The sequence below is a fragment of the Meleagris gallopavo genome, chromosome 5, assembly GCF_905368555.1.
Source record: "Meleagris gallopavo chromosome 5, MGAL_WU_HG_1.1, whole genome shotgun sequence".
In the NCBI taxonomy this organism is placed as follows: Eukaryota; Metazoa; Chordata; class Aves; order Galliformes; family Phasianidae; genus Meleagris; species Meleagris gallopavo.
In genome coordinates this window covers 27,430,123-27,546,067 of record NC_139408.1, presented here as the reverse complement: position 1 = coordinate 27,546,067, position 115,945 = coordinate 27,430,123, and the positions used below count along the sequence as shown (strand labels likewise).

General features: G+C 45.0%; 3 protein-coding genes across 16 annotated transcripts; 2 read left to right on the top strand and 1 right to left on the bottom strand.

The window, feature by feature from the left end:
- Positions 1-11,180: 11,180 nt before the first annotated feature.
- On the bottom strand, positions 11,181-15,675 carry CCDC177 (coiled-coil domain containing 177). Its single transcript, XM_010711573.4, has one exon. The coding sequence runs from the start codon at positions 15,673-15,675 to the stop codon at positions 13,783-13,785; it is 1,893 nt and encodes a 630-aa protein (XP_010709875.2). The 3' UTR covers positions 11,181-13,782.
- On the top strand, positions 15,574-100,210 carry SUSD6 (sushi domain containing 6). Of its 12 annotated transcripts, none has more exons than XM_085224952.1 (8): positions 21,709-21,863; positions 27,268-27,352; positions 52,616-52,818; positions 57,208-57,237; positions 88,647-88,844; positions 91,819-91,957; positions 93,348-93,769; positions 95,396-100,210. In XM_085224952.1, exons 3-8 carry the CDS (start codon positions 52,698-52,700, stop codon positions 95,419-95,421), a joined length of 936 nt encoding a protein of 311 aa, XP_085081078.1. In that variant the 5' UTR covers positions 21,709-21,863; positions 27,268-27,352; positions 52,616-52,697; the 3' UTR covers positions 95,422-100,210. The 12 variants fall into 12 exon arrangements, with proteins under 12 accessions (XP_085081077.1, XP_085081071.1, XP_085081078.1 ...); XM_010711526.3 differs by having other exon boundaries at positions 21,807-21,951; XM_019615640.2 differs by having other exon boundaries at positions 21,847-21,987.
- A 4,237-nt stretch (positions 100,211-104,447) lies between these two features.
- On the top strand, positions 104,448-109,096 carry SRSF5 (serine and arginine rich splicing factor 5). Of its 3 annotated transcripts, none has more exons than XM_085224956.1 (8): positions 104,448-104,609; positions 105,066-105,211; positions 105,379-105,449; positions 105,625-105,720; positions 106,061-106,127; positions 107,483-107,556; positions 107,903-108,013; positions 108,143-109,096. In XM_085224956.1, exons 2-8 carry the CDS (start codon positions 105,086-105,088, stop codon positions 108,390-108,392), a joined length of 795 nt encoding a protein of 264 aa, XP_085081082.1. In that variant the 5' UTR covers positions 104,448-104,609; positions 105,066-105,085; the 3' UTR covers positions 108,393-109,096. The 3 variants fall into 3 exon arrangements, with proteins under 3 accessions (XP_085081082.1, XP_085081081.1, XP_085081080.1); XM_085224955.1 differs by having other exon boundaries at positions 106,058-106,127; positions 108,146-109,096; XM_085224954.1 differs by having other exon boundaries at positions 106,058-106,127.
- Positions 109,097-115,945: the final 6,849 nt, after the last annotated feature.

The following is a 115,945-nucleotide window of genomic DNA, read 5'->3' as shown; positions in this document are numbered from 1 at the left end:
CTCAGTGCCTTTCTGCCCACCAAGATAATGTTTCCTATATTAAGTAACTCCTTCTTACTGTAGGCTTAACTGTAAAGCCGGAATGAGGAAAGATCCAGCTGAGGATTCAGACAAGTCTGTGAGTCCTTTCTGCTCCTCTTTCCACCGCACTGAGTGGTGCAGGAGGTGCTGCAGTGCTGGGAATGGCATCTCTTTTTCAGCCTTGGCAGGTTGGGTACTTAAGATGAAGAAAAATGACAAAAGCCATTTTGTGGAGGTAGCAAAGGCACCTTTTTCTATTTCAGAGGTATTGTAATAAATAGAACAAGTGAGGTCATGGGTTCTTCTTTTGCTGCATTGTGAGAAGTGCAAGCTTTGCACTGCTTAAAATAATAAGCAAATTCTGCTTAGTCTTGAGTTCCTCTTGGCTGCACCTTACCTCAGACCATCCAGGGGTACAGGGATGGGTCTTTTCCCAGGACTGCTGCTCCTATTGGATTTTTATTTATTTATTTATTTCTGTTAGTGCTGTGTGCAGGAGAGCTCTCACTCTACATCACTCCTACATCAGTGCCTGCCTGAAGGAGCCACCAGCCCCTGCTCCCCTGGCATGAGAGGAAAGGGTTCTGCTTTGTGCAAGGTTTTACTCTGAGCTCTGAAGTATGGCCAGGAGCAGGGCCATAGCATGGGTGCTAGAGCTCAAACTTTGATGGGACTCACAAGTGCTTGAAGACCCTGCTGATGGAGGTGCACAGGTAGGTTAGTAACATGAGGCTGTGAGAAGTTAAAACCACGCAGCAAGGAGGTGGGAATGCTGTAACTCCTGCAGCAAGCTAGCTGAGTAGGCTTACTGCAAAAACTGCAAGAGATGAGAGATTGCAACTCACTTGGGAACTGCTTTCATTCCCCCTTTCCTTTCTCCATTCTGTCAGAGGCACAGCGATGCTGCTTACCGCAGGTGAGGAGGCTTCTCCAAAAACAGGATGGAGAGTTAGAGTGCAGCAGAAGAGCCTAAAAATTGAACAACTCATGATAGTGTGTCAGTGTGTTTAAAAAAACGTATGCATATCTCGGTATGCAAAACACAGTTTGTCCTGTTTATCAGTGAGCAAAACCACATCCAGTCCCAGCTGGCATTCAGTCCCCTGTACTTGGATAAAAGGGATCTGAAGCTACAGTCTCCTTCCTGTCTCTTCTACTTGTGCAGCAGACCAGGTGGCAAGGCAGTGCTAGTATGGCCCAGTTGGGTGATGTGAGCCTAGCATTGGTTGTCCCCTGCCTGACTTTTCTGGCACTGGTGAGATGGCCAGGTCCTCCTGTGTCTGCAGGTGTCATGCTTACTGACAAAAAACAATTAATCTGCGTCCTCCAGCGTCCTCTTCTCCACTCTGCTGAATTTCTCTTGTCATTGCTCACTGCACACAAATGCAGAGCAGGTGGGCTTTAATGTGGAACTTATTTTAGATTAAGAAAAACAATGTAGGCTCTCTGTGCAAGCAGAGCTGGCTTTCTTCCCTATGTAGGGGAAACGTGGGCTTCAAAATGAGGACAGAAATTTTCCAGCCGTTCGAAGGTACTGTAGATGGGCAAAATAAGTGAGTTTCTCTGATGTGCCAGGCTTGGGTGAGGAGGAGTTGCAGGATATGCTGCATTCGAAGTTTGAAGCCAGCCTGCAGCGAGTGAAAGATGGTTTGGTTTGGAGAAGGTATTCTAACCTTTGCTGTACAGGGAGTTTTGGTCTCTACTTGAAGGATGCCAAGTTAGCAAAAACATTGTTTATGTGAGGAAAAAGTGAGTAAATATTCATGAATGAGGGGATGGTGCTTAGTATCTGTTTGCTATTGCCAAGCTCGCTTGAGCTCTTGTTCATGAGAAGCTTCTCCTACTGTGAGGATGTGGAGGGAATGTGAGCCATCTGGTGTCTCATGGCCAAGGCCAGCCTGGGGTGTCATCCCAGAGTACGTGGGAGGGTTGGGAGTGACAGAGGGGTGTCAGGTGGCTTTCCTTGCTTTACAACTGCTTCAGAGCATCTTTGCGAGCATCAGAACAGAGCAAAAACATTCACGAACTTTTAAAGATTAAGAAGCAATGCGGGACTCGAGTGTGTGTGAGGGGGATGATAATACTGGTGCTGGATCTGCCCTTTGTTGTGCTTGCCCTTTCCCTCGACTTTGCTGTTGTTCTAATGTGGCTAATGGAAGATATTCACATGAGGTTGGGATTGACTTCCCCCTGGCCCGCTGTGCTGAGTGTCTAGGCCACAGCACTGAGCTGGCAGAAGGGAGGTCCACCCTGCTAAGAAGTGCATGGGAGGTAAGACGTGGCCTGTAGGGAGTTGTGGCTGTTCAAGCATTTTTTAAATAGTACTGAATTTCTGTCTAGAAAATGTTACTCATTCAAGTAACATAGAGTCTTTCAGACTTGAGTGTTTCATGCAGAAAATGTGTACAAGTGTTCAGGGAGCACCCTGGGATGCTAACCTCCAGGAACTACTCTGCAGCCTTCCTCATGCCCAGCTTTGAGCGTGTCCTGAAGATGCAGGGCACCATTGCCTGCTGCCTGTCAGGGCAGGGCCAGCTGGAGCCTAAGGGACAGAGCCGGTCCCGGTGTGTGCCTTGTAGGCACAGAAGGCAGCGTGGAAGAATGGCCTCTTGCTCAGGACCATGACCTCAGCTCCCCTCTCAGTGCTGCATGTGCAGGAAGATGAGGTGCGCAGAAGGGCTGTGGAGGAGCGGGTGCTCGTCTCTAGCTGAGCTAAAGTCAAATCAGATTTTATATTATGGAATCTCATCTCTCCTTAATCTTCAGAGATTTATCAGAAAGCTTAAAGTTAGGACAGAGCGCTGTGGCATCTAATCTCTCCTCCTGTCTGTCACAGACAAACACATTTCACCTACGTAGTGTTACTCTAATCTGTGGCTGGAAGGGCTGAGGAATGGGATCTCTGCCACTGTGGGGTTGTTTCCCCACCTATATTAGCAAAGCAGAGCCAATGGGTTAGCAGTGTGTGGGGAGCAGGTTCCCTGGGGGAACCTGGTGAGCCCCGTGTCAGTGCTGTGTGAAGTGCGGGAGGTCTGCTTGTGGGGAAAAGGCAATTGGGACGGGGTTGCTTAGCCTTTTGCTATGGAAGAGGTGACTCAGAGGCCTGGTACATGGCAGCTGCAGGAACCATGGCCATGGGAGTGGCGAGAGTTTCCAGTGGGCTGCAAGCCAGATGACTCTTGAACACAGTTAACCTCGTCTCTGTTCTTGAGGGTCACTTCATGGAGAGAGGGATTTTTTGTCTTAAATAAGGACAATAAATCTATATATGTAATGTCAGATTTTCCCACAGGTGCAGAGAAACGGGTGGGAAAGGGCTGACATTGCTCAGCTCCTTCCAAGTGGAAAATCTTAAGTATTATTAGTGCTCCATGTTCCACTTTTTGTTTCCTTTGCCTCCTGCAGGAGAAACTTGAGGGGCATGTTCCCTTGAAGGAGGCATGTTTTTCCCTGCTGTCCTTCACTGCTGCAGCCTCCTGGGGCCAAAGGAGGAGTCTGGGATGGTGGACACCTGGTAAATATGCAGCAAAAGTGACTCTGTCCTACAAAGGCAGCAAGGGCTTGATCCAGCCAGCGTGAGATGGTGGTGGCTGTGAAGGGAGTTAAGCACAACTTGCCTAGTGCTTCTTCATGGATGTTTTCTAGCTTTCTGAGAAAATGTAGCTTGCTTCTCTAAAAAAAGAAGTGCTATGTGAAGAGAGACTGAGAACTCGTCCTCGTGGTGTGAAGAACAAGGAGAGAAACACCTCCAGGTGGACCACCTGGACTTGCACAGGGACGTGGTTTCAGGTAAATTCTGAGAACATGCACTGTGTTCTTAGCAAAACACGGTTTTGTAGCTCGCTGTAGGAGGAGTTCCTTTTGCTCTTTTCTGGTGGCAGCAGACCTGGACTCCTTACATTTCAGTATCTGCTGGAGACTTTAGTCACCAGTGCCCTCAGTTACCCCTCGGAACCCAGTGGGCTGCTCTTGTGCTTGCTGACCTCTGCCACAGCAAGTTGCACTAAGGGGAGTGGGACATCTCGCCTTCTGCTGAAGCTTGTGCAGAGAACTCTGAAAACATATTTCTATATGTGTGCTTCCCTACAGGTAAGCTGAGTCGCTTCTCTTCAGGCTTAGTATTTGGTTAGTTCTTCACAGCCGTTTGGAAGATCCTGCTATATTATGTTCTCTGTGTAGTACTCTGTGACAAACACACACAGCTTCCAAAGCCTTTTGCCCTCTGAGATTTGCTGTTTGTTTTTTTTTTTCATTTGTGTTTTTTGTTGTTGTTGTTGTTTGTTTGTTTGTTTGTTTTTAAGGTAGGGGACAAGGTTGTGTGCCGTTTTTATCTGCTTTCCTCCTCCCCTGTTAATCAAAAGGCATTTGAGGGCAGGTGAAGGAAGCCACGCTGTACCTTCACAGCATCTTAGAGGCATTACTCTCCCAGAAATGGCAATAAACCCACAGGCTGACAATGGCAATCTAGCCTCTCGTGCTGCTCCAAGCCCTGGCTGCATTATCTGTCAGGGATAATTCCTTGACCTTGTGGTCTGGGGATGAGCCCTTTGCTTAACGATTAAGCCACTGCACTAGATAACACTCCCTGTTTAATCCCTTTGGTAGCTGCTGCTGGGGAGGGGACTGCAAAAATGCAGCAGTTTGCAATAGGTCTGGAGACCTCAGAAACTGTGGTAACAGCACAGGATGTGGCTGTACGTGTCCATCCTCCTGCCTTCATTTGCTGGCGGGCTGGAAAACAACCAACATATCTAGGGCACTACTTTATCGAGCGATGGAGCCATCTGGTGCAAAAACCAGAGCTGTCTGAGGGCTTAGACATGTCAGAAATCAGAAGTCCCTCTGTGTATTGATCCTGTCTTCTATCTGCTGTATAGAAAAAGGCTTGTAATTGCCTTTTCTTGGTCTGTCCTGAATAACTTGCTAATCTTGCAGACTTGGCCTAGAATAGGGATGAAGAAAGCTTCTATACCCAGATCTTCCCTGCCCATTGTACCCCTGGTACCTGTGGAGTGTGCCCACCACAGTGCCATGGGTTCTTCAGGTGCATCCCAATCTGTGAGGTTATGATCACATCCCGGAACTGTACAAGCCATAGAAGGCTGAGGCCCAAACCCCTCATACTTACAGTTCTGCACGCAAGTGAAAGCAGAGGGAGATCTTTGATCAGATCTTACGTGTAATCATAACATAGAGTGACTTGGGTTGGAAATGACCTCAAAGATCATCTATTGCCAACCCCCTTGCAGCCGGCACAGTTGCCAACCACTGGACCCCAGGCACCAGATCAGGCTATACTATCCATTCTGGCCTTGAACACCTCCAGGAATAGGGCATTCACAACCTCTCTGGGCAGCCTCACCACCTTCTCAGTGGAAAAACATCCCCCTGATATCTAATATAAATTTCCCCTCCTTCAGTTTAAAACCATCCCCCTTATGCTATTACTATCTACCCATGTAGGAGGTTTAATTCCTCCCAGACAGCTGCCAGTCCTCCCTTTCTGCTCAAAGTCTGTCTTTTCCCATGTCACCACTGTTTATGTTATATTTATATTTATTATGAATTCCTGTTAATCTGTCCCTTCCCTTTCAAAAGGATCCTGCCCTCTTTGAGCTAGCCGCAGCCTCAGGTTTCCTTTGGCCACAGTGTCACCTCATCCCAGGCACAACGACGTGGTAGTTGTCACCCCATACTTGCCTTTGAGGAACTGACTTGACCAGGAATGTCCCAGCCCAATGGTCTGTATCAAGATGGCTGCATACAGATAGAGCTGTGCTTAGCTGAGGAGCTCACAGCCAGCTTTCTGCTTTCCCACAATGTGCTGAGCTGTGGGCATGCTGTGGGCCTCTGCCCACTCCTGGCAGTTTGATGTTACATTTGTTCCTTAAGAGAAAAAAAAAAAAAGTTGGACTGACACAAGCTTCACCTGAAATATGCTGCTTCACCCTGGGTTCCTGAGCTAGATACCTCTCTTGCAGCTCATTCTACTGAGCCTAGCATGGGGGAAAATCTTAGCACCAGCACACAGTCAAATAATAAGAGCAGAACCAGGAACTCCACATGGCCTTGGCTGCTGTCCCGGAGCCCAAAGGTTGTTCAAATCTCTGACTTCGCCATTTCTTTCTTATCTCTTCTGTTCATCAGTTCTTTCTTCTTAGAAGACACTTCATTCCTTTGCATTTGTGCCCCCAGCAGAAAAGACTGATGGTAACATCATCATCTACAGAGTTATACCCCCTGGCGATCCTTGCTGCTTGCAGGATGCCTTCCTCTCCCTGAGCATTGCAGTGTGTTGTCATGGAGAGGATGCAGTCAGCACTGCGAGGTCAGTAGGTACTACACAGCCTGTGAGTTTCTCAAGCAGAGGCATCAGGATGGATGCAAAGGGCCTTTGAGGACTCCAGGAGGCTCTGCAGAAATTCCCCTAGTAGCTGCATTATGGTAAATTTTCTGTGCATTTGGGGACTCACAGACTGTGACTGAATCACATGCCATCTGCATTATGATACAGTCCCTCTGCAGAGTGGGCTCTGCAGATTGCTTTCTATAGGAAATTTGTTGAGTAGAACTGTACGCTGAGCAGAAGCATTTGGAGAGGCCAGTGGCTCTCAGTGGGAACTTCAGTGCATTCAGGAACCAGAATTACCACTTTTTCTTCTTTATTGGGCCATAAAGAGAACGCATTGGAAACACCAGACTGAACTAGAAGAGGTGAGCAGATAATTTGCAATGTAGTAGGAATCACAGAAAACTTCTGTTGTAAGACAGAGTCCCTTCTGCCTGGAAAATACTAGGACTTGCCACATCTAAGAGACATAGGCTGGTGTGACAGCTACCACACAGTGACGTGGAGTGTCTGCTAGCAAACCTCAGATGTCAGGTGCTCTAAGCAGCACTGCCTAGAGCACTGAGGGATCCTTCAGGCCACCCACCTGCCCCTGGTTTTCTGAAACAATCTTCCCTGAATTTGCTCGCTCCTGTGCAGCAGGAGGGGAAACATCATGGAACATGAAGAGAAAAAGTGAGCCATGGCTCAGAGCTGCTAAGATACACCTAAACATCCCCAAACTCTCCCAGCCCCGTGTCCTCAGAGTGATTGTTCCAGTATTAGGGTTCACGTTTGTACTGGTTTTAGTGCCAAAATCCAGGTTCTTGGCTTTGTGACTTGGGGCAGGTTTCTGGTTTCAAGCTAGTGCTCTTCCCACCCACATTACACCATCTGGGAAAACAGTGCAAAGGAATCAAATTAGTAGTGCTGTGCTATATGAAAATCAAACAGCAGCATCTCTTTGCTGCTCCACAACATCCTAGTTATTCTGTAGGTTTTTGAGCTACACCAGCCAAAGACCCAAAGCCACAGGCTTGCCTCGGGTTGAGGACCAGCAGGGTAAACCAGATGGCTGGAAGCCTCTCCAGATCAGTGTGGACTTGTCCGTAGTGTGGGGCTGGATCCCCATGAGGGCTATAGATGATAGGAGACTAGTCTCAGGACCAAGTTGGTGAGGAGACAGGGGGACAGGTAGCAAAGCTGTGAACAGAGTGGTCCCCTCCTGGGCCTGAACAAAATGCTTGCAGATGGGCGCTTTAACAAAGCTCTCAACTGTTGGCATAATGCTCGGGGCTTTATGGAAAGGAAATGTCTTTCTGCTTTACCTGCACATTCGTGTTTTGAACTCCCTTCCCCATTTATTTTCCCATCTCTCATAAATCATTAAATAACTGACAAAAATAGCACAGCTTACTTAGGAGGTGATTAAAAATGAGAAGAAATTATCCTATCGCTCTCCCAGAAACCCAAACGTTCCCAGTAGCATCTGTCACAGGGCCAAACCTCTCATTCCCTACTGTTTAGCTTGCAGTCTGACAAGGTGCCTCTGTGCCAGCTGTGCTGAGCGGCTCTCTGCAAACACCCGGGAATGCAGCACGGAGTATCAGGAGGGTCATTGCTGTAACTAAGCCATCAGATGATCCTACATCCTGCTGTCCAGGTATGGCTCAAGCAAGAGGAAATTTCCACCAGGCTCTGAGAGACATAACCTATGCTAACACATCGTGGTTGGCATAAATAATAGAAAGGCTAAAGTATCTGAGCTGCATTAATTCCTGGAGTAGCTGTTAGCTCCAGTGAAGTAAGTAATGAGATGAACGTGTGATTTCAGTGTGCTGAAAGAAAGAGTATTGTTATTTCCTGCTGTTATAAATACAGTTATTTCAAGCCAGTCAGGATGGTGTAGGTATTCTCACTCAGCTCATGCCCGCTCTCTTTGTTTAACACTCTTATCTGTGCCCCAGCCCATTCCCTTTAAATGCACCTTCCTCCTGCCCCACCTTGCTCCTGTATGCCCCGTTACCTGCACCATTCACCATTAAACTCCCCGTTTGAAAGTATAAATATCCTTACATTTCCTTTGCATGCTTTAAGGTTTGAAGATGAGGGCTATGAGTGGAGGCTGGCATCTTAAGACTCCCGTGAAGCTCCAGCTGGAGAGCAGCAACGAGAGGAGCTGCCGCAGCAGAGGCTCAAGCATACCCTCCCCTTGCAACAAGGAGGTTAATTAGGGCTGCTGGGGGAACAGGGAGGATACGAGTGAGAGCTCCGGCTGAGTGCCAGCATGCCCTGGGGCAAGTCACATCCGTTCTTTCTGCTTCAGTCTTTCTGTGGCTGAGGCCGGGGGCAATAACTCATTTACCTCACAGTTTGGTCCTTGGATTGGATGCAGAGAGCTGTGTAAAGCACATAACAGTAAAATAGCACTGGCAGTTTGATTTCATAATCCAGGATGTTTCTTGCTGCTGGTGGGATTTTGTAACATGGGAGATTTCTTGCTGAATGATGGAAATAGGGGAAATTAGTGTAAAGTTGCAACAGAAGTATTTGAGTCCTTTCAGACTAGAATCCTACAGTAACAAGGTTGTGTTTCACAGCAAAGAGCCATGCTAAAATGAATAGGCACAGAACAAAAGAATCAGACCCAGAACTGAATATTTTATGCCCTAGCATTAATAGGCATATGGGACACGGAGCATATCCCATTACAAGGGCTCTGACCACTTGCTTCCCCGGAGTGCTGGTTGCTGTGCATAAGTGAAGAATGCATTTTGAAGTACTGTCTGGAAGCTTCCAAAGAGGGGATGTGGGGCTGCACTCCCACAGCAAGTTCTGTTAAGGCTTCATTAGCTCACTTTAGAGCAAGCCAGTACCCTTCTTTGTCTAGGACAGCCTTCTTTTTCAACTACGACAGTAAGTTTGAACCTAACAAGCTTAATTCCTTAGGACTTTAACTCTGCAAAGCATTAAGTGACCTTTCACAGACATGCTCTGAAAGGATTCTGCATGATGTGAGATCAGGTGGATCCCTCGCAGAGCACCTCCACTCTACTAGATGTGGAGGCTGCTCTGCTGGGCAACCGCACAAAGCCAGTTCTGCAAAGCAAGTGTGAGCGGAGAGCCACAGCCACCACCTGCAGTGTGCTGCATCTAACTGCTCTTGTGTCTTGTTCCTATGCACCCTGCATCTGAATTAAAAACAAACAAACAAAAAAAAACCCGCACAACCTGAAAAACTGCATTCTAACTACTATGTCTTAACCACCAGAGGAAGAAGAGCCACACGCAAAGGCAAATACTTTCTTCTGGTGTAATGCCTGGTGGCGATGAAAACCTGTTCTCAGGTAGGATGGCATCAACTTGGCTTTTTCAGAAGTCAATAAAGGAGCAGCAAATGTCACCTCTCTGAGGATAGCTAATGGATGTGACCCTTAGAAAAACCTCTGGAAAATTTTTGACTTTGCACTGCAAATATGGTATTCCCCCCCATATCTCCCTGTCCAAGGTGGGCTTAGTAAAGACATTCACATCTCTCACACCTGTGCATACTGCGTATTCAGTTTTGTGCACAAAATTTCCCTGGCATCAGGAGAAATTTTACCACAGAATGAGCCTAGAGCTCCCTAAGAGAAGGTAATTAAGGTGAGAAATCTCATCTTCACACCTTTCTTGTCCATGCTGTGAAAGTGTTTGTGATTAACTGGGTTAAAAATACTTTGTAAAACATTAACTACTAGGGGTGCAGCTCCGCCTCCTTATATCTTTTGAATGTGTCTGACAAATACAACCTTGACAGAGATCATGGTTTAGCGATGAATTTTTTGCTAAGAGGTAGCATTCAGAAGAGACAGTTTCAGTGCTGGAACTTTCATCAGCACTGAAGACCTCCAGCTTTAGCTGAAAATGACTCTCAAGACTTGGTGGTGTAATTCTTTTTTGAACATTTAGATGATAATGGAGCCTCTCTCCCCGGTGTTGCAATATCTCAACTTCAGGAACTCTTCAGAGTGGTTTCCAGCAGGTTAAATGCTAGCAGGAGTTCTAGTCCATTGGCACTGCTAACCTGTACAGCACTTTATAGAAGTTACAGGTTTGTGCACACGTGTTTGGTTTCAGATTTGAGAGTGTAGTGGCATTTGGATCTAGATTTTGGGTTAATCCACTAGACCTATAGAATCCAATATGAAATCTAGTTAGGAGGAGAAACATGGGAATTCAATGCTAGCCAGACCTAAGATGTGCCATCAGTCACAGCAATTACCCAGAACAGGGCATTTGTTGCTTTTAAAGTGCAGACAGTCCAAGATCTAGAGGTCATTCTGTAGCAAGCACTCACATGATTTAGAAGCAAATTCTTTGTTACAACCTCATGGTTATAATAGATTGATAGCCTAAAATGCATTTCCTAATCTGAGGAGAGAACCAACCTATCTTTCTGTAGGACCTGACCAAATGTCATCAGTTCCTCCTACACCTTGAATAAGGTGTGATCTACTTCTGAGCAACCGGATAATGTGCTACTTGCTTTGGTTCTTAGTACCCTCTGGTCTGCAGCTCAGTATCACAAATATAAAATAAGCCTCAACTAAAAATACCATATGTTATGCATGTACCTCAGGGCTTAATTTCAATTTCCATGGAAATCCAGCAGTAAAACTTCTCAAATAAACAGAAACATTAGCAGACCCAGGAAATACCCCTTGACTCTACTCAACTAGCTGACTTCATTTCTCATGTCACAACTTTAAACAGCTATAAACTCCATTGATTTTCACAAGCTCTGTACTGGAATATCTACAGAAATGAAAAAAGTCCATACACAAATCTGTGTCTTTTGAAAAAAAATATTTTTTTTCAAAGATTGCACATTCAAAACTCAAGCTGCACACTGCGCAGAATAGGAACAGTAGTTAGCCAATCCAATTACCATCATGGAGGTGTGCTTTGATTAGTTTGGCTGTAGCCCCAAGCTGTCAAACTCAGTCAGCAGCAAGACACGGACTTGAGGTGTAATTACAGTCAGTGGCCGAAGCGCCTCTCCTGGGCTGTAAAAATTTTCTTGATCTGCACTGGAAATGTAACGTCAGATGGTACAATTCAGTGTTAAGGGAAAAAATGACAGCGGCTGTGTCTACTCATCTGCCCATCACGTTACACACTGCAGTACAAACAATACATAAACATGGCTGTGGTACAGCAGGACAGCAGGATTGCTTTCTCTTTTCAAATCACTTGTAGTTTCAAGGAGGAGAGTGAAGTGCCAGGCTCCTAGCTGGAAACAGTAGCACCGTTCTCCTTCCCGCAGTTGTGCATTTTTTAGGTTTTGGTGTTACCTGACCATTTTCACCAATGGATGTGCTTTTTTTTCTAGTAACGCCTCAAACAAACAAATAAATAAATCAGTACTTTGTGCTTTGTTAGCATCTTTCATCCAAAGCCCTGCAAGTGCTTTGCTAAGCCATGTGTTACTATTTCCTGTGAGCCACATCAATCCCAAGAGTCCGATTCTGCTTCCTTTTATAGCAATAGGAGCAGGGTCAGCCCGCAAGGGTTGCCTGATGTTACAAATCAAGCCAACAACTGAGCTAGCATAACTCAGGTGTCCCGCTTCTTGCTTTTTGTGCCACCTGGCCCCACAGCACCAATCACTCTGTGATTCAAAGAGAGCAAGTTTCATCAGATTACTTCATTTCCAGCACTTCTTTTACTTCATTTCCAGCACTTCTTTTACAATGTCTCCAGCCCTGCAGGGTACCAGTGTGCTTGGTCTACTGCTGTTGTTGTTATTCATTTTAATACTTTCTTTAGAACCTTCTGAGAGGTAAGTGATCCATGCATGTGACACTGCATGCCTGTGTCACCTTCTTCTGGTTTCCTCTTTCCCTGTGTTGTACGTCAGAGACATCTGCAAGGAAATGAGAACCTGACTCTTCTTGCTGCTTCTCTCCTTGCTCCAGGTTTGACAGATATCACCACAGCAACCCAGCACAGTCACGGATGGTGGAGCACAGTGCTGGCGCTGCCTGGAGCCAGAAAAAAAAACAACAGAAAGTGCCTGGTTTGGATGCAGGTTTGTAACTTCAATCTGGCAGAGAGTAAACCTGGAGAACTGGAACAGAACACTGACTTGAATGCTGTCCACAGGGTGTAGGTAGGCTTTCACATTTCCAGTGCATTCATATCAAAAGGCCTTGTTTCCCTCAAAATGGTATTGAGTTAGTTGTAAAAAATGCAGTGATCCTCACCTAAGAGAATCTGTAACATACCTTATTTTGTGCATCTACTCTTTCTTGTGCCCTAAAATAATAATGCAACTGATAGCACCAGTGGACAGACAAAAGCAGCCCTACTTAGCAGACAACAATAAGAGCTGGGTGACAGTCTCACTGCAAGCAACTCATGCAGTCAGTAGTTTGGAAGAGATCTCTGGTGTATGCCTCGTCCAGCCTCTCTCAGGCTGAGCTGGAGAAGGTTGCTCAGGTCTTGTCAAACATGAATATTCCCAGCATGGATATTCCTAAGCCCCTTTATGCAATCTATTCACAGATTTCCATTTGCACATTTGCAACAAGGGCCAGCTTCCACAGGCTTGTTAATCTTTGTATCTTAATGTACAAATGTTTGGATGACTGTCAGCTTGTGAATTGCCCACAGATTCTTTCCTCCTTTCTCTCCTCTGAAAGAAGAAACTCTACAGACCTTTGAAAGAGACATTTGGAAAGGAGGGGAAGGATGCTGGGGAGAGGCTGCAAACAGCAGAAGTGAAACTGCGGAGTTTGTGAGCACTTTTAACAACTTCTACCCAGCTCAGATTGTAATGCCTGCTTATATGGTGTTGTGAAGCCTTGACCCACACTTTCTTTCCTCGATGTTTGATATCAGCAGTGAATGAGACGCACCCGGGGGCACATGGACTTCTCCAGGAGAGCATCTTCATCTTTCTGAGTGTGCAGCAGCTTTGAAAATGCAATCCTGTATCTTAAACCACACTGAATGTCACTCAAACCAAAACCAGCTGGTTTGGTTTGGGTTCTTTGTCAACAGGCTCTAAGAGTAGCCCATAGTCTCTATTGTCTGTTTTTCCAACAAAAAATAGTGCCGCTGTAGTCAGCTCCAGTTTAGACAATCAATTGGTAACTCACAAGTATCACGCAAAGTTCTTCTGCAGCCCTCTGTGCTTGTGGGGTGGAGGATGCAAAAGCTTGCTTCCCCTCCGTAAAGATGACTGAGGTCAGTCCTTAAAACACATCCAGAACAAAAACAAGTTTTAAAAAGTATGTGAAATAGCTGCCACATTTTTGTGCGGTACCCTGCTCCCCCAAAATAATAAATTAGGGTAGTTAGTTTTATTTTTTTAAATATTGTTAATGGAGAGGAGCTTTCTGATGCATTATGAGGGACAACTGATAACGTATCCCCAGCAGGACCTTTCATTTCTTATCCAGGCTGGCATGCAGCTCTGCTTCAAAGGCCATCTTGTCAAAGGTGCGTGTGTTGGTCTCCTCCCGTACCTTTTCCCGGACATGGAAGGATGCCCGAGCTACAGACCTGGCATTTTCTAAGACGGTCTTCTTCTCCTTGAAGATCTGCTCGCTCCTCTCCAGTTTCCTCTCGATAGAAAGGAGAATCTCCCTGCGCCGTAAGTCCTCGTACTGTTCCACCTTTTGCTTATTCATCTTCTGCACCTTCTCCTTCTCCAGACGGCTCAAGACCAACCTGCGGGCTTTTTCCTGGACCACCTCTTCAGCCACCTGGGCAGCATGCTGGAGTTTCCTCTCTGTCTCTTTAGCCAGGGCCTCCAAGTGCTCCTTCTGCTCTCTTTCCTTCTTCTCTGCTGCCAGTTTGGCTCTCTGGATCTGCATGTCCTCCCGCCTGGCCTTCTCCCTCAGCTCCTGGTTCCTCTTCTCTACTAGCTGCTCGTAGTTCTCCTGAGCCTTGGACAAACTCATCTCCAGGGAGGCCTTCAGCATTTCCTTCTCTTCTGCCTCTTGCTTGGCCAGTTCCTTGAGCAAAGTCTCGTGTTTCAGCTTCTCTGCTTGGTTGAGCTGCTTCCTCTCCTTCTGCAGCCGCACCTCCTTCCTCTGCCTCTTCTGCGCGGCTGTGGACAGCTTCTCCTGCAGGAGTTGTTCCTCTCGCTCCCGCTGCTCCTTCTTGCTGTCCTCCTTCGCCTTCAGATTGTGCTCTTGATGGAGCTTCTTCTGCTTGTCCTCCTGGATGGCTCTTTCCAGCTTCTCCCTCCGCAGCCGCTCCTGCTTCTCCGCCTGCTCCCGCCACCTCTCCTCACATACCTGCCGCTGCTTCTGCTTCAGCAGGGCAACCTCCTGCTGCTCCTGGCTCAGCTTTCCCCGCCGCTTCTCCACCTGGCTCTCCCACATGCGCTGGCCCTGCAGGAGGGCCTTCTGCTTCTCCTTCTCCTCCTGCTCCTTCCGCTGCTCCGCCAGGCGCCGCTGGCTGTCCCACTGCAGATGGGCCGCCTGCCGCTGCTCCCGCAGGAGGCTGGCCTCCTGGTGCTTGGCGATCATCAGCGCCGCGATCTTCTTGTCCCTCTCGGGCACCTCCGAGAGGCCCTTCTTCCTCTTGACCTCCCTGACGATCCTCTCCACCCTCTGGGCGGTCTGCGGTGAGTGGCTGAGGTCACCCAGGCTGAAGCTGCGCCCCAGCAGGGAGCCGTCTGCCACCCGGCCCCGGCCGCGCCCCTTGCCCCCCAGCCCCCGCAGGCTCTCCCCGCTGTATGAGGACGACGCTCCCGACTCCGAGGAAGTCTTGCCCCAGCTGCCCTCCCGACGCTTCTGCAGCGAGTCCAGGGAGTGGCTCTTGGCCTTGGCACCCCCTGACGCCCCAGCCTTCCCCACGGGACGGGGCGCAGCGGCGGTGGCGGCAGCCCGCGGGGCGAGGCGGGCGGCGGGCGAGGGAGGCAGGCTGCCGAGCGGAGCGAGGATGCGCCGCTTCTCCTCGCGGATAATCCTCTCCCGCTCCTCGCGGCACTGCTGCAGCTTGCGGCGGCGCTCCCGCTCGTAGGCCTCGTAGAGGCCGGTGGCCACCCGCATGGAGCGCCCGGGAGCCTCGCGCAGCAGCTCGCCCAGCGCCCGCGGCAGCAGCTCCACCGGCCGCACGGCGCAGCGGGCGCAGGCCTCCAGGGAGCGGGGGCTGGTCAGCACGTACCGGCTGCCCTCCGCCGCCGCGCAGTCAAAGTTGTACAGGTCCAGGTGCAGCAGCGGGGACTGCTCCCCGGGTCGGGACGTCTCCCCCGGCGTCGCCGCCGCTGCCGCCCCGCCGGGTGCGGGGCAGGGCTGCGCGGGGGGTTCTGCTGGGGGCTCCACCATGCTTGGGCCTGCGAGGAGAGAGCGGTGGCGGGTGAGCCTGCGGTCCCCTTTGTCCCTCCGGCACGGTGCTACGGATGGATGGAGCAGCCGAGCAGGGGCGGGGGTTCGGTGCCCGGGGAGCTTTGGTGAGATGGGATTGGTGTGCACGGGGCTGCTGGTAGCGGTGGTGTTTTGCGACCATCCGTGGGGGTGTCTGGAGCGTACAGGCTGGGGACGCGGGGGTCTCTGGGGCGCGGGTGAGAGGGCAGCCCCACACCCACCCCTCCGATGCTCCCGTGCGCGGGGGGTACGTGGCTGCGGGTCGGGGCGCTGGGGCTGCCGCCCGGGCTGCAGACAGGGGAGTTCGTTTGGGCGGGACGGGGGTATTCGGGCTGCGAGCGAGGATGCTCGGAGCGCGGGGGCTGAACCGCGGCAGTGCGTTTGCGGCGGGAGTATTTGGGGTGAGGGGTATTTGGGGCGGGGGTGCTCGGGCCGCGAACGGGAGGCGCGGGGGCGCGTCCGAGCCGCAGGCGGCACTTACCGGGCGGGCGCGGCGGGCAGCCCCGCGCTTTGTCTCGGAGGCGGCAGCCGCGAGGATCAGGTGGCCGGAGGCGGCGGCGGCTCCTCCATGGCACCCGCGGGGCGGCGGCGGGCACGGCGGCCGCCCGCAGGCTGCGTGGCCCCGCGCCGCCCGCCGCAGCCCCGCCGCAGCCCCGCCGAGCCGCGCTCCCGAGCGGGGGCGGGCGGAGGCGGGCGCGGGGGACCCGCCCCGAAGCCCCCGCGCCGGGGCAGGGCCGGGCGGCGCCGCTGCCGCGCCAGGCGGCTGTCCCGCCGGCCCCGTGTCCTTCTCGCAGTAAGACGTGCTTTCTGAGTCGTGCCCCCTATTTTGCGCAGTGCCCGCGCTCAGAGAAGCCCATCCGTGTTTACGGTCGATATGAGAGAGTTGCAAGGAGAAAGGATGCTAGCCCAGTTTTGCAGATGGCAAACAGCCGCAGGGAGATGGAGGTGGCCTGCCTGGGGCCGCTGGGAATCTGTGTCAGAACGGCACGGCGCTCAAATTTCAGCACAAAGCACTTTACAGCTATGCACTTCTGTTCCCCTTAGTGCTAATGCAAGCTACCGCTTGCTGCAGGGATATGTCAGAACTGAGAAGGAGGGAACTGGAGCAGTGCAGTACAGCTTCCCAGGTACCCTCTTGGAACAGGCTGGCTGCAGTTACTGCGGTAGATTCAGAATTTCTGTAGGCATCCACAGCTCAACAGCCACGGTGGGACTGAAAATGCCTTGCTCTAGAAATATCATTCAGCACAGGGGGCATCGCTACTGGTTGTGAAGTTCAGAGCATCTGTGCCACACAGTGGAACAACTCTGTTTTTGTCAGGCAGAGGAGAACAGTAGCGAACGCTTGTTAGGCTCTGCATTGTGACTTAAGTGCTTTTCAACAGTTTATCATGTAGACGGTATAGATGCAGCTTAATCTGCTTTGTTTCAATGAGGAAGGACAAGGCAGTCATCAAAGAACTTCGAGGATGATCCAGGACAATGACAGAGAGTGAGAGAAAGACCCAGGAAAGGCCTAGGGAGTCCCTGGGAGAAGCTAGAAAGCTGCAGGTTGGTGCTTGTTTCATTTAGTATGAGAAAAGACTTTGAATCCATGACATCCTCCACGTTGATGGATGCACACAGTGAGGATGCATTGAGTGGGCAAACTGCACCGATGAACTGTATTGACTTATCTAATCTAATTCATTCATCATCATCATAGTCTGTAGGGGGTGGTTATAAAGCTTGGTAATTAGTTATGTGAACATCCTCGGGTCAGTGAGCAGCTTTCTTCTGTCGGAAGAGCCTGGCTCACTGCTGAAGGTGCTGACCATGAACAGGAGTTGCAGCACAGCAGTTGTCAAGCCACTGCTGTACTCTTTGTGGAAACTTATTAGCTGGTTAGTGTGCGTGCCCAGTGAGGCATGGGTTTCCTAGGGCTTTTGGCAGGTTGCTATTTCAGCTTGGAACGGGGCTGTAGCTGGACCTTGACTTTTTAGGTTTCTGTGTGGATCTTTAGGACTCCCATAAGCAGCCACCCAAATGCTTCCAAATGGGAAGGGGGCTTGTCAAACAGCTTGAGAAGTAGCTGGATATGACTTTTGGATGCATATGCTATCAAAACACTGAAGTCATATCCCCATCTCATCAAGACTAAGGGAAACTTGGGATGGGGCAAGAGGTGCCCTCTGGAGAAGCCAAAGAGGTTCACTGCTAATGTGTCATTTTCCCCCACACCAGTTTAAACCCTAATTCTCTTTTGGTTGGAAATGAGAGAAATCTATACACGTATGCTGAGCAGTACTATAGGGTTACCCTCCTCCTTTGATAAACAGTTTCCTTGTTTGCATCTCTGATAATGATAGCAAGAGGTGCAGGACAGTGGAAAATCATGCCTACAGATTATGGAGATGGAAATATTTGTTTCAAGTCAGTAAGTTCTTCTGTATGCTCTCTGCTCACATGTATTAATTAATCCTTCCCAGTCTGGTTCTAGAACTGCCTGTACCTGGGTTTTCCCCCAGTCTGCTTGGGAGAGCAGTTTTGCAACTTATGAAAGCCCTTTGATAAAATGTTATTAGTTAACTTTCTGCTTCAGTTTTTCTTTACTATTTTATCTTCTCTCAAAAGTAATTTGCCTTTTTTGGCTAGACAGTTCTCTCCTGCTTGAGCTTATGCCTTGCAAATGTTTGTAAACCGTTTCCAAATTCCCTCAGAGCCAAGGAAAACATATCCTCATTGTAAACCAATTGCCTGTGGTTGCACAAGCAGCTATCACCCTCCTTCTGAACTCGTTCCAGAGCGTCAGTCCTCCCGTGGCTGCTGCTGCTGCTGCTGGGCTGAGCCGGGGCTTCTGCCGAGCGTTTGCCTCCATGTGTCCCGGCATAGGGGGGCTGTGCATGCAGCCCTGGTGCCTGTGCACTGCCTTCCTTCTCTCTTGCATCTCCCTTTCTACAGTTGGCTAGCTCTTCTAACGAGGTTTTGGCTTTGACTTTAACAATTTGACTTTCTAGGACTGTTTCTTCCTCCACCACGGGAATGTTAGCTGGTGAATTATTTCCTCCTTGCTAAATAGCAACAAGCAAAAGTTTTCCAGGTTGACTCCTGTCTCCATCTGTTTTGCAATTTCTGCGTTCTCTTTCTTATGCTGTTTACACTGTTGCTGGGAGGACCCTGACCTAACGGTTGTGAGCCACACGTCTCTTCCCTGCCAGGGGCAGCCCCCGCACCACTCGCAGGCACACCAGAGCCTCACAACACAGCCTTTCCCTGTCAGTGGGAAGCTTGATGAACCATTTTAAGACTTTCATGAGGCACTGAGTGTAAGGCCTAATGCTGAACATAAAGTCCTATGGGACCTTCTGTAGCCAGGCCTGAAATCCAACACGCCGCAGTGCTGGTGTGATATCCTGACAAAAGCCAAAATCCTTCTCTGGGATACTTCAGTCTTGGCGCCTTTTATCCTTTCCTGTGCTCGACGTCTTGTTCTGTTGCTTCCTGCTTCTTGCTTTCTTCCTGCACAAGCTGCCTGCCTGTGAGATGCAGGCGATGCCTTCCTCCTCCCATGAGTGGCCGGCCCTTTTCTGCAGCCCCTGCCAGGCTTTTGCAAACAAACTGCCTGACCGCTCATAGCCCAGAGGCTCTGCTGTCCCTCAGCCATTTCACTGAGTCTCTGGAGAAATGGAGCCTCTTGTGGGCAGATGCACAGAACATGCACACAGAGAAGAGATAGGACATGAGGAGGTAGCTGGAAACAGGGACATATGGTGGGAGACAATGCAGAGCCAGATCCAGAAGCAAAAGATTTGGCAGCCACTGGGGACAGACTTGCACTGCAAATACAATGTCCTTCCCTCTAATGTAAAGCTGAAGTCTAAGGGTAACATGTGAGCTGTGCTGATGGCGAGCTGTTATTAGCATTCATCTTGTTGGTAATGCCGCAGTGTGTGCTGGCTGGTGCCTCTTCTCTGATCAAGGAAGCACCTTAATGAGCATCGTACTGCTTCTTTCCTGGGGATGTGCCGAGCAGCTGTCTACTTGGCTCTGTGCACATTTGGCACACTTGCAGCAGTCTTTGTATTCGGGTACAATCTATGCAGCTACCAGAGTAGTCTGAGAAAATATGGAAGACTGGCAGATAGAATTTTGAAAATGAAGGAAAAAGCCCCTTCAATATGTATTTCCATGGAAACAAGTATAGCTGTGAGAGTAAGTTGTATTTGTTTTTGAGGATGTTCCATTGCCAGCAGCTGTTTTTGAAGAAATTAGAATATTGGCATGCTTTGGACCAAACCAAATCAGAGATGATGTTGATGCTGACCCTCAGGCACACAGTTGTCCTAGTCAGGCTCAGCTTGTAGTAGGCAGCTCAGGCTCATAGGAGCGTTATGGGGCCCTTGAACACGGTGAATCATGGAGGACTACCCCCAGGGTCACAAAGCAAACCGAGGTTGTGGTAAACAAATACATAAATCTTTCAGAAATCAGTGTGAGGATGTTGAAAGGTCTGTGTTATGTGAGAGCTCAGAGTATGCCTTTGGAATGGTCTGAGCAGACTTCATAAGCTAGTATTGCAAACTGCATCTCCATGAGCTAATGTCCATACAGAAATGCAGTGGTTTGCTTTTCTCATCAAAGTAAAATCAAACTTTTCTGTAGAATTTAATTATTTTCAGTGTTCAAACAAAATCCAGCTTGGACAGACCTCACTGTACCATGTGTAGCAATATCCTCACTGTTAAAAGGGCTGTCTGGCAGTTGGGTTTGGGCAGGGAATGCCTTTGTGATAGCAGTTTTCAGCCCTATCTCAAGAGTTTTCTGATCCCTGATAGGGGCCCAAACCACCACTGGATCCCCATTATTTTTAATATCAGTAGCAAGCATTGACCCATAATCATCTCCAGTGAGCAAGTGCTACTGAATGTAAAATCAACAGCAATAACACATGCTAACTCTGGTTACATTTTCAAGCCAAAACTGAAATTCAGTTATGTTCCATCCATTTAATTGAAAACCGTTGGTTTTGAGCGAATGATCAGTCTTCCATGCTGTTTCAGCTTTCAAGCTGTGCAATTTATTGTAGCACCGCCTGGAAGTTACTATGTGAAACTACTGAAGAATAGTGAGATTGCTGGTGACGTTCTTCAAGGGGAGCAAAATGCAAAGTGTAACCAAAGATTAAGACTGGAGATTTAAAAATACTTCAGTTTTAATTAATCTGAGGCGTTGATGAGCCCAATACTAAGGGCTTCTTTCTCTTCCTGTAGGATTTCTACCCTGACCGTGGCATATTGGTGTTGTATTTTCAGAGGAACTACATCAATATTCCATCCTTTTTCCTCTGTCAGAAGCCTCATCAAAACGTAGTTTTCTGGGGTATAGAATTTAATGCCCTACTCTCAGTATGAGCCAATTGTGCATTCCTAGATCGCCTATAGTGCTGCGCCAAGGAGCTTGGAGGCAGAAAGAAGAGATTCTCTGCTTGCTGCTGCTCCCATCCAGGAGCCAAGGGCAGAGAGAGGGGTCAGGAGCTGGGAGCCGGCCCCTCCCTTGCTTTGTTAGCTGGACAGCCATGTGTTCAGCAGGTTGCACTCAGCCTGAAGGACGTAAAGCACGGCCTGAGGGGAAAGGCAAAGTATTAAGCTTGTGAAAGAAAAATACCACGCAGCCACATTGCACACCCAGCAATGCAGTAATCCAAGGTGGAGCTGCCCCTGCTGTTTTCACACCGGTTAACAAGACCCTGAGCTACTAAGATCGCCTTGACTACATCCAAAATCACACCGAGGGGTAAACTTCATCAAGAATACTTCTTAATTACACAGTAAAGCCTGCAGTTTCTCTGCTTACACGTTTGTTTTTTATTTTCTCCCTGTGCAGCCGCCAGGGGGCGGTGGCGGCCCGGGCGGGGTCGGCCCGAGGCTGAGCTGCGAGCGGGCTGTAGCATGGCGATGAGGATGGGGTGGATAAGGGAGCGCTGCCCCTTTAAGGCTCGCGCGTCGCGCTCCAGGCTCCGCCCCGCGCGCCGCCGCGCGGGGCGGGGCCTGGAGCGCGGCGCGCGGGCTGTTGGGGGCGGGCAAGACGGCGGCGCCGGCCGGGGCGCGAGGCCGCCGACCTTCAGCCCCGCGCTGCCGCACCGTGCCCGCACCCCGCCGCCCCTCTGGCCGGTGAGCAGCCGAAAGGAGAAGGAAGGCGGGAAGCGGAGGGCGGGGTGTGGGAGGCGCACCCGGGCGGGAGAAGCGACGGGAGGAAGAGGTGAAAAAGTGCGGTGGTGCGTCGGGTCTGTCGGCGGTGGGTTCGCGTAAATACTGTAGTTGGCGAGGTTTGCGTCGTGCGTGAGCCGATCGCGGTGCGGGAGGCGGAGGAGGGTGGGAGGGTGCCGGAGTTGTGCCGGCGGTGTGCGGGAGCTCTGCGGGTCGGGGAAGGAGGGCACCGTCTGCCCGCCCGCCTCTCCCCGTGCCTTTGTGCGTGTTCCCGTCGGCGCTGTTATGTAATGGTGCTGCTCCTGGCAGCGGCACGCATTGCCACTGCGAGCCCGGAGCTTTCTGGAGCTGCTCGGTGAGAACAATGGGAGCAAAAGTTCCTCGGAGGCGGCTGCGAGCTCCGCGATTCCTACTGCGCCTTCGGAACGCCTTTGCTGTGTGCCCTGCCTTCAGCTTGTCTCTCTGTTCTGCTGGGCTGCAGATACCGGGCAGCAGCCTGCCGCCTGCGCCGTGCCTCACAGCCGGCAGCACGCTGCCTCTCTCCTGCAGTAATAACGATTTTTTGTGCTTTTTTACCCTTGTTGTTCTGTCTCTTTTTTCCCCCTCTGTGCAGGAGCGGCGATAGGCAGCAGAGATAATGGGCGGAGGGGACTCTCCCGTCCCGCATCTCCAGTTAGAACTTGTCTGCGTACATCAAAGAGAGGCGAAATGCCTCAGCACAGGGCGGTTTGCATATTAAACGCCGATGCCGTGAGGATCGGTGCTTTTGTGGCTGTGGTTTATCGCTGATTTCATTCCTCACCTCCCCCTCAGGTGTCTTATCGTAAATCTCTGCCCGGCTGCCACCTCTTCCTTATGTGCCACGGTGTGTCTGTCCCTTTATTTCAGCGCAGGGTTCTGTCGTCGACTGCTGATGTGGCATCTGTCTTTTTGTGACTTCTGATAACGAGGAAAACTTTGAGAAGAACATAAACTTCTCTCCTGTTTGGAGATTCATCTGCCCTTCACGATCCGTTTGTCCTGTTATGTAAATGGGTGTTTTGCAGACGGCCAGGAGACAGAGTGCTGCTGACAGTAGGAAGGCTTGTTTCTGTAAAGGGGAGCCTTTACATGGCTGGAGGAGCTGTTGCCTCACCTAGCAAACTTGGTAAAATCTAAGGGGTTTCTCGTTGCTGCGTGCTGTTGGAGCATTGCATCTCCTTGTAGAGCAAAGTAGCACATGATAAGGAAGTTATAACCTCATCTTAAAAGCCGCTGTGAAAATCCAGCTGCCCTCGTGTTGCTGCTTTCAAAGGTTTTTTCATATGCAGATGTTTTGGTGAGGTCTGGGAAAGCACTGATCCGGAGACTGACACTTCCCAGCCGTTGTTCTACGGTTTTGCACTTTCTCGGCAGCAGAGGCTCTGGTTCTGTCACCTCTCTGCTTATCATGCAAATTGGCCACCTGTGGTCTATGAGGAGTGCGGGATATCCTCGGGTCTCCCACTTCGCTGAGTCTCTGCAGTTTGCAGTTAGTTACCGGCAGAGTTTACGTTTAGTGCAGCGGTGAAGGTGGGCTGACAAGGCTGCTCGAGCTGGCAGGAGCTGCTGGAGAGCCAGCCAGCAGTGCTTACTGCTGCTGCAGTGGCTCTGACAGGATTAGCTCTGTCTTCTGATCACGCTTGTTTTCAGCTATTCTGTTCCTGCCTGGAGAACGGCCTTGCAGTGAGAGCAATCTGCAGCAGTCTTAACCTCAGCTGTGCAACCTTATGTGCAGACTTGGGTTTCTGTGTCTGGGGCTGTTCCTGTTACATCACTTCTCCTTCTTATCAGTGTGCTTGTTCATGCTGTGCCTACCCACTTCCTTGCCACCCGAACACATCTCTCACTTGTTCTGCTTTTGTGAGAAAACAGATGTGAGCTGCTGGTGTTTGTCAGGTCAGTAGAGTCTGACATATGTGCCCAGAACCTGGGTCTTTTTTTCCCTCCTATCTTCCTTTGTATTTGTTCTTGCTGATCTGCATTCCTCCCAGAGAAGCCCGCAAGCGTCTGCATGACAGGTCAGTTGCGTGCAAGCATTCCCCAGCATTCCTCCTGCTTTCCCCTGCATTCCACTTGGCACTGGGTCTCCCTCAGCCCCTGCAGACTGCTGGAGCTGACTGACCTCAGCGGGGGGCTGAGCTGGGCGCAAGGGAGCCTTCTGTGGCAGGGCTGGGCCTGCTCTGCTTGACAGAGGGGCTGGGAGCAGCAGAGGTTCCCTTCTGCCTTGGGAGTAGGTAAATAGAAGCACACAGGCATCTCTGAGAACAGGAAAAGGGAAGCCCTATCCCATCTGTAGCAAAGATGTTTGCTCATAATGTGGTATTGGTTACAGCAGATTTCTCTTGCCAGAAGTACAGTAGTTCGTAATTACGTTTATCCAACCATCATGACAAGCATCACATCTTTCAAAATGCCGTCAGTGTGTGTTTGATCTCAGTTTTGAAGCGGTGTTGGGTACAAATGGAATTGCTTCAGATGTAACGATTTGATCCCCAACGCAGGAATTTAGGAACAGATGAAGTGCTCTCTGTATTTCAGAACCCCTGTTGTTGACCAGGCTTTGCCTTTCTGTAGTTATGCAGACCGGATCTTCTTTCATTCTGCAAGCAGGCTTGTTTGCTGAGCAGTTGCAAAAATTGATTTTAAACTTAACCAGTGAAAATGCTTTTTATAAATTCTAGGAAGTGAGCTTTTGTATGCAGCAAGAAATATTTGCGCCCAACATTGGTTTGCTGTTTGTTTTGGTACAGAGCAATGGAAACCAGTGTTCTCTCACAGGAAGCTCAGTGTTCTCATCCGGCTAGCTCTGGGCAGCTTGCAAGCAGGATGTTTGCAAAATGAAAATAGTGAGGGTAAGAGGATGTTTCTGATGGTAATGCACCATAATGCACTCTTTGGGAACTTGCAGCTTCCAGGCTGACCCATGCACTCGTTTTTCTTTTGAAGGTTCCCAAAGACCAGTGCAACCTGGTCTATTGTTTGCTTTCTAGCTTATTTTAAACCTGTGATACTTGTGTGTGGTAATTGCAGACTACTGAGGAGCTTCAGGACCAGAAGTTAGAGGTGCAGAACTCTTCCCCTTGGCTCCAGCTGCCCCTTCCCCCACCTCATGGCTCTCTCTGCTGGAGTGTTGACCAATGGGCAAGCTCTGGAAGTGGAACATGCAATGGGAACCTTCTCCACAGCAAAAAGGATCAATGTGTCTCACATCATTCTGGTGATTCCCTAGGGGAAACTGCTATCCTGGCAATCAGCCCACTCAGCCTTAAATTCACTCTCCTGTAGCAAGCAAGCATTAACTGGAAAGGAAGTTTGTCCCTTTCTATAACCTTTAGGCAAGGTAAATGCAGCTTTTGGAGTTGGTAGAGCACAGTAAAGGGCAGAGGAGAGCACTGCATCGTATTTATGCTGTGAACCAGAAAGGCTTTCAGTCCAGCAATGTAAACTTGCTTGTTATGAGAATGGCTTTCCCTTGAACCTGCTAAGCTGAGATGTGCCCCATTTAACCTCCTCCTTGGAAGAGAACCGGTATTAAAATTCTGTGTCTCTGTCCTTAGCGTATGCTTAAAAAATCCGGAACCATTTTGAAAACTTTAACACTGTTCATGCTTTCTCTGAACTCATTTTTCTGTCAGTTTGTAGATAAACATTTCTGTGGTTTACTGCTGCTCCTGGTTGTCCCTTGCGTTGCTTTAATGGGGTTTTATAATAGAGTGAGTTAAAAGTGAAGCTGTCTCTGAGCAAACCCAAGTTTGAATCTTGTACAGGAGCAAAGAAAATTTCAAATAAAATTGCATTAGGGCTGTAAGAGAGCGTAAGTTTTAACAGGGAAATTCGGTTGATAGTTTTCTTTTATAGCATTTTATTTCTGTGTGAGAGGTTGTGAGAGTTATGTTCTTATGCTATACAAAAATACAGACCTTTAGTAGATAAATGTGTACCTTGGTTCTGGTTTTTAGCAGTAGTTGCTAAAGCAGCTTGTTCTGAAAGGGGCTGTAACTTGTATTTATAGTTCTAAATGTATAGATTAGAGAAACACTGGAACGTCCTTGACCCATTTAACGTTGCTGTGGGTTTGTTTGTTTTCACTTAGTAAATAATTTCTAAAATTCTTAAGCAATACTGAGGCAGCCTGCTCTAATGCAGTTATATTTGTAGGATCTGCCAGAATCTCCTTTGGGTGTTGGAGACCATTTGTGCAGATTGCTCTCGTAAGGCATTTTGTTAGACCTAGTTAGGTGCTCTGATGTTAATTACAACTCCTTTAAGAGCTGCTTGATCCTGAAATGCCGTAAACTGTTTCTGTGATGTGCAACAAAAATATACTGGAGACTCATCACAGGATTTGTGAGCGGAGACTATAAAACCTTGCATACAACTCTGCTAATAGAGACCCACCAAAGGCTTCTTTGTAGGTATGGGTAGCAGAACTGAACAGTCAGGGATGTGTGTTGTGATAAACATGTGGCTATTTGAGTAAGAGACAAAAGAAGCCCGCTGGGTTTGCTTCTCATTTCGCTAGCTGTGGGAACCTCATCTCAAGTCTGCTTCTGGTTTTGCTGTATGACTGTCTTGAGGGACTTGCATATTCTGAGAGTCAGAATGTCGACGTGTCATTAGGTACTGAAATGTGGTGTTATTTAAATGTTTAACAGCAAGACCTTTAAGTGGGCAAGCCAGAAATTCCCTCTTCTGCACAGCTGTTACTTTCTTTTTGATACTTCGCTTGCTCAGTTCTGTTAGTTGCTGTGCTTTCCAACCGAGGTGGAGAAAGTTACGTGGTGACCTTACTAATAGCCTCCTTTTCAAGTCTTTGAATAATATCTAGTATTAATGCTAAAATAAAAGGATGGGGGGATAAGAATATAAAATACACCCCTGTTTTTCCACTGCAAAGAAGTAAATATTCTTTCTCCTATGCTTGCTAGGGAAGTGTGCAAGATTTACAGCCCCTAGCTTTTTTTTACCTGTATAAATGTGTGTGTGTATTGGATAGCTGGAATTAATGCAGTTCTAGTTTGCATATCTTGAATAACTTCTCAGAAGTTTGTCTCAAAAAAATCAGAAAGCTTGATTTCTAGTGAGAATCTTCTGTGGTAATTCTCTGCTATGTTTGAAACTGAGAGCTTTTCTATTTCTATGCTTGAGATTTCTAAATGGAGTGCATGAGGGTAGTTCTGAACATTCTTTGTCTCAAACCCAGGTATGAATTCAGCAGGTAATGCATGTATCTGAAGCATATCTGTATGCCCGTGTTCTAAAAACATAATGGAACGTTTTCTCCCCTCAGCATAGTGGCTCATTTATGTGATAATGCCCTTATCTTTTTTTTTTTTGTGCATTCTAGGTGTGCAAATCTACCTACCACCACTGAATCATCACTTCTATTGTACTAACAACGACTGTTGTATGCTAGCTTCTGCCAACACCAGGTAAGATGAAAGCTAAGCTGGTTACTTTTATTTCTTTGCTTTTTAGATGTGTGTGTTTTGTCCATATACCAGAGATTTTTCTCCAGACTTGTCAGAATGTGCTGCCTTCCATATTTTTCTGCTGTAATGAGACGTCCACGTGCTGCTAGTGTTGGTTCTTCTTTTGAAATGTATTCTAAAATATTTTATTAAAATTTTATAACTGTGCTTCCTCCTTTCTCCTGATACCTCCGACTTTTTTATGGTGCTTATGTACCACAGGATGTTTTTCTTTTGTGTTCTTCATGCCATTACCACTTCTTGGCTTTGTTACAGAAACTGTTGAACTCTTTTGCCTTCTAGAGTTAACCTTGCATGATAAGCCACCTGTACAATTCGATCTTTTTCAAAGAACAGAAAATGCGTTCTGCTTGTGGTTGTTTTTTTTCTCTTGTTTTCCCCATATCTGCTCCCAGAGAAGCTAGAACAGAATTGGTGCTAAGACAGTGCCAGGCTCTGTCTTTCAAATAATTAAACATCAAGCTGCTTTTTGGACCTTGCTCCACCTCCCCTCTCCCCTCTCGCCCCCCACACTCTCTCTTAGAGATGAGATGTAGATTGAGCAGGGATGGAGGAATATCCCTCTAATGCTTTCAACAAGGTTATTACTCGGTGCTCTCGGGGAGCCCTGCTGCTGACGGAACTAATGTGAGCCTTTGTTCTGATGCTAATCAGAACAGGGATAATTCCTCCGTCTGCCACCTCTTTCTTCCTTCAGCTCCCCTGGCAGTGATGAGGCATTAAGTGCTGTGCTGCCCTGCTGGCCTTGCTTCCTGCAACTGCCAGCTTGAGTGCAAAGAGGTGAGTTCTAAGGGTTCTCACTGGGAGTGTCGTCTAAATTGTTTGAGATTTTTTTTTTGGGTGCACATGAGCAGTGTTTCTGTGCTTTAGTTAAATAGGTTTCTTGATGGATGTGCGTGCATCTTTGTTTTTCATATCTAAGTGAGAAAATGACTTCATTGGAGCAAGATATATTGGATTTGATCATAGTGGCATCTTGTGCTACATGTTGGGATGTGTAACTGAAAAAATGCAAGTAGGCACATACATGCAACTTGAAGTATTTTTCTTTCTGTCTCTTTCCTCTTTTATTGGCAGAGCAAACAAATATTTTTAAACATCTTTAAACTGATGAACTTTTAATTATGAGTCCAAGGAGCTCTAAATTTTCCTAGGGGGAATGTATGTGCAAATCATATATTGCTTTATTTTACTCCAATTGCCTCCTCTCCATCTAAAGATGAGCTGTTTAGCGGTGGAGGAGATTTTGAAGCCTAAGCACAGAGCAAAATACATTTTTATGTGTAATATAACACAAAAAAATTGTCTGCTACAACCATACCTTTTTGCTACCTTCTGTTTGCAGCAAAGGGTGGGAAATGGTGGTGCAGATCCTGAACGGGTCTGATGGGAGAGGTTAGACAGAGGTGTTAGAAAATGTCTTGCAACTCAAGAAGGAAGGGTTGAATTGTACTGATGTGGCCTCTTCAGCCTTTCCGAGGCAATACAGAGCTGAGGGGAAGCTCATCCTAGAGCTTATAAAAGCAGATCTCCTAGCTGAGACTCAGTTTGTGATAGCAGGTTCCCTGGGGATAGTTGGTGACAATCCTCAGTGGATAATCTGGCCTGAGTCTGGCTGAGCTGCCCTTCTGATGAATTTGTAAGGGGGTTTGCAGTCTTTCATTAGAGACTGTTTTCTCTGCAGGGTGGTTTGAGACCCTCTTTAGTGTCAGTGTGTAACAGTGGGACAGGAAGGATTTAAACAGGCTAAAGAGCTTCCCCAGAAGATGGAAAGTGAGTGCATCTGCTCAGCTCATGGCAGCATGTCAGCTCAATGTTCTCATAGCATTCATTTTGATGGAGGGGTTTTATTTCCAATGCAGGCTTGGAAAGGCCTGAAATGACAATATAAAAATCTGCTCTCTTTTCAAAATGCATAATTTTTGGCTATATAGGTATAATGTCCAGATAAGTTGAACTAAAGAAAAAAAAGTGCGTGAAAAGAGGAGGAGAAAGAGGGGGCTTCATCAGGTGCACCTCGGAGGAAACTGATGTAAGGTGTTTGGTGCAGGAGTCCAAAGCCCAGACTTACCTTTTGTTAGTGCCTGTATGCAGGTAAGGAGCCCATGTGACTCTGAAGCGAGCCTGCATTGAAGCATTTGCTGCAGGAAGCACCAAACAGGAACTTTTCTGAGGTTGATTCTATTGGCCATCTCCAGAAGATGCATCACTGATAAAAGAAGTATGAGGTGTTTTGTATGGGCAAAATAATGGCAAGGCGTAACTGCCTTTGCTTGGCACTATTCATGTATCAGTTGTTCAGTCCCAGAAAATGCTTATTTTCAGGGTGGTGAGTGTGTTGTTATGTCCTGAAAATAAAAAGGCATATGTGTGATTGGCTTTTATTTTTATTTTTTAATATTCTCAGTTAGCTTATGCATGGCATAGCCTGCAAACGAGTGCCCTGTACTTAGGGTTTTTCGTGTTCTATCACTTTTCAGCATTCTGTTCATCTCCTATGGTATGAATCAATTATCCTATGATGGTGTGGGTGTAGGGGTGTGCGAGTGGGACAGGGAGAGGGAACTTGATTGAAGAAGCCGCAGTACAGAAAACAGAATTCCTCTTCTGTTATTTTTATCTCAAGAAGTGGGAACAGAAGGAGGATTGCAGAAGTGTTTCTGAACACATCCTGCTCAGTTTCCCGTGAGGCCTTGAGTGCTCTCTGTGAAGACTGCATTTTTATTCTGTTTCCCTTTTGCTATGCTAGTTTGCACCACAGGCAGCCTCATGCCCAAGTGCATGTAATAGCAGTGTCTGCTCTGGTGTGGGCTGGTGCTCACGTGCATCTCTTCATATCTACCTGGGTTTCTACTTTGTTTGGTTTCTGGTGTTGCTCTTTGTTTCTCTCTTCTTGGTTAGCATTTCTTTTTCAAGCAGTATTCTCTAGCATGAAAATCCAAGAACGTATGTCATCATTGATACTAAAAGTAAAGGGAGAAGGCAGAATATTCAGAATTGATCTGCTTTTCTTCCTAGGTATTTTCTTTCTGTTCCACTTCATTTTCCTGTTTAATTACTTACTAATTGGGAGCTTGGATTCTAAATGTATTTTTTTCCCTTCAGTATACTTTTTTTTTATTTTTTAATTTACAATAATTTGAAGACCAGCTAGCCCTTGTGACTCTCCAGGTTGCTCTTCCTTAGAGAGGTATGAAGGCAGGCTTTTGCAGCCACTACAGCCTGGGTACAGTAACGCTGTTTCACTCAAACCGTGAGGTGACAATTGCATTTTCCCACCCCCTCCCATGCCCCTCAATGTTCTATGGAGCGGACTTTTGGTTTTAGTTTTTCATCTGTATTTATCCCTTGCTGAGAAGCTAGAGTTCTTAATTAGCATAGCTTAATCATTAACTAACACATTGCAGAAGGCACTCTGACGTTGTGTATGATAAACAGCTTGCTGTGTATAAGGCTGGGGCCTTCCCCAGCCTGTTTCCTGTGGCTGATGCCCCTCAGCTTGTTGTTTTAACAGCCAGTTGCATTCCTTGCTAGAACTTAGGATCTGGGGAGGGCTTGGGTCAAAGCAGGCAATGATCAAGTACCTCAGCTCGCCTCTGAGCAGCGGGCTGGAACCCAGCACTGCCTGACAGTGGTGTTTCCCCTCACACTGGAGAAAGGGAATTGAGCTCCTGGCAGCGTGTTCCTTAGGATGAGCTGCGATGAGGAGACCTGGCTTCACACGAGATGCATTAGGTTGGCTTGCTTCTCTTTTACAAGTGTAGGCTCTTCACGTGAAAGTGGAGGTGAGCCTGGTGGAATGGGTGTTATCAATGTCCTTGTTGTGTCTGTTCAAATCAATTACCAATATATACCAATAGCTGGTCTGCCATTCATTTCACTTGTCCAAATCCTCTCTTTTCTGCCTTTTCAATGAAAAGGTCATGATTCTAGTTCAGCAAATCTGTCGTAAGAGTCAAAAGAAGAAACAAACAGTTGTTTTAAGCATCATACCTATTGATATGTAACTTATAGAGAGAGCTTTCTGGGACAAGAACTTACCTCTTTGTTGGCAGAGTTGCAGTTTTATGGCAGTGAGAATCTGGGAAAAACTCATCAATTTGAAATACTCATCTCAAAAGCAGCTGGCTGTGGAAACTTGTAGTAAGTCTCCTGTTTCAAAGGTATGTCACCTGAAATCTGTTAGTGTCTCTTGTCTTGTTTAAATGAATCCCTGGATTCTTCAGAAAAACTGATAATTTTTTTTTGAGCTAAAACCAGGCTGCCCTGCATAAAGTCTTCAGTAGAACAGGAAGATGGGAAAGAAAATATGTATACACATAAAACTTCTGAAAGAATCTGAACACTGAAGTTATAAGAAATAGAAGTTTTTGAGCCACTGAATGTTGAACAGTTGGCACTTGCATTCTTCTGGACTCTGTCAGCCTGGGTGCAAAGATGATCTAGGCTGCCTCTTGTAAGTTTCCGTTGCCTTTTTGTTGTGTACACCTGTGCCCTGTCCTTTGTACCATTTCCAACAGTGCACTAGTGCATTTTTATGAAATTCTGCATGTACTGCAGCCTTTCCAAATGTGATTCCACAGTCAAGCCTTACTGAAGATATACTTTCTGTGAGGTACTTGCTGACAAGCAATCATATTTGCTAAAGCAAGCTGGTATTGTATAGTCCTCCTGCATTGTACATTTGATTGCAGCATAACCAATTCCTGCTCTTTCATGTGTATGTTTATTTGTTTGTTTGTTAAATAGCTGGCATAATAAGTAGACTCCTAGTACTTATAGAGAAGAGATACAGAATTCCTCTGTGGAGCAATACTTTGAGCAGTTGTGCTATTCAGTTTAGGCAGTGTAACACGGTGCCTTAACAAGGATATGTGCAAATCCTGAATTCTACGCAGCTGTAGCTGGGTGCTTTGTAGCTCCTCAAAGGAGTTTGAAACATTACTTTATTCACTTTCAGAACTTCATGCTATGTGCTCATTTTGTTTAATGCCCACAGGTGGTGGATTTTATAGAATAGTGCAGCTTCTTTTTTTTTTTGTCCTCCAAGACACAAAGAACAATATTAAGTTTAAAATTAAATTCTATATGGATTGTTTTTTTTTTTTTTTTCCTCTAGGACTCATTATTATCTTAGTCTTTCTCATCTTTGAGTTCTTCCCTATGTCTTCTTTGGGTACAAAGCCACAATTGTTTTATGTGACGATGGTAGAATTTGCTGTAAGTATAGAAGGCAGCCTGTTTTTCAAGTTGAGTCAATGTTTTTTTGGAGAAGGGTGAGGCTGAAGAACAGCTGATAAGTTATTTCAAGCAGCCTTTTTGAAGCTGGCTTAACTCATTAATTATACTGGGATGAGCACATTAATTCAGTACTCTATTTCACATTTACACTGTGAGGGTGATTGTTCTTATTCTCTCTGTATGTGATGTTTGAAAGACTACTGTGGAAATGCTCTCCCCTTTACAAGGAAGGGAAGTAAGAATATTGCAAATAGAGTACATGGTAAGAATTCTCAGCAGTGTGTGATGCTTTGCCTGCAACTTGGGGATTGGATGCTGAGTACTTCAGATACAGTGTCTATGAAAACAGAAGCAGTCTCTGCCTCCAGAGCTGTCTTCACGTGCTTCCAAGTGAAAAATAAAACAAAGGAAGGTTAGGAAATTTGCTTAGTATAGAAGGCATTAATGGAAACTTCATACAGTGCTATGAATGTTGTATAGTTGTTGCCTGAGCTTCTCTGTGTGCTTCCTGCCTAGCGAAGCCTGTGGCATCCTCAGGAAATAGAGCAGCATGCTGCATGAACTCATATTGATGTTGTGTACCATAGATCAGTTTCCCGAGCTGTGTGTCTGTACATTACTGAAATGTAATCTGCAGTGTGCTAGGTGTCACTCTCAGGTGGGACCACAAATCACAGTTGAAGGTCAATAGTGTGTGGTGAAGGAAGGTGGGGTGAAAAAAATAACACAGAAAAATGTAATTAATTAAAACTAGCCTGTTTCTTCTGTGTGAAGCTACTTTTGGGAAGATGATGGTCTTGAGTGCCTTTGGGAAGACAAAACTCTCAACAATCTCCTGATGCCCAGGAGGGAACTGTCAGCAAAGGTGATGTTGCTTAGCTGCCTGGAGAGGAGGAATGGCTTTGGCTGTGAAAACCATGAATAATAAAAGTTGGGCCTCTGGAGGTCCAACTTCCTGTGCAGAGCAAGCACTCAGATTCTGGTGATGTGATTGTGAGGTGAGAATCTGAGTGTCTTCCATAATGGTATTAATTGTGTGTAATAGGTGAGTGTCCCTCATGAGGCCTTCCCCCAGGAGAAACAGAGTTCTTAACCAGTGAAATATTGCTGCTACTGACCAGGGAGCAACAGGAGGCTCTGAAGAAGATTGCAAAGGTTTCGCTGTTCAGTGTCGTGTTTTAGGTGATATTCAGCTGGCTGCTACTGTCTGGGCTTTTGAGGTTTTAAAAGGTTATGTGCATTCTTTTCCCTGGTATTTCTGTGGAGAAAGCATTGCTGTGGTGAGCCTTACACTTGGATTACTTGGCTGTTGTTTTGTTTTGTTTTTTTAATAGGTAACCCTCTGTAACGTAGGATAAGCTTCTCTGAAGTCCTCTGGAATGAGAGCTAAATTACAGATGCTGAAAGTTAATTGCATAAAAATTGCACGTGGATTTACTTCTACAATTAATGGCTATTTCCAGTGTAATAGGGTGTAATGTGTGGCAGCTGCATGCCTTGTACTGTGGTGTGCGATTTCATTATATTGTGTTTTTTCCACTGTTTGGCTGCAAGGTTGCCAAGTTTTCAGCTGTCTGTGTAGGGCTGTGCCAGCCACCCCTGACACACCGAGTGACGTGTGGGGAGGCTGTGACCTTGTATGCGTGGGTGGCTGTGGGAGGGTGGGACGGAGCCAGACTCAAGAATACAGGGCTGCTACCTGACCTGGAAAGGAAAACTAAGCTACTTTGTGGTAGTAGGCGTTAAATAAACCACTGTATTTATCTGGGATGAAAAACATGCAGTGACAGCTATATCACAGAGCAAGATTTGCATGAATCTCTGGGAAAAGGTGAATTTGAACATCTCTTCCCATATAGCTCTGAGCGAGACTTCGCCTGCTTTTGCAACAAATGGAATGACTTCCTCTTCAGACTTCGTCAGACTGGAGAGCTCAAACCCTTGGTGCTCAGAAAACAAACTAAAATGCTGTCACTCTGGGATTTTTGAATGCCTAGAAGGCAGTAACTACTTCAAGGTAAATGATACTACCTGGGAAGTCCTACCGGTATCTGAAAAATTGCTTTACATCTATTCATATAAGATTACAAAAATTCGGAACATAAATGATTCTTTCTCCTTTTAGTAGATCGCGGCATGCCTGTTGTCGTAGATATAGTCCTTTTGATACCCTGCAGAATAGATCTGCTTCTCCCAGGGCTGTAGCCTTTGGCTGTCCTTCTCTTTTTCATCTCTAGTCTGCATGCGGTGATAAGAAACTAAGCAGTAAGGAGTCAGATGAGTTCAGACCATGACAGAGCAGCTTGGGGGCATCTCTAATGCCTAAAGCTCCTTTTAATTTACAAGTGAAAAAAATACCCTTTTATTATTGTATATATGACAAATATGAGGACGAAAGTCAGACTTTCTGAGGCATAACTTAATGGCTTTTAAGCAAGAAGGGATAGTGCCTCTCCTCCCTTGGTAATGAAATTTAATATTGAAACTGCAGGGCTGAGAGCAGACTTCAGAAGAGAACGTGTGAAAGCTGACTACTGTCCTGTAAGGTACTAGCCTCTCCCTCTCAGCCTCCTTTACCCTTTGCGGAGGGCAGGTGCCATATGCAGTCATTTTGACCACTGCACTCTTGTGTGCATGCATTGGTGTCACTCACACAACTGCTGGTGTGCTCTGGCCTTCCTTTGTTCTCAGGGTTTTGCTTCTTTGTGCCCTAGCATGCAGTGGGAACACTGTATGAAGCTATAGATTCAGGTAATACTAAAATGCATAGGACATCCCAAGTTCCACCTGGTAAAAAATGAACAAACAAACAGAAAACCCCAAAGCCCCAAATTTTGTTTTTTTCCATAAAATCCTCCTTTTCTGAAAAGAGTAGCAAGGTTGCTGTGGTTTTGATCACAGTTAGCCACAAGCAGAGTTAATGATACTAGGCAGGAAAGAGACTGTAGAAGTGTTTATTATAGAAATCTATATTTAACCTCTCCCAGCGGCTTTTGACTTGCTTAAAGCTGTGCTATGGCCCATTGTGATTTCCAAGGCTATTGATTTCTGCACCCCTCCTACCCATCCCACCCCCCAAGTTTGGAAATGCATTTAATTCTTTGATGGTTTTGCTGACAATAGGTGTTCCTTTTGACGTGGAAGAAACCTAGATTGTGGATCTTGCTCAAAATCGATTGTGGGTGGCTTCTGATGGCATGGAAAATCTTATATAAGGATCATTTAACACAGACCTCCCGTGTTGCTGAAGGCCTTAAAGTCAGAAGCCTGCATTCTGTTTTCAGGTTCCCTAGGAGTTTGCTGCATCGCAGGAGTACACTGCTTCCGTTGCCCTCCAATGCAGCATGTACCCTTTTTTAACAGGGTCACCGGTAAAAGAAATGGGGGGGGAGGCAAACAGTGCAAGAAAACAACTATGATATGAAAGCATCATCAAAAGCTGGGTTTTTTATAAGCATAAGATTGAAGTTTCTGGTCCTAAGATGAGACTGATACCAACCTCTAAGTAAATATTTAACTTGGCAAAAGCTAAAATTCAGATATTAGATTCCTTTTCCCTCGTGCATTTTCTGGCAGCGAGGCTGTTAATCAGACAGTTGCTGTCTGTGTCTCCGCTCTGCTGCATTGCTTTCCGCTTACTGCTTGTAGGGGATCTGAAACAGCCTTGCAGCCTTGGCGGCGGACTTGAGTCCGTATGAGAGCTCAGCACCGAGAACGTGGGGCTATCTAAGCAAGTACTTGGCTCTGCTGTAGGCACTTGTTAGTTGCTCTTTTTGTAGGAGTGCTCACTGCTGGGTTTCTTGCCCAGGTTCTCTTCCATGGACAGAGCCTAACACACAGTGGTATGTATTGCTCGGAGCGGCACAGGATTCACACTGAGACACTGGGATGTGTTGTGACCTGGATGAGTCTGGGAGCTAATGCTGGCACTTGTTAATCTGGCCTGTCATTTTCCATTTTATTTACTTCTGGCATTCAGTTGTCAGAGCAGGCTTTTATGTGCTGTTCTTTGTGGCTTAGGCTGCTCAGCGCTGCTGCAAAATCCTTCTAATCCTTTTTTGCCATCCGTCTCTTGCAGTGAAAACTCAATTGACAAAGTGATGACTTGAATTTCAGAGAGCAAGTGAGGATTCGGGTTTAGAAAGAATAAAGAAGCAACAAATATGGCAAGGTCTAATTGGGACAAGGAACTCTTCCAGTAGCTGAATTAGCTTGTGTGCTGTTGAGGGACTTTACCAGTACCTCCAGGCTTGCCTGCTGGCCGAAGGCTTTCACAGTCATGTGATAACCATCACTAAGTGCTCAAAAAGAGAGAAAAGCAAAGCATAACAAAGACAAAATTTACCGATTTTTTAAAGAGACAGTGAAACTGTATTAAGATTGTCCTGCTTGACCTGCACATCCTGTATTGTAACTTTGCTGAGGGATAGCATTGTTGAAGAAGAAACCTTCTCAGCTGGTTTGTCTGTTTTGTAGAAGCATTGCTTTCTAACATCCTGCTACTGTGTTGCAGAAAGAGGTTCTTGGATGTTCAGACCTAAACGACCTTTATTGGTTGCTGTTGCAGGCAGAGCCTTCGGGAACTGACAGTGGCTCCAGGATCACAGTTGAGACGTAAGGATAGTCAGCACAGTACTACTGCCAGACGTTGTAGCTCCATTAGTAGATTACAGCAGTGCTCTGACAAAACTAGACATTCAGCACTGCAGCTCTGGCTGGATAAAGCAGGCTTGTGTTGCGGCTAAACAAAACTTCGGAAGGGACATTCTCATCTCCTCATTCTGGCGTCTCGTAATGAAGTGCTCTGAGCTTGATTGTCTGGGCAGGAATACCAGCAGCACCAGTTCTGCAGAATGCCAAATCTGTTTTGGGGATAGGGCTGGAACGGTGGAAGGGGGATGGCCATTTTCCCTTGCCTCCTTGGGAGGAGTGACCTATTACTTTTGCTTTTTAAATATGAATAAACTCATTCTCTGTACCTCACATACAGACCATATGGTGCTTCTGGTAAAAGCCGCAGATGTTCCTCTCTTGCTCTGTTTTCTTTTGTTACACAAATTCTCTTTGTTTTCTTTCTAGCCTTTCTGCAGAGGGCTGTGAGAGCACAGATCCAGCCTATCAGTAATTGCTCTGAATTTTTAAATGTGCATTTAAAAATGAAGGGTGCAGAAGGACCTGCATAATGGTCCTTCTTGGGCCATGTTTCTGAAGTGTACGTGTGCGTAGATGGTAACTGAACCCTGCATTCTGGGTCAGTTGCTCAGCTGAATGGTTTCTCCTTCTGCTGTGCTGTTACTTATGGTCTTTGAACTTTGTTCTTCAGTATGAATCAGTGGTCCACCCCACCTTCCTCCTGGTGGCTTGTTTTAGTTTGATTTTATTTGTGAATGCAATTTCTTTCCAAATCTGCTTGACTTAATATACCAGAGCAGTGTTGCTTTAGCAAGGGAGTGGGGGTATTTCTGGATGTAAATGACTACCTTTTAAAATATATTCCCTACCAGTATAATTGTTCTTCCTCTTGCTTACCTGAGGACTGTAGCAGTTCAGTAAGGAAGAGAAGGCGTATGGTGATGGATTGCAGCAGACGAGTATCTATGAGCACCAACAGACTGCAGCATCGCTCGGTCTGGCACACAGGGATTGGAAGATTGCACTATGAAGAGTTGTTCTCTTTGTTTGCATGGGAGTTTTGTTTGTTTAAAGTGCTTGACACAATACCAATAGAAACTTTGCTCCTTGCTGGTGAGAGTGACTCATCTCCTCAGAAATTACATTCTTTATATTCCTGGGGAGGCCTCGCAGGAAAGAGGCAGCATCCAAAGCTTTCTGTGAGCCTGCGCTGCTTTGCTGACCTGTGTGAACTCTACCTGTGCTGCTGGAACAAGCACTGGTTTGAACTGCTGCCTTCTTGCTCAGGTGTAAGACAATTATTTCCCTTTTTCTGTACATCTAATCTTGGTCAGAATTTCAGAAAGGCCCTAACGTGGATCTTCTGCTGAGTATGTTGATGCGTTATCTGCTGCTTCACTTTGCAAGGCTTACAACAGTGTGTGGGTTGATAATTCCCCCTTTGGGAAAGCATGGACTTCTTGAGAAGAGATTCTGTCTGATCCTTGCAGTGAAGGAAGTGGGGGGCAGCTGGATGATCCTCTCTGGTTTTGAGGGCTTTGCCACAGATCATGTTCCACGGAAAGATATGATACAAAGCTGTCCTTCCATCTGTGCTCAGAAACCAGCAGTCCTCTCTGGCAGACTGACTGCTTTGGGGCAGGCTGTCTTCTATTGGAGCTATAAGTCACTTGTGGTGTGGGCTCCTACTGGTGTGTTTGTGCTATGCTTCTTAGCAACTGCAAGCCCTTGTGTGCTGTGTTCTTTGAGACAAGGTATTCCTGCAAGCAGCTTCTGTTGGAAATCACCCTGGCTTGCAGACAGTTCACAGAATCACAGAATGACCAGGGTTAGAAGGGACCTCAAGGATCATGAATCTCCAACCCCCCTGCCACATGCAGGGCCACCAACCTCCCAGTTTAATACTAGACCAGGCTGCCCTGGGCCCCATCCAATCTGGCCTTGAACACCTCTAGGGATGGGGCATCCACAAGGTGGCCATTTGGTCTTGCAAAGCCAGGCCATGGGCCACACTATATTAAATATCCATTTGTGTAAGAGACTGAAACCTAGAGAACTATTTGTCAGAGGGAGAAAAGGTGCATCTGGGGACACTGGGCTGAGGGCAGAGCAATTCAGTAGTGAACTTGGGTCCTCTGTCCAACTGCTCTGTGTAGTTGGCTCACCACAGCCATTGCAGCAGCCTATTGCCCATATTGCAGCTTTGGCTTAGTGTCAAGCCCTGAAAAACATGTTCAGTTGCATCTCTTGATCCCAGGCAAGAAGTATAGGATTGTTCATAGGTACCCCGTCTGAAAGCGACCTGATTAAACTGGGGAACAATTAAAAAAATAAAAAAATAAAAAAAAAAGGCAACAGGAGAAGCAGCAGGCAGTCAGAGTACATCTGGGACTGGAGAGGAGCCAGTCTGCTTCTTTTTCCCTGGAGCAGGAGATTCCTATGTTCCCAGTTGCAGTTGTTTAGGAAAATGTTAGGCAGACAGCTGTAGGGTGGCAATGACCCTTGCATAGAGGACAGTAGCCTATGTTACCGAGGTGCAACACCTCTGTGCCTTGCACTGAGAAGGGAGAGCGCAGTTCAGCCCTTGTGAAGCAGAGCAATGCGCTCACACCTCCACATAGCTAATGCTGCAGCCACGCAGCACCCTTGAAAATCCACAGAGTAACTGCCCTCAAAACCTTACAAACTCATTTCTGTATGCCCAGGGGTGAGTTTTTCAGTCATGAGCAGTCCTGGAGACACTGCTAATGAGTTCTGCTGAGGAAGTGGCACAAGGAACTGGAGGGAGATGGAAGGTTCACTCAGGTGTGTCTGACATGAATTGGAGTGTGTGCAGAGAGGGTAAAGGGATGTGGTAGTAATCTGAAGGAACAAAAGAGAAGGGAAAGCGGAGGTGAGACCATGTTAAGGCTTGAAGATGTGGCGAAAGAGGGAAGTGAAGAGGAAGGGCCAGCGGCAGTGAAGTAATGAATATGCAGTCCTACTCTTTACCTTATGAATAAGTCTGGTTTTAGAAATCAACAAGGATTGAGCTAGTGTCAGTGTCTGTAGGTACAGAAATAAAAAGGGAGTTAAATATTTACTGATCTGAAGTTGAGGGAAGGAAGTCTGTTTCCAAGCATACTTGCTTTCTGATTCTTGCTTCTGAGCCAAATTATTGGCATGTTCTGAGACAGAAATAGCTCAAGTATCTGAGTGACCTTTTAATTTCCTTTTCAATCCTCTGAATCCACTGTAATGAACAAAGAGAGCATTAAGAACAGTCGTGGTGCGGATCTTGTTGGGTGTTAGCAGCAGAGCAAAAAGTCTGGCTTTCTCCAGGGGTTAAGTCATAAGAACCTGTTGTGAGAGTAAGACCACTGGGAGCCAGTCATGACTTGAATTCAAGAGATGGCTTCTTTCTGGAATGGGAGCTCTTGATGTCTTTGTAGCAGAGTTGGGTGTTTTTTTTCTGAGTTTATCCAGCAACTAGCACAGTGTGCTCTGATTCCTAGGCTCAGACTTGTGTCTCCCATTGCCTTGCAAATGCTAAGGAGGCAGGAGGAGTTCCTGAAGGTATTGTTCTCCTGGCTGCGCTCCTGTCTGAAGCAAATGTGTGCCTCGGTCTTTCCATTTGCATCTCTCCCATTGCACATAGTTGCACAGTGAGGCACAACAATTAGCTGTAATGTGTCAAAAAGAAGATTACAAAGCATGTGCTTAAAAAAATGGGATAGCAAATGACATTTCAGCCAAGGGTCTGCCCTTGGGTGGGGGGATGAGGGATATATATGCAGAGGGGGAAGAAGCAGCATGAGAGACTGAGGGCTTTTACACACACCGTGAAAACTTATGCAGCTAAAATACTATCTAACCTTTTGTTGTTATACTTGACAGTTTATCCTACTATAAGTGTGATCCATGTAAGGCAAAGGAGATCCTGCTCTAAGGAAGCGTGTGGCTTTCAATTCTTTTGGAAAGAGTGTGTCAGCATTCAAACATAGAACTAGAAGCTGGGAGCTACCACAAGACTATCTAGTCTTTTTGCCCTTTTTTTTTTTTTAATTTCAGGAGAAATCTTCTCCAACTTGATTTTCTCAAAGTAACAGGCTTGTCTGAACTCTGCTGACTGCTTGTAAGTTAGTAGAGCAATCCTGGTGTTGCTTGGGATATACCTGACATCTCTCAAGTCAACAAACTGTGTTACCTAGCTGAGTGGTTAGCTGAAATCTTTCCAGAAGGATTCCAGAGCTCTGATTTGACCCTTGAGAAATGGTTTCTTGTGCAAATCACCTATACAAACCACTCTGCAGTTCAGGCGTGGTCTTGAAAGCGTTGATTGGCTTGATTCCTTCTCTGAATCTCTTCAGGACTGGTTTTTCCCCCAATACTCTTTTTCCTTCATACTTTTTTTTCCTGGCATAATAATGAAGGAAAAAAAATGTATCTAAGAAGTAAACTTTTAATCGTGTTGAAATAAGCAGAAATTAATTGCCTCTTGCAATGAAATTGGTAGCAGACTTTGGGTTAATCTCTTTAATATATATATTTAAAAAAAAAAAAGTATCCCTTAATGTTGACTGATTTCACAAACTAGACACTACTAGTATTGATGACATTAAGGTAGTAACAAGCATTTCCCCTATTCCAGTATCTTTATCAGCTTTCTGAGACCTCTGCTAAGTTTGGCAGCCTGACTGTATGTGGTGCATCTTTCTTTTATTATAGTGTTTTTTGCATTACTAGCACGGTTCCTAATTCACCAATCTCAACCCTTTTGTACTTTGTGTAGGCCTGAGCTGATGCTTGTGGAAGTGAGCTGGGAGCCCTCTGCATGCTGCCAGTTCTTGATGACTGGCTTGAAGCTGAACTTTATATGCACTCGGGAACGTGCAGTGGGGACTGAGCGTTACCCTGCTCTGAAATGACAAGGCCCTCACGTGGCTGCTGCTTTTCCCCATTCCCATATTTCATCTTTCCCATTGCATCAAGATTTCCTTCTATGGTATGCCTTCCCTAGTCTCTAGACTTCTTTAGAATTTGTTGTTTATTTGTGAGGAACTTGTGAAGACTCTTGGTGCCTTTAATGTAAATAAAGCATGGTCATGCTTGGCAGTGAAGCTGAAACTTAACCTTGGTCTCCCTGAAATAAGTTGTTCGGCTCGGTCCTTACTGGCTGATGGTCCCTCCTTTGACAAGGGTCGGATAGAGTTTCTCTGGCATCTCTTTCCATGTGCTGAGGTGTTGTAAAGCAGCCCCTGCAAAGACTCCCAGCATCTACCTTCAAGTGCCTCTGCGAAGAGTGTGATTTGGAGGTGGTGGGAGGGCTGGAGAGTGCCGCTGACTGCGGCACTGTTCTAACAGCCCGGAAAGGGGATGTGGCTGTTGGAGAAAGAGAGTTTCTGATAGCTATTGTGCTCCGTGGTGTACTGTAAGGAGGGTGGTTTCCTAAAAAATGTGCCTTACAGCATCCTGCGGAGCCTTAATGGAGCTATTTATTTTCCACAATGCAGGCTTCTTTTTGTCCTCCTCCCACTTCCTCCTTCTGGGCAAACCCTGCCTGTGAAACAATGGCTCTGCTTCATGAGGAAAAGAGACCCAGAAGCACAAAGGGAGACAAAGAAGATAATTTGCTGCTGAGAGGCAGCTGTCTTGCTGCACCTAGTAAATGTCATGCTCAGATCGCCCAGTTAAGCAGTTTTAGGTGAACTGGTATATGTATAAAGCACGTGGAAGCTAGCTTTTTGATGAAGTGAGGCTTGTTAAGTGGGCTTTTAAAAGATGTTGAGGGCTTCTGTTGAAAACCTGCACAGCTGCAAATAGTAGACCACCAACTTCTCTGAAGAGATACCAGCGGATTTCAGAGCAAGTTTCTGATGGTGCATCAAGCTGATTGCTTACCCACACACACTGAGCGTTTATAGGAACTAACGTTTGTATCGCAGTGTTTTTATGTAAAATGTTTGCCTTAGAAGAAGTGGGAACTGGTAATACTGGGAGGTGGAGCAGATAGATGTTTTGCAGCAAAGTCTTAGGCTGCAAATGGTTGTGATGAGAAGTGCTGATTCTCTGAAAGCTAAATTGTATGTCAGGCTCATAAAGCTGGAGAAACAAATTTAATCTTAAGAGCACAGTAATAAAGTGAATTCCTTTTGAAAAACCCACTTGAAAGTAGGTTAAATGAAAGTGAAAATCATCTGCTTTGGAAAGGCGTTGTAAGCCTTCATTGTGCAGTTCAACTGATTTTTGTGTAGTAGTTTTGTGATTCTGTATGCTTTTGCAGCTGATCTTTGTGCTCTGCTTGAAGCAGTGTGTTACAGGTACAGACGTGAAGTGGGTGACTTAAGGTAGCTTGCTGTATACTAATTTTAGTAACTCATATTTAATCAATTCACTGTGAGGGAGCCTTTCTTCCAGAGACAGGAAATTGCTTGAGGATTTTTGGCTGTGGCTGGAACTTCGTAGTTACTTGCAAAATGCCTAACTCCCCCCACCCCCCCAAAAAAAAACCAAAAAACCAAACCCCACAATAGCAAAAATGCAGAGATGCAAGGCAGAGAGCTCAATAACCGGTGCCCTCCAGGTTTTGGATGCCTTGCCTCCTGACCCAGGGCTGGCACAAGTGGGTTCCTCTCTGTGTGCAGCACTTCCTAGCTTTTCACATTGTTGCACAAAAACATGGGATGGATTGCCGAAGCCAGTACTGACTTTTGCCATCCTGCTTTGTATGGCTTTTCCCCCTTCTCCCAGCTTTGATTTCATTTGACTTCCTGTAGCTGGGCAAGCCTCTGTTGCCTTTGGCTATAGCAAAGCACCCTCACACAGTTCTCCATTTCTCAATCTGCATAGGAAGCAGGCTGCTTAGAGCCCTGATTTAGGGACAGGATTTTGATTGAGAGCATCTTAACACATGGTAAATCATCTCTGCTATGTTCTAATGTGCATTGAAGACAGAGCTGGATTTAGGAGTAAGAAGCCTGAGCGATTGCTTGGCCCAGCAGCCAGTACAAGCTGCTCGCTTGAGTCAGAGCAACTCTGTGCAGAGCTGAGATGGGAGCCCGGTGCCTTTCCCCAGCTTCTGCTCCAGTCACAGTGCTGTGCTGGTACAAGGACCTGGTTTCCCCAGCAGATCCAGGAAGGTTTGGATTGGTGTTGTGAAGGGCGAGGTTGGCTATATGAGGAGGTGGGAGTGGCAGCATGGGGTGCAGCTCTGAAGCTGGCATGGTGGAAGGGTCCCCTGTAGTTGAAGTAGCCACAAAGGCTGTCAGTGCTCAAGTGTTGAAAGCAGAGGCAGCACTGGTGTACAAGGGCAGATGAGAGGACTGGGGAGTAAACGACAGGGAACTGCTGCTGCTGCACAGATGGAAGAAGTCTGAGCATCATACTGGCCTTCTATTGAAATGTAGTTTACAGCATTTATGTATGACAGGTTTTGTCCTGGGGGTTCTTATTCCTTTCTGGCTTATTCCTTCTCTCCAGCCCCAGTGTAATGGCGCATATGGTTACTGCTCAACCTTAGAATTGTGCCTGCAGGTCATAGGACACCAGTTTGTTGTGCCGCTACAAAGTGACCTGTGCAGGATATTCTGCTCTAAACACTTGGCCTCTGCTCTGTGCATGTCTGCTGCCTATAAAAAGCAGTTAGCAGCAGTTCTAAGTGCTGCTCTGGTTTGATGTGCCTAGCTCATGCTGCTCAAATCGGAACAGAATGAAAATGGATCCCTTGTTAGAAAATCAAATTAAGTGTAGCCTGTTGGGGGGAGACCAGTTAGAGAGAAACGGCTGTGGGTTTCTTTTTGCTCAGTGATGCATGTGTTCTTTGTGAGTACATGACTTAAAACAAAGGAAGCTGTTAGGACTCCTATTTCCCACGTCTGTAGACGTGGCCCTTGAGTTTTAACTTCTGAGATATTAATTGATGGTGCCTTGCTGGAGCCTGACTGCTGCAAGTGGGGCACTCAGATTGGCTCTGGTTGGTGAAGGGCGCTCAGCTGGGAGCCTGTGGGGCTGCGTGACCTGCGAGCGCTGCCCTGTTCCTCCTGTGGTTTGAGCTATGGGGGCTTTGAGTGACTATGCAAAATCAAGTTTTCCTTCTCAAATTACATGTTGTCAAAAGAGGAACACGACTGAGTTCCGCAGAATGAAATATTTCTGATGGCACTGTGATGACCTCTGTCACAGGAAGGGTCTGGAGCAATCGCAGGTGCATCTGTGGCACTGGAGTGGTGCATCTTAAATGGAAAATATTTAATGCTTTGCTGTTATGAAGAAGAAAAGTAAAGGGGCATAATGAGCCAATATTTCCCTGCCTGAGCCATGGTGCTGAGAATGACTGAAGGCCTGCTTTTTTTCCACCCGTTGAGAGTTATTGAAGCAGTTCTGTGTTATGATCTGAAAAATAGGCTTAACTGTAGAACCTGAATCATAGAATTGCTCAGGTTGGAAAAGACCTTGAAGACCATCAAGTCCAGCCACAACCTAGCCATACTACCTAGCTAATGGCTCTTAACAAAATCAGGAAGCATACTTCTTTCTGAAGGTAATACTAGATTGTTGGAAGATTCAACTTACCAAGTACTAAAGGGACAGAGAGTGCTTTATGTGTGAGTGTTTATCTTAAAACAGCTTTGCACTGACAGATGCCCAGATGTTGATACCCGGAAGAGCCTGGTATTGGAGTACATCTGTTGTGGAGAACTTTCTGTTTAAGCTTTGACACAACTAATAAGCACCACATAGGAAGTATTGCCATCTTTTGGAAGTGGTGAGTGCGTGTTCTCATGTCTGGGTGGTAATTTCTAAATTTCTTGAGTGGTGCCTCACAGCTCTGCTTTTAGGAAGAAATGTAAAAGACAAATGTAAAAAAAAAAAAAAAAAAATAAAATCATCTTGTAGTATAATTATATAAATGTCAGATTGATTCACTGAAGTTATATAGAAAGCTTAGGAAAAAGAAATTCCCAACTGCATGTCCTCTTGAAATGACTGTGCCTGGCAGTGTTGCAGCTGCGTGTATAGCAGGCTGATGTTTTTAGCCCCATTGGTGGAAATATAAGCACAACAAGTGGCAGGATAGGGAAAAGCATACTCTAGTAGTGAGGGTTTATGAAATAAGCCTTTACTGTACATGTGCTGAGATGTATTCCCTGAACCAGGTTAACGCAGCTGCATAAATGAGAAAATCCTCTTGAATATAAAAGTGACCCAACCAATACAGTGCCTCTTTGAGAATCCTGTTCTTACTAGATGTATCATTTCAGGCTTGTGTGTGCTTTCAAGAGGTTCTGCCTTTGCATGGCTTTTCTTTATTCCCCTTCCCTGAAGCCATTTCAGTTTACTGTGAGGTTTCTTTTTTAGGACTTATTATTTTTGGAAAGCTTTCTGGAACATTTTGTGCATATGGCTCTCTGTAAATGTGCTGTTGTACTGATTAAAGCTGAAAGTATGAAACCTTGCCTCTGTGATGCAGTGCGGCAGGGGAAAAATGCTGAAACAATGGTTTCCAAAGGGAATGCTCTTCCAAATAAAGGCATATCTAAAAAGGAAAAGCAAAAACGGATGAGGAAAATTGCATAAGATGTATTTTCTGCTTTCCCTTGTGTCTACTTGATCCCATAGATAACATAAATGTCAGTATGCTTGCAAAAAAAAAAAAAAAATCAGTAAAGTGGATACAATATTTCCTTAACCAGCTTTTCATGATTCATTGGTGCCATGACTTCATCGCTATAAGCCTGTTTGTGATAGCACAGAAATTTGCAATGCATTGGAAGTGTTGTGTATATTAACTTGTCTAACTCTCAACCCTGTCCCTTCATGACTCTGCTTTTCCTCCTACTGGTGCTTGGAAGTTCATAGCAATTGGGTTGCCTGTAAGTATCCTCTCCTTCCTTCTTTTGGAAGGATGGTCAGGTTTTTAACTGTGACCAGATCCCAAAGCAAGCCTTGGCTTACTGTCACAGAATGGGAAAGCAAGTCAACTAAATAGAAAACATCTTGCTGCTCAACAGCTCTGGTGTTTCAGTTACTGCATGTTGACAGATCAGAGCACCTTGCTGCTGGTCTGTCCCCTGCAGCCAGATGGGTGATGCATTAGCTACTGACATAAAGTACATTTTTCAGAGGCCTACTCTGATGCCTGTTTGCCAAGATGGGATTTACTGCTGCAGTGCACAGATTTACTTAGAAGATCTGGATAGTGTGGCTGGCTGGTTCTTAAATCTTTCATATAGCATGCATAAGCAATGAAATAGCAGGTTAGGCTGTAGGAGTTGCAAATCTGTGAACTACAGCTGAGAATGAAGTAGCAAGGGACTGTTAAAGTGTGCAGTGAAAATACACTTTGCTTTGTTTTTCCTTGAAGCATAAGGCCCCTCACTTTGCTGATTTGTGATTTAAGCCCTCCTCTACAGAAAATTTCTTCAGAATACACAGATGTGTCTTGTGGTTCTCAAGAAGATAACTGTGTGGTAACCAACCGAGGGTAGGGCAGAAAGGATCTGAGGTGTTGTATTTTCTGCTGCTGCTTGAATGTGCGCTAGTGTCACTTTTTTCTGTGATTTTTCTCATCAGCCAGTTAAGAGGATGAGATTTTAGGCTTTTTTTGGTTTGTTTTTGAAGTTTGACCGTTCACTGAAGCTGTGCAAAATAAGGATAAGACATAGTGGAGCAGCAGTAGAAACGTGAACAGCAGATGAAGGCGAAAGTTAAACCCTCTGAACCAGTGTCAAGTTCTACCTGCAGTGTGGACGTGAGGAAAAACAGTCCTCCTACTCTGTGGCACAGTCTTTGCTGTGTGCATGGCAAGCTATTTGTGAATATTACTCTGTAAGGCAGGAGGCAGAAACTAAGTGGTTAAAGGAAAGATTTCTGATGTGCATGAGGTTAACTCATTTTCCTTTGGCAAGTTTGCAGCATGGTATTCAAAACATTCCGAACAAACTTAACACTTCCCAAGACACACTGCATGAAATCCAGGTTAAAGACTGTTCTCCAGCAACAGTGGCACAGGACATACATAGCCTCGACTGTGTCCCAGGCACCTTGTGCAAGCATAGTGCCTCAGACTGTCCTTTGATGCCTTGTCCTCGGTGCACCTGAACTGCCTGAAACTGCTGCTTTTTCACATTTGACCATATGACCTCCCCCAAAGATCACTTTTCCATGGCAATTTAGGAGCGCTGTGATGATGAAATGGGGAAAAAATCAGAAAATTAGTCATGATCCTAGAAGATGTATGCATACTTGTGATGTGATCTTGTATTGAAGGGTCTGAATTGGCAGCTTCTAAAGGTCTGGAGGAAAAATGGCAGAGGTCCCTAAACAGCTTAGCTTAGGAAAGCTGCTGCCAAAAGCAAGTGTGTCATCTTGGGAAGGGCTCATCGTGGTTTGGGAGTGGGAAGTCCAGTGTGTGTGCTATCAGAGAAAGCAGTGCCTACTTCAGGGCATTCACATAGGAGCAAGCTGTTATTATCAGGCCAGCAGTTCCTGGTGCTGGGAACAGGGCTGGAGGGTCCCTGGGAAGGCTGCTGGTGCGTGCCTCAGCCTGCGGTACCTGCAGGAGCCAGGGGTGGCTGGAACCAGGAAGTGAGGAGCTCTTTCCTTGTTCAGAGCATTCCCAGAGAGGGCGTGGGCTGTTGAATTTGTGGCCACGCAGGACAGTTTATATTCTCCAGATTTAAAATGAAAACAAAATGACCTCTATGGCTTGAAGGAGCTAACCAAGAAGAATCTCCTCTCCCCTTCTTAATATATTTAGGGGAACTGCTGACTTTACTAAATATTATCTTTGAAAACATCTGCTTGGACTTTAATCCTCCCGTAACCCTTTAGTATAGGCTGTGGCACATGAAACGGGTTCGAAGCGTTCCACTTCCGTATCCTCATGCAGCTGTAGGCTTCTGCCTTGCTGCCACTGTGTTCCTTGCTGCTGTGTATAAACAGGGGAACCGCTTTGATTTACACGAACCCATGAATTGTTAAGCTCTCTCCCTGGGAGTATGTTTCTGCTGATAAATGTGTGCACTGTACAATGTGTTGGCGCTGCTAGAACAGGGAGAACACTTCATTTTTTTTTCTTCCTATTAGCTTCTGTTTTCTCTCTATAGCACACCAAGCTGTGCCCTGAGATAAGGGCTGTCAGTCTAGCAAACTTCAGTTCTTGGTGGTGTGTTTATTTATTCATTTTTCATTGGCAGCAGTCAGACCAGATTGTAAGAATTCCTATGGGCTGTGGTTCAGTTGCAGTGGGATGGGGAAGTGGGGAAGAGAGAAGGAATATTTTACTAGTGTGAAGCAGGTAATTGAAGATAGTCTTATCTGTATAAATGTGTGGTGCTTCTGTTGGGAAGAAAAGGTACCCCTGCAGCACTTCAGACCCTCGGTGAGCTGTTTGAGTGTTGCCAGTTAACTTCTGGGGGTGGAGGACTGGAAAGTTGTTATTAAAGCTGTTTCCCCATGAGCTGTAGGTATAAGGAATGTGCTAAAAACAACAATCAGCTTTCAGAGAGTTGAATGTCTAAATAGCTTCCTAACCAGCAGCTCCCTTCTGGGCAGAAAGGATACCTTCTTATCTAGCCAGAATCTCTTTCGTCTTCTAATTTTGCCAAGGGAAAGTCAAGCTGGGAACAAGTTTTGTAACTTGGCTGAAGCCTGAGGGAGGACTCCTGCAGGCAGTACCTGTGCCCATTGTCTTTTAACAATTCAGAGGGGGTTATCAGTGCTACCTAGAGCAAAATTGTTTTGCTGCCTTTGTCTCTTTCAGTTCTCACACTGAGCAAAATCAGCTTAGTGGGATGTTACTGTAGGCATGGCAGCATCAATTTAGACATTCCTTGTGGGGCAGCGTAGCATCTGACAGGTACTATTCCTGATAATGTGGGACACAAGCAACTTGGAGCTAAAAGGAGATGGGGAAAACATGCCTGGCTTTTGAGTAGAGGGGAAAAAGCAGCGTGCTTTAAAACAATCTGTTAGTGAATCAAGAATTAGCAGTAATTGATTTACCCAGAATAAATTCTTGATTTAGATATCTATTGTTTATTGTTGAGAGACCACAATTAGACTACTAGCTTCCATGTATGATCTTTGGGTGTTGAAAATGGCTCTGAGACAGAGCAGCACACCTCAGGCATCGCTGTGTCATAATTGTGTTGTATTCCCTACTTCTCCTGCCCACTGATGTCACGCATTAAGCCCTGACCCAGGGCAGGGAAGGCTGCCCTTGAATTGGCAAGACTTGCGAAGTTTCATGTGCTAATAAGGCTTCATTAAGTTGGAATGGAAAGAGCAGACCTTTCTTGCTGTAATAAGACATCCGTTCACTGAAAATTGTGTGTTCATTGAGCTGTAATTCAGTGTGATTCAGAAGGAAGCGCCCAACTGTTGGCTTGCAGTACAGGCCAGATGCTGACATGTTCCAGCTAAATAGGAACTTAAAATCCATGTGAGAGATTTGACTTGCATGGATGTCAGCAGATGTACTGACTAGCTGGCTTGGCTTTCTTCAGAAGAGTGTTTTTCATGCTGTGGTCTAATTGCTCCTGGAGGAAGTCTAGCAGGTAAGTGGCAGCATCCTTAATCCTTTCTGCTTGGTAGGAGGGCTGAACATGATGAACAAAACGTTAGGTCTTCATCAGTAAAACGTATTAGAAATGTATTGACTTTGCTACAAGTGTAGAGTGGGATAACTTCATTTCTCTTCCTCCCTCTCCAAATTAAGCAGGAAACTGATGGGGCAGGCAGAGTTTATTGTAACATCATTTCCAGACTTACCACAAGGCATTTTAAATATCATCTTGAAATGCTATTTCAAGCTGGGGATGTATACAGACAAATAAGTCCTCTTTGGTAGAGACTAATTCATACAAAAGATCCAAATGCTGAAGATGACCTTTTTGTGAGTAAGATGTGAGCAGAACAGTGACATGGAGCAGGGAAAAACTCTCCCTCTAGGATCACTAAACTTTTATAATCACATTCACATATTTCTTCCAATAATGCTACTTTGTGGGTTTTTTTTTCTTTTCAAAGTAATTGGAAATGTACATTGTGGCTGTTTGAGTTGTGTTTCTCTGGTCAGTGCTAGCATGCTGAATCCCTTTAAGAAGTTCTTAAGGATCTCAAGGTCATACTGCCTTCTTCAGGTCTCATATCTGATCACACAGGATATGAAATGGTACAACACCTGCCTCTTCTGCTCTTAGATTTGGAGTTATCCAGCAGTTTTGAAACTTGACCTCCCCAAAAAATCCCCCTTCAGTAGAAATACCCATTTAACTGAAGAACCTGTGGCTAAGAGGGAGATTCCTTCAAAATTAAAAGCGTTCCTTTGGTCAACTGCAAAGAAAAGATGATTTCTGCAAAATGAATTACATTTTTTTCCTGATAGCTTTAGATGTTTGTGTAAGGAACAACATAGTAGAAGTGTTGAAGCGAATCTCTGTATTTTTTTTTTCTTTTAACCAAATATTGACCAGATGTCTTTATACCAGTTTTTTCCTTTCTAAGTTATGAGTGCTACACAGATTTTTAGTCTTTTTCAGGGGCTTTGGAGTCATGCATGACATTGTAATTCATCCAGATCCAAAACTGTCAGAAGTCTTGCTGGCTAGCTCAGTGGGACTGTATACTTTAGAGGCTTTTTTCACTAATAACATGGATTCAGCTTGTGCTGGGGATCAGCCTGTGCTTTCTCGATGTCCCAGCTGTGTTTTCAGTGCAACGGTGTCAGACAGGCTATGGCTGAATTTCTCAGTCCTCAGGTATGAGCAGTGTCACATCCTGCAATTTTAATTGCTGTGCTACGTACTGCCACATTATACCTGAGGTTTTCAGGCTGTTTTACATTCCTCCTCGTGTGTGTTTGCCTGCCTGCTGGCTGGCTGTCAGATTTGCTGTGCCTCTCCAGGTGTCTGAGGAAGCATTTGATTTATTTATCCTAGCTGTCTAGTACAGTCTGCTGTGTCTTCTGAAAGGTGAGGGGGGTGTAGGAAGGCTGGCTTCCTTGAAACTGTTCTGGAACAAATTCTCCAGATACTGTATCCTCTGTGGTTGTCTTGAAAGGAAGATCTAAAACCCATTGTAAGCTGGACAATCTTCACACCTGAACTATTGGAGGTTGAGTGAGAAGTTCTGGTCTCTCATATAATGCAGCTTCTTTTGGTATTTCCTATGCACAAAGCTGCCTTTTCTGCTTTGATACCATGAATACTTTCTTAGTAAGTTTTCTGAATTCCAGAAAACGCGAAAGTTTGTTCTTGTCTGTTTCTGAATTTTCCTTCCCATCCCCTTGGATGACGTAAATGTTTTGTTCAGTACTTACTGTTCTTTTGTCTTTGTTTTTTTTTCTAGATAGAGGTGCTCCTAATCAACCAGATCTTTTGGGATTTTTTTTTTTTTTTTTTTTGTTAGAAGAAACCTTGGTGGGTAAAAGATGTGCCATGGAATGGTAGCACCAAAGAGCAACACAGGATCATCTCTTGCCTTGACTAGCCATGGGCTGTTTCTTCTACTAGTTATCTTTGGTAACTTTATTTTGGAAGCACAGGCCACAGGTAAGTGAAATCTTTGCTTGCATGTACTGCAGAGGGGGAGAGATGTCTAAGTTTGGAAATGGCCTTATGTATTTGTGGGGAAACTGGAGGTGGTTGATGTATTTGCATACATATTTCAGTACTTACAGGAAAAATTCCACCACAGCTCTACTACTGCAAAGGGCAGTATCTGAACTGAACCAGTCTTGCATACCTTTACACTACCATCTTGTTTACCCCAGCTTTTTTTTCTGCTTCCATTTTCATCTCTTTACTGCATTGGGAATGCCAGGACTGTCTTAAGAGCAAGCACGGACTGCTTTTTGGTTGAGTGATATTCTCATGTAGGCACTATTATTTATATGCCCTGTAGCCACTACTCATGTGAATTAGTTTTGGAAGCACAGGCTGACTTCTGCTCTTTGCACGTCTGATGAGCCAGTTTGCTTGTGTGGCACTTTCTGGCACTTGAGCACTCACAAGTGAGTGCTTTTATTCTCTGCTCGATCTCTTCTGCGTCTTGGGTTTTTCCTCATTCCCCATGCTTGCTTCTTGATGTCTGGTGACTAACTGTGGTAAATAATGTAAATAGCAGTGGAATGGAATGACACACAAAAAGTCAAGTAAGAGTCAGAAATGAGTGTAAGAAGAAAACCTATTGGTCACAAGGTAGTATATCATGAAATGTTTGCTTTCTTACTCAGTCCACCCTGAAACGTGATCTCTTCTCACAGACCTGATGTAATTTTCTTGTCAGTAGAGAGATGATTGATCATAAGTGGCGTGGGATGGAGGAAAGAAGTTTGTATGTGTGGCTTAGGTGGAAGTTCTTGCGCAGAATGCTAGAGGAACTTATCCTCAAAAAGTCAAATAGATTTGGTTTCCACAACTGCAGATTATAGCTTGCTTTTGGAAACAAAATGTCAGTTCTTGACAATAGCTCTAAAAAGTGCTATTTATTTGAGATATCATGGCACCTGAAAATATCTGGTGGCCAGTATTTCTGAGCATCAGAGAAGTTTGGTTTGTCCTCTTTGGTGGAGCAGAATAAAAGCTCATTGCCAGATGCACTCAAAGGAAAGTATCTTCTATAGAAAAGTCTGGAGAAGGAATTGATCTTCTAATATTTCTGACTCCTCTAGTTAGAAAGGAGAGGCTGCTGAAATGAGGGATCCCAGACTTTTGTGTCTTTCTGATTGGCCTGGCTTTGGCTTTGTAGGTAAGAAGGGATGTGTGGGGGAATTGCAAATGTGACTGACTGGCAAGAACAAATAGTCAAGAGTGTGAAAGGGACAAAGGTCTCTTGTCCTTGTTTTTTCCAGCGTTTGTCCTTGTTTTTTCCAGCGTTTGTTGATAATACCCCAGCCTTGCTTCAGATATAGGCCTGCAAGATATTCCCTGCAGCCTGAGGCTGGAACACAATCCCTTCCTGACACTCCAGTTACATGCTGCAACACTTTGTAGTTGCTCTGTAATCAGTATGCAAATTCCTTGCACTGCATAGGGCTGCTGAATGGGGAAGGCAACCACAATTCTGGCAAGCATTTCCAGTATCATTTTTGAGATATCTCATGTCATATGGAAAAAGCACTAGTTAAGCATGTCATAAGATCCTAGAATGGTTCTGCATCATTTCCCTTTGTCTATTCGTTTTGATTCAGGACCCGAAACCTGTTGTGGTAAACTGATCAAGGCAGATCATCAGCTAAATAGGATTAGAGCGGCGAGACATGAAGCATTTCCTTCAGCAGAAGTGAGAAAGTGAGAGCTGTGAAGGGAAATCCAGGATCGTAGCAGAGGGCAAGACACAAAGGGGGAAATCCTGGGGGGGAGGGTGTAGCATGGGCTTCCATCCATAGACTCTGAGGCTGGGAGGGATGGGGGTGCATGGCAGCCTGTTGTGGGCCCAGGGAGCTGCACCTGCAGCAGTGTGCTGGCCATGAGTAACATTAATCAGTCAGCCAGCCGAGGAGCAGGGACCCAGATGGAGAGACAAAGAGCACTGAAGAGACGCTTGAAAAATCATCTTTCGCTCATCTTTGTCCCCAACCACCCCCCGTCCTCACTTTATTAGTTTACATAGCAAAAACATTCAAAGCAGCCAGAACAAAGCGATGTTAACACGAAGCAAGAGATTGCATTAAATCTCCTGGTGGTAAAGCTTATCTTGAATACAGGGCCAATGTGACACGTTCACAATTGCTACAAAAGATGAAGAATGTTCTCATAAAAAGACAGACAAGCATGGAGACAATGGGCTGGCTCAACTCTGAGTGACAAAGTGCAGCTTGTTATTCGTACATTTAAAATCATATAATGCATATTGTAGTGCGATGGTTTTACTGTTTGGAAATGCTATTGCTTGTCTTTCAGGAGGTTAGATACATATTGGTCTTCTGAGCAGGAATGTGCTCGCTTTTACACGTGATGAATATAGAGGGCAGACTGATTTCCAGTCAGTGAGCTTCTGGTCTCTCTTCTGCTAATAATTTGATTTTATTTATGCATGGATTTTTAACAAAAATAATCAGCACTTTGTCTCAAGCAATCTGTCCAAGTATCCCAGAGTGCTGTGAGATGAATGTGATAAGTTGCTTAGTCACAGAGCCTGCTGCAGAGTTTGGGGGAGCTGATTCCTTCTCACAGCAAGGTAGTCACAACCATAAAAATAACCACTGCGCATGTTGTAACACAAAACAAATGCAGCATTTGATGATGGGCAAACAATGAAACTATGCCAGAAGTGGAGTATTTAGGAAGGCTTCAGCGCTCTTCAGAAATAATTTTCCAGCTCGATCACTGTTTTTTTTCCCTTTAGCAAGTTCTCCAAGATTAATTGAGGGAAATAATGAAAAAATTAGCAGAATGGAAAGGCTCACTTCCAAGAAGAGCCTTGGAAAGCAAGGCTCTGAAATGCTGCAGCTTAATTCTTATTCCATCTCTTCTGTTTTTTCTTTGAGGGTTCTTCTGGGATTTAGCTAAGTGCTTGGGTGCTTAGTAGGTAGAGACAGGGAAATGATGGAAGTATTGGAGAGGAGGAATAACAACTGCTTGGTCTGCTTTGTTAAAATGTTAGACTTCTCTGTTCGTTCTATGTTGTCCCGATCCTTTCTTCCTGCTTCCTCTCTCTGGCCCTTACAGGTTATTTCTGAGCTCTCAAAGGGCTTGTGTGTAATCACATTTGTAGCAACCCTCCTGTTTGGCCAGACTGTTTCTGAAAGGATCACAGTGGATCAGAATAAATTACTCATAAAATTTTAACTTGTAGTCTCTAAAATATTCTGAAAGCTTCCTATCGTCTGTGTTCTCAGTGGTGTGACTTCTCTTAGATTCCTAGCCAGCTCTGTCAAAATGTAGGTTGGGCTTTTCATTACTGATAAGAGCATAACCTATCTTGAGAAATGCAAGTGAAGGTGTTAGTATAAGTATTAACAGCCTGAATTAAACAAATATCAATACACATAAAGGAGAGAGTTTAAATATTAACCTTTAAAAATTAATAATGCAGACTTGGTAAATGTAAGTCCACTTAGTTTTAAACACAGCCTGATTTTTGTTGACTGATCACGTGTGAAATACTATGAAACTATCCCTTTAATTTTTAGGGTTGCCATTAAAATGATAAATTGAGCTTGAATAAACTGAAACGACTTCATTTCTGTGTATTGTCTCTGATGCAAACGCAGCCAATCTGCTGCATGCTGCTGTAAGGTCTTTTCAGTGCCAAGGTTATTCTGTACAGAAGCTCTTGGATACCACTGGTGTTTGTTTGCGTTGCATAGAACAGCTTGTTAAAGTGTACTCCAGCCATTGAGCAGATTCAGACTTGTTCCTATTCCTTGGGAATCTGCGTGAAGCAGAGGTTTCCTTTGTTTCTAATTATGTGGTTGAAAAGAAGAACTTTAATACTGCTGGGGATGAATTCAGTGGTCACGAAAACAAGGACAGTAGTACTGGATAGCTAGGTAGAAATGTGGGGTGGCGTTGTGCATGAACATAGGACCTGAGTTCTAATCTGCATGCTTCCTATAATGCAGATTAGAATAAATTGTTGTCAGCCCATAGTGAGGAAAGGATGCAGTTTTCAGTGTAAGTCCTTCTTCCATTCCCTTCAGAGAGCTTCATGAAAGCAGAGTGGCACAGAAGAGCGTGGTGAGGAGCTGTAGAGCAGTGGTGAGGCTGCCAGGAGGTAGATGCAGATGGGCCCAGAACCAGCCTAGTTAAGGAACACTCTGTTCTTACACTCTTACACTGATCCCTGGGCAGTGCTTTTTAAGCAGCTGACTTGAAGGCAGTAACAGGAATCTCAGGTGGTCACACAGCTTGTTGAATTTTAAACAGCTTGAATGGTTAAGGAATGAATTAAAGCAAGCATAATAATAATCTTAAATTTTTTTTTTTGTCTTTTAGGTTGGCTCAGCAAATCCAAAGGACCTGCATGTAAGTAAACTCTTATTCCCTGCTGTGCTATGAGAAATGAGTGAGATGTTTTACTGATTAACATAAGTGGTTATACAAACTAAGATTCACATTTTTACTTTTGTGCTGTGTGCTGTGATGCATCTCTGTTCTGTTTTTGCTTTTATCCCTTACATTTGAGAGAGATGGTTGCCTTTGGTTTGAGGGAGGGAGATCAACTTCATATGTTCCACTGTGCTTGAAGGCACCTTGATGTGTCTTTATAGTATTTCGTTTTAAATGACTCAAAACCATGTAGAGTGAATATTCACTAAAACAAAAAGAGAAAGTTATGCTGGTTGTGAGAGTTTTGAAAGAGTGCTGGAGAGGATTGGAGCACAAGCTGAGGTGAAAAACCCTTTTGTTTCAAGAAAAGTGAATATCTCATCACAGAACGTGATTCTGGATATATTGTATTGAATACTCAGCTTTTCATTTCCTGTGCTCAGAAAAAGTCTGAAGCTTTTCCTGTATGTGTTACAGAGGTATGTAATTTTAGGAGGAAGTGGGAAGCATACTTGGCTGTCTCGATTAGTTCTAAATATATAAAAAAAACAAAGTGTAGGTATTTGTTGCAGTCCAATATGTGATCATCCTACTTTGAATCTTCCAATTTTCTTCAAGAAAAGGGAAGACAGGAACAAAGTCTGGTGGGAATGGATTCATAATTAAGTATTTGAAGTGAGGGAGGGTAATCGTACCGCCTACCAAATTTTGATCTTCAGATGGAGAGAGAAGGAGAGCAGATGGAATCCTCTGTGAATCCTGAATTTTTAATCGGTCTGAATTTTACTTTTGGCAAGACTGATATAACACAAGCCTAGAGTGAATGTGCCATCAGTTCTTAGCCATGGTTTCTAGCAGGAAAACAAGCTAATTTAGGAAATAGCTCAAGAACTGCCTGGTGCAGCTAATTCAGCTTCTTGGGCTATTGTGAAAAAGGTGGAAACTGATAGAAGCTTCGTTGTAGAGAGAAAGCTGGAGGGGAGTTTCATTCTTCAAAAGAAAGTACTTGCAACTTTAGTCCAGATGTTGGAGTCCCCTGATGTCTGATGCCTACTACACTAAAGATACAGATGGTCTGTCTTCTAATGAAGCTGTCTCCTGTCAGTCTTCCTTCCTTCTGTACTTGAGCCTATCTTTTGGGAAGAGTTTGACTTTGTTTCTAGTCTCATGGAAATGGCCTGATGGCAGGACAGAAGAGTTAGCTTGTGATTACTTTGTGCCATTTGACATTTCTTTTGTTATTTCTGTGCCTATTTACAGTGGTAGTGAAAGCACTTTTTTTCCCAGATATGTTGAGTGCTTTTCCCTACTTGTTGGTCTTACTCCCTTTCATCTGTACAATTTGTCCTTGCCATTGTTTCTCCAGGCCTTTATATTTATTACTGTAGTAGCACAAGCAGTTACCACCTCCTGTTTTTCTTGCTACCTATTCTGACCCTGCAGTAGGAATGACAGAACAAAAAGTAAATTTGCTCTGAAACTGTAGCAAACACCGTGGGCTGTTACTGCAGTTACTGCTGAAATAGGTAGTGCACAGTATATAAATCTGTGTTGTCTACGGCATACTTAACATGGGTGATGAGGGGAAAACAAGTAGAATCATAGAATTGCCAGGGTTGGAAAGACCACCAAGATTATCCAGTCCAACCATCCACCTATTGCCAGTATTTGCCACTAAACCATGTCCCTTAGTACAGCATCTAAACGTTTCTTGAATGTCTCCAGGGATGATGACTCAACCACCTTCCTGGGCAGCCTGTGCCAGCACCTGATCACTCTGATAAGAAATTTTTCCTGACATCCAACCTGAATCTTCCCTGACACAACTTGAGGGCATTCCCTCTTGTTCTATTGTTGTTATTATGTGGGAGAAGAAGCAAACACACCTCACCACAATTTCCTTTCAGGTTGTTGGAGACAGCAATAAAGTGTCACCTAAGCCTGTTCTCCATACTGAACAATCCCAGTTCACTCAGCTACTCCTCATAAGTCTTGTGCTCCAGACCCCACACCAGCTTCATTGCCCTTCTCTGGACACGCTCCAAGGTCTCAATGTCTTTCCTGTAGTGAGACAAGAACAGAAGACAGCACTTAAGGTGTGACTTCACCAGTGCTAAGTACAGAGGCACGATCACCTCCCTGCTCCTGCTGGCAACGCTATTTCTTATACAAGCTGGGATGCCATTGGCCTTTTTGGTCACCTGGGCACACTGCTGGCACATCTTTAGCCAAGTGTTGACCAACACCCCGTGGTCCGTTTCTTCCACACAGTCTTCCAGCCACTCTGCTCCAAACCTGTAGTGTTGCCTGGGGTTATGCCCAAAATGCAGGACTTGACACGTGGTCTTATTGAACTTCACCCCATTGACCTCAGTCAAGTGATGCAGCCTGTCCAGACCCATCTGTAGGACCCTTCCTACCTCCAGGCAGGTTGGTGTCATCTGCAGACTTACTAACAGTGCACTTAATTGTTGAGGACTACTAAAAAACTGCTGGTAACAAGCTGCTGAGAGTCAAGAATGAGGATAGGATGCTGAAGGGCACTTACTTGAACAGCAAGCTCAAATGTGCTTGTACTGTCATTAGAGCAATTGGAACATGGTGACTGGACTGGACTGTGATTTTGTCTCAAGAATTTGTACATGCTTATCTGTGTGTGTTGATCTGCATCTAAAAAAAGCATTTTCCTTTTAAAGAAGAAAGTCTGTGGAGAGTGTTTCTCTTCCTCTGCAAGTAGGAATTTCCCTGAGGTGAGTCTCTGCTTTTGCAGAGTGTTGTGTTAAACTGGCGAATGGCTTCCAGATGAGAAATCTTTCAAGGGATTTGAAAAACTACCTTAGATATAGGACTGTTTAGATGAGTTGTGTGATGTGCCAGGTAGATTGGACTAGAGGGGGTTTGTTCTTCAAACTACTGAAGAATAAAATGAGCATTCTGGCCCAGTCTAGTATGGATCTTCTTATGATGGAAGGAGGAACAGAGCTTTGGGAGTTCCTGTGCTGAAGAGGCTGTGAAGATGCTTGTCTGCCTTGGCCTGACAATAACATTTTTAAATCCTGTGTGCTCAGTGTTCACTGTCTAGCCAGTCAGTGTAATTCAGAGGGGAATATCTTTCTCCTCTTGAAGAGCAGAAAGACACGCTGCTGCTGCTTTCTGAAATGTGTTTTTGTCCTTAGCTAGTGAAAGGAGAATAATGTCTGATTCGAAAAATACTGTCTAGAGAGAAGTATACATCTGATGGAGGATTTCTTGAATTCTCAGCCCAAGGTCAAAGAAGGAACACAATAAGCCTGATATGTACACAGAGTTGTAACTAGAAAGCCAGAAGCTGCTGCTGCTTATACAGCTTGGAGGAATGCTTTCCATGTCCTGAGAAAAGGACTGGCATGGTATATAGGAAGTTTTATGTCTCATACATCATTAGAAAGAATAAAACTGCTCTGTGATCTTACCAGTGTTGCTGTTTAGATGACTGTGTAGTCTGGGAAATGTCAGCTGTTGAGATAGTAAGTTAAGGTTTGCTGCTTTAGGTAGTGCTTTCCTTCAAAATATTCTGTTTATCTCTGGAGAAAGGCTCTGAGCATAGGAATAGGACTACAAACAGATTGAGATTTGTAGGAAGGTGACGAACAGGCTGAAGGTAATTGAGGAAGAAGATCCTCAGAAGAGGGAGAGAGTCGGGGGAATTCAGGAAAGCAGTAAGGTGAAGGTTTCCTCGAGTGGAGTTGTGGAAAGTTCCTGCTGGTTTAAAAAGCCAATTAGTGGCTTGGTGATTAAGTAGTGTAAGTCCTGGAAGAAGGTAGTGTTTTAATTTTAGCTATGCAAGCTGATTAGAATGGTTGAGAATAGTATGGCCTTGAGAGAGAGGACTCTGGTAGAAATGCAGGCATGTGTTTATTTTTTTTAATTGTTAGGTAAATGTCTTAATGCATGGATATGCCTTTACAACATCAAGCTTTTGAGTCTTCTGTATGCAACAGCACTGACTAATGAGACTGGCAGAGCTTAAGAACTCAAGATTACAAAACGTATGTGCCCTGCAGGGGCTAGAGCTTCAGGGAAGGAATTTCCTCAAGGCAGGAACAGAGCAGGATGAAGATGATGCTGGAGTGCTGGCTGGCTGCCCAGGGGTGCTCTGACATTACAACTGGGGGATCTGGTGGAGAGAGAAACTGAAGGACGGTAGAGCAGCTATGTGTGAAATAGAAGACAAAGAGGAATTTCAAACGGGAGTTGCTGCCGTGTTTGGAGAAATGTCCTTAACTTTCTGAGGAAGTTCTGCTTTTCTTGGTTTGTTGTCAGTTTTATAGATAAAAGCAGCTTTGCTCTTCTCCTTCACATGTTACAGTTGTATGCAGTACCCACTGGAGAGGAATCCTTAGTGTAAACAAATTAAACCTATTAAAGCCGCTAGATGCTGGATCTTTGTCAACACTAAGTATCGCTCCTGCTGGTGGTGATGTTTTCCATGTGGGACCTGTGTGGCATTCTGTATGGTATGAAGTTAGATCAGAGTAGGTAATGTGACCTCTGGTGCTGCCAGTTCATTCTGGATAACCTGCTGCAGAGGCCTTTTGGAAAGTGATTGTTATGTCATGCCAAAGCTGTTCATTTATCCTTGGCTAGGAGGAAAGTGTGCTTTTAATGTTTCCTCTGGCCTGTTCCACTCTTATCATCAGAGTGGCTATACTTGAAACTCAAAGTAATTGGGGATGTGACTGCTGTGCAGCTTGTTTCCAGTAGTTCAAGTTCCCACTCCATTTACTTGCTTCTTGAAAAGACTGGTACTGTCAGAGTTGTGCTGCAGCGCAACTTGTGGTTCAGCACATCTTTGTTTCTCCTTAGCACAAGCAAAGGACCATATCCTTAATGTTTTGTGTTTGTTTTAAAGATGGTGACATTTCTACTCTGTTGTTGGCTTTGATTTCCCTAGCAAAAGTAACCTTGGAATACTCCTCTAGAGCAACCTGCACGCTTCACTGTAAATGCTTCTTGGACATAATTGACTTAAGTGATAAGATACAAAATGTAAAGGTTTTATTATCTGCTGCTGATTAGGGGTGTTCAATCTCTGGCTACGGTCAAGATGAGCAAAAGCTTAACTATTTTACCGCATACCTCTGGCCACCTGCCACTTGTCTGAGTCGGGTTAGGAGTATTTCATGGTTGGCTGCATCAAGCACTGCAGAGCAATTTGAAAGGATGAAAATGGATGTCTGTTCTGCATCCTCTGACAGCAGACAAGCATCTATCACTAAGTCTGTTTCCATCCGCTGAACTCTTAACTTAATTAGCAGCTTTAAATAGAGGAAATGGTCTTCCTGTCATTGGTCTTCTGTCATTGTTTGGTTAGTTAGCACCAAGGGTGGGTACCAGGAGAATTGAGGCTTTCGTGTTTTTCATTTAAAGATGATTTGGGTTTGGTGGCAGGATTTCAAAGCTGCTTTACAGTTCGTAGCCTGCATAGATTAAACCAAATACATCCTCCCAGAGGGGTCCATCACCTTTCTTCCTGTGGCAGTGGAGAGTAAGTTGTAGGAATATTTTTTTTCTTTGGCAAATCCTGTAGTATTTAGAATGGAAACATTATAAAAGTTTCTATTCTCTAGTGATTCCCTGAGTGGTACCGGAGTCAGCGAAAGCAGTACATTGAAAACAATGCTGAAAAACCCTCCAGTAGCATTTATCCTTTGTAACATATCATGTGGTGGTAGAAGCAAACTTGTAGTGCCCGGTCTGGTCTCCTTACAGCAAGCAGTTCCAGTTGGTTCTTCAGGAAAATTGACATCTCTCTGTCCCTTTGGAGTAGCTTTCTCTGTAGATGGGAGTCTTCTCAGAGGTTGGAGAACAGATCAATTTCTTGATTAGTTTCTTTTAGCCACGCATGCTTTTCTATGCTTGTAGCTGTTGCTGAGCCTAAGGACCAGCCGTAATGATTCTTACTTTCATGCAGTTGTTCAGCAGTAGTAAGGGAGAGGTTGGAAATCTTTAGCTTTGCCTTTTCTTTTTTTTTTTTTTCCCAAGCCTTCCCCAAGGCTATCTTTAGGCTCCTACAGGCTTTGAGAGCACAATGCCCTGGCGCACTGCTGCTGTGCCCCAGACCCTCACCCCACGCGCATGAATTCATTGCGTTGATCTTTCCACTCCTGCTTGTCGGCGGGGTCGGACAGCAGCTGCATCTCCTGTCAAGCATGATTCCGGGCAGGGGGCTTTGGGGAGGAGAGCTACAAAAGGCCCAGTTTAAATCATCTGTGTAAGGGCACAGCGGAGGCTCTGTCACCCAGGCCTCACCACTTGTCTTCTGGTGCTATGGTTGTAATGACATTAGCATTTCAAAAAGGGGATTACCACAGCCCCCAGCTTCTTAGGAGAGGGTATTCTGGTTGATAACTGAAAAGCTGCTTTGTGGCCATCTCTGTTTTTTCCCTGTGTCTGGATTCTGAAGGATTGCTGAAGGTGGCTGTACCGTGTTAAAAGTGGATTGCTGCTGTTGTGAGGAAGCTGGTTATTGGCCTAAATGTGAACTGTTAGATACGAGGCTCTTGTTGATAGCTTTCTTTCTTGCTAATTCAGAGTGACTGAGGACTTAGTAGTGGAACAGTTGAAACAAAGAGTCTATTGGGATTGCAGCGGTACACTAGGGAAGCATCCTTAAATTATGCTTGCAGGAATAATTTAAGGTAGTTACATTAGCCTGTCTCATATATTTTGACCAGTGGAAACAGGCAGCACCTGCATCCTATTCATTGTCTGCCTTCTAGGCCTCCTGGGGTACTAAAAACACATTCTGTGCATAGCCTGCAGGTTTCAGGGCAATTCCTTAGGGAGGGGGTGGGGGATGAGGAGACTGTATTTCATATATTTGTTGTTTAAAACAAAAAAAATTCTCTTAGTGAAAATTACTTCCTGACCCTTTGATTCAGTATTCAACTGATTGTAGCTTTTTGATAAGTTTACTTTCCCCTTTCTGGTGTTGTTTGTTATTTGCAATTCACATTAAGGCCTTGTGTACACTGGGCTCTATTGGAATATCATTGTGGTCACTGTGTCCTCCCCAGTTCCATTAGATGTAGAAATGAAGAGACCAGGCAAATTGGCCACCTGGTCCCTGGGACAAGAGAACAAAGGGAATTTGTCTTCATGGCACACTAAGGAGAGAGTCAAGAGTATTTCGTACAACCTCTTGACCATGTATGGACTGTAAAATTAGTAGCTGACTCCCAGCATCCAAGATTGGAGCCTCTTGGCTTGATGATGTGGCAGTGTGGTTGGAGGGCACTTGGCAGTAAATGCAGATGGTTGCCTGGAGCCTTGTCCTCAGTGTGTTTAACTGCTGAACAGCCAGACAAAGGTAGGTTTTAAGTAGATAAACATGATTATATACATAGTTTGAAGTGTCCACAGGCATAATCTTTGCATGTACCCATAAGGACTTTTCTTACTAAGTGTATTTGCACTGGGCCTAATTCAATAAGTGATTCTCCAAAGCAATGCTGGCTTGAATCAGGGCTGCCCATTGCTCTGAAGGGAGCTGCACTGTTAGGGCCAGCCACAGACTGGGCCTTCTGTGATGTATTATGGCTGATGCTTGGGGACAAACAGTTCCAAACAGAGTGGAGGAACTGCTCAGCTCTTCTTGAATGAGACAGAAGGCTTGGGCTTTCCCTCAATGCATCAAGGAGGAGTAGAAGTACAGTTTCCTTTCTAAACAGCACGCAGTACTTATTGTGCTGAGAAGGGGAGACATTTAATTTCTCTGTGTGAAAACAGGAACTGTGGTGCGTGCTGACAAGGTGTGTATGCATGCACTTAGTGAGCATATTTTTAACTCTAGCAATTTCCAGGTCTTTTAAAATCTACTTATTTCTGTAGAGCACAGATCTATCTATAAGCTTAAACAAGGCTGGAGTGACTTAAATCTAGATGCTCAGCTGAATTGCACTGAGTGAAGATGGAGATTTTTGAGGGGGGGAAGCATGAAACAGAAAGTAGTTTTATTGCCCTTGCTCCCTGTTTGGATTAATGAACTGAATTACTTGGAAGTAGCTAGTAGTGAACTTGTGGTTTTCTCAAATGTACTTTTAACAAGACTGTGAATTTTAAAGGAAGAGGCAATTCAGTCAAAATAATTAAAGATGTAAGAACTTAACTGCTATACCCCACATTACTAGTGCTTTGTGTCTGTAGATGTTGAGAAAACTGAATTGCTATGCTTCCAGTGTACCAGGAGGAGAGAAACCAGGACAAGAAGACGCAATTCTAAATGCAGGGATGCAACTGAGATACTGACTTTCAAATAAAACCTTATAACAAATTTATACTTTCCTCTTCCTGTCAGCATAAAACAAGAATATGGAGAGAAAATGGCTAAACAGACTAATATTATTCATTGTCACCAGCAGTAAGAGTTCATGAGCTGGGGGGGAAAGGGATGGAGCAGAAAGCCAGAACAAAAATCTTTGCACAGAAAAACTTTGTCAGAAATTCCTTCTTGATAGTTTAGTTTAGTTTCCACTACATTTTGTTTATCAACTGAAACTCTTTCTAATAGATTGATATGGCAGCTAAGTTTAAAAAAAGAAAAAAGAAAAACAGCAATGCATCTCCTTTAAATTAGGGAAGATATCTGGTGGGATGGCTATGATGTCATTTATAATCAAATGAATATTAGCAGTGAGACAAGCTCTTTGGAAGTCAGCTGGGAGAGAAGATCTCAAGGCATAGAAGCACTGCTGAAAGTTTTGTCCTGTGTTATCTAAGAATCTGAAGAAGGGAGTTAGTATCTTTCTGCTTAAATTTACAGGCAAAACAATACAAATATAGGAAAAAGACCTATATAATTCTTGTAAAGACTGAATAATATGAAGCAACCAGAAGAGGGGAGATAAAAATCAAATAGAATTCAGTTTGGTGAAAGCATGGGACTGCTTTTTCTCTGAAATTATGCTTATCAACAAGTCTTCAAGTTGGAAGACTTGATGGAGATGTAACAGTTTAACAGAGTGTTTGAAATGTCAATTTGCCAAATGCATTGGAGTTGTAGAAAAGTTTACATCTGCACTGAAATTGTGGAAGTGCTGTATCGTAATAAACAGCAAGATGAGAAGGGAAAGTTTCTCAGAATGCTGTCTGGACCTGGGACACTTCCACATTCCACTTGAAATGGGTGCTCTTGAGAGGTTACACTTCCTTTTTGTCATGCAGTTAGCATGCTTTGAATTCTGGAAAACCTCCTTGCTAAGACTGCCAGTTCAGAAGATGCCAATCAAATAAATGCCTGGTACTGAAGAGAATAGCTTAACCAGCTACTGGATGAACTGGGATGACAGAAGCATCTTTTTTTTTTCAGCTAGAATTGCAGCTATTAGTATTCATGGCTCTAGCAGTTCTGACAGTGTGCGTTCTTATCATGGAACAGGGGAGAGTGGAAACATGAAGCTCTCTTACATTGCTAGTTGTTGGGGGATGGCTGCGAGAGCAGGGCGGCCATGAGACTGTGTACGAGCATAGCTGGTGCGGCAGCACAGAGTGCATACCCATGAGAAAATATTAGGAGTTAAGATGGGAGATACAGCGTCCTTGGGGCAGCATGTAAGCAGCAGGCCCACATCCGCAGCTGTGCTCTGTGGATATGTGGGGGGCTGATAAGCGGATGAGCTCAGCGGCAGGTGTGAATGCTGGCTGAGCATTGGTTGAAGCTAGGCAGCCCACCTAGCTGCCCACCTTGTGCACCAATAGTAAGTGAACACATGTGTATTGGAACCATATATAAACCCTGTGTGTGCAGCAATAAAGTGAAGCTTGATCACTCGTATTGAGTACTGTTGTGCTTCCCTGCTTGAGAACAATCTGATTAGGATGCTATCCGCGGCAATTGGCGCCTGAACAGGGACGGACCTCATGGAAGATTGATTTGGGAGTGGATGGACGAAAGCACCGGCGTCGTAGAGGCTGAGCTGGGGGGCGGCATCGCCTAGACCGACCAAAAGGGGTCTGCTCGGATCTGGAGGGCACGAAACGGAGCTCCGTTGACAGTGGGCACTGTGTGCAGTGAGACGTGGATTGCAGTGCACCATGGAAAGTGAGGTCCACTGTGGGTCCCGGCGAAGTAGACCAGGGCAGCAGTGTCTATTTCTGCTGATACTGACAGGTTGCCACCTCAGCTGCCAGGCAGTCCTTCAGGTGTCGCAGCCAGGGAACCTATGGGTGACCTGGGCAAACAAGACGGGCCAGACTGACTTCTGCCTGAGTCTTCAGTCGGCCACTGAACCTTTCCGGACCTGCCTGATCGGTGTACCGGGTTATCGGCTGGAGAGCTTTCAAGGATATGTAAGAGATAATCCATGTTTCCATTACAACACTTCAGAACAAAGTGCATGCTTGATAGAACGTCTAAGTGTCTCCTTGCCATGGGACCCCCAAGAGCTGGATCTCCTGGGTTCCCAGGCAATAGGAAATGCTTCAGTGGGATGGAATCAAACATGCTTTTGCTTCGGACGATCGCACCAGGGCCTTAGCGCTCAGGCAAATATCCTTAAGCAACTGTGGGACTATGCGGATAACCCTTTTTTCGATGCAACAGGATGGACGGTGGTCTCCCCCCATAATGAACAGGCATTCTCGGCATGGGGGGCATATTGCGGTTACAGCAACCAAACCGGGGAAGGAGGTAACCTACGACCGTGGTATGGATATGGAGCAAGCCTTTCTGAAGATGATTCCCAACCTGCACTGTGGAATAATGACTCGGCTAAGGCCCTACCTCCAGGTGTATTTTTAATATGTGGTGACCGGGCATGGGCAGGCGTTCCTGCCAACGTCCAAGGAGGACCTTGCTATCTTGGACAATTAGCACTGTTCGCTCCCCAACATCGTCAATGGCTTAACGTTGCCTCTGGTCTGCGTAAGGCCAGGCGATGGTGGAGTACACGCCGCCTGACACCAGATTGCAATGATAACGTTGATTTATGGTCGGCTACTGCCCGAGTGTTCACTTCATTCCTTACACCGGGTGTGGCAGCAGCCCAAGCGTTAAAACAGTTAGAAAACCTAGCATGTTGGTCAGCGAAACAGGCTAACGAGACCACCTTAATCTTGGGATCTATGTTATCTGATATGAATAGTCTTAGGCACGCTTTGCTACAAAATCGCGCGGCAATTGACTTTCTGCTTTTAGCACAGGGGCATGGCTGTGAGGACTTTGAGGGGATGTGTTGCTTCAACCTTTCGGACCATAGTCGGTCCATACATAAGCAACTTCAGTGGTTGAAGGAACATACGCAAAAGATTCAGGTTAACAAAAACCCATTTGATGAGTGGCTAGAATCACTATTTGGAGGGCTGCCCTCATGGCTCGCAGCATTAATCAAAGAAGGCTTGCGTTGGCTATTGCTTATTCTAGTTATGCTTTTACTGCTTTGCATAGTGTATAGTTGTATCATGAGGGGTATTGACAAAGCCACACAAAAAGCTATGCTCGTACAAAAAGAAAAAGGGGGAATTGTTGGGGGATGGCTGCGAGAGCAGGGCGGCCATGAGACTGTGTACGAGCATAGCTGGTGTGGCAGCACAGAGTGCATACCCATGAGAAAATATTAGGAGTTAAGATGGGAGTCACAACATCCTTGGGGCAGCATGTAAACAGCAGGCCTACATCCGCAGCTGTGCTCTGTGGATATGTGGGGGGCTGATAAGCGGATGAGCTCAGCGGCAGGTGTGAATGCTGGCTGAGCATTGGTTGAAGCTAGGCAGCCCACCTAGCTGCCCACCTTGTGCACCAATAGTAAGCGAACACGTGTATTGGAACCATATATAAACCCTGTGTGTGCAGCAATAAAGTGAAGCTTGATCACTTGTATTGAGTACTGTTGTGCTTCCCTGCTTGAGAACAATCTGATTAGGACGCTATCCGCGGCAGCTAGTCAACTTTTAATAAAGATGGTTGCCATTGTAATGGGAGTGGGAGGGAGAGGGAAGGATGGCTTTATCCTGCCTTTTTGAAACAACTCAAACAATGGGCTGCTGTCACAGTGAGTTGTTTAGGGATTGGGTTTGCGTCTTCTTCCAAATGCTGCTTCAGTGTACTTATTAGTCAGGTAACCTTTGAAGAAAGTTAGCTTCAGTTCTCATCATGCATTTCCAGCTAAATGGGCATTGTTTATTGAAATATAATATGCTGTATAAAGCATTTTATGCAGTAATGGCAAGACAATTCCTTGAGATCTATCTATCTATCTATATCTCTCTATATATATATTTACTGGTCACCTTTTTGCTGAATCTCAGAAAGGGATTTGAGGGCAATGTGACATATTTTGGTCAGTCTCACTGGGTACTAACTGAATGAGGATGTCCCATGGCTGAAACCATTGCAGATGCTTGTTGTCCTAGATGCAACTCTTGTAAACTCTCGTGGCCTAGTATTAAATGTGGAGGTTGGTGGCCCTGCATGTGGCAGGGGGGTTGGGGATTCATGATCCTTGAGGTCCCTTCCAACCCTAGCCATTCTGTGATTCTATAAAAGCACCCTCTCTGTAAGCTGCTACAGCTTTGGAATTCTCCTTGTCTGTGCAGGTATTTGCCACTTAATATTACTTCTAGGCATGAACTTCAGTATGCTATCTTGTGTTTGCTCAAGAGTATTTCCAGGTTATGTTCCCATTGCCACAAACCTTGTTAATGAGATTTGTTTAATCCTTTTTGCTGTGGGACGCCAGTTCCCTAATATGTACTAATTTTGCAGCTGTGCTCACATGGCCTCCCCTCAGAACAGTGCATTATGAAAAATTGCATTTCTGGGAGCTTTTTGCAGGATTTTGCAGGGTCTAGAAATCCGTTGCTAGTAACTGAGGTTAGACATTTCCAAACTGTGGTCTTCAGAATGCATAATACTAGTACACCATAGTTCTGCCTGCTGCATGATAATAGCTTCTTACTTTCAAGCTCCTTTACGTATGTTAACGTAAGGCTTTAAATGTGTTTTTGCTTTTCAATGCAGGCAATTCCTGTAACTGTGGTTTATGCCCTGAAATACGATATATGGTTATGACCCACTCCCCACCATTCTAATGTGTCTTACTGGCGACTTTCATTGTTGATGAAGAGTTTAATAGGAACAGTGAAGGATAATTCCAAAAACCACAAGTATTGAGAGAAAGCATGGCAGTTGGGTAGCTCACTCTTCCCTGTGGAGTTGATGCAGGACATCAGGCCTGGCAGGGTAGCTTTTGCAGGGAAGTGTGCGGTCAGTACTTTTCTGCAGCAGAGGAGCAGATACTGCAACTTGGTTTCTGTTTACACAGTGAGCTAAAGAGTAAATGTCAACTGTCTGTCTCTTCCACCCCGAGAATAAGAGTGACAATGACAGCTTTGATGTGCTGTAACTAGGTTGCAGTGATTTGCATTTATGGCTTTATTTTCTAATGCTAGGGGGGCAAAAATATAAAAGTAGATCATGGTGTTTAACATGAGACAGATGCTTCCGCCTGCCTCATTAATGGTAACAATTTCCCCCTTTCCATGTGGAGAGAAAATAAAAGTCCACTGTCATAATCTAGGTGACCTTTCTTAGTGCTTGGGAGGCCTTTGTATGCTACATCCTCAGGCACGATATCAAGAAAAAGAGGGTGGGGAAGAACAATGGGTTTGTTTTTTGAGGAACAGATGTATTTGTTTTTCTGCCAATTCTGGTAATAGCTTAAATGTGGACTGCCTTTCTGAGTAAGAAGTGTTTTCATCTAGGAGATGTGTTGGGGAAAAGGGTAGGAAAAGGAGAGAGAGCTCATTTGGTGAAACCACATTCTGCTTTCTAGATCAGTTATGTAGAAAAACAGGAACTGTTCCCTCTTTACCTTAACCTCTCATGGCCCAGGTGATGGTACCATGGTAAGATGCTGTAGAGCTCTGTAGACAAGAAATGAAGTTATGATTTGAGATCTTTGTTTATCTGAGATTAGACAGATGTTTCCTACCCTCTGTGGTAATAGCTGAGACTGAGTTGCTTCTGGAGAATGTCATATGTGTGTCAACTCCCCTGATTTTTCAGACATTAAATTCTGCTTCTACTTGAAAAACCACCTTTAGTTCTGGTAGAAATTGGCACATTATAATGTGTTCAACTGCAAAATGGTCTTTTACACGATTGCAGCATCATTTTAAGAGCTCAGAGCTTTTTTAAGGTTTGTCAGTGGGTCCATTTCTTGGCAGCACGAGGTCTTGAACTTGTATTTTAGGAACAGTACCTTTGAAATCCTTTTGGAAAAAGGCCTCTTGTACTTGGTCTCTAATGTAATATGCTCTTGTGAGGTTTTGAAAGGCTCTTTCATGTTTGCACAGCTGGAATGTGATGTTAGCCTGAGGATGTGTTGTCTAACTCCAGCTGAATGCTCTAACCAGTGAACGGTGGCTGGGGAGGAGTGGGCACAGAGGGAACTGAGTTTAGATTGGCTGTTCAGTAGTTCATTGATATCCTGGTGAAAGACACAAATTATTAGGAGAGGAAATACAGTTGAAAAGTTGATGCCTTTAACATTTCTCCCTTCTTTCCCAAACTTGAACTGCCTTCTGTTGATTGTAAGCTATCTCCTTATAGTATTGTCCTGTGCTCTCCGTTTTAACAGCCAGAATATAGCTCGCTGGAATGGAGGAGGCTGGAAGAAAGGAAAATGGCCAGAGGTCTGAAAGAAAGAGCAGTGGAATTGCTATACTCTCCTCTTGTCTTTGCAGCTCTATGCTACCTGCTAGTCTTGACTCTGCAGCGCCTCTTGCTTTACTAGTGGGTTATCTGTTGCTATTTCCCAACCCTCTCTCCAAAAGACTTCAAATCCCATTATAGAGAAGACAGGAAACAAATGAACAAAACCAGGAAGACTGTGTAATAATGTCTACCTTTTAATAATGGAACAGTTTTGTAATATCTACTGTTGGTCTGTAGGCTTCCTAGGTTAAAGACATCATGTGTTCATGGCAAATTTGACCAAAGCGATAAAGTCTGGGTTTGGAGGTGTTTCATTCTGTTTACATTGTGACCTCTGTAGCACTTATTCTTCCTGTTTAAATGCATGTACCGTTCTGTGAAATTCTGTGTTGGTGTGAAAGAGAAGAGTTACAGAATGGTGATTGATAACATCCAATAAATTGACTTCTACTGTGTTTTTTTTTTTCCTGTGGAGTTCTGTTTTACTGTCTAGAGACTAATCTATCAGCATCAAAATAACTTCCTTTCCTGCAGCTTTTCCCACTAGATCTCGAAAGTTAGACATCTGTATTGCCTATGCAAATATTCTCAAGGAATCTGCACATTGCAGCTAGGAGTGTTCCCAAGAGCGTGTCTCCAGGGAACCAGCATTTCTGCTATTTGTAGTGTTTTTTATTTGAGTCTTGTATTTCCTTTCTGTGAGAAACTTCACAAAGTGGCAAGAGGTTGAACCATACAATCAAGTGGATCTCAAAGCTGCATGAAAAGCTCTTGTTCCACTACCAAGAAACCTGTAAGCACTCAATGGATATTTTCACCAAACCTTCTGGCAGACTCAGACCTCTAGAACAGCTGAAGAGGCAGCATAGTGCAGTCTGCCATAGATACTACACCCCTGCAAGTGGTATAGGGGCACTGATTGTGTAGCACTTATATATACTGTTCCTTGGGATTTTCTGTCACTGGTTTACTAATAAACTCTCCCTGGTCCTAAAGCTTGGTTTATAGACTTCACCAGACTATAATCCAGAGGGAGAAAATTGAACATCTGCTTCAGGGAGAAAGGAAAAAGAAACAAAACATTAACTTGTAAATCATCTGTTTAAACAGGGAAGGGAGACTTTGTGGTGCAGAGAATTCGTGGAGTACAGTTCTTTAAGGGACAAGGAAGTACAACTGAATGGCAGGGGGGCATGTTGCATTAGTTAGTGTGGGAAGTGATTTGTTAGTGTGAACACTCTTAACAGGGGGCTAGGGGGGAACAGTGGGGGTTTTTTTTGTTGTTCATTCGTTTTTAAGATTGAGGGAGTGTAAGATGGGAGCTCTGATGCTGGTGAAGAACTGGGATTTGGATACTGCTTCCCACCATATGAATCGTGCGTTGTTGTGGGAGGCAGATCTGGGTCCTGCTGTGTTTGTCTGAGGTCTCCCTGGGATGTTTTTGGCATTCTTCCAAGGTCCAGCCCCAGCTCTGCAGAAGTTGGAAATGCTCACGGATTTTTCCCAATCTGTGCTCAGTGCAGAACTTCTGGTGGCATTGAGGCATGCTGAAACAGTTTCCTCTCTTGTATCCTTCTCTGGGGAGCAGTTTAAAAGCTCTTTTTATATGTAAGGAATTTCTTGAAACTGCTTTGTTCTTGTGTGGTTTTGGGGAAAAAAAAAATGTAATTAACTGAATTTGTCCTACTGTCTTTATTGTTCTTACTTAATGTTTCCCATTCAAAGTGAGTCAGAAGATGATTGTGAAATCTTTTGTCTGCTAGATCAGTGTCTGTAGATATGAGCTTTCCTCTGTTGACCAGAGCAATGGAAAAGATTTTTATGTTCTAGAGAATTATGAGCCTTAAAAAAAAAAAAAAAAAAAAAAAGTCACCATAGTTTTTCTTTATACTCTGGTAATTGTATTTTAGAATAATCTGTCCTCCCACTTCATCTTGGTTCTCAAAATATTGTAGAAGTGAATTGTTATAATAAATTTTTATAACATAAAATTAGGCTTTTGTTCAGAAGTCTTCTGTCTATGCCAGTAGAGGTAAGGTGGTTCTGCACCTATTGGAACCAAATGTAAAATGTTGTCCTGATTGGATTGACAACTTGGAGAAAATGTAGTAAGTAGTAATGTAGTCCATGTATTAGTATCCACTAATATTTTGGCCTAAACATCATTGAAACTGGAAGATACAAAAACTGTCTTTGCAAAAAAAAAAAAAAAAAAAAAAAAGGAAAAAAAGCTGCAACAGCAACAAAAGCATGGCAAAAACCCACATAACCACGCCATCTCTTTTTATGGAGGTAGGCAGTTGAAACTGGAGAAACCATTGTCTGGTGTGAGGGAGCTTAGCAGGAGGTTTTTGGTGTATGGAAGATGGCTATGAAGAAAAATGACAGTGTGGTGAGTCTGTGAGAAGCTAAAGAGAGACTTGAAATGTCTGCAGCTTGATGTCAGTGCTGGCTGGAAAGTGTGTAGGACAGCAAGGAACAAGGGTGTTCAAAGAAACAAGGTTTTATAACAGCATTTGCAAATCAACTGAGTTGCCTGGAAGAACCTGGACTCCCATGTCAATAAGGCAGTGTCCTAGACCCCAAGATCTAGTCCCTTGAAGTGGTGATCTAGACTTAGTGTCCAAGTCACGAGTGATCCAAGTGAAATGCTAACCTCAAGGTGTGAATCTGGCTACTTTATGCAGCAAAAACTCAATCAAAACATTATTATTACTATCAACACTGTTATCTTGTTAACTATATGTTGCACTGAAAAATGCTCTTGCTGTTCTAGTAGCTGCTCTGACATGATGGATGGTGCTGTATAGATAATATGTAGATGAAGGAAGCCACTGGAGAGAGCTGAGCAAACAAGTGTCTCAAAATAATAAACTAAACTTAATTAAATGTCACAAACAACATCAAAATACACATAAAACCAGAACTCCAATCCCCTCCAAGAAACAGCAAAACCAACCAACCAACCAAAAAAACCCCTCCAGCTAGTAGAAAAGGGAATGTTGTTGAGTTAAAACCAGACGGTAACGCTGCAAGACAGTAATGCAGCATTTGTGTCCCTAGCCATGTGTTGGTTTCCTTTATTGCAGTAAAGGCTGAACTAAATTCCTGGCCAGAGAGACCTGTGTGAAAGAACTACCGAACTGTGAAATTCTGCATCTGGCTTGGCTTTCTTCATCAGGAAAAAGACCCAACTATTACAGCAGCCAAATTAATCTGTAAATCTTTGTCACCAGTGTAACTGATTTCATTGACCAGAACCTTTAAGCCATTACACAGGGCTCTGTAGACTACTGGAACTTCTGTATTCTCAAAGGTAAACAGGAAGGCTCTGTGAAAAGGAAAGCCAAGGCAAGGAGGCAAAAACTTCAGGTTACCTAGCAGTGGAATTTGTGTCTAGGCCTGTGCCCCTATGCCTTGGCTTTAGTTCCATCCACTAAACTGCAGTGTGTCCCTCTTCAAAGTTTCAGCTTTGCGCTGTGAGGAGGTACTGTTGCTACAGCCGTGGCATGTGTTGTGGCTGACTTTGTGGCACCAGGTAGGAACTGGAGTTCTGGTCTCCAAGCCTCTTTGAGCATCTGTCACAACTTCTGGCGTCCACTATCACAGGGGAAAGATCAAAAGTGTTATGAGAGGGTTTGCTTTCCCCCTACACCCTTTTAAAAAAAAAAAAAAAAAAAAAAAAAAAAAAACACCAAACCTTAGTATTTTTATTGCTATAAAACAAAGAAGGGTCTTTCTGTATGACCGAGGAATATAGATAAGGGACAATCTATAGTCTTGTATTTCTCATTCAAAAGCAGCAAGATGTACAGAGGCAAGTCTGAGGTATAGCAGGGTTTGGGGGGGGAGGGAGGTGGGGGGCGGTGGGCTCTAGGCTTTTTTAATGAGTATTTTATTTTTAAATTGTTATACTATGGGGTTTTGCTTATGTGTTTTATAATCTCTTTTAGTCAATGAAAGGAATGGTTTTTCATCTCTTCTTGAATTTTTCTCACATCTGGAGCTACAAATAGATCTTATCTTAGCAGGACCTACTCTAGCCTTATTATCTACTTTTTCAGCTGGGTATTTTGACTGGCCTGTACTTCAGTTCCAGCAGCTACAGTGGAAGTGTCCAAGGGCAGTAGTATTTCAGAGGATGAGAATTCTTCTTACACGCTTTTTCTGAACACTCGTTGCCAGCTATGAGAGGACCTTGGTTTTCAAACCTTTTTTCCAAGCCTGGTTTGTTTCAGTTTAGTGTTGTTTACAATGTATGGGTTTTGAATGAGGAGCCAGAAAAACAGAAAGGAAGACTTTGTGTTTGCTACAAGGTATATTTTTGACAATTTCCTGATACATTCTGTTAGGCAATTTGCAAATTTATATCCTTGGAGTTGCTTGGAGCTGTTGGTAGGTACTGGGAAAATGGAACTATAAAACAAACACTTTGAAGCTATTATGTCTGTATAATGAAACAACCTTCTCAAGAGGGAGAACTGGAAACATGAGTTCTTTTATATGCTATGTTTGTAAGTGTTATACTAAGTTGCAGTTTACTTTATGACATGCCATTTGACCCCAAGCAGAATCTGAGTGTGTGGAATGTGTGGGACTGAGCTCTGCAAGAATTGATTGGCTTCTGTGACTTGTAAATCAAAGCACCGGCAGCATCCCATCAGACCTTGGTGCCTTTAGCTGTTCAGACTTAGGTCATGTAAGTTACCAGTAGCTTCACTGAGTTATTTTCCTTCTTTCCAAATATTCTCCAGTTACTTGCATTGCTACTATATAGCGTAGCCCAGGTACCAAGTAGCTGCTGAGTTTCAGAGCAGGTTATACAGGGCCTGACACCACCTTTCCTACTGCCACCTTGTGAGTACTTAGGTTGCCCAACACTGTTAAAAGATTGGGCAATTTACAAAGGTGTGTCATAGATGACTCTTGTCAAGAGAAGAAAATTCTTCGTTTATTTTGAAGCTTGGTTCTTCAACTTCATTCTTAGAGCTTTTTGAATTATAGTCTAGTCTAGTTTGAGATTCAGCTAAGCAATGTTTGGAAATCAAGATGAGAATGGTTCAACTTGTAGTGTAGCTGGGAGGCTATAGGGCACTCATCTTTGGGAAAGCTAGGTTTGCCACGTGTAGTACTTCAGTCACTCTGTAGTCGAGGTGCCTCCAGCTTTGAATGGAATGACCTGAGGAGTGTCCCAGTGGGGCTATTTTTGCTTTCCTGCCAGACTGTGCAGAGAACTTGCTTGCGATATTGAGCTCCTGTAAAGCCTGTAGAAAACATGACCTAATATTTACAACTAAGCTAACCACATCTAGGGTGAAAATATGAAGTGTGCTTGAGAGGCTTTCCAGTGAGACAGGACTAATAACTCTTTACAGTTCTACCCAGCCAATGGTAAATGATTTGAATGCCTGTTCTGACAAGTCCCCTGGCAGAGATGAGTCATTCCTAGAGGATAAACAGATCTGCCCAGATATTAGATTCTGATTTGTTCAGTGGTCCTGAGCAGATCCAAAAGTCAGAAGAAAAATGGCTCGGCAGAATCACAAAGTATTCTCCAGTGTTCCTTGATGTTTAAAAAACAAAACAACCTTGAAGTTTCATGATTGCTCTCCTTTACCCACCACACCATAGCAAAGCTAGACCTAATGCAGAGAGGAACTTGAACCATTTCAGCCACCTAAGGCTTTGGGCTTTCCTGTTAGGCTTCCACGCAGATTAAAGTAGAACAACACAGCACAAAGCAGTCTCTTGTGTGCATGCCATTACTAGATCTGCCTTGGCCAAAATTCCATATTAGTACTTTTTGGATAGGCTGAGTCAGAGGCAACAGCTGCTGCTGCTGAAAGGATGAAAAATGAATCTGCTGCAAAAGGCTGATTAGTGAACGAAGGAGGCCTACCAGGACAGAGCTTTAAAGTTACTTGGCTAGCGTAGGGATCTTCTCATGCAAGCATAGGAAGACAGGGCTTCTTTCTAAACTCTAAAATTCTGGGTTTCCGCCCTCTCTCTGGTAAGGACTACCTCATTCAGTGCCAACTCACAAAATGAGCTGTGGCAGAATTGGGGTTAGAAGGAAGGCCTGGGTAAGGAGAAGCCCAGTGTTGTGTATTGTAGGTTAGCAGTAACTTCCTGAATTTCACCCTGTGGTGAAAGGAGAGCAGTGTAGTCCTACAACTGCTAGTGTTACCAGCCATGTGCCGTATTTCATCTGGAGTGTCTCCTGAGGCTAAAATGCAGGTCTCTTGTCACTTGCTAGTTGAGATGAGTTTTGCTTTGCTGTGTTGTTAAGGTATGTTCCCTTCAAAGAACTGTCCACTGAGCATCAATAATGGGATTTATTTATCAGTCAGACCAGTCAGCACAAATCAGTTGTCTCAGCAGTCTCAGAATCTAGTCCTCAAAATCAGCATGAGCAGGCGGCAGTTACCTTCTTTTCTAGGTTATCATCTCTCATTGGTTCTGCAGGTGGTTTTCCTGACACCAGATCCCATAGCGTTTGTCAGGCATTTATCCTAAGAAGACACCATTGGGTTATTGCTATACCCAAATGGAAAACTCAGGTGGGAACTGCCATGGAAACAGTGGGGTAAATGTGCAGATTATGTCTGAATTATGAGCAATTTTTAGGTTTGTACATTTCTGGAAGGAAATAAGCAGGGACCAAGTGAGAAAGCAAGGCTGTGGGAAGATCTAAGGTGGAGTTTAAAATTAGCCCCAGTAATCGAGGACAGTGGATATTACATGGCTTCAAGTACCATGTTAATGCCTTTTCTACTAAATCGCCTCTGCACAATAGGTGCCATTACTGCCTGTTCCCTTTTTGAAAGGGAATTTTGACAATTCTGTTATCTTTTTTAAATAATGTTTTTCTTGTTGCAGTGTAAAACAATATTTAGAATTGAGCTGCCAATGAGAGAAAAGGAGATACCTGGCAAGTTAACTGCCCCTGCCCAGTGTAGTGAACACTTTTGTGCTCCTCACATTTTGTAGTGAAATTTCTTAGAGCTTCACTCTAAAGCATGTGTAGCTTTCTTAGGGGCTCCCCTCAATCAAGAAAGAAAGGAAAGAAAATAGAAACTGGCTGGGTGTTTCTCATGCAATTGTGAGGGTTGAGGTTTCAAGAGCAAAATCCTGGATTCTGCTGATTGTATAAGGTTGTTACAACACTTCCTTAATTTCCTTCTCCTAACATGTGGCAGTAATTATAGGGTGGCTGGAAGAAGGCATGGGGAGGCCAGAAGTGGCCTTGGAAAACTTGAAAAAAAGAAATGCGTGTCACTTGGAAATCTCCATTGTGCCACTGGGAGAGCAGATTTCTTTGTTAGTCTGACTGTTCAGAGCCACTGTGCTGCTGACTCCAACTGTGCCCCACCTGCAAGTTGTTGCCAACTGGTTCTTCTTTTAGCCCTGGATTTCATCCTATTTTATCTGGCCTAGCATGCAATGAAGTCTGTGCCCGTGTTTCGGAGGGAGAAAGGAATTTGAAAGACACAAAATAATTCTTTATCTGCTTGGATTTTACTGAGGGAGTTGTCTAAATTATGTAGAACTGTCCAAGGGGCAAACATAGAAAGCTGCATTTTGTATCGAGACAGTCTGTAGCAGCCTCGAAGCACCAGTGGAAGCTTCATATAGCCTAAACATTTTGACTCTAGTAGAATGTAAATAGAATTTGCATTTGAGATCAAGATTTGATGCCAATAGTGCTCTTTTTAGGAGAGAGAGAAGCCACTGGAAAAATATAATCATATTTATAATGGAAAGGAAGACAAGACCCATAATTAATGTGGCATTAGCAGGCTTCCTCCATGGTTGACTAATCACAGCTGAGTGTTAATAAGCATAGAGTTTTTTTAAATACTGTTGTAACATGTTAATTAAGATAATTTGGCTCCATGTGTCCCTTGAGTTACCAGATGGTGACTGCATTGGTGGAAGGCTGCAATTAGTCTTTTGTTTCTTCCTTTTTTCTCCCCCTGCCCTGAAGAAAAGGCATTTGGGCAACAGGGAAGGAAGAAGAGGGGAAAAAAAGTAAAAGGCAACTTTAGCATATATGGGATGGCTGTGTGAGTGCTTGTGTCTAATTGTATAGATGTGTGGCTGTATGATTATGTATACGTACATGTATATGGATAATCTCTTTGCTTTGTTTCTTTCTCATTTACCCACGTTACGACATTAAGAAAAATAAGCCTCCTCTTCAGAGTATGTCCTTGATAGGGAAACTGTATTGTCCCAGTAAAGGTTCCTGTCATGCTCAGTTTGATATTCTATCACTGACTTAGGGTAAGCAGCATGTGGGGCTGGTAAAGACAGAGAGCTGATTTTTCAGTGAGCTTTGGCCTCTGCTCAATGCACTGAGCCCAAAGGAGAGTTATGTTTTGCAGTGTGTTTTTAGGAAGGCTTAAAATATTTTAGGGACAGGGTTGAGTAGAAATGCGTGTGCTCACAATAGAGGCTTTTTATTGACTTCTGCTTCCTGTAAGTAGCATATAAAGGGGTTCTTTAGCCTCAGCTGTTGTGACTGGGCTCTGACAGCAGCTGCTGTCTCAGGTTTGCCCCTCTGGGAAATGACCCATCTGCTCATGTGCTAGAGAAAGCCAGTGTGCTGGAAAGGAGAAAGTTCAAAATCTGTTGCCCTGGTTCCTGGCCTCATCTCTGTCAGAAAAATTGCAGATCAATGGAAGTCTTGGCCATCTGATTGTCTGTCTTTTATAGTGCGAATGTTTAGCCTCCAGCTAGAAATGCCACTATTTCTGGTGGGCATAGGCTAGCTTCAGCCTGGGTCTCTTTTCAGGTGTTGTATCTGTAGCTTCTATGTGTATAGCTAAAACATGCAGGCTAGCACACTTATGAGCAATGAGGAAAAAAACTCTTGAGGTCAGCAGAGCATGTTTCATCTCTACGTGGAAGACCTATCCATTTGATAGAGCAGAGGCTTTCTAATAACACGCAATTGTCTACTGCAGTTGAAGTTAATTTTTCTTGGGCTAAAAACTCCCCAAAATGCTGGATGTTGGAAAGGGGTTGCATCACAAATACAAGTCCCTGAGTGCGACCACAGAGCAGATCATTGCCATGCTTCTCAGAGCCAGCCTGCCAGGAGAAACTCCAGCCCAGACCATGTGGCTCTCTGTGTTCAGCACAGACCTGCTGTTACCTGCAGTGACATTTATCCATGAAACTCTTGATGAGCCATTTCCTGGCCTAGTATTGGTATTAATCTGAACACCTGGAGAACAGTGCTGGAGCAGCAAGTGTGTAAGGGGAAACTGCTGAAAGCTTTTCAGTGCATCCAGACAAACGTGACTGGATGGATACCAGAAGGTATTTAGCACTCAGAAATGGAGCTGTTCTCTGACTAGCTGGAGTGTGTGGGTGGAGGTGACTGGTTTTTGCATTTACCACCTCATGTCTTTCCTAAACACATCCCCTTGTCATTGCTTTCTCAACAAGAAGGAAGATGCAGCAGTGTGATCAAAGCCTATGTAGGTGCTTCATCTCTGCAAACCATCTGCCTGGGACACGGTTTTGCTTTGGCATAAGATGGTGTTTATTGACGTAGCTAGCTGTAAAAAGGGTATAATTGATGCAGGCTTGCTTCTTGCTAAAATGAAGCTGCTTCTTTAAGAAGAGGGTTCTGCAAGTTTTTTCTGCTGTTTATAGGCTAGTTTTTGTGCTTTTTAAGTTCATCACATTGTGAGGTATGGGTCTGCCCTACCATAGTGATGGGAAGATAGTGGGAAAGTATGAAACAATCACTTATCCAGGAGGGGGAAAAAAGGCTTTTAAAAACCAACAGGTTTTGACTTGCATGAGAACTTGCAGTTTGTTCTGTTAGGTATCAGCTGAGGCGCTGCAGTCTGTCTGCAGACTCTGGGAGGCCTATTGCCTTTGTTGTTGCTCAAGAAGCTGCTAAGTGAGCTTGGCAACTCTGGCTGGTTACCCTACTGCTGTGGCTAAGGACAGCAGTGACACTATTATCTGGTTGGGTCACATTCATGCTTCTCTGAATACCAGTGACAGAGGTTGGGAATGCATCCAATAAATAAAGAGATCCAGGAACAGGCAAAGGGTGGGTTAAATTGTTTCCTTATTGGCTTACCAAACAACCGGGAGATTAGTGCAGAGGTCAGGTAGTGCCTGCTGGTGATAATTGAAACTCTGAAAAGAGAGAAAACAATGTCTCTTCTGCAAATAGCAAATACAGCCAGAGCTCTTGCTAGCAAATTCATTCAGAGGCTTCCTAAGGCGAAACTAATGTTTGGTGCCACTCCTGAGTAGGATCCATGGGCAGCACTCTGTTTGAATTACCAGACCCTCCACAAGCCAAAACCAGCACTATTGCTGCTCTCTGACTTGCACTCCCAGCCCTCCATCTTGCTGGCTGCATCAGGCTGTCACATTTGTGTTGTAAAAAAAAGTATTCTGTAAAAAAGGCGGCTTGTGGATGAACTTAAATAATAATTGTAAGAAAAAAAGAAAAGCTATTGCTGCAGGCCAATTCAGGGCACTAACTGAAGAGAAACAGTGAACTTGGCTCTATTATTATATATATAACATTATCGATTAAACTTGAACCTCAGGTCTGGGGTGCTGGAAAAGGGCAGTGTCGGCAGAAGGCTTCAGCTGGTGTTTCTGACCACCCGTTTAACTGGAAGGACCCAGGTTGAGAGGAGTAGAGGAGGATTACTCTCAAGAGTGCCCTAGAGACGGGAGCTTTTGAAGATCCTTGCCAGAAGCTAGTAACAGCTTTTGCAGTTCCTTCTGTCTTACTGAAATGATGGGGACACACAAATTATCCAACTTGAAAATCAGAGGCCTCTACAGCAGGGACAAGTAATTGGATGATATCCCTATCTTGTATTTATTTTGGATGCCTTTCTAGAAGTGCAGTTTCTATAGCTAGTGGAGAGTCCTGCCTGAGAGAATAACAATGGCCCTGTTTCAGAGAACCAGAGGCTTGTGGACAGGCGCTTCCTGCTGCTGCAGTATTTGCTGTAGCAAATAAGGTAAATAGGCAGAGGCAGAGACTGAGGCCAGGAGGGAAACTCATCTGTGTGACAGGAGATATAAACAGAGACAAAAAGGGAAGGCAATCTTCCTTAAGCTGCTCAATGAAAATCCCACTGTAGGAAAGCCAGTATAACACAAGAAAGTTAGCATAAGGCTTCTGAGAGAGATAATAGCAGCATGAAGCAAATCATACCGTCTCTAGTACAGGAACAGTTTTTAAATGGGTGCTTCTGTGTTCTCCTTCACAAAGCTGTTTACTCGCCAGGTTGGACACTTAGGCACTGGTATGAAACAACCACAACAGGTTTAGCCAGACTGTCCGGGGGAGTATGCATCTTGTTAGACCAGGAGAGTGGTTTTTGTCTGTAGGATGTTTTTCCTCTGAGTCTTGATAACATCAGTTAAATGGAGTAAATCTTGAAGATGAGGAAAAAGAATAACAGCTTAGCATCTTCTGGTCTACCTATGGAAGGCCAGGAGATGCTGACAGATCTGAGCTGGGCACTTGTTAAAGGAGCCAGCTGAAGAGTTGTCTTCTACCCTGGCAGTGGGGTTTCATTTTGCTTGGTATCAAGGGGGTGGGGAACTGCAGCATATGAATCTGAAGGCTGGGCAGCAATCCCAGCCACCTTTCTTAAGAAAAGGAATAGCCTCCTGCTGGAGATTGCAGAAATCACATAATTTCCCCCCATGCTGTTTCCGAAATGCTTCTTGATGGGCTGGTTAGCATTCTAAGATGCCGCTATGAGGGCTGTCAAACATGCTGGAACACACATGTAGTCTGTGAGGAGCTGACATGAGGCCCAGTCTTGCTTCCTCTTAAAGTTACTGGAATTTGGACTGAATGTAATATGAACAGTAACTTTGATTTGTCAAAACTGTTCCTGTCCTATCTTTAGTGATTTTTGTGCCTTGCTGTGGAGAAGTATAATAAATTTTACTATGTTCAGTGCATAACATCCCTTTGTTGAGCAATATTTTCCCAATCTGTCCACCCACATAAGGTGAGCAATGCAGTGGTTTGTTATCGCTTAGTTACAAACCTAGTTACGCACTCCAGCAGGTGATGATTAGTATTTGTCTTCTTGTAAGAATGTATTGCATTGAGGAGGGTTTGGTTTTCATCATCTCTGCGAGGTCAGACTACTCAGCAAAGGAGGTGAGTGGCTGAAATACAATTTGAGTGTTTGGTGCAGAAAGAGATGTAAGACCCCTGCTAGGATCTAAGAGGTGATCCTTATAAAAAGAAACGAAAAGAGTGCAAAGAACCACAGCTCTGGTGAGATGCCTTTATCAACGCTGCCGTAGTATACTGAGTCTGCGCTAAGCAGGTCAGTACTGTGGAGCTTTCATACATCTGTGGTAATAGTCATATTTAAGTATATTTTAGTTTTATATTGTATGTGTAAGTGGACTGCATTGCATTTGTTCCTTAACACAATAGTCTGATCATACGTGGATTTGGGAAATCTGCTCATCTCTGAATTCTGCTCTTAGAGATCAGGGCTCAGCTGTGCCTCTCCTGTGTTTTGAATACATTACCCCCTCACTCTGTCATCCCACAAAGTTATTTTCTTGAATCTGTCATGTTGTCCGTGTTTGGTTCTGTGTAGCGTTTAAGTTGTTAGAAGCACTTTGTAGTGCTGTCTCTGGTCAGAGTCCAGGACTATGGCTCGGCTTCAGCGCAGCCAAGCTGTGGAAGATCCATTTCATTCTCTGGTGATTGGGTTAATCAGTTTGGCCTTCTGACGTCTTTTTTTGGTCTCCCAAATGAAGCCGTATTCCAACCCATCACAGCTGCCTGCAAGTCTGATCTAAGAGGAAGCAAGTGGGAATTGTTGAAGCCATGAGTGAGGAAGCCTGTGAAGGTACCGGTGCGATGACACTGCTTGTAGCTCAACAGAAAAGCAGTTCCTTGCAGCACAACACAACACTGCTTGTTGCCAAGTTGCTTGCTGTTATCCAAAGAACATATATGCGGGTAATGCTTCCTTCAAGGAGGATGGTATTTTCTCATGTGACGTAGACACAGAAATGGTGCTTACCATTTGATTTGATAGGAAGCTGGATGGAGGCTCATACTGGCATAGTATTCTTTTCATTCATGTATTAAAATCTTGTCTTTCATTTTTGTGGGCAATATATTAAATACCTAATATTTTGGAATGGCATCTGCAGAAACTTCAGTACGTGATTTTATTTCTGTCCATCAATCTGGAAGTGACAGTCGCTTTATCTCTGAACAGAGTTCAGTGGTGCGGAAAACGTTTGGTCTTTTCATCAGTTATCTCCTGCCTGCTTTCCAGCCCTGTGTGTTGGTAGAGAACCAGCTCTCAGGAGAGGTTAAACGTCAGTACCTCTTAGAAACTGGGCCTCGGGGAGTAGAGCTCTCCCTTCTTTGTGCAAAAGACTGTGATGTTCAAAACCACTGTCCCCTTGCATCCTCAGATCATGACAAATGATGGTGCTGAGAACAATTGCAAGCTTCTTAACTTGTCTTTGTTTTTCCTCAGTGCCTGGCACATGTGTTTGTTTCGGGAAGTCTCATGAACTCTGGGGTACTTCCGAGAACCTTGTGTTTCAGGGAGAGAGGTGATGACGCTCCTCTGTGTTTCTTTGTATTTCAAATAGAAGCTAATGCCATTGAGAATCTGAGCGAGTGATGTTAGGAAGTGAGTATGTGGTTACAATATCCGTTCTTAAGTGTCCCACTACTTAAGAGGAATTTTTGTAACCTTTTGGGAAGCTTCAATGTACCCACCGTGTGCTTCCTGCCTTTGAAAACTTGCCAAGAGTGTATCTGCGTATGCTGCTTTTGCAGAGTCCTTTGAAACGTGCCCTGTCCCAGCTGGGGCTGAAATACTGAAAAATTCTCCTCCGTTGCTTGGTTGGTGTGGCTCAGAAAGCATTGGGCAGTATGCCAAAATAACGTTAGCTTGAGGCTGGGCAGCAGCATGCAAAACCTCAGCGAAGGTTGAAAGCACGTAGGCTGGGAATGGGAGCTGGCGGAAGGACTGGGGCAGGTTCCCTGCTCCCAAACCTTGCACTGCCCCTTCACAGCATGGCCACGCTCCAGGCTGCTGATAGACTGCTCTTCCCTTCTGCCTGTGTCCTCCATCCATGTGTGTGGCCAGGAGAGGCCTGTTCTGTTGGAGTGAAGGTGTCTTTTTTTGAAGTGTTTGTGGTGTTCTTTGGTGTTAGATGCCCTCAGGGAGAGTTAGGAGGAAAAGGGGGTGATTGATTCTGAAGCACTCATGGATGAGGACAGCTCTAGGTCAAGGGGCTGAGCACATAATGAGCAGCTGCCCCTCTCCTTGCTGCTGAGCAGCCTGTGGAGGTGGTGGGGAGCAGACCGGTCTGCAGTGGCATAGCTGCAGATCTGATCCTAAAGCACCTGCACAACAAAGCCAAATTAAGGTCCCATGGGATTGCTTATGCCATGGTATTTGCAGGCCTTTGAGAGTTCCACTACGGTTCGTGAGTGCCTTTTTGGTTGCTAGCTTATTTTTGCAGATAACTCAGTACACATGGGTGACAGAGGGAGTTCTGGCTGCAACTGGAGAGCAGAGACCATGTGAATGCTACTGAGAAATAGCAAGCTTCCTTTGCTGGGTTGGGCTGAGCTGGTCACTCCTCAGCCCTCTGAACAGCAGCTCTCTGGCTCTACCAGCTTACGATTTGATTTTAGGGTTCTCAACAGAATCTATTGCTCTGTGTGACCCTCTACAGCACCCAAAGGGGCAGGCTTCCTGCAGGGAGCTGTGCTAGCCATGTCTCCATATCTCATCTGCTGACTAACGAAGGTCTTAAAGCAGAGCGGCCAGCAGCCCATAGGGCTCCTCCGGAAATGGGAAACTTGTGTGCATGTGTGGGAAAGTTTCTGCTGGAGTGAGGCAGCATGGCAAGGGGCTCAGATGGCCCCTAAGCAATTCCAGATGCCTACTATGGCATCAGAGATGTGGGGAAGCTGTCCCTGCTGCTGTGGCAACGGAGGTTTTTCCCACAGCTCTCTGCCATTGCTTGGAGAGGTACTTGCTGTATGGTTGAGAATATTTCTAGTGCTTAAATGGGTCCTTGCAATTTAACAGAAAGCACCTCTGTCCTGTAGAAGTGCTTAGATGTGAAATGTGTGGTGAGTCTGTCACTCGGCTGCATTGGATGGGCTTTCAGTGAAACCATGTTTTAGCTGTGTAAGGCAAAGGGTTAAAACCTTGGTTACAACATTGGAAATGGTCACAGAAAAGAAAAATAAACTTAGAAGCTGCAAATCAGTGTTCGGGAGGGACAGGACAGTGGCTTCTCTGAAGCTTATTTAAGAATAAATCCCTTTGAGAACAAAGTCTTATTGAAAGGCTGTTTCTTAGACCCCTGTTAACCTTTTCTCTCAAAAAGTAAATTGAATTGCAGTTATAAAGCTGGCAGAACTCATACCACAGGGCTTTTGGCTTCACTCAGCACTTCATCTTGGGTTTTACTGGCATTTACAAGGCATTGCCTATGATGCATCCACACATGTGATTAGGCTCAAGGGTCACTTGCACTGCAGCAACGTAGCAGATTTTTCTGCAGTGGAACATACCTCCAAAGTTTTCTCACTCTTCTTAGGCCTTGCACAAAACCCAGTTAACTGAAGCTTGCCCAGTTGGTTTCTCACATGCAAGGATTAGGGGCAAGCCTGGATAACTGCACTGTGGTAGAATAGAGTTGGTGGGTTGCTTGGTTCTCCATGCCCCAAAATACATTTGGAAGGACGTTTCATGTACTTTCTTTTGTGAAGCTTGAGAAGTTGATCCAATTTTACAGATTCCTCCCTTATAGTCAGGTGGGTGTGTGGCAAGAAGGTTTATTAAGGCAATCATCAAGAGCTGCCAAAGGAGATGAAATTCTGAGAAGCACAAACCTCCTGTTTCTAGTGCAGTTTCCTCATTTATAGTTGGTTTTTATTTGAATAACTATTGAAAATTCTAAGAGAAACATTCTCGCACTTAGTATGTCTGTATCTATTAGGATAGGGGAGATACAAAGAGAAATGCAGAGTACTTTCAGCACTGCAGACTTCATGTAGATAAATGAGTGGTTTATGTTAAAAATATCTTTGTAACTAATTGCTTTTTTAAAATAGGCTAGAAAATGTGGTTCTAGTGCAGGACGATATGTAAAATCAGGGATTTTAACTTCTGGGTCAGCTCTGTACCTTGACACTGTATCTGTAGTACAAGGTCTTCACATTCCTCATTCATTTCAGAAGAAGGTCTTGCCCTTCTTCCATATGAGGCTTGGAAGGCTAATCAGAGATCCTGGCTGTTCGCTTCAACCCCAGTCACTCGTGAAACTGCTGTGGGGAAAAGGTAACATCAAGGATTTTCTGGGCCTCTCTTATGCAGAATTCCCGTTGGAACAAACTTAAATGTCACTGTGTGAAAATATCATCCGTTCATTGCCTGTCAAATAGGTTGTATGGTTGGGATAATAAGCTGTGCTTAGCAGTCACAAAAGACATATCAGAGGTGAAACTAAGCAGTATCTTTTGCTGTTGTGTGACAGTCTTTCTTCTTGTTTTCAGTAGTTTCTTCTCAATTTAGTGAGTGTTCTTAGGTGGAAGTTAATCTATGTGCAATATGCAGCAGACATTTTCCTCTGAGACAACTACTACAATGTTTTCTCTCTTTTCCAGATTGTCCCCAGCCACCGCAACCTGAGAATGGAGGCTACAAATGCCACCCTAGTCCCTGCAATGACCCTCTGACTTCAGGCAGTGTCATAGAGTATCTGTGTGTTGAAGGCTACATGCTGAAAGGAGACTATAAATACCTGACCTGTAAGAATGGAGAGTGGAACCCTGCCATGGAAGTTAGCTGCAGACTCAGCCCGGGTGAGCGCTCACTTTATTCAGCGGGACTTTCAGAATTACACTGTCCTTAACACTGGCTTTTCAGATTCACTTTAGACAGTGCTGTGCTGAAGCAACCCATACTGCTGTGCCTACTGCTCCAGCAGTTTTCTAAATGCAGCTCACAGTCATAGCTCTTTATCAGAAATGCCTCTTGTGTAGCTACCCATCAGGTGCTAACTCAGGAGTCCTTTCTACAAAGAGAAAGCCTATGGAAAGTAGTATAAAGCCATGTTACTTGTTACTTAGGTGAACTCTTACTTTGACAGCTCTCATCCCAGAAACAGGCAAGGCCTTGAAACTGAAGCATTTTTCCTGTCTCCATTTTTGCTCCTGATGGGTTTTTACAGTGCATCTTCCTCAGTGGTGTACCCTTCTGTCCACATGTATATGCATGCCAGTACACAGACCTGATCTCCTTCTTTGCAAATTAACTAACTATTGGCCTCCTGTGGCAGAGAGCTTCATGGTGCTACTTTATACTGTACTGGCAGGAAAAGACATTGCTGACAAATGGTGTCTGTTTCTCTCCAAATGGATATGAGCAGTTTTTGTTTTATGGGTTTTTACCAGCTGAATGGGATTTCCTTGATGAAAGCATAAAGGTAGAAAGATTTGCAGGAAAACTCGTTGCTCAGCTCCTATCTGCTGCCTGCTTTTTTGCATTTAAAGCATGGGTACTGGATAAAGAGAAAATCCTTCTGCTCTTCAAGTTTGGCCTGCTGTTAGAATTTTACTGCTCAGTCATCCAGAGTCAGCAAGATGCATGCAGTCTAAGGTTATATCTTGTAATCCACAAAGCAGAATGTGTTAGCTTAATCAGAAATAGACACAAAAGCATGTTCAAGGCCCTTTTGGAGCTAGCTGCATATCTGAAAACTCTAGAACATCCTGTCCCGTGCCAAACACACTATCAGTATCTGTCACGGCCACTCCAACAGCTCCTTCCTGTGACGTATAAGAAGGTGGGACTGGAAGTTCACCAGGCAGCAACTGGATCCTGAAGAGGTTTTTCAGATTCAGCACAGGCTTCCTTTCTATGGCAATCCCCTTTCCCCTTGCTGCACCCAGGCGGCAGAAGAAAGCTTTGCAACTGGAACTCTGGATGGTGGATTGTTCCTGCACAATGGCGCTTGGTTTACTTCAGGGTTAAAGGAATTGTGTTGTGATGAGACGTAGTTCCTCAGATTTCCTTAACATCCTGTAGGTTTGGTGGCCTTAAAATGTATGGGGTTTCAAAAGCCTGGCTGAGTGATAAAGCTATTGATTTCACAGTACAGGCTTTGAAACAATTGCTCAGTCAGTTGAGGTTTAACGAACAGAAGTCATCCACAAAACAAAAAGGAGAAAGACTGTAGAAAGAAAGTGGGTAGGTCTTAAGATGATGGATGATGGGTAACATCTCTCTTGGTCCATACACAACAAATGAAATCCCTGACAATTATCAGATATTTTCGGTAGCTCTGAGCCTGTCAGCCTCGCAGCCTTTTGGCAGCTTCTTGTGAACATCCTGCTGGAATCTGAGGTGGTGGGTGTGCTGAACTGTACCCTGCGTGGTGAGCAGTCTTGCAGAATTGTATATCAATTCTGAATGTAGAGCACTCCTGCTTGCCTACCTTCTTCCCTGTCAGTGTATTTGTAGTGCCCTGAATAATCTTGAAAATTGAAATACGTACTCAGCCTCGTTTACCAGAAGGAAAAATGTAGTAGGTGCACTTTTGACTTGGGAACGCTTCAAGCTACTTTTGAACTTGTTTCCAGAAAATTTTCAGAACAATTGAACCAATTAGTTTAATCTTAAAAGAAGATAAAATGCTGACAGTCTTTCCAAATTACCTGTTTTGGGTATACCATTCAGGCTATACCCAAGCTATAGCTTAAAAACAATGGTCCTCCAGCTTTTTTCTTCTGTTTGTGTGCTCTCTTTCCTCTTTATCTCTCTATGATAATTATTTTGCAGTTTGTCAACTGTTCACCAGAGAATATGATAAGTGTAGCAAAAAGAAATTGTGGAATTGCATAGGTAGGAATTTCCTGAAATGGACAGTAATGTTTGCTGATGGGGTGCTGAGGTGTGTAGAGATCTACCAAAGGCATAAATTAAGGACAGAGAAAGCACATGTACAGGCAATTATACGCTTTAAGGAGGTGAAAGAACTAGCGTGACATTCTAGGCATGACATGCAGTGCTCAGCTATGCCAGCTCCAGGCCCTTCTCTGCCAACTCCTAATATATTTGTGCCTTGCAATGGACCTTTAAAAGTCAAAATGTTTCTTGTACAGTCACGCAGCACAGATGAGGAAAGGGCAAGGGGGGATAATGTGGACAGAGCAGAGTATGTGTACCTAATACTGAAAACTCAGTGTCTTAAAGCAACAGCTCCCTTCCTTCTCCATTTCCTGCGCTGTGTTTGTGTGAGAAAGAAATGGAATACTTCTGCATCTTAAGTAATAGCAGGCCAGGTGACTTCCACTCCCTTTCTTTGGGAAACTGTTCAATTAGTCAAGAAAATCCATTGTTTGGAACTTTTTCTATTGTTTGGCCTTAAAATATCCTGCTTTTTGTGCTAGACAATTGCTGACCTTGGTGGTGACATCAGGACTTTTTTTTGTTTAACTGGGTGCTCAATCAGATGTAAATATAACATGACCCTTACCATCGCTCCCCCGCTGTCTCTATGTGACCTATGCATCCTTTTTCTGTGCGTGCCATATGTTTTTCCAGAGTGCCCTTATATGTGCATGTTTTGTTTCTTGTTGCCTTTACAGTTGATGGAGAGGGATCAGTTTAAGCTCTGAAGGATGTAACTGCTCTGCCTTGACTTTACCAGAAACTTGTGCTCTTCGTCTTTGCACCCAAGTATAACTCTGGAAAGAAGGCGACTTGAATGTTACTCGTTTCCTACAGCAGTAATTTAAGAGAGTGAATCATTTTGTGTTCCTCTTGATTTTACAGAAAAGGACTCCCCGCCAACGATTGGAGTACCTACGCTATCCATAGTAGCCTCCACAGCGAGCTCTGTTGCTCTGATTCTTCTCTTAGTTGTGCTGTTTGTTCTGTTGCAGCCAAAGCTGAAGTCGTTCCATCACAGCAGGTAAGTGTAGCTGGGGCTTAGACAGGCTCCAAGGTATTTTGTTTCTCTGCAGCAGAGAAACTCAACAAGGGGCTTGGTTTGGGCCTTCGTTTTACTTCCCTGCTTCTCTACTTCTGCCCTGTGAGTCAGGGCAGTTCCCATGAGAGGCTATTTTCAGTCAGAAACTTTGGATAGACTAGAACCTACGTTTGGATTACAGAGGGTAGATTGGTGACAAGGAGTGGCAACAGTACAGTCTAATTTCCAGGAAAGAGGAGGCAGTGTTCCTGTGTCGTATCTAAGCTATTCTTCTAATAGACTGTAGATCTACATGGCTGACTTCTTTTAGCCTGCTGCAGTGAGCTACCTGTGTGGGCAGAGGGTTGTCTGGGTTTCACAGCTTGGCTTCACTGCCTCCCTTCTGTTTTCCCAGAAATAAGGTGCCTGTATATGAATGTTCTGCCCCACACTGCTGTATTCCTCACATCACTGGCTCCTCTGCCCCATCATCCTCCAGCAGTAGTTTGAAACGCTGGCCAGCAATACCCATCTGCACTCACTTTTCTGTCATGCCATCTAATTTGTGGTTTCTTTGCCCTTTTTTTGTGGCCTTAAATGTTAAAAGTTATAATTTCCTGCCTCTTCTAGCCATGGGTAGTTACTGAAGTAGGTGTCTGGGTATATATGCATCTCCCCATGTCTGTCCACGTGGTCCTATGATCCTGAATCCTGCCAGTATTGCTGATGATGTACATGCGCGAATATGCCATGGTTGCTTGCGCACGGAGGAGAGCCCTCCTGGCCTAGGTCTGTGGATGAGAGAAGGGACCCAGCTGTAATACTGCTGCCAGCTGATGGCAAAAGTGTCATTGTGGAGTCCTTCTTCACAACAAATGAGTAATATTTCATAAATAAGAGCAGAGATGTGGCTGTCCAACACTGGGGGAGGTTCAGGGGCCAGGCACAGGAGTTTGTCCTTTTCTGCAGAAGTCTAAACCAGTATGGCAAATACAAATTCAGTCTCAGGACTCTGACCCATTGACCTAGGTTTATCCACACTGTGACAACTGAAGAGCTATCCGACCTACCTGTGCTAGCCAGCTATCTTACCAACAGCATAGGTCCCTGAGTCACGATCTTTGCCAGATTTAGCTATTGAGGCAGATGAGGTGGGAGTATAACCTTCGTCACTTTGAATTATAGCCCCAATCACGTGTATGGCAGTTCACAGTAGAGCTTCAAAGCCATGCTTGTTTAACTTTGGTAATCCAGCATTCATGTTTGTAGTGAGCATTATAATTTTGCTGTGGTGAAGGTGGGAGGCTGCTGGGGTTCTTGGTAATGAAAATATATATAAAATGTAAGTGCTCAACTTTTCCCCCCCCCCCCCTTTTTTTTTTTTTTTTTTGAGGCGAGACCAAGGTGTGTCTGGGGATCAGGTCTCTATCATGGTGGATGGTGTCCAAGTGGCCTTGCCATCTTACGAAGAAGCAGTGTATGGCAGCACAGGGAACTGCATTCCACCCTCGGACTCCCGGGTGCAAATTGTGCTGTCAGAGGGAGCTGGGCAGAACGGAACCAGAGAGATGCAGCAACAGGACCAAGGGGTTCGCAGTAGCCTTGATAGAGAAGATGAAGCCCCCGGACACTCTGGACTGTGTGAAGCTAGTGGTTCTCAGCGTTCTGAAACTGTTCTTGTGCATCAGGCTGCTACCTCTTCCTGGGTAGCTGGGATGGCTAGCAGTAGACCTGTACAGAAAGAACTCCAAGACTCAGAAAGCAGTGACATACAGAGCCTTTTATCACTCACTTCCTCTGAGGAATACACAGATGGTATGTGATTTGGGCAAGGAGCACTATATGAGACTCTTAAAACAGTATGCTGGGGTTCATAGAATCATAGAATGGCCTGGGTTGAAAAGGACCACAATGATCAAATAATTTCAACCCCCTGCTATGTGCAGGGTCGCCAACCACCAGACCAGGCTGCCCAGAGCCACATCCAGCCTGGGCTTAAATGCCTCCAGGGATGGGGCATCCACAACCTCCTTGGGCAACCTGTTCCAGTGTGTCACCACTCTCTGTGGGTTCTGTTTCTCAATCTTGATTCAGCAAGCGATTTGCAGAGAAATGCCGACCTCAAGCATCATTGTGCAAAGGCAGTAAAATAGCTGCATTTATGCAAAACAAGTAGGTGGAAGTGGGAGGGTATGGGGTATGCTTGAAATACAAAGCCCTTGTAATGTTTAAGCTTCTTCATTTTTAAATGACTTTAGTAAGCAGCTTACTGTCACAGTACATGTGGTGCTGCAGCCCAGGCATGTGAGAAAACACACAAAAACACAAGGAATGTGTTTGAACTTACTGTAGAGAGCAGAGGTACAAGTCTCTTTAATAGTTAGAGGATCTTGTGTTCTTAACTTCACTGTTCTACCCTGAAGCTGTTACTTTACAATGGCAGAGCCGGTGTGAAGCTGCAGCCTAAGATTGCTTCTGCAGAGACTGCTGTGTCTTCAGACAAAAAAAGATGTAACTGGCTTGTAGGTAGCTCAGGATAGAACTCATCCAGAAGCCTTGCAATAAAAACAATTAAAGGAGATTTCCACTGAAGGGTGGAAGTGGCAGCATGTACAGAGATGGGCATTAAACCTCCAGTATGTAAACAGTGGAAACCTAAAAGTGGTGCTTACTCAAGAGAGTCCACAGCATACTTATCACAGTGTGTTACCTCTGCACTATGTCATGTTCTGTCACTGCCTGGAAACACGTATGCTTCTGATGTAACTTGCACGATAACAGATTGCCCTATAAAGCAGAAAACCATAAGGCTTGTGCTTATGGTTCAAAGATAAGGAAGCTCCAGCTACTGGAGGAGTCAGATCAGGGCAGGTGTTATCTGAGTATCCTCAGCCACTCCAGACGTAGCAAGAAACAACTTGTCTCAGACATGTTGAAAAACTAAGTGTTTGGTGAGGTCATGGGGAAAAAAGAGAAGGAAGCTATTACCCTTCCCTGCACAATACTGAGGCTTTAGTGGGAATATTTTTTTCTTCTTGTGGGACTTCCAGTTTAAGAGGGAGGTGGGGGAAACTGGACAGGCACTATTGGAAGCCTGCCAAGACAGTTGGGGGGCCTGGGAGGGAGCTGGGCTTAATCTTGTGAAACATGAAGTGTAACTTGACAGAGTCAGATTGGGCATTAGGAAAATATTTCCTGCTGGGAGAACAGTGCAGAGCCAGACATTTGAGATTTTTAAGACTGGAGGTGGTGATGGTCCTGCTTGCAGAGGCAGGTTGGCCCTCCAGAGGTCCCTTCTGCTATGCTACAATGGCAAGAAGAGTACTGTGTTAACACATAATGGAAATGGGACCCTGTCTTGCAAGAGTAGTTTTTATGGTGTGTGTTGAATGACAAAAGTTTGACTTTTTTTTAAATTTTATTTCTCTCCCCACCATTCAGATATTCCCTTACTGAAGGAAGCATGAGGCCTGCTGTACGTGTCTAGCCTTCTTGCTCTTGGATTTCTTCCTTCTCCCCTCCCTGCCTTCAGGACAGAAGCACTCTGTGCAGCCTTCCCCATCCTCACAAGCTGTGCCCTGGATACCTCTAAGCAGAGATGCCCTCAGCTGAAGATCCAAAGGATGTTGCCAGGTTGCCTCCTGGATGCACCAGTGGGGTTGGTGCAGCGCTGGCTTCCCCATTCCATATGCATCAGAGACTCAAGGGACGTGGTGGATTTGAGCTCTCCTCTCCTTTTCCCCAGCCAGATGTTTGACAGCAGTCTCTGAAGAGCTGCTCTTTTCTTGTGCCTTTTTCCTCCTCACACCGGCTTGTTGCAGCTTGGCAGCCTCTCTAGCCCTTCTGTTGCCCAGAGAGCAGGGGCAGAAGCCATTTGCTCTCTGGGTGCAGACAGTTTATATATACATACATATGTTATATAGGCTCTTCTTCCAGCATCCTCTTTATAACAGAGCAGGACAAACCACCTCACTGGGACTGACACTGGCCTGGAGAGGGATCCCAGGTAAGAGGCAGCGTGTGATATCTAGGAGCGCCTCAAATGAGATAGGCTGCGAGGCAGCTTAGCTGTGCAATAACAGTTGAGATTTGCTAGAGTACTGAAGGCTGAGAAGTCCAAAACATAGGAAAGCCCTCTGCCCCCTCTTCAAAACACACCTCTACAAGAGCCCACTCCTGAAAAATCACTTTTGTCTCCTTCCTTCACTACTAATGCAGCCCACTTGGTTAATGCTGTGTTTCTGGAGGCTGTGATTGGGACTATACTGATGATAAAACCACTCTTTCAGCTTTGGTCTGGTGCCAGAGCAGCTCCTGATGTTAGATTGTGGAAGAGCCTTGGGAAGTGGCCAGTGGAAAGTGTGCAGAAAGCTCAGAGGCTCTGACTTTCTGTTTTTAGGCATCAGGAATGGAACCAAATTTGTGGCCCTGCTCTTCTGAATAAACTGTGTGTCTTACAGAGCTTTTCCAGTGAAGGTGGTTCTGCACTAATGCTTAGGTTCCTTTGGTCAGATCTTCAGGCAGAGGTAATGCTTTCAGATGTAATCTGGAAGCAGTTCATGTGTTTGAAATTGTCAAGATAAACTTCCCCATTGGTGGTGAATACTTAGTGCCATTGGCGCAGTCCCAAGTTACCTTCCCAGCTGCATTAGGTGTTTTGGTACCTGAGCCCTCGATACCACCTAAGAGGCTACTGTATAGCAAGTGTCTGCTGTTGTGTCCTGACGGGCTTCAGTGGGCTCACAGAGAAGGGCTGCTTCTTTTTGGCTTGGGGTCAACAGCACTTACAAGGTCTCTTCCAAGTACAACACAGGTGGCCTGTTGCTGCAAGAGAATGTTGGCTACACTGACCAGAGGTTACCACTTCTCAGCTTAATCCTGAACATAAATTGTGAAGATCACTTTAAGTTCTGGTAGCAGGGAAAAGAAAATCAAAAAATATGTATACCTCTGCTCCCTACAGTTACCTACAGCAGGTCAGAATATCCTGGTTGCTGTTAAGGGGACTTCATTTTTTGCAGCAAATCTACTTCATTTGGGATAGGTGATCCAGTCACAGATCTGGGCTGCCTCTTTAGAGGGATCGTCTGGAAACTGGGTTCCATGGAACTGGTTTTATCAGGAAAAGTTGGCTTCTTAAATGCAGGTATGTTGTCATAACCATCCTGAAGTAGCCAGAGAAGCATGAGAAGTTGCTAAATTTTCATTTGAGTTGAAGGAGCAAAATGCCACAGCCTTATATGTCATGTGGCAATGAACAGGTAAATGGGGGTGCTCTTTGCTGCTTTGCTTTTGTTTTACTGTCTTCATCCTTGTTGCTCCAAGATCATGCTGTCAGACCACTTAGTAAAAGTGACATAATACCTTAAAAATAAAGTAATATTTGCTGTGGCTTAGCTCTGGTTCCTGGAAATAGGGCTTGGCTGCAGTGTCTGGCCCTGCACCTGCTGTTTCTGATTAGCTGCTTAATCCTAGGGCAGCTGGGTCAGTGCGTGCCTGTGGATGGAAGAATCATTTTTTCCTCATCCCTGTTCAGAGGGATATTAATAATTTAAGAATGCAGCATTTTAAGTTTCCTTCCCTGTTGCTCATGTTATCTTTCATTAACACGAGGACTTGATAATCCAGTTTGGGTGGTTTGAGTATTCTTTTGTTCAGTTGAAATGATGAAAATCCCATGTTGTTTTACAGTGGGCTGTTTTGTTTTGTATTCAAGGACTATAGAGTGATAATGTTTACACATGTTATTGACATTTTGGAAAATAAGAGTGGAAATGTTTATATTTAGTTTTGAACTCCTACCTTAATAATTAAAATTGTCTCTTTCACTGGTTTTATCAGGGCATGTGGAGAGACTGAGCAACTGCAAGGCTGAGGGGGAGAATATGTGACTTTTCTAAGTCACGTATTTTCTAAGACCTAATCAGCTCAGAGCAGGAGTTGCTCTTAGATTCTTAAGGACCTTCCTACTCAAACCTGAGCAATCAGGGAATAGAAGTTAGGCGTGTGCTGCCTTCCTGCAAGGAGCAGTCCTTTTGGCTCAGTACCGGTTTGGTGAAAGAACCCCTTAATGAAGCTGGAAGCTGATTGCAAGGCTGACCTTGCCCTGGATGAGTGCCTGCTCAGCTAGCAAAAAGCACGTACTGTGTGGTCCTGCCTCTGCTCTCTGCTGTTAGAAAGTAAGCAGCTGCCAGCTTAGGAGAAAAAAAATTCCGTTTGGGTGGGAAGAGAAGGAAGCTGCACAGATGAGGGAGTGCTTTCATTTTGTTTCACTTACAGAAATTATGGAAAACAGCTTTAGTAATTGGGAAAAATATGCAGAGGTAGGAGGAAAACAAGCAAGCATAGGTCTTGTGATCAGGCACTAACAGTCAGCCTCTGTTTGTCTGCTTGGGGATGAAGCAGGAGCTCCCAGGATGCTTTATATTTTCATATAAAAGAGGGTAGAATGGTTGGGGGAGGAACCTAAGCTGCGTTTGCAACTTCTTCCAAAGGGGAGAGGGATTAAGGACGTTGACATTTACTGGTCAACGAGTGATTGTTACTTTTTTGTTCCTATTCTGTGGAGGATTGGGAAGGCCTTGGGACAGAGGTTTAGGAAGATTAACTAAGCTGAAGAATCCTATCTTCTCTTTTGAGAGCAAGGGCTGACATGTAAGGATCCCTCAGCCTGAGCCCTGCTCTTGCAGGGTGTTGGTCGTCTCTGAGAGTGTCCCAAGGATTGCTGTCACAGGGAGGTCTCCGTGTGCTGATGGGGTGTGCAGGGGCTCAACCTCACAAGATGCAGCATGGTGGGTGTCTTGCTTTGGTTTCTTTTCCACCTTTTTTCCCACCTACACCTGACAAAAAGAATTCAGAGGGAAGTATGTTTCTTATTTTATGTCCCTGACGTAATCATCTTACATTGTGTCATTTGTGCTTGGCCCCATGAAATGCAAGAACATTAAAATGAATTACAGTGGAAGAATAAAAATAGCACTTTTTACTTTTTTTTTTTTTTGGTAGGTTATTTTGGGGTCCAATATTTAAAAAATAAAAGGGCAAGTCAGAAATTTAAAGTACTACGTGCAATAGAAAAATGAGGACAATTGCAAGGAGCAGAGCTTTGAGGGAGCAGCAGGCTGGGCTGCTGGAAGTAACCACATGTTAGTTAAGTGATGTGCAGTGCAGAATAGGGAATGCAGGAAGGGATTGGGGTGGGTGAGGAAGAGCTGTGGCCAATAAGAGAAGTATGCTGCAGGCTAATGATAGCCAATGCCTTTATGACCAGGTTCTAAGGGAGTTGTGCTTTGTCTGGATTTAGCAGGCCCCTAGGCTTGCTGGATAAAAGTATTAATGTACAACTAGTAGGACACTGAGATCTCCTTGCTGACCTTGGAACAGGCTTGCAAAGCCTGGTTTTCATGTTCCGATAGCAGTTGTTCTATAGAATCTGCCTTTTTATTATCTCCAGATATCAGATTAAATTGATTTCACTTTCTGGTTTCTGTATATAAACGCAATAAACCCCTAACCATTTTCCACATTGACCTCACCCCAGCCTCAGCCTTCAGCCCTTCCCAGGGAGCTGCACATTGAACTTGTTCTTTGAGAAAACCTTTCTTTGCCTAAGAACTTTGTTTGAAAAAATTATTCTCTATGAAATGCTTTGAAACTGCATAGAGGTTTCCTACAGGGGGCTTCATTTTAAGGCATATTTTTATACAGGAGATGAGCCCTCCTCCAGTTCTTCACCCCTGCCCTCCCAGCTAGTTCAGAGCAGGGTGTTTCCCACACAGTTTCCCACACAGTTTCCCACACAATTTCCCACACAGGCCCTATGTTCAGCACTGCTTCAGGTGGATTGCTGCAGGTTCCCTACACATCCATGCCCACCAGAGCAGGGTCCTGATGCTTTTACATTTCTTTTCGTAGGCTCTGCTTTTGGTTCCATCCTGAGGTAGGCACGGACAGAGGCAATGGTGTTGTGCTGGAAAACGTTTCGGTTCTGATTCTCAACTTCACTTTTTTTTTCCCCACTCAAAAAGAACAGAAAGCTAAGTTGCCTAGGAAGCAGCTGTGCTGTGCTGTGGTGAGCGGACTGCTGGTAGCTGCTGGTGCGAATGCAAGGAGAGCTTGGTTGCCTTTGGTGCATTAATCTTTTTTTCTTTTCCTGTATGTGTTTATTTTTTTTTAATTCTGTATTGCACCACTATGGAATTATTTGCAGAATGGTACTCCATATGTATGTGGGATTAAAAACAAGACCATAATTGATACTGTGCAGGATGTCACTCAGTCAGTTCTATTTTGCTTTATTTTATATATATTTTCTGGTATCCTGTACATTGCGGTGGGTGTGAAGATAGTATTTTAATATTTGTACAAAGTTTAATTTAATTGTTCTCTGTATATAACTGCATTTCTAAATTAAAAAAAAAAAAGTTCTTTTGAAGTGAAGCTATGATCTGTCTGTGTTTCGAACTGCTCGGGCCTCATGGACTGAAGGTGTAGCAGATCAGAGTGAGTGCTGCAGAACTGAAGTGCCGTTCATTTGGAGGATGATGCTGAAGCTTGGGATGCTGAAACAGAGGAGGAGTTTACAGAGCTGATGCATCCCTCTGAGGGTGGTATTCCTCAAAGTGACCTTGCTTGGGAACAAAACCATCCCTTGCTGTGCCTATGTGTCGCAGTGTGAGGAGCTGGGCCAGACTTCTGCTGCTGTAGTCTGTGTTACCTGAGAGAGAGCCAGCGGCCACACAGCCAAGATGAAGAGGACATGGCACCAGTATGTGGCTTTCCAGCAGCAGTGATAGAAATGCAGGAACCCTGGGTGCCTGCATGAAGTGGAGAAGGCAACAGCAACACAGCACAAGGAGTGAATGGCGTGGGACGTGGGCTGGGTGAGAGCCTTGGGGGGAGGTCCTTAGTGGGGGCTGAGGTTGGATCTGAACTTGATGCAAGGAGAGAAACTGTAGAGGGATGAATGGATTCCAACTTGAGCCGGAGGTCAAAGCTATGCAGTTCTTTGTTAGTGCAATATTTCAAAGTTCCAAGGTAATACTGCCCCTTGAGGTGACTGTGCCGGTGGAAACTCCTTGCTTACAGATCAACTTAAAAGCAGTGGGATAGGAAAGGGAAGAAGGGAAGGCAGGGAGAGATGAGATCATCCTGGTCAGCTTGTTCAAAGCAGAGTCCTGAAAGATGCTGTAACAGTTTGTGTACTCACATATGCATTTTCTTCTGGGAAGGAGCAGGCAGGTTAAACAAGGGAAGAGCTGACATCTGTCTTCTTTCCGTTTCCATTTATTCTTTAAATAATTCCCACACAGTAAACTGATCTTGCTGTGGTTTCATACTGAAACTGGAGCTCTGTGCCTGGCGCCAGGCAGTGCCGTGTGGGAGACAGTGGCCTCCAGGAATGGCTTTTAAATTATTTAAGTTATTAAACTGTGCCACCTGTGTTCTCTGCTGGCTGTAGCCTTGTGCTGCAGCAGTGCTGGCAGCCAGAAGCAGGCCCTCGTGTTGTTTTGCACTTCTTATCTTGCTAGCCCTGCTTATAACTGCGGCTTTAAATCTTCAGCAGGACTGTATTGTGGAGGTACCTCCTTCAATGGCTGCTTTCCCTAGGAGGCTGCATTCCCTGCAGTGGGGCCTCCTGCTGGAGGTGAGCCCTCTTGTGTCAGAGCAGGCTGCGCCCAGAGCAGTGACCAGTGTGGTAATAGGGGACACATTGATTCTCCTCCTTGGAGGAATAAGGCAGCACGCACTGCATAATCACGCTCTCCTTATCTGCCTTTGTGGCAAGCAGATCTGAGATGGGGGGGACTGCACTTCTGCTTTCCAGTCCAAGGCAGATCAGTGGGGCTCTGACACGGTCATGCAGGGAGACCTGCTGCTCTCTTTGGCTACGACATCAGGAATTTAAGAATGAGGCAGGAAAAATGAGACCTAAGGGAGCACAGGAGGGGTTTAGTTGAAGGGGCACGCAGTGCTGAGATACCTCTCCTGGCAGTAGCACCCACAGACTCAGCATGACTTTTCAAGGATGGATGTTTGCTCCCGTGCTTTCACAAGCGTCACACGCAACCGAGTGCCAAGTTTTATGCAAGATGGAACACAGGCCTCCAGTTGTGTGGAGGAGACTGCCTGTCCCCATAGCATGGGGCAAGCTGCTCTCTCTGGAGCAGTGTCCTGTTGTTTCTTATTGGAGAGGGGACAAATTTTCCTAATGTGAGGCCCTTCTGGGCAGCTTTTGCAGTTTCCTCTGCAATTTTCAGAGTAAAAAAAATATATATATATATTTTTTTAATGTCCAAAGCCCAAAGTACTTTTCTTGCTTTATTGGATTCCATAACCTAAAAAGTTATTTAAAACTTTTATGTGTCTCCTTTCTAGTCGGGTGAGGGAACGGGGATATTAATGCTTGAGGGGGATTCCCTCCTCCCTGCTCACTAAAGAAAGCTCGCCTTGTCCCAGTGTTCTTCCTCTGCCTGTCTCCATAGAAAATATTTGTGATGTAGGGTCTGCTATTCATTATAAGCTCCCAGCAGAGAAAGATCAATGAGACTTTAAATAAAACAGCTGTGAGCTAGTTTGTCATTGAGCTATTGAGGTTAGAAGCATTTCTAACAAGAGTCTATTGGAACTGCTGGGTGAGGGCCTTTATGTTCCCTTTTCCAGAAGTTCCACAGGGGCACAGTGCCTGGCAGGAGAGCCCTGCCCCACGGCTCTTCCAAGGTAAATTCTCTGGTGCAGATGCAGATGTGAACCTTGCTGCTATTCCTCTGCCAGCAGAGCATAATTACTGGATGGTTACACGGTAGATAAAATTGCAGCTGGTTTCCCACCAAGACCTCTCAGAAGATTAGAGGAGACAGGGTGTCATATATATTTATACATATGTATGTGTGTGTGTGAGTTCTATTCTTCACACTCTGTGTTTTACCTGTGCAAGATAACAGCTTGTTCAAAGTCTGTTGTGATGACAGCTTAATGAGTTTGCTTAGTTTAACCTAAAAAGAAGGTGTAAACCCACAAGTGATGGGACGCATACCACCCTGCTGAGACTGGAAGAGCAGACAAAGGCAAGAGAAAAGCACCGCAGGTAATATAAACACGAAAAACCACACACGGTACTGACAACACTCCAGCATTCTGCAAGGGTTTTGCTGTGACATCTCAAAGATATCTCAAAGTAATCTATACCACAGCTTTGCTACATCTGGAGTCTACTACAACACACACAACTTTGTGTGATTTTTTTTTCCCATCAAATTCTCTTCATGAACTGTATGGGAACCATATGTGTGTTTGAGCACTCCTCTGCCACATGAAAGCCGTGAGGTTATTGTTAAAACTTACCTTACTATCATGAGGCAGATCAGCACTTCTCCCTTGGATACCATATGTGTAGACAAATCCCAAAATAGGTTTTAGCTGATTCTGCAATGTCAGTTTATATATTGAGTTACTTTTAGATTTAACTCAAACCTTCGTACATTGTTACTGGTTCCCAGATGGGTATTTCTGACCTTGTCCTGGTGGATCAGCCTTTCTAAACATAGCCTGCCCCTGTCCTTGCATCTTGTTGAATCATTGCTTTTCTTTGTCAGATTCTTTCTGAATTCTCATCCTGTCTTCGCAGTGCTTGAATCTCTCCTCAGGCTGATTCTCCTGCATGTTTTAGCACTGCATGCTCTGGTCTGCTTAGAACTGTTAATGCAGGTGCTGAACAGTCCTGTGCTGAGCAGGGCTTCCTCATTCTGCAAAGGAGTTGTCCTTGAATTTGTCAAGGAGCTATTCTGAATGCAAATGCTGAAAAATTTGTGCTCCTATCATACAGTGAATTCTATCCTGGCATCTTCCTGTTTGCTTAAGAAAATGCCATGTGACATAGCACTGAATTTCTTTCCTACAGCCAGGTTTAACACATCTCTATTTTTCCCCTTCTCCACAGATTAGTAATTCCAATAAGGAGCATTGGATTGGTCTGAAACAGCTTGCCAAGGGCCTGCTTGTTGGTGTGAGCAGCTTAATGGATGAAAGTGCTTATACGTTGATTATTTAATCTTTTGTTCTATTGCCTCTGACCTCCAAAGGCAAGCTTGCCGATGAAAGCATCACTGCACCTACTGGCAGCAAAGTGCTCAGGGCGATGCTACAGCTTCCTCAGTGGTTCATTGGTGACTTCAATGAGTTTAAGGATGGCAAGCCAAACTTCAGCAGAGGGGAGCCTGCTCCATCCTTCTGTTTCCTATTATCACCTACGTTCTCCGCACCTTTTGTAAATTAAGCAAGAGATGAAGCCGACACGTCACGCTCAGCCTTTGCACCCCGCGCTCGCGGGAAGAAGAGGAGGCGCGCCCCCATCTCAGCTGTTCGGAGTGGCGCAGCCACACCTGCTCACCGCGGCCCGCGGCTCTGCCCCCGGCCCCCCCCATCCTCCGACCCAGATCTCGGGGGGCGTGGCCAAGCGCCTCCGCCAATCGCCGCGCGGTGCTGCAGCCGGGCGGGGCGGGGCTCGGGCGCGGGGCCGCCTCCATTTTGCGGCGCAGCGGCGGGGCGGAGCACAGTCGGCAGCGAGCCGCCGCGCAGGGAGCAGAGCGCCGCCCGCCAGTGCAGTATCGGCCTGCCCGCGTCCGGCGGACTGCACGCACCGGGATCCGCGGCCCAGGTTCGTGAGGGGTGGAGGGCACGGAGCCTCCCTGTGCAACTGCTGCGGGTAGCCGGGTCGGGAGGGCTCTCGGCCGAAGGGGTTCCGTTGCCGCGCGGGGCACCCGGCGAGCCCGCTCTCTGCTGTTCCGCGCTCACCCGGAGCTCCTTACGCTTTTGGGTGCGGCCCGCGCCGCCATTTTGTGGCTGAGCAATCGCGTTCGCTTTTCTTCCCTCCGCTTTGGGGCCTGTGCGCATGCGCCGGCGGGCCTGAGGAGGGCGGGGCGTGCCGCGGGCGGGCCTACGCGGGGGCAAACGGGCTCCCATTGGCGCGGGCCGGGGCGTACTCCACCCGGCTCGCTCCCATTGGGCCGTCGCGGGGGCGAGGCCGGCCGCGGGCGGAGTGCGGCTGCGCGGGGCGGGGCGGTGCTGAGTCACCGGGCGCGGCTGGAGCCGGGGCTGACGGCGTCTCTCGCAGCGAGCTCCGCGCCTCTAGCCATGAGCGGCTGCCGCGTCTTCATCGGGAGGCTGAACCCCGCCGCCAGGGAGAAGGACGTGGAGAGGTTCTTCAAGGGGTACGGCCGCATCCGGGACATCGACCTGAAGAGGGGCTTCGGGTTTGTGGTGAGTGCGCCCGGTCCCTGGCCCTTACTGCCCCGGCGGGGCGTGTCGCGAAGGCATGTGGTGTGCGAGCGGCTCCGTGGAGCAGAATTTCTCGTCTCCACAAAGCTGCTACGTGTGCCAGTTCTTCAGCACTTATGTATTCCGTGTTTGCTGCGGTGGGTTTGCAGGAATTCGAGGATCCGAGAGATGCAGACGATGCTGTCTATGAGCTGGATGGAAAAGAGCTTTGCAGTGAGAGGTGAGCTGCCCCATCTCACGCGCTGCTTCCAGCCGACTCGCTTCATGTCTTGTGTTTATGAGCTGTGGTTTTTTAGCAGTACCGTTAAAGCCCGCTGTAGGCTTTTCCCCCAGTAACGAGGAATGTGTAAAAGCATACAGACGCCTGGTTTCTCCTTTCTTCTTTGTCTCTCCAGGGTTACTATTGAGCATGCAAGAGCACGCTCTAGGGGTAGAGGCCGAGGGAGATACTCTGACCGCTTTAGCAGCCGCCGGCCACGCAGTGACAGGAGGTGTGTATTGCATGGGGCTGGCGCTGTCTGCCATAACAGCTCTGGATTTGTCTGACCTGGAAACTTGAGGTGGAGCACAGCGCCGATCGGTGCCGCCTGCCTTCCTAACAACCAGCCACTGGGACAGCGGGGTAGCGAGTGTTGCAGAGCTTGTGCGGGATGCTCAGCTCCTTTACTCTCGTACCCCTGAAGCACACGATGTTGTCCTAGGCTCCTCGGTGCACTTTATACTGGTGATGGTGTTCCTGATGAGCTCGCGTCAGCTATTGGCCTTGCTAATGTGAAGTGTGGTTGTGCTGTTTGCAAACAGAAGTCTCAACTGTTTATTTCCCCGCAGAAGTGCCCCGCCTTTAAGGACAGAAAACCGACTCATAGTAGAAAATCTGTCGTCCCGAGTCAGCTGGCAGGTTTGTTAAAACACGATTAACTATTTTGACTTCATTTAATGGGTATGTAATGTAATTACTTTGTTAAATGATTAATTAAAATTAAATCTAATTTATTAAAGTGTTTATGTAACTAATGTATTTTTAATAATGTAAATTAAATGTTTCAAATGAAAACTAGTTAACATTAATTTATAATAATAAATGTATATATTTGAGGAAGTATATTTATTTATTTTCTTGTTTTTTAAATCCATTTTAACCACATATTAAACCCTTTATTTGCCAGCCTATCTGTGTCGTTGGCCTTATGACGAGGAGTGCCTGTGGGTTATCCTAATCGTTCTGTCTTGGTCACTCTTGGTCGGGCCTGGTTGACTTTCCAGTCAGCTCCTACAATGTCACTTGGCCACCTCTAGATCTGTGTTTGCCGGTCTAGACGTAATCGATGCACTCCTTAAAGTGCCACATTGCAGCGATCCCAGAGCGTTAACGAGATCTGATTCCTAAGTTGAGAGCTGTTCTTCCTGTAACGCTTCCGAATAAGAGATCCTGGTCGAAAAGAGTTGAAAGATACGAAATTAGGTGGTCGTTGGAATCCTGATCGCAGTAAAGTGGTCCTTGGTAACATCAAGCATAGCGAATGTCTGGATCCGTCACTAGACTCCTAATAGGGAGGGCGGTGCGATTAATGGCTTCCATCGACTGGGTAGTGTTCGTCAAGTGGGTGGCGAAGAGCCAGTCGGGCATAAATCATGACGGTATCTCCGGTCGCTTAATACAGTTTGCTGCTTGGCTAGCCTAGGGAAATGTTAATAAAGGTAAAGTAAACTATATTTTTCATGACATATGGGGCACAAAATAATGGTGTTATATAATTGTAATTCTGTATGCGTGTAAGACTCGTAATATAAATGGAGACTGAAATAGCACAAAAGTATATGGGTATATTTTGCACTCAGTCCAGTAGTAACATAAATATATACAAATGTGTTGTTTAGATTTCTCTTTTTCTAATCTATCTAACCTTCATAGACTAATTTAATTTTCCTTAACGTTAAGAAAACATTTATTAGCATTTTGCTTAAAGCAATATGCTTTTTTTCATTTATTTCGTGCCCTGATGTAGATAATTCAATTTCGATAGAGTACAAGTGTGGCAGTTGCCACGTTTCTAATTTATCTAATGTCTTCCCTTCCGATAGTTTTTGTTTGCTCTTTTTAAAAAATAACATATATATAAAACAGCAAAAAAAAAAAAAAAAAAAAAGCGAAACAAACAAAAAAACCCACCAACCCCAAAAGCAACTGTATATAAATATATATGTCAGTATTTACTTTCACTTCTTTGCATAACATTATTGGTCTTGTGTTAGGATCTCAAAGACTTCATGAGACAAGCTGGGGAAGTAACCTTTGCAGATGCACACAGACCTAAGTTAAATGAAGGGTAAGCCTCAAATTCTCTTGAAAGCTTTGGAATAATTTTTGCGTGTTCTACGTAGATGCCTGGGGAGGGAAGCTGCCTACTCCAGTGCTCAGCAGCTATTAATTCATGGCTTAATTTAGCTTCCCTTTAAACATGCAGGACGTGCAGTCTGTGGTAGCTGGGGAGGGGAATTCTTCAGTTTGTGCTTGATTATATGACACAGGATGACTGCTAGCAGTATGGAGTTTTTTTGAGTTGTTTTTTTTTTTTCTTCCCAGAGTACTTTTGAATTTATCTGCTGTATCATCAAAAGTACAACTTGCAATAGTGAGCTATGTTGACTTTTTTTGTTTCTGAATTTCTGTAGGGTGGTTGAATTCGCCTCTTACAGTGATTTAAAGAATGCTATTGAAAAGCTTTCTGGTAAAGAAATTAACGGAAGAAAAATCAAACTAATTGAAGGCAGCAAAAGACACAGGTATGGATATCTGCTGAGTAATGATGATGAATTAAGAAAGCTTTGAAGTTGATGACCGGACAACAGAACTGGAGACAGTGGGTCGTGTGCTTCCTGTAGTGCTAATGCCGATGCTCACTGTTTCCTCAGTAGGTCCAGAAGCAGGTCGCGGTCTCGTAGCAGAAGCTCATCCAGGTCTCGTAGCCGTTCCCGTTCCCGAAGCCGCAAATCTTACAGCAGGTCAAGAAGCAGGAGCCGTAGCAAGTCTCGATCAGTTAGCAGATCTCCAGTGCCAGAGAAGAGCCAGAAGCGTGGCTCTTCCAGTAGATCTAAATCCCCATCATCTGTGGATCGACAGAGGTCCAGATCGAGGTCCAGATCCGTTGATAGTGGCAACTGAACTATAAGTGACTTGCCCTGGGGGGCCCTTTTTTAAACCATACTTGCTAAAACTCATGGTAAGTATGTGACTTTCTGGGGGGAAAGGGTTTGGATGGGGTAGGGAGGGAGGAAGTGTGGGGGAGGGGGGGAGGTGCGGGATCTTTGTAGATGTGGACCATGGTGGGGAGGGTTATTGACTAATTGTATTAAATGTTTTTTGATAACTCTTTTTTTGCTCACATTTTTTGTGAATGTCTGAAGTGAATAGTTGGTGTATATTGCCAGAGCTCTTTGTAACTAAAGCAGACAACTTTTAATTTTTTATTTTTTTTTTTTACTCCAAAAAGAGTAATCTGGAAGCTTAATTCCCAGTATGCTCAACTGTGAATAGCAATTCAGAATATTAGTTTAATTTGAGATAATAAACTAACAGCTTTAGGCATCTAAGAGCTCTACATGTGCTGTACATAAAGCTTTATTTCAGAGCTTTTTTTTTTTTTTTTTTTGTGCTTTAGAACCACTGTTTCAGTTATAGGTCAGCAGATTAAGTGCTCAACAGTATTGGTAATAAAACTTTATTTTAAAAAAACTTCTCAATTGAATACGCCTTGAACTGCAGTAAGAGAATGCCCATTTCACTGCCCTGTGGTAATAGTATTCTATGAGGCACCCTAACTCTTGATACTTAAGAATTAAACAGCTTAAATAAAGTTTAAAGAATCATGTTTGTGCTTCTTGTTTATTTTTATTGTTAATCACATGTTTATGACCGTGCTTGATGTAGTTGGACAGAGAAAATATTTTTAGATGGATCTATAACTAAGTTGTTGAAGTGTGTTTTGGGCATTGGGGGAAACTTCTTAAAATACATCACACTGTGCTCTTCCTTACCTGTATCTTTCGGGTGGTTATGTTCTGATGGGAGAGGTGTGGTGAGGAGAAGCCTGAGAGAGTTCATAGAAAAAAGTTGTGTTTGAATCACTGAAGTTTTAACTTACTGTTCAGAGAGTATGAAATGTTACAGATGGATGTAACCATCAAAAATGGGCAAGCGTGTGTGAGGGCACACCGAGCTGTGGATCAAAGATTGTTACAGGCATCAGTACTCATTCTGGAGGAAGAAGAGGATTTTTTTAATTGGTCTGTGAGTACTGCAGTGGTGGTACCCTTTGGTTCTGACTTTAGTGCTTTGTAAGTTAATCCCAACAACGATAGTAACCTGCAATCCCTGTTTTTATCAGACCCTTGTCCGCATTACAGGACAATTCTTTGGAAATGATTAACAAACGACAAATACCTTTTCTTCTGAAGTGCTTTCCAAAGCTAATCCATTTATGCACAGAGCTTAAAAGAGACCTCTGGATCCTAGGATCAGGTCCTAGGATAAAGAGAGGAGGATCAGCAGAGTGTGGTGGGGCAGGGGGTGGTTTCTGGTGTCTCTGCGGGCCTCTTCCCTGTTCCCTTTACTCTTAAGGAGTTCTTCATTAGCTGTGGCAAGAGAGTGACAGAGCAGATGAAGACCTTTGTTGTACGTGCTTAGAACCTTTTATACCTGCGCAAAAACCCCTTGGTCACATGGACCAACCAGGCGCCTCGCGCATGTTTACGTCTCTAGCTGCCAAGCTTCTTAGTTGCAAGGTAACGACTTTCTTTGTCCCCCTTCTTTATTAATTTGAACAATGAACATGCAACAACCAAAAAACACATTAATCTGCGTGATCTTTCAGACCCATGGTCACAAACCTTAGTATCACCCATCAGACTAAACCTATGAGTTTTCAACAGGTAGCTTTTGCCCCACAAATGAGAAATTTTTTGAGGTAGTTGTCGCACTGCTTGACGCTGAGATATTTATCCAGTTGCCTCTGTAGGCTTCGGCTGGGAAGATACCCAGAAGGTTGTTACAGTCTGAAGAAGCAGCAGATGCTGATGGTACAGTCAAAGCAGGGCATTATGGCTTTGGCTGGAACCCATTGCAGTCTAGCACCTGAAGAAACACAAGCATAACCTCTTCCCCATGTTATCACTGTTCAACAGTTTAAAAAATTCAGAACATAGTATGCTTTAGCTATTCTTTTCTCAGGGGTCATACCTGCACATCCCCCCCTTTTTTTGTTGTTGTTTTTGCTTGTTAGTTTTGTAGGGAAATCTATTACTATTTTTTAAAGCTGAATTTACACATTCAGAATTATGAAAGCCAGGCAGGTGCAGTTATAAATACACGTTATATTCTTAGAGACCAGAAGATATTTGTCCAGTCAAGTTGGATTATGCAACCAAATATGAGAAAGCTTCCTATGTTGCCAATCTACTGCACATGAATGCATGTCATTTTATAGCAAATACTGTTCTCTAATTTAGAATGCAGACATACTTTCAATGTTGTTAGGCCTATCTTAGAATTTTCTGGAGCATTGAATAACTGCTACAGCAGCTACAAGGTTCAGAAAAATATGTTGCAACAATGCCAACAGCTGGAATGAGTGGGAGTCCAAACACCAGCATGTGTCTCAGCAGCAGCTTTCTGCAGCTCCTGCTCCCACATGCTGATGATCACCAAGCCTGGAGGTTTGATCCTCCTCCTCTTGCGGTGGTGAATGAGCCACAGGCTCGGGGTCTGCATGCTCTGCTTCGAGTTGCTGAGTCTCTGTGTCACAGATCATAACCCCATCTACTCCTACATCACGAGATTCACACCAAAAGTCACCTTAAATAGAAGCTTTCCACTTTAGCGTGGTGCTTCTGCAAAATCGTTTCCATTATTTTGCAAGCTGCCTCCTGCACTTTTGTTATGCTTGTTCCCAGTGTTCCCCGTTTCTCACCTCTGTACTGTAGAAGTGATTCTGGCAGTGCAGCCTGATCCTGCCTCCTTTCATCAGCTTTCGGGTCCAACTTCCTTTCAGCTGCCCTTGGGTCATGCTTCCTTTCAGCAATTTTTTGAGACCAACTCCTTTCAGCAGACCTAATTCCTTGCCACTGGTCAGCTTGAGAGCTGATTATCTCCTGAGGCTGACGCTGATACAGGGTCCGTGTTTGGGCGCCATTGCTGGTGCAGAATGAAGACCTTATTGTACGCTGTATGGGGCTGCTGAATCATGGCCTGAACCTCTGATTAATCACCTGAGGTGAGCAAGGAGTCAGCCATGGGAGCACAGGTGAAGGCAATTCACCTGTGCTGCTGGAAGGGGTGGAGCCTGGCTCCACCTCTCCTAGACCCGTTTAAGAGCTGACTGCCAGCAGGGAAGGATCTCTTCTGGAGATCTGCTCCACTGGAGTCTACTTCATGAGTCCAGGATAGGGTGAGTGTCTTTCTTTCCTTACTCTAATATAACAATTGCATCATCCAAGCTCCTGGATATACTATATCATCTGTGTATCCATTGATTATACATATGTGCTTACAACCTTTTATACCTGTGCAAAAACCCCTTGGTCACATGGACCACCTAGGAGCCTCACATGTGTTTATGTCTGGCACAAGTAGCTATCAAGCTTGTTTACTCATTTGCAAGGTAATGACACAGTTAGCTTTTAATACAGTTACACGAAATCAGCTTTTGTGACTTGTTTGACTACAATGGCACTACATCACATACCATGTGCTCTTGGAGTCAAACACCGAGAGAGACTGATAATGTGGGTGTATGGTAACTGGTGAGTCACCACCTGAACCACTGATTGAGCACCTGGGGAAAGGACCCGGTCAGCCCTGGGGGCACAGGTGAAGGCAATTCTAGTGTGTGACTGGAAGGGGTGGAGCCTGGCTACACCTCTCAGACCCCATTTAAGGGCTGACTGCCACTAGGGGAGGATCTCTGGTTGGGGGTCCGTCCTTGGTGAAACCTCCTCCTGTGAACCTGAAATCTTCTGATACGGGTGAGCAATCTACTTCCCTTCTTTTATAGCACCTTTTTATTGTGTGCTGATCCTTCCGTCAGCCCACCTCTGTTGTAACACCTTCACCATTGTATTGATCTATTCAGTTGCTACAGCGGATTACTCAGTTTTAGGAACTGGGAGGATTCAGTTGCTCATAATAGTTCAGATGTTGGATTGCTTTACAGAGTGTGGAAGGAGGGAACCTTATCCTGTAGGAAGAAAAAAGGCATTGACAGTAACACAAAGTGTATGGTTACCTGCTTTATCTCATGTCAGCTGGTCCTTCTCGTGTGCTTAGATAGTAACAAGTATAATGGAAATGCTGAGTCATGGTCTGAACCAGATTGAACAGCTGGTGGGAAGGCAGGGCCAACTCAGGGGGGCTCAGTTGCATACAGTGTCCCTGAGTTACCAGAAGAGGTGGAGCCAGGATCCTTCCCAGGCCTCATTTAAGTGTTGGTGGTGGAGATAGATGTATTTTCACAGGAAATCCCTGCTGATGTGAGGACCTTACAGTCCTTCTAAAAGTAAGCAGTTTCTTTCTTTTGTTTCTGTGCCCACTGCTGTTGTGTCTGAGCAGATCCTCACTTGCTGCAGCCTTGGATGTTGCTGCCATGTGCTCTTGTTTTGCTTTCCCTTGTGCTACAACAGGTATCTGTATTAAATGGGACTTTGGTTCTGGCTGAAATCTAGGTGACTGAAGGTATATAGTTAATGATGAAGTTTCAGACTCCCTCCTCTGTGAGAATTATATCCTATGACTAAGTATGAAGTACATATAGAGTACGTGTAGAGTATATTTAGAGTGCTTATGACTAAATATGAAGTGCATAGGGCGGTGCTTTGACAGAGTGAGCAGAGCTATGACAGATGGATTGAGCTCATCCTTGCTGTAGGCAGCTGTCAAGGTGAGGATGGGATTGGTTCAGAAGTTTGAATAATACTGCATGAGTCACAATCTCAAACCCTCAGTCCTACCCCAAGCAAATGGGAGCCCCATTCACTTCAGCAATGCACCTGCTAGCCTGTACAGCTCCTACTCTGTATACCTCCTTTTCCAGAATCTGTCCTCACAGCAGATACAAGGGCAAAGCTGGCCAAAGTTCATTTGGAAGTAGTAATGATGGGCAGAAGAGCTCTTGCCCACAAGGTACTGCTGAACCAATGCTTGAAAACATGATGCATACAGGTACTTCATTTTTAACAGGTGTTGTAAAATGCTTATGCTTCTGGCCATACCTCAACCTCTCTATTGGAAGGCTGGGAAGATACTTAACTCCTTTTGCAGCTGTTTCTCAGGAAAAAAAAAAAAGAACACTTCTTTTTTTTGTTATTGTTCTAGTGATTTCCTCTTGTCAGTGCACCACTTAGATTATTTTTTTTTGTCTGCATAAAAGAATTAATTCTGAGCTTCCCCAAAACATGATAATTCCCCCATTAGCTCTGACCAGAGGCTCTCCACAACAGGCTCCTCCACCAACTTCCACAGCACGTACTTATGCTTCCAGCACTAGCCTTCACAGCATGTACACATGCGCAGGAGCTGGTGGCTGGTGCTGAGGAGGTAGAGGGACTGAAGAGGTGGCTGCCCAAGACTCTTCCTCCAGCTGCTGCAGAGGTGACCTTTGGTGGGCCCTGGCTGGACATGGGATGCACTTCCCTCACTCCTCTGCATGTTTTCCCTTTATTTACAGATCACGTTGACCTGAGCCACACTCAAGGTTGAGTGTGTGTCTCTAGGCGCACAGGGCTGAACACATTAAACCAGAGCAAAGTGAATGCCATTACTTTACACACATGGGAGTGCAGATCATGAGGGCATTGATGGGGTTGCCTGCCGCTCCATCCCTTCCTGGGAGCATGTGCTGAGCAGGAGCCCTTTTCAGTTTTTTTCCATCAAGGAAATCTTTCTGCCTTGGCAAAATCTTATTCTCTGCCTGCAGAATGTAAAAACTGAGTCTGGAGAAGCAGTTTGGATAAGGAAACTATCAGAATGTGTACTGTGATGGGGCTGTGGTCCCTTTCTCCCTGGTTCAGGACTGGGAAGGTCTTTTAGGGTGGGAGGCTGACTGTGTCGTGGCCAGGCTTTAGTTCCTTTGCTGAAGGTCATTGCAGTGCCGCTCTGCCTGCTGCAGGGACATCTTCATTGCACCCATTCATCTGGAGTTCCATGGCCTTGACCTCTCCAGCCCCATTGCTCTGGAAAAGTCTCTGGCAGTGGGAAGGAATGCCAGGGCTGCCCTGCATTATCCTTCCTTCTCACTTTGGGTTGGGAACTTGGTTTTCTAGGCTGAGATTCAGGCCGGAAAGGCACAGACAACAGATTTGGAACCTGGTATGGCATCCTTGATGAGGTTGGGAGAGGGGGAAGCAGTGAGACAGAGCTGTGCTGGGAGCTGTTGGGGGGTGTGTGTGTCCATGGCATCTCCTGCAGCCCTGCTGGCGTTGCTGTGAAAGGACAGTGGTGTGGCACAGAGTGCTGCTGAGTGAGTGAGAGCTGCATGTGATTCAGTTTGTTTTGGGCAACTGCAAGACTCCCAGGAGCATGCAGGTGCTGCCCAGGTCTTACATGTGGGCAAAGCTCATGGGAATTTTGAGGAACTGCGGGAGAAAGCTGCCCAGCAATTGCCTCTTTTCCTATGTCCCTTCACATTTTTCCTCACCACTGTTCTCCAAATGTTTGTTTTTATTGTCACTGTGTTTAACTTTTAATTGTGCTCTGAATGCTGCCAGAAGATGTGAAGTCAAGTCAAGCAACTCAGTGGTTATAAAGTGCCATTGCCTAGTGGCACCCAGACTTCTCCCTGCCTGTTCAGCCTTTTAAAAGGACAGCGTTGAAATGCTTTCACCTTTTGTTTTTCTTTGCGGAACTGTAGAATTCTTCGACTAGTCCTGTAATTTAAAAAAACAAACAACAACAAAAAAAAACACGCCTGCTACTTGTTTGCTCTTCAAACGTCCCTACTGGTTCCCAGTAGTCGGAGCTGATTCTCAGGAAACACCCCTGGAACCAAGGGAGAGATGCGGGGAGAGGTGGAACACGGGGTGCAATGACTTCACTCTGGCAGGTCCTGCCCAGCTCGCACCACATGAGGGCAGTGGTTGCATGCCCAGAGCCAGATCGCTCTCAGGATGAAAGGCCTCAAAACAACCCAGACTCATCTGATCCATCTCTCAGATCTTTTTATTATTATCGTGTCAAATACTCCTAAATTCAAAATATGTTGGGCTTCGCAGGATGCTTAACGAGCCTGAGGCACCAAAGGTAATATTTAAAACTAAAACATATAGAAGTTGACAGACTCCTTGCTGGAGCTTAAAGTGAACTATGTTGTAGACTTTAATAGAGAAGACAGCAAAGGCATCACTGCTTTGTGATTTTTGTAATGTTAACTTCATCAATTTGCTTAAAAAATAGGAAATGGTTTGGGTGCATCTTTCAGGGGTGGGGAGCCAAGCTGTGCTTTTCTAATTTGCAGCTGGGACTGTCATTTCTTTTGTGTTTTTATAGAATTTAATGTAACTTGGGCTCAGCCCAGCTGTTGCCCAAAGGCTGTACTTCAGCTGATGTACCTGATAAGAATGGTGGTGACTTTGATTTGTGCCAGATTTCACACTATGTTGGCCCACAGCTTGAGGTGTGACTGTGGCATCTCATGCTTCACTCTGGTAAGGTTTTCCTGCTGCACAGTT

What these genes read in the sequence shown, in the direction of transcription:
- CCDC177 (XM_010711573.4), bottom strand. Translation starts at nt 15,675, where the DNA reads ATGGTGGAGCCCCCAGCAGAACCCCCCGCGCAGCCCTGCCCCGCACCC.
- SRSF5 (XM_085224954.1), top strand. Translation starts at nt 105,086, where the DNA reads ATGAGCGGCTGCCGCGTCTTCATCGGGAGGCTGAACCCCGCCGCCAGG. An exon ending in CGGCCACGCAGTGACAGGAG is followed by an intron (nt 105,721 to 106,057) that starts GTGTGTATTGCA and finishes ATTTCCCCGCAG; the next exon opens with AAGTGCCCCGCCTTTAAGGA. An exon ending in AGACCTAAGTTAAATGAAGG is followed by an intron (nt 107,557 to 107,902) that starts GTAAGCCTCAAA and finishes GAATTTCTGTAG; the next exon opens with GGTGGTTGAATTCGCCTCTT.
- SUSD6 (XM_085224951.1), top strand. Translation starts at nt 67,336, where the DNA reads ATGGAAAGTGAGGTCCACTGTGGGTCCCGGCGAAGTAGACCAGGGCAG.